The sequence below is a fragment of the Dama dama genome, chromosome 10 (assembly GCF_033118175.1).
Source record: "Dama dama isolate Ldn47 chromosome 10, ASM3311817v1, whole genome shotgun sequence".
Lineage (NCBI taxonomy): Eukaryota > Metazoa > Chordata > Mammalia > Artiodactyla > Cervidae > Dama > Dama dama.
This window is the reverse complement of record NC_083690.1, coordinates 3973708-4110420: the sequence shown is the minus strand read 5'-3', so window position 1 is coordinate 4110420 and position 136713 is coordinate 3973708. Positions and strand designations below refer to the sequence as shown.

General features: G+C 52.3%; 8 protein-coding genes and 1 long non-coding RNA gene across 28 annotated transcripts in view; 2 read left to right on the top strand and 7 right to left on the bottom strand.

Annotated features, from left to right (window-relative positions):
- KREMEN2 (kringle containing transmembrane protein 2) overlaps window positions 1-1519 on the bottom strand; it is a 4733-nt gene extending 3214 nt beyond the window's left edge. Inside the window, exons 1-2 of the mRNA XM_061153933.1 lie at window positions 1063-1519; window positions 707-881 (exon numbers count right to left, since the gene is read on the bottom strand). Coding sequence (XP_061009916.1) covers window positions 707-881; window positions 1063-1156 — 269 coding nt within the window. The 5' untranslated portion in view covers window positions 1157-1519. The remainder of the gene's footprint in view (window positions 1-706; window positions 882-1062) is intronic.
- A 5750-nt stretch (window positions 1520-7269) lies between these two features.
- FLYWCH1 (FLYWCH-type zinc finger 1) lies at window positions 7270-33628 on the bottom strand. 2 transcript variants are annotated; one of them, XM_061152651.1, is made up of 10 exons: window positions 33393-33628; window positions 30475-30587; window positions 19445-19876; window positions 18732-19190; window positions 17371-17814; window positions 16961-17224; window positions 13950-14213; window positions 12858-13127; window positions 11120-11192; window positions 7270-8375 (listed from the first exon to the last, which is right to left on the bottom strand). In XM_061152651.1, exons 3-10 carry the CDS (start codon window positions 19776-19778, stop codon window positions 8336-8338), a joined length of 2148 nt encoding a protein of 715 aa, XP_061008634.1. In that variant the 5' UTR covers window positions 19779-19876; window positions 30475-30587; window positions 33393-33628; the 3' UTR covers window positions 7270-8335. The 2 variants fall into 2 exon arrangements, with proteins under 2 accessions (XP_061008634.1, XP_061008632.1); XM_061152649.1 differs by having other exon boundaries at window positions 12858-13130; window positions 33393-33627.
- An 8199-nt stretch (window positions 33629-41827) lies between these two features.
- FLYWCH2 (FLYWCH family member 2) lies at window positions 41828-48294 on the bottom strand. Of its 2 annotated transcripts, none has more exons than XM_061152647.1 (3): window positions 48100-48294; window positions 43367-43795; window positions 41828-42154 (listed from the first exon to the last, which is right to left on the bottom strand). In XM_061152647.1, the coding sequence occupies exons 2-3, from the start codon at window positions 43695-43697 to the stop codon at window positions 42051-42053; spliced, it is 435 nt and encodes a 144-aa protein (XP_061008630.1). In that variant the 5' UTR covers window positions 43698-43795; window positions 48100-48294; the 3' UTR covers window positions 41828-42050. The 2 variants fall into 2 exon arrangements, with proteins under 2 accessions (XP_061008630.1, XP_061008631.1); XM_061152648.1 differs by lacking the exon at window positions 48100-48294 and adding an exon at window positions 45129-45212.
- A 13765-nt stretch (window positions 48295-62059) lies between these two features.
- LOC133063364 (uncharacterized) lies at window positions 62060-71272 on the bottom strand. Of its 2 annotated transcripts, none has more exons than XR_009694386.1 (6): window positions 71005-71272; window positions 70111-70203; window positions 63663-69564; window positions 63224-63282; window positions 62424-62569; window positions 62060-62229 (listed from the first exon to the last, which is right to left on the bottom strand). It is a non-coding gene; the product is annotated as an uncharacterized LOC133063364 (long non-coding RNA). The 2 variants fall into 2 exon arrangements; XR_009694387.1 differs by lacking the exon at window positions 71005-71272 and adding an exon at window positions 70795-70935.
- SRRM2 (serine/arginine repetitive matrix 2) lies at window positions 70224-89378 on the top strand. Of its 15 annotated transcripts, none has more exons than XM_061152632.1 (15): window positions 70224-70306; window positions 74674-74945; window positions 75856-75963; window positions 76153-76317; window positions 76484-76561; window positions 77025-77087; window positions 77182-77214; window positions 77426-77476; window positions 77600-77692; window positions 78349-78547; window positions 79581-86260; window positions 87011-87295; window positions 88360-88473; window positions 88609-88719; window positions 88813-89378. In XM_061152632.1, the coding sequence occupies exons 2-15, from the start codon at window positions 74704-74706 to the stop codon at window positions 88820-88822; spliced, it is 8232 nt and encodes a 2743-aa protein (XP_061008615.1). In that variant the 5' UTR covers window positions 70224-70306; window positions 74674-74703; the 3' UTR covers window positions 88823-89378. The 15 variants fall into 15 exon arrangements, with proteins under 15 accessions (XP_061008615.1, XP_061008623.1, XP_061008628.1 ...); XM_061152630.1 differs by lacking the exon at window positions 70224-70306 and adding an exon at window positions 71382-71554; XM_061152635.1 differs by lacking the exons at window positions 70224-70306; window positions 88813-89378 and adding exons at window positions 71393-71546; window positions 87592-88227 and having other exon boundaries at window positions 88609-88625.
- A 306-nt stretch (window positions 89379-89684) lies between these two features.
- On the bottom strand, window positions 89685-93714 carry ELOB (elongin B). Its single transcript, XM_061152646.1, has 4 exons — window positions 93647-93714; window positions 93389-93523; window positions 92077-92182; window positions 89685-89843 (listed from the first exon to the last, which is right to left on the bottom strand). The coding sequence occupies exons 1-4, from the start codon at window positions 93647-93649 to the stop codon at window positions 89731-89733; spliced, it is 357 nt and encodes a 118-aa protein (XP_061008629.1). The 5' UTR covers window positions 93650-93714; the 3' UTR covers window positions 89685-89730.
- Window positions 93715-101197: 7483 nt separating this feature from the next.
- PRSS33 (serine protease 33) lies at window positions 101198-107971 on the bottom strand. Its single transcript, XM_061153879.1, has 6 exons — window positions 107891-107971; window positions 103048-103111; window positions 102727-102889; window positions 102135-102406; window positions 101554-101723; window positions 101198-101356 (listed from the first exon to the last, which is right to left on the bottom strand). Exons 1-6 carry the CDS (start codon window positions 107969-107971, stop codon window positions 101198-101200), a joined length of 909 nt encoding a protein of 302 aa, XP_061009862.1.
- A 1760-nt stretch (window positions 107972-109731) lies between these two features.
- LOC133063359 (serine protease 41-like) lies at window positions 109732-119941 on the bottom strand. 3 transcript variants are annotated; one of them, XM_061152626.1, is made up of 4 exons: window positions 119677-119941; window positions 118708-118991; window positions 110390-110544; window positions 109732-110114 (listed from the first exon to the last, which is right to left on the bottom strand). In XM_061152626.1, exons 1-4 carry the CDS (start codon window positions 119889-119891, stop codon window positions 109860-109862), a joined length of 909 nt encoding a protein of 302 aa, XP_061008609.1. In that variant the 5' UTR covers window positions 119892-119941; the 3' UTR covers window positions 109732-109859. The 3 variants fall into 3 exon arrangements, with proteins under 3 accessions (XP_061008609.1, XP_061008610.1, XP_061008608.1); XM_061152627.1 differs by having other exon boundaries at window positions 109732-109973; XM_061152625.1 differs by lacking the exons at window positions 109732-110114; window positions 110390-110544 and having other exon boundaries at window positions 118143-118991.
- Window positions 119942-127325: 7384 nt separating this feature from the next.
- Window positions 127326-131979, top strand: LOC133063945 (testisin-like). The gene is made up of 7 exons (XM_061153878.1): window positions 127326-127392; window positions 127490-127519; window positions 127608-127634; window positions 127845-128010; window positions 128694-128977; window positions 131265-131419; window positions 131740-131979. The coding sequence occupies exons 1-7, from the start codon at window positions 127326-127328 to the stop codon at window positions 131977-131979; spliced, it is 969 nt and encodes a 322-aa protein (XP_061009861.1).
- Window positions 131980-136713: the final 4734 nt, after the last annotated feature.

Below are 136713 nucleotides of genomic sequence, written 5' to 3'. Positions count from 1 at the left end.
CTGGGCCTCAGCCACTGTCCCTTGTTTTGGAACCCTGCTTTAAAGCAGACATGATGAGCCCTAAGCTTTGTGGTTCAGCAGGGAAGTGCCCTCCCACTTAGCTCAGTCCCCGCTGCTTCAGACCACAGCTATGGCTCTGAACCCCCAATCCCTCGGTCACCGCTAGGAGACGTCTCTCAAAGGAGCTGAACGCTAAGAGCCCGGCCCTCACTCTAGAGCTTGCCCTCTGACTAGGCCCCATCCTCATGGGCGCCTTGGTGCCCAGGTCTGACCTGAGGCTCTGCAAAAAGTTGGACTCCTAAGGCCTGACCCAGGTCAGAAAAGGTTTCCACTCATCGCTTAGGCCCCGCCCTTAGGTTCTTAAGCCGATTCATTGGAAAAGATCTTGATGCTGGGAAAGATTGAGAGCAGAAAGGGGCGACAGAAGATGAGATGGTTGGATGGTATCATCGACTCAGTGGACGTGAGTTTGAGCAAACTCGGGGAGATAGCGAGGGACAGGAAAGCCTGGTGTGCTGCAGCCCGGTGTGCTGCAGCCCTTGGGGTCGCAAAGAGTCAGACATGACAGCGAACGAACAACCAGGCCCTCCGGATGGCTCCGGGGTCCGCCCAGCGGAGACCTCCGCTCCGCCCACGCCGCATCCCGGCCCCAGGACAACGCCCTCAACCCTGCGCCGGCCCCGCCCCGCGCAGGCCCCGCCCTCACCGGCAGAAGTTGTGCGCGCCCAGCCCCCAGCGGCCCTGGGGGTCGCTGGCGCTGCTGTAACTGTGCTGCTGCGTCTGGTCCCAGTAGAGGCACGGGCGGCCGGCCCCGCGCGGGCCGGTGCGGTTCTGGTGGCCGCGGTAGTCGGCGCCGTTCACCTGGAAGCACTCGGACAGGCCTGCGCGCGGACGGCGGGGCCTGAGGCTGACCCTCGCCCAGACCTTCTCCCCACCCTCCGAGGGCTGTTCGACTGCCGCCTCCACCTGCTCTGGCCCCTCGTGAGCCGGGCAGTCGGGTTCTAGGCGCGCAGACCGAGTTGGGAGTGCGGCCCTCGGTCCACTCTCCGCGCCGGGACTCACCTGGGCTCTGCAGGCTCCCCGCCGACGCCCCGCGTGGCGGCAGCAGCCGGAGCAAGAGGAGGAGGAGCAGGGCCTTGGGGGGCCGTGTCCCCATTGCCCCCAACCGAGGAGAGGTCGCTCTGGCCCGCGCAAGGCCCTCGGCGCCCCCCGGGTCGCTCCAGGGTCTCCCAGGCGTCTGCGGAGGGGGGCGTTGTCCTCTGACAGTCCGTACTCGTCCCGCTCTGGGGCCCGCTCTGGGTCTGGGGCGAGAGGATGGGAGGGCGGGGGAGTATCGCCCAGGGGTATCTGCCTCCTAAAGTTTCTGGCCTTGAAGGCGTCTCTCTGCCCCGACCCAACTGGGAATTTACCCCGGGGGGGCGATCTCAGGCCAGGGACGTTTCCGGCCTCTGCTTCTCTGGGCTTGGGGTCCTGTTTCGGCTTCCACACCCGTCCCCTCCCGCTGCGCCTAGCTCTCTAAGTCTCCCTCGCCCAGGTCTCTAACGCGCCGGCTCCTGCCCCCCTCGCGTCCCTCCGCGCGTCCCTCCCCCCTGGGTCCCTCCCTCCGCACCCCACCCCCCCGAGGCCGGGAAGCCCCGCCCGAGACTGGAGCCGAGGCAGCAGGTCCAGACGCCTCCCACGCCCGTCCCCCATCTCCGGGACCCTCCGAGGCCCGGCGTGCGCCTCCCCGCCCTTCCCCCTCCCCGGGTCGGTGAAGATTCGGGTGGGAGCGTGTGCAGGAGGACTGGCCGGGCTGGTGGACAGAAGGACCCTAACGGGGGCGATACAGGACCGTCTCCCGAGGCCACATGTCCCGGGACTCGCCAGCGTCCCCCCCTCACAGCCAGCCTTGAATGAAGTGCGCGCGCTCTCCCACTCAGTCACCATTCATGGTGAGACGCTCACACGCGCACCGCCTTTGGATCTTCACGCCTCTCCCTTCCCGGGTCCCGACGCCTCCGGCCTCGGGAAGCGTCACTCCCGGCCCCCTCACCCGCCCGACAGACTGGAAGGGTGGACTCTTAGCCCGGGACAGGCAGGGGCAGCTGGTGTCTGGGGAGGAAGGCAGCTGCGCCCCTGGTCCCAGCCTGTCCCCTCCTCGCCTCCTCCTCCTCTCCCCAGGACCCCCGGCCCGGGCTCGCAGCGCAATGGAATTCCCCCAGCGGTGCCCCCCCACCTGGCGGGGGAGGGGGAGGGGAGCAGGCCCAGGCAGGCGTGGGGGGAAATTCCCCGCCCCCTCCCCCTGGGCCCAACTTCTCCGAGTCCTCTGATCTCCCAGCAGCGCCCGCCGGCTGCCCCCAGGGCTTGGGGGGAGGCCAGCGCAGGTGCGTGGGAGAGCGCGGCGGGGAGGGAGGGGAGGGGGAGGAGATGGGGGGGCCCAGAGCCCCAGTCGCCCAGATGTCTTGCCCCTCAGTCCAGCCTCCCAACCCCTCACCAGACCCCACCTTGCTGCCCAGCTTGGAAGGACCTGTCTCCGCGCTGTCAGTATGCACACTCCCCCTGTCTCTCCTGGAAGACTGGGGGCAGCAGAGAAGATTCTAGGAAACCCAGAGTGCTGGTGGTGGTGGGACCCCTGAAGACCTCTGCTTGGAAGTCAGTGCCTCAGGCTGGGGGGCTTCCCAGTGGTACTAGTGGTAAAGAACCTGCCTGCCAACGCGGGGGACAGAAGAGAGGTGGGTCTGATCGCTGGGTTTGATCCCAGGGTCAGGAAGATCCCCTGAAGGAGGGCAGGGCAACCCACCCCAGTATTCTTGCCTGGAGAATCCCATGGACAGAGGAGCCTGGCGGGCTACAGTTCCCGGGGTCAGAGTCATGACTGAAGCGACTTAGGCACGTTCACACACATGCTGGTTGCGGGGGGAGGTGCATGTGTCATGCTGGGGTGGCGAGCATTCTAAGAAGCTGGCTGGCTGAGACTGGAGGCCAGCACCCTGGTTGCCTCCTGGGGGATCCCTTTCACCTCCCAGTTTCCTGGCCCTGCTGAGCCCTGGACAGGGGTCTCACTGAACAGGTGAACCCAGTTAAGGAGGGAGCAGTAACACCCATCGACCTGGGCCCCCTTCTCTCTTTTCCTTGTGAGCTTGGGGGCCGCCTTGGCTCCGTGGTGTTGTCCTAGGCTCTGGCCTGGGCCACGGCTGGGGCGACGGGGTTGCAGGGAGAGCCTCATTCTCAGGGGTCACATGAGAAGGGCGAGGTGGAGGACAAAAGACCACAGGGACTCCACATGCAGAAAGAGGGTCAACGCTACAGGAATGAGTTCTGGCCATGAGGCATGAGAGGGGGAGTGACGTCTCTTACTCTCAATACTCAAAGTAATAACCGGGATCAATAGCATTGTTATCACTGGGGAGAAATGCAGAATTCAGAAATGTAGATTCTCATGCTCCACCCCTAATCTCCTTCATTAGAACCTGCATTAAGCTCCCCGGATCTTAAAGTTTGGACTGCACGGATGTAAAGCCCTGCCAGGTCTGGCCTTCAAGCAGCCTCAGTTTCTAACTCCTTCATTCACCAACTGAATGGAGAGGATACTTAGGGCCCAGGGCAGGGGGGGATGGAGCTGGATTCCCGAGTGACCCTATACAAGGAGCCTGCCAACTGGAAGTATCAGCATGGGGCTCTGTGTGAGTGAAGACATAAACATCTATGTATTCAGCCACTGAGATCCGGGCCTTGCTTGTTATAGCAGCTGGCGCAACTTAATATACATCCTCTCACCCTCACCCAGTTCTTGTCCCCAGGGCTGCTTCCTCCTGAGAGCGGGCAGGGAGAATGTTCTCTGTTTCTCGTTGAGCTTCTGGTGCCTTGTTGGCTGTCTTGGCATTCCTTGGCTTGTAGAAGCCACCCATCACCCCGATCTCTGCCTTCATCTTCACATGCGTCTCTCTGTGTGAGCACCTGTGTCCAAATTTCCCCTTTTAATAAGGACAGCAGCCATACTGGACTAGGGAGCACCCTAGTTTGACCCTGTCTAGACTAATCACATCTGGAGTGATCTATTTCCAAATAAAGTCACATTCTAAGGTTCCATGGCTTCCCTGGTGGCTCAGATGGTAAAGAATCTACATACAATGCAGGAAACCCAGGTTTGATCCCTGGGTTGGGAAGATCCCCTGGAGAAGAGAATGGCTACCCACTCCAGTATTCTTACCTGGAGAGTTCCATGGACAGAGGAGCCTGGTGGGCTACAGTCCATGGGGTCACAAAGAGTTGGACACAACTGTGTAACTAACACTTTCACTCATGGAGGTTGCAGGGCTTAGGATTTCTACATGTGAGTTTTGGGAAGACACACTTCAACTCATAGCATCTCTTGTCCCTGTCCCTTTGCCATCCTTGCTGCCATCTCCCTCATCTGGGTCACCACCATCTCCTACTTGGACTAATCACTCTCTCAGTTGAGGTCCAGTGTCCCACGGTTTCCAGGAGCAGTCTCTCCAGCAGCCAGAGTCTTTTTTTGTTGGGAGCGGCTGAGGAGCCATTCTTGGGGCTCCAGAGCCCTGAGGGGGCCGGTGGCCGGGCAGTCATGAGAGACTGCCCTCTGCAGAGCTGTGGTGTGGTTGGGGCCTGAGGCTGGCAGCTGTCCCAGCCTTCAGAGACTTCCTTGGGTACCTCTTGCTTCTGGTCCTTGAACCAGGTAGTCATACCTGATACGGACACCCTGGGACAGGTGTTGTGTGATGGGATTGCAAATCAACCCTGAATATTTCCTGGAAGGACTGATGCTGAAGCTCCAATACTTTGGCCACATGATGCGAAGAGCCGACTTGTTGGAAAAGACCCTGATGCTGGGAAAGATTGAGGGCAAGAGAAGAAGGGGGTAACAGAGGATGAGATGGTTGGATGGCATCACTGACTCAATGGACATGAGTTTGAGTCCACTTGTCCACTCTCTGATCTCACACTTTCAGCCTCCAGCACTGTGAGAAATAAATGTCTGGTGTTCAAGATCCTCCCCTCCCAGTCCAGTCTGTGGCATAATTACGGCAGCTTGAGTAGACTTAAACACTTGGATTCCCCAAATTCTCCCAGCACTGGAGGAAGGAACCCCATCAACCTGAAGACACAAGAAAACTGGCAGAGACAGTGTTGACCGCTGGATCTGGGGTTTCTTTTTGGGATGATGAAATGTTCTGGAGTTAGAGGTGATGGAGACCCTACCCTGTGAATATACTAACAGCCATTGGACCACACACTTGAGTGGGTGAGCTGGATGTTATGTGGATTATATCTCAATAAGGCTGTTACTGAAAAGAGCCTGACCACTGGCGAGACATGGGGACAAGAGGGACTGTGTCAAGGATGGCCCTGGGTTTCTACTGTGGTGGAGCCATCAGAGGAGCGGAGGACAGTCCCCTTTGCTCCCTGCTCAGCTGGTGACCACGGGAGACCGGGGCCAAGGTCCTGGAGGCAGCAGGACACACAGGCTTGGTTGCAGAAGGGAGTGGGGGCTGGAGCTGCATGCTGACAAACCATGAACCCTGAAAGTGGCTGGGCAGAGAGGGCTGAGGTCCAGTTCCCAGAGCCAACCACCTTGCGGATGGGTTGGCCCAGGGCCGAGGGGCCCTTGAAGGAGGTTGGGTGGGGGGGGGGTGTGTGGAGAACCTGGGGGTTGCTTTCAGGTCTGCCAGGATCAAGGAGGGGCAGTCAGTGCAGGAGAGCGAGCTCTGAGATGCACTCGCTGACTTTAGTGAGTCTTGGTGCCACCCTGCTGGAGCCATCTCGATGGAGGACATGGGGGCAGGAGGCTGGGCCGGGCCAGTGGGTGGGCTGGGCTGGGAGAAGCGATGCTCGCCTCACACCCCCAGGGGCAGGACTCGGGGCAGGAGCCCCTAGAGCCCGCCACTGCCCCATTTTTTGGGTTCCATGTCGGTAGTTTCCCTTCTCCTTATGAACTTTTACTTAAAATTTCATAATTGAGAGGTTGTTGTGCCATCGCCCAAAGGAACACAGTAATACTCTTACCAGCTCCACATGGTGAAGACATACTGAAGCAAGTTTATTGCAGGAAGGAGCAGCCGAGCGGAAACAGGCAAGGAGGGCAGGGCTGCGTCCCGCTGCTGCTGTCCGCCAGGGGCCAGCTTCCTGCACGCTTTCCTCTGTGACGGCGCCGGGGCGGGGGATGTCTCTCTGGCTCTAGAACAGGGAAGGAAGTGGCCACATGAAGGGGGCTCGGGGGTGGGTAGCTACGGGGCCACCCCAGGCGGCCGCAGCGTCGATTCACGTCCACTGGGGAGTCCTCAGTCTGAGCAACACGGACCAGCCACCTGCCCTCTGAGGTCACAGCAGGTGCAGAGAGGGGGGCGCGTGGATGGGCCCCATCAGAGGGCGGGGCAGACACGCTGCAGAGGCAGAGGCGGGGGAACCGGTGACCCTGTGGGGCCGGGGTGACGCTGGCTGCTAGGACTCAGTGCTTCTGGCCTGGCACCTCGGGGCTCTGTGAGGCTCCCCTTCGTGAGAGACTGAGCAGAGAGCGAGCTGGTGGTGGCACAGACGTGCCTGTCCACTGAACTTCAGGTGCGGCCGCCTCCCATGAGCGTGCTCCTCTGTGGGTCTGGATTGGGGTGTATCTGCTCCCCCCAGGGCTGTGTCTTCGGCCTTGGCCTTGGCCGAGAGCAGTTCACTGTCTCGGGGCAAGAGCGCTGCCCAAAACGTAGCCCCCGTGTCGAGTGTCCACTGCGTGAGGCCAGCAGCACGACGGGCCTCCTGCCTGGGAGCGGGCGTGGGCTGTCCGGTCATGTTGCTGGGCCATCTCCATGGCCGCTGGCCAGGCTGGTGGGCGAGGGCCCCATGGAGCTGGCAGTCCAGTCAAGGAATGGGTCAGTTACCTGCCTGGGAAGGTAGCCAGGGTCTGGGGTGAGGGGGTCCAGGTGGCCCTAGTTTGGGGGGGCCACTTCCACTTCCAACTTGGCCCAGCTTGTGAAAACAAGTCAGGGAGGATGTGGGATGAGTCAGCAGAGGTCCAAGGCCTTTCTTTCAGCTCCACAAGGGCTGGGGGAACAGCCAGTAGGAGACCCCATCCATGAGCTTTCCGAAGACTCCCACCCGCGCCTGGTCCAGCTGATGCTTGGGCCAGATGAGCAAACGCTGCCCCAGGTGTGGAGGCCTCCCTCTGCCCAACCAAGATCCATCACTTCCAACCATGAGGCACAAGGACGCGTGGAGTGTGTGGCCTTCTGGTGGCCATCTGCTGCTGCAGCGGGCATGTGGACACACAGCAACTCTACACGGCGAGGTATAAAATCGGGTTTATTGCGGGAAGGGTGGAGGCAGAGGGACAGCGGGGGGCATCCGAGCTGTCACTGCCCCACAGCCGGACGGCAGGCTGCATGGCCAGCTAGGTGGGAGAGGGGGAGCCCCCGGCAATCACAGGGTGGGGGCAAGGAGCCGCTGGCGGGGACATGGCCCCCTTAGCAAGCTGCAGCCTTGGGTTGGTGGCAGACATTGGCCTGTTGCTCCCGGCTGTGCCAAAAGACAGGAGAAGGGGATGCCCCCGCCCCCATCATCTGGGTCTGTCTCTCCTCTGGCATCAGGCGAACCTGGGCAACCTGGGGCAGTCTGCCCAGCGCAGGCTCCCATGGTGCAACACCACCTGCCCTGGGCATCGTCGACACTGGGCTTGATTTAAGTTGGAAAAGAGCAAAGGAAACTCCAACAGACGGTGTAAAAGTCCCCTGGTTTCTGCCTGCTCTGCTACAGGACGGCCACACCCTGGCAGATGCCCAAGGAGCGTGGAGGCCCGCCTGGCACCTGCCTGGCAAACACCACGTGGGGCAGCTCAGCCTGAAGAGGCAGGAACTTCCCCAAACTCGCCCGCCTTCATCTTGACGTGGCCACCACGATGACTTTCCACTTTATGGAGCCCAAGTGGGACCACACCCGACAGGGAAGTCCTTGGCAAAGCTGTGGGCTCTCAGGATGGCTGGGCGTTTGCGGTTCAGCAGGCTAGGGTGGGGGGAGGTGTCTTTGTGAATAGTGCTTCCTTTCTCTGAGCTTTTCGAGGCCCTCACGGGGGTTCCCCCACCCGTCACGTCACCCCACATTACGAACTGCTGCAGGCCACCAGCTCCCGGGACTCATCTCTGCCAGCAGGGAGACACCATCAAGCATTCTTCCTGGGAGGCCTCTGGAGGAAATGTGAAGCCCGTGGATGCTTTGGAGAATGCAAGAGAGGCTTTGTCGAGCAAAATCTAACCAGGTGGGAAGTGCCAGGGTCCTGTGAGGACCTGGAGCATCCTTGACACTGGCAACATGTTAGGTTGGGTTGATTTCTCTGCCGTCAGGCCGGAGGCTGGCCTCACTGGGACTCGCTGTTGAGTTGTATACTTTCCACCTTTCTGAGGACACAGAAACACACATGCGTCATGCAAATCCAAACATGGCGGAAGGAGATAATGAAGAAAGTTAAGGATAATAAAGTAAAAAATGACCTAGCATAAATAAAATGCAAGAAAAAAAAAAGACAGTTAAGGATTCCTATAATCCGTTCCCTCTAGAGATCACCATCAACTAGGTCATTTTTATACACATACATCACATTGGTGCCTTGAAAACATGGAATTGGGAACTTCCTGGTGGTCCAGTGGGTAGGACTTGGTGCTTCCCCTGACATGGCCCAGGGTTCAATCCCTGGTTGAGGAAACTAAGATATCGCTAGCCAAGAGGCGTGGCCAAGAAAACAACAACAAAAGAAAAACCCCATGCCCTTTAACTACATCCCAACATAACTCACCCTAGGCAAACTTTAATCTACTTTCTATCTCCATAGATTTGCCCATTCTGGACATTTCATAGAAATGGAATCACACAAGGTGTGGTCTTTTGTGTGTCTGGCCTCTTTCACTTCTCATGCTTTTGAAATTCATCTGTGTTGTAGTGTGTGTCAGCAATTCATTCCTTTTTATGGCCAAATAACATTTCATTGTTGGAGAAGGCAATGGCACCCCACTCCGGTACTCTTGCCTGGAAAATCCCATGGACGGAGGAGCCTGGTAGGCTGCAGTCCATGGGGTCGCTAAGAGTCGGACACGACTGAGTGACTTCACTTTCACTTTTCACTTTCATGCATTGGAGAAGAAAATGGCAACCCACTCCAGTGTTCTTGCCTGGAGAATCCCAGGGACAGCGGAGCCTGGTGGGCTGACGACTGAAGTGACTTAGCAGCAACATTTCATTGTATGAATAAATTATATCTTGTTTTAAGCAGAGGGTACCTATAGTCACTGATATTCCAGAATCTTAGGAAAAAAGCAGTGCTTAATTGCTCAGTCGTGTCTGACTCTTTGCAACCCCATGGACAGAGGAGCCTGGTGGGCTACAATAATAGCCTGCCAGGCTCCTCTGTTCATGGGATTCTCCAGGCAAGAATACTGGACGGTTGCCATGCCTTCCTCCAGGGGATCTTTCCAACCCAGGGATTGAACCCAGGTCTCCTGCATTACAGGCGGATTCTTTATTGTCTGAGCCACCAGGGAAGCCCATGAAAAAAAAGCAAGTGTTCAGCAAAAATCAAATTCTTTGTACAAACAGGTAAGAGTGAGCAACTGTCGTCATTTAGGGACAGTATCAGTCAAGCCCTGGAAGCATCCTAATCTGGACCCTGGAAGCTCAGGGTCAGCCTTACAAACAGGCTATTTTAAGGACAGGAGTTGCCGCCCTGTTTTGTTAAGTCTCTTCTGTATGATATTGACTTACAAACGGGGAAGCAATTTTGGATTCCTGGCATAATTCCCATTTGGTCATGGTGTAGGATCCTTTTCACGTTGCTGGATTCAGTTTGCGGTATTTTGCTGAGAATTTTTGTATCTGTATTCCTAAGAGATATTGTTCTCTAGTTTTTTCTTGTGATGTCTTTGGTTTTGGTGCCAGGCTACCGCCAGCCTTCCAGGATGAGTTGATCCCTGACCAGGGATCAAACCAGGTCCCCTGCATTGGAACATGAAGCCTTCACCACTAGGACCACCAGGGAAGTCTCTCGAAGTATTTTCTAACTTCCCTTGTAATTTTCTTTGAGTCACTGGGTATATTTACAAATATGCTGTTTAACTTTCATGTATTTGTGAGTTTCCCAAATTTTTGTGGTTGACTTCTAATGTCACTCCACTGTGGTCAGACAACATACTCTGTATGATTTCAGTCCTTTTAAATTTGAAGGGTCTTGTCTGATGGCCTACATAGTGGTCCATCCTGGGGAATGTGTGCTTGAGAAGAATGTGAATTCTGCTGTAGGTGGAGGCCTCCTCATTGCTCTGCTCCCTCACTTGTTATTGTTCAGTCGCTCAGTCGTGTGACCCCATGAACTGCAGCACACCAGGCCTCCCTGTCCATCATCAACTCCCGGAGCTTGCTCAAACTCAAGTCCATTGAATCAATGATGTCATCCAACCCTCTCATCCTCTGTTGCCCCCTTCTCCTGCCTTCAGTCTTTCCCAGCATCAGGATCTCTTCCAGTAAGTCAGCTCTTCGCATCAGGCGACCAAAGTATTGGAGTTTCAGCTTCAGCATCAGTCCTTCCAATGAGTACTCAGGGTTGATTTCCTTTAGGATGGACTGGTTGGATCTCCTTGCAGTCCAAGGGACTCTCAAGAGTCTTCTCCAGCACCCCAGTTCGATAGCATCAGTTCTTCGGCACTCAGCCTTCTTTATGGTCCAACTCTTACATCCGTACATGACTACTGGAAAAACCATAGCTTTGACTAGATAGACCTTGTCAGCAAAGTGATATCTCGGCTTTTTAATATACTCCCTTCCTCAGATCGCTTATTTTGGGGGAAAATAGCTGTCCTGTTTGAGGATACTCGAGCAGCCCTAAGGAAAGGTCTACATGATATAGGCCTCCAGCCCACAGCCCTGTGAGCGAACAGGTCATTTGGAAACACCCACTCCAGCCCCCCTCCTCAAGCTTTCAGATGGCTGAAAGCTTGGAGACCCACATGGACACCTTCTCTTCGATCTCACGAGAGATCCTGAGCCAGAACTATCCCATCTAGCCCCTCCCAAAATCTCAACCCACAACTGCTGTTCTCAGTCTTGAGGCTTTGAGGTAATTTGTGATGCAGCATTAGATAACCAATATAGTTACCCATAGCTCTGCTGGCATTCAGGAGCACACGTCTCGAAGCACAGTTGAACTTCAGGCAGAAGTTTTACCTTTTCTGAGAGAAAAACATTGAAAACATGGATTACTACTTCTTCTCTTGCTGAAGTTGCCAGAGGCAAAGGCACACCCCTTGGAACAATGAATGACCTCAAGGCAGAAGAAAACCAGGCGGAATGACTGACGGGGGAGTCACTGGGAATTCTGGTTTTCTGATGCCCCAAACCAACTGCGTGCATGTATGCTAAGTCGCTTCAGTCCTGTCCAACTCTGTGTGACTCCATGGACTGTAGCCCACCAGGCTCCTCTGTCTATGGAATTCTCCAGGCAAGAATACTGGAGTGGGTTGCCATTTTCTTCTCCAGGGGATCTTCCTGACCCAGAGATTGAACCCTTCTGTCTCTTGCGTCTCCTGCACTGGCAGGCAAGTTCTTTTCCAAGTGAGCCACCAAAGAAGCCCCGAACTACCTAAGTCAGTAAAATAAGCTATTGGAGATTGCGAGTCAGGCTTCACCTTGTCACCAAAAAGACTGGAAGGCAACTAGATCTCAAAGAGGCCACACCCTTCATCCTGCCAAAGGCGAGTCACAGCGCCTCCTCCTTAGTTAAGTCAAACTGGCTTTCTCATGGAAAAAAAAAATTTTAAAGCAGAAATCAAGTTTCCTTTGGCTGTTTTATGCAACTTGGATTCATTCCTGTGTAAGATGTGGCCCTTCCTATTTCCATGAATTAATATGAGACACATACCGCTTTTTAAAGACTGGTGTTACAGCCTGTTTATTTGAAGTGAAACCAAGTTCAGTTCACCATGGTTAATCATTTGCAAAACTATGTGTGTGTGCACGTGCTCATGCTTGTGTGTGCATACTCGGTAGTACATTCTTCTAGAGCAGTCTATATTTTTTAAACAGATTTTCAAAAGATACTACCATTCATAAAAAATAAAGACCTCTTAGTGTAAAAGAGAGGAAAGAAAATGGCAGTTAGAATGGGAGTGTTTACTTGTTTGTTTTGTTTGGCTGCACTTGTGTGACTTGAGGGATCTTAGTTTTCCAACCAGGGATTGAACCCAGGCAGTGAGAACATGGAGTCCTAATGACTGGACTGCCAGGGAATTCCCAGGGAAGTTGTTTTTAATAATGGGACAGATTTAGGGACTTTCTGGGTGGTCCAACCCTGGAAGAACTGATGCTGAACCTGAAGCTCCAATACTTTGGCCACCTGAGGCGAAGAGCTGACTCATTGGAAAAGACCCTGATGCTGGGAAAGATGGAATGCAGGAGGAGAAGGGGACGACAGAAGATGAGATGGTTGGATGGCATCACTGACTCGATGGACATGAGTTTGAGTAAACTCTGGGAGTTGGTGAAGGACAGGGAAGCCTAGTGTGCTGCAGTCCATGGGGTCACAAAGAGTCAGACATGACTGAGCGACTCAACAACTGGTGGTCCAGAGGTTAAGACTGTGCTTCCAGTGCAAGGGGTGTGGGTTAGTTCCCTGTTGGGGGAATGAAGATCCCACAGGCCTCACAGCACCCCCCAAAAAAGGATGGGACAGACTTAGGGGTGTCTCTCGATCCAGGAGAAGAAGCCAGTGGGAGGTAGGGTAGGAGACTCTAGAGAGGCAGGAAGCCCAGGGAACAAAGCTCCCCAGAAGGTGTCGGCCCCCTGGGGTGTCTGAACCTCAGCCTGGCAGAGAGCCTCGTCCACGGCCCTGTTTGTACCTGGGTCCTCCTGCTGGGCGGGGCTGGGGAGCCGCTCCCGCTGCCGCAGCGCCTCCAGGCCTGCCAGGTCGGGCGGGTGGCAGTGGCTGCGCATGATGGTCACCTGTGGGCCCTGGGTGATGGCGCGGCTGCGGCAGCCCTTACGGGCCTGGTCCCGGCACATCCAGTACACCTTCTCCCCAGCCGCCTTCTCCTTCCTGTAGAGGAAGGACTCGTACACCAGGAACCGGCCTCCGAGGGAAGTCCTCAGGAACTCCAGGGGCTGGGGGGCTTCTGGAAGGAACAGGCCGTGCAAGTGGGGCACCTGGGCGGGGCCCCGGAAGCAGGGCGCAGAGCTCCACCCAGAAAAGCGGGGACCCCGCGCCCACCCCAGCTGGCGCCGCAGGGCCCTGGGGACTGAAGCTCAGGCTGCCTCAGCCCTGTCACCTTGGGGTGCAGGCCATCTGTCTGTCTGTCTGAGGGCCTTGGGGCTACCGGGGAGGCTGGCCCCTCGGCCACTCAAACCCTGAGTTTTCCCGCAGGCCCCTGCTGACCCAACTTGACCTCCACACTGGCTGGCAGGTGCCCCAGGCCAGGGGCTGGACTGGAACACTCTGGAAGGCCCGAGGTTGGTCTGGACCGTGCACCAGGGGGCTCCCCGCTCCGGGGCCACCCACCCATTGGCCAGCTGGCGACTAGTCAGATTCTCCTTCAGGAGACATTTTAAGAATCTGAACTGAAAGCTCATGACATGTTGGGGTGGGGGTGGCCGGAAGGTAGGGGTGGGAAGAGAAGGGCAGACAGACTGTCCCCCAGGTCCGGGAGCACTTCCCGCGGCTCCCGGTATCGCCCCTGCCCCGCCGCCTTCTCCAGCCGTCCGAGGGGGTCTCCCCCTGAGACTGCAGCCCCACCAGGACCAGCGCGGGAGTGTGGGGCCCCCTTCCCCCGGAAGCTCACCACCCAGGGGGACAGGGACAGACCCCCGCACCTGAGCCACAGCGAGTGTCCCACTAGGCACCCTGCAGTCCGAGCCCTGGGCTGTCCCCAGGGACTGCTGGGCCCCCAGGGAGACCAGGTCCAGTCCCCGCCCGCCCCCATGCCCATCGCCCGCACCTGAGCCTTCCCTCTGGGCTGGGCTGGGGAGCTGCTCCCGCTGCCGCAGCGCCTCCAGGCCCCCCAGGTCGGGCGGGTGGCAGTGTCTGCGCATCACCATGACCCTCGGGCCCTGGGTGATGGCGCGGCTGCGGCAGCCCATGCGGGCCTGGTCCCGGCACGTCCAGTACACCTTCTCCCCAGCCGCCTTCTCCCGCCGGTAGAGGAAGGACTCGTACACTAGGAAGCTGCCCCCCAGAGGGGTCCTCAGGAACTCGGGGCCTCCTGGGGAGAGATGGGACAGGGTCAGGGGAGGGAGGCAGGGAGGGTGGGCTGCTGTTCCCAGGTGTTGAGAGGGGGACCCAGGAGGTTCTGATTCGAGAACTCCCTTCCCGCCGTCCAGACACCGGGACCATGCAGGGGAGGGGGGTTGGGGGGTCTGTCAGGAGCTGGGGTGGCAGCCGTCGGCGGGGGCGGTGCGTGGCCAGAGGGGAGGTATGGGACGGGGGCATGTTTCTGCTCTCCCTGCACTCGATGAAAACAGAACGAGTGAAAAAGGCACAGGGCACGAACCGAAGATTCAAGGAGGGGAGGAGAGGGCAGAGATGCTGACGCAGGTTAGAGGCTGGGCAGAGGGGGCACCTGGTCACAGAGCTGGCAAAGCAAGGGCTCGCCCAGCCTGCGGGGGACACTCTCAGAACAGGCAAAGTCCAGCGGCTGAGCCCAGGCCAGGCCCCAAACAGCAGACTGGCAAGCGCTGTCTGCCTGAAGGGCAATGAGACAGGTGCCCGTCTGGAGGAAGAGTGTGGGGCGTGGGGAGAGGAGGAGGAAGTCTGCAGCCCACCCTGTTTCCCCGCCCGAGTCCCCGGAGCCAGCAACCAGGCCGGGCGCTGAGCTCTGGGGTCTCTCGCGTCACCAGGTTGGCGCCCACATACAGAGCGCGTGGGTCTCACCTTCAACCTGGCGGACAGCCAAGGACCACTGGACACGTGATCAAAGATTCTCACGTCTTCCACAATCGAAAAGTCAAGATTCTTACACCAAGTATCTCATATGAGGCCATGCAAAGCAATTTAAAGTGTATACAACAATCATTCCCAGAAATTCCCTGGAGGTCCAGCGCTTAGGACTCCTCACTTTTACTGCTGGGGGCAGGGGTTCAATTCCTGGTTGGGGAATTAAGATCCTGTAAGCTGTGTAGCATGCCCCCTCCCCCCCCAAAATCATTCCCCTTCAATTTGTGCTGTTTTATACAACTGTGTGATTGACAGAAAATGGAAGTGAATGGCATGTACCTGCTTGGAAAATTTCACCTGCTGACAAAACAAAAAAGAGAGAGAAAGAGAGACAAGCTTTACCCTAAAAGGCAGGGACCAAAGAAACCCACAGAGAAAAGGCACTTAGAGAAAACAAGGCCGCTGCCAGGGGCTGGGTGGGGGTGGGGTGGGCTTTCTGCTCTGGGATGATGGGTCAAAAAGGAGCTCATATACGAGAGTGAAAGTTAGTAAATTGAAGGACTGGAAAGCAAAATCAAGGAAGTATGTGAAAAATAGGAACTTGAATGTCATGGAACATGAGGAAATTTCCATGAGTGAAGGACATGAGTTTCTGGCCTGAAAAGGCCCCGAGTGCCTCCCAGCCCAGCAACGCACTCCAGGGGCGGAGACACAACCTTACACCTTCAAGCAAAGACCCCTCCACGTGCGTAGGATCAGTCCTGAGCACAAAGACCAGACGGCCACCGAGAAGGAGCCACAAATAGCCTGGTCCCACTCGGCCGGGGCGGTTCATAGGAAAAAAGTACAGCAGCTGCATTGACAGGAGGGGGCAGCACGGGGGGGATCTGCTGGGTCCCCCTGTCTCTGGTCGGAGGTCAACAGGCAACGAGGAGATAAAAGACCAGCTGACACAGTGGAAGGAGGCAGGCTTCAGAGAAGAGGGAAAGAACAAAGGAACTGAGCGGTTACTCAGGATGGGAGTTGGGGGTGAGGATGGCAAGGGGTGAGATCATCCCCAGGTACACAGAAGTTACAAGGAAATGGGATAAAAAGAGAGTCGGGAAGAAAAAAGAAGAAATCAGAGGTCTCGAGTTTGAGAGAATTTTAGGGCCAGCCAGGCTCTAAAGGCGATTCAGAAAAGTCTGGGGCTGGGAACTCCGGAGGAGAGGCAGGTGGGGGCATGGACAGACCTGAGCGGAGAGCGCCAGCGAGCAGAGAGGGCTGGGCCAGGGCTGCTCTTGGAGAGACAGGAACACGTGAGTTACTGCGGCCTCATAAGGGTCAGACATAGGCCCCGTGGGGCCGTTAAGGCGGGAGGAGGGCCTGGGACCCTAACTGCCCAGCCCAGAGGGATGATGGCAGGTGCTGGGGGGAGTGAAGCAATCACAGGACTGTGTCACCTTCAGCCCTCAATACTTGTTACTGGGCGTGGTGTCAGCCACCCCCCAACTCTGGAAAAATGAGAAACCACCCTGTACCATCAGCTTCCTCTATAAATCCTATTGCAGTCTTCCCTTGTAGCTCAGCTGGTAAAGAATCTGCCTACAATGCAGGAGACCCAGGTTCGATTCCCGGGTCGGGAAGATCCCCTGGAGAAGGAAATGTCAGTCTACTCCAGTATTCTTGTCTGGAGAATCCCATGGACAGAGGAGCCTGGGGGGCTACAGTCCACGGGGTCGCAAGAGTCGGACACGACTTGGCGGCTAAGCCACCACCACCGCCATAAATCCTATACATGCGAAACAAGAAAGGAAAAGAAGAGAAGGAGCAAAGGGAGCCTGGGCTGATCAGGTGTGCAGAGGTTCCGGGCTGGTCTGGGCAGGAGGGAGAGGAAGGGGATGAGGTGAGGTAGTGGTGGCGGGGGAGGGGACGACGAGGAGGGGAGGAGCCAGGAGGGAGCTGCGACCTTTCAGAAGTTTCCAGTAAGGACGGGAGGATGCTTGCTGGAGGTCAAGAGGGCACGGCGGGCAGTCTGGGTCTCCTGCCTGTCCACCGAGGCTGCCCCCCACCCCCGACCCTGTCCGTCTGACCAACCTGGGCTTCCTCGCTGGGCTGTGCCGGGGCGTTTCTCCCGTTGCCGCAGCGCCTCCAGGCCCCCCAGGTCGGGCGGGTGGCAGTGGCCTCGCATCACTGTCACCCGCCGGCCCTGGGTGATGGCGCGGCTGCGGCAGCCCATGCGGGCCTGGTCCCGGCACGTCCAGTACACCTTCTCCCCGGCCGCCTTCTCCCGCCGGTAGAGGAAGGACTCGTACACCAGGAAGCTGCCCCCGAGAGGGGTCCTCAGGAACTCGGGGCCTCCTGGGGAGAGAAGGGAGTGTGGTGGGACAGGAGCTGGGGGGGGTGCGCCGGGGGCCAGGTCGGGCCTGGTGTCGCCCCCCTCCCGCCTCCTGGGACCTTGGGGAGCAAGACTGGAGGGAGGTCCGACCCAGCGGGTGTGAACTCACCCGGGTCCTCGTCCTTGTCCTCCTCGCCTTGGGGCTCAGCTGGGAGGTCCTTGTCGTTGGCCGTTGGGCGCTTCCTGGGCCGGGGCCTGGTGAGAGTCAGGGGCCCGGGCCCTCTGCGGTACAGCAGGCTGTCCACGCCTTGGAGCGGCTTGTCCTCTGGGCCCCCAGGGCCGCCCGGCTGGGCCCGCAGCGCTGCCATGGCCCGCTCCTGCTGCCGCCGGGCCTTCAGGCCTTCCACATCGGGCGCGTGGCAGTGGCCCCGCATGACAGTCACCCGATGGCCCTGGGTGATGGCCCGGCTGCGGCAGCCGTGCTGCGTGTGGTCCCGGCACGTCCAGTACACCTTGTCCCCCACGGCCTTCTCCCGCTTGTACAAGAAGGACTGGTGCACCAGGAAGCTGCCCCCATAGCAGGTCCTCAGGAACTCCAGGGGCGGGGGCCCTCCTGGAGGAGGAAGCAGGGAGGGGGCTGGGTGGGTGCCTGCAGCGGGGGCTCCAGGTGCGTCCCCGGGGACCACCTGCCCAGCGAGCCAGGAGGCCGTGCCCCTCTCCTGGTGGCCAGTGGGGGGTGGTCTCAGGGTGGGGCGGGGAGGGCTGAGCCGGCTCTGACGTGCCATACTTCTGCTTAGGGTTTGTTTGAAAAGTGGATCTAGTTTTTTAATAACTCAGGCATACTCCATAAAATAAAATGGGACCAGAAGACACACCGTGGGAGACATACGCCCTGCCCCCAGCCCCTTAAATCCCTGAACTCTTTAATCCTTTCCAGGTTAGGAGGCCCACAGCCTCAGGGACCAAGCCCGCCTCCCAGTGACTGCTAATGAAACCTCTGCAAAAACAAAATGAAAGTCAACAAACAGACGAAGAATGAAAACTTCTGCAAAGACTCCATCTAGCAGTGACTCAGAGACAACACACGCTGGACTAGGGCTGGCATTTCCCAGCCATCAGCGCCCAGTCCCCTTACAAGGAGGCCATCACCTATCTTGTGAACCTGCAGAACTTCATCAAGGCTGCCCAGCTGCGTAAGGTGGGGCCAGTCCTTGAACCTGGGCCATGAAGCTCACGTCTCCCACCAGGCCCACCTCCCCAAACTTCATAGGTTGCCAGCACTCCGTGGGGCCCACAAACTTCAGGTTTGTGCCTCAGGAAGCTCCAGGAGGACCTGGGCCGCCCGGTCCACGAGCACTGCTTCTATTCCCACGGGCTTAATGATTATTGGGATGCCTTTATATTTTTAAAATCATTTTCTGACTTCGAGCGTGTTAAGAAGCCACAGAGGACCCAGCTGTGTCTTTGGGCAAAGGAAAGGGGCGTGGTTCCCGCCTGCTCAAGGGTAAGGCCAGGGTGGGGGGCACTCACTGCTCCCCAGCGTCGAGCGTTTCTTTGGGGGCAATCTCAGCAGCGCCAGGGCTCGGAGCCCCTCGTCCTCCTCGAGGGCCGGGTTGCTGAGCAACGGGCCTGGGGTCGGCTCTGGCTCCACGGGGCACAGCCACGGGCCTGCCCCCTCTAGGGGCTCCTCCACCCGGCTGCCGGGGCCCTGGGAACCCGCCAAGCCTTCGGGCAGGGCTGGGCAGGGCAGCTTCTGCCTCTGGCGCCGGGCCTCCAGGCCCTCCTCGTCGGGCGGGTGGCAGTGGCCCCGCATAATGGTGGCGCGCGGGCCGCGGGTGATGGCCCGGGCCCGACAGCCCAGTTCAGCGCGCTCGCGGCACTTCCAATACACCTTGTCGCCCACGGCCTTCTCCTGCTTGTACAGGAAGGACTCCAGCACCAGCAGGCGGCCCCCAAACGGCGTCCTCAGGAACTCCAGGGGCTGGGTAACTGCAGAAGACAAGGTGGGGGGCAGGGCAGCTGACACGGAGCAAGGCTTGTGGCCAGGGGCATGGATGGGAACACAGGGATGAGGGCGCCCAGGGATGCTTTCCTGCCATCGTCGCACCAGCCTGGGACAAGGTCAGGGAGGCCCTGCTCAGAGCAGGGAAGGGATGGCCAAGGTCACCCTGCTGGCAAAGCCCAAGTCTGAGCACGCAGGGCCACAAAGGTGGCCAAGTGGGGGCAGCTGGCCTGGAACTCACCAATGTTTGGCTTGCTGGGTTTCAGTGCCTGGGTCTGGGGCCTTGGCTGGACCACCCCACGCTGTTCCTCTACTGGCAGGATCTGGGGAGTCCCAGCCAGGGTGTCAGGGTCAGCCATCTCCAGGGTGAGGACACAGTGCACTTCTTCGGACTGGGGGTCCACTCCATCCCCACTCTCAGTGGAGGCCGCCAGGAGGACCAGTTCAGAGAACTCCATGGGCTTTGTGGGGGCTTCGAGGACGACATCTGTGCCCGGCTCAGGGGGCTCAGGGGAGGGCTCCTGGCCGGCCTTCACACTCTCACCCTCCTGCTCGCTGGGCTCGGGCAGGGGCATTCTGGGACGGGCAGCCGGGCCCCCAGGCCACTCTCAGGTCTCAGTAGGATTTGTCCTCCACCTCCCTGCAAGGAACCTGGCCGTCCAGGGGCTCTGTCCTAAGGGAGGAGGCAAAATCCCATCAGCAGGGATGTCCCTGGCAGTCCAGTGGATAAGACTCTACACTTCTAATGCAGGAGACATAGGTTCGATCCCTGGTTGGGGAACTAAGATCTCACATGGGAAAAAGAAGTCCCATCAGTGGAGGGGTCCTTGGGCCAGGGTTCAAGAGGAATCTGGGCTGGAGGTCAGGGCAGGAGGGGCTGCCCTGTGCCCCCCACGCCCGCCCCCACCTTGGGGAAGGAGCGGAATGCAGCTGGAGAACCTGGGCCGGCATGTCTGCTGTCTTGGCAGCCTCGGGACCATCACCTCCCCCTGCCAAACGTCACTCCCCATCTGTAAAATGTGCCAGAAACAGGGCTCTCCAGGGACCGCTGGGGTGACCAAGGTGCTGACAGACGTGAGTTACTAGGAGTCCAAGCCCACAGGTGCTGAGCTCGGGGTGGAGTGCTTCCATGGGTTTTTCCCGTTTAACCTTCACCCCACATTATGGAAGTTGATCATTCCCATCGACCCAGGTTACAGATGAGAACATGGAGCACACAGCCATGCAGCAGAGCGGGGGGTCCGGTTGAGCTGGTCCAGGGCCCGCCCCGCACTGCACCTGGGCGACCTGCACCAGGATAACAGGAGCCGGTCTTTCTGAGCAACGGGCGTCGGGGAAAAGCACTGGGGGATGTGAGCTCAGGTCACTGACCCTCCCAGAAGGCCCGCTGCCCTTCACCCAGACAGTGTCTGTGTCACCAGGAGCGGGGGCTGGGCCCCCAGGGCACTCTGCAGACCCCAGAGGGGAGCCAGGCCCTGGGAGGCGGGACTCTGGGTTCCCAAATAGATCCAGTCCCCTTCCCAGGCCAGAGGCCCGGGCCACCCAGGGCTGGGGGATGCCAGGGCCCCAGGAGGGCAGCGATTCTGTCTGAGCTGCTGCTGGCGCTGCCCCAGCTGAACGGGGTCAGGGCTGTGGAGGTGTCCAGAGGAGCCGTGGTCACGGAGGGCTCCCTGGCTGCTGGTCTGGAGAAGCAGAAAGGAAGGCTGACAGGGGCCGGGCTGGCCTGGAGACCCGGGCCCTGGGGCATCGGTGGCCGTTTTTTCCTCTTGGGGGACTGGGTGGGAAGCATGTCGGGTCTTCCCCACCTCTCATAACAGCCCAGAATAGGACCTCAGCCTCCGGGTAAGTTTCGGCTTCCCCATCTGTGAGCTGTCAGCCCCATTCTGTGTTCTACGGCCCCGATACCCGGGTCCCCCATTCCTGCCGCCTGGCGTTTCCTGGTCTGGGGCCCACATGCAGCTCCCCAAGGTCTATCAGGCCACGCGCGGCGCTCCTGGGTCCCCGTAGAGGCAGAGTCAAGGCCACTGAGGGCAGCAGCAAAGCCCCGTCCCGACGGGCGGGGATTCAAGGAAACCCAGGGTACAGGTAGGGGGACGCCTGACGGATTCCCCGGCCAGGTCCTTCCTCTAGCGTCATCCCCCCACCCCTGCTGCCCCTGCGGCCCTTCCCACCCCGCCCCTCAGGCCGGCGCGGCGGCCCTGGGGACCCGGGATCACGTGTGATGGCCGAGGCGGGACGGCGGCGGCGCCTCGGCGCGCGCGGCCGCTCTGGCGGGAAAGGCCCCCATGAGGAGCCCCGCCCCCGCGCGCTGATTGGCCCCGGGGCACGTCCGTCCGCCGGGAGCCCGCCTCCGGGGCTTGAGGGCTCGGGGTTGAGCGGCTCGGGAACGCGGTGTCGACCCCGCGTCCTTCCCAGGACACTGCGAAAGGCCTCAAGGGAGCCGGCCCTCCCTTCCACAGGCCGTTCAGACAGCTCAGGCCGCCAAAACGTGCGGCCACTGCCCACCCAGCACGCACATTCCTACGGGACCCTGCGCTCGGTCCACAGTGGAGGCAGCAAGGACCCCGACTTCAGTCTCAGGCGATCAGAGGCCGAAGCCTTCCGATAGAGAGCCCCCACATTCCGGTGGAACTGCACCCAGAGTCATGGGCACCCCGCGTCAGTGTAATTCTCTCACCTGAAGCTTCTGTTCACAAAGCTTAAAATATACCACTCCAAGTATTCTTGCCTGGAGAATCCCCATGGACAAAAGGAGCCTGGAGGGCTGCAGGCCATGGGGTCGCAAACAGTGGGACATGACTGAGCGACTAAGCACTCACAAAGGATGTACCTCAAAGGATATGGAACAAATTCCAATGCAACAAAAGACCTCGAACTGTGGCGGACCACAGGCTGTGGAAAGGCTTGGGTCCTTGCAAGGGGCTGTAATTTAGATTTGATTGAGGGTTCCCATTCTCAACCATTGAAGGGCCTTGAAGTGTAGATTGTTTAATGACTGCAAATCCTCCCATAAAGTATATAGGCCCCTCTTCAATGTGGTCTTGAACCTGGTCTCCAGCCCAGACTGGTCACTTGCTGTAGCCAATACAGCATGGCAGAAGCTTGCTGTGGGGGGTCAGCCTCTGAGACAGCCAGGGAAGGAAGCTCTATGAGGGGCCACACGCGGGATGGAGGCACTGCCTGGCCTGGAGGGGGGCCATCTCCACTGTCAAGTTCAGCGACCCTCCAGCTGTGTGTAACCACAAGAGCCAGGGGAAAGTGGCCCATGCACCCCATGGAATCCTGATCAATAATAGACTACGGTTATTTTAAGCCAGTAAGATCAGGGCTCATTTGTTACGCAGCAATAACTGATATTCTTGGCAAGCAACTGAACATAGTCAGTTTTGACTTTTCGATAGATGGAATAATACTAATGGATGTGGAATATCCAACATCAAAGGGCTTTTGAACTCTTGAACTCTAAGGGTCATCCAACACAAATTTTAAATCCCTCAGATGCTCACATTTGAAAGGCTGGTAACTCAATGAGAGAAACAAAATATTAAGTATAAAGGATATCAAATGAGAATTGTGCATTTTAAGAATCTGTAACATGAAATAAGCCAAACACAAAAGGACAAATGCTCTATGATTCCATGCATGATGTAGCTAGAGTAGTCAAATTCATAGAGATAGAAAGTCCAACGGTAGTTGACAGGGGCTAGCAGGGAGGAGGAATGGGCAGTTAGTGTTTAATGGGGACCATTTTGGTCATCCCCAATAAAGAACCCACCTGCAGTGCAGGAGACACAGGAGAGGAGATGTGGGTTCAACAACCCACTCCAGGATTGATGCCTAGAGAATCCCATGGACAGAGGAGCCTGGTGGGCTATGTCACAGTCAGATACGACTGCGCATGCACTCATGGGGACCGTTTCAATTTGGGAAGATGAAAAATTTCTGGAGATGGATGGTGATGATGATTGAACAACAATGTAAATGTACTTAATGCCACTGAACTGTCACTTAAAAGTGGTTAAAGTAGTAAATTTTTGTTATGTTTATTTTACCACACATGCAAATAAAATTATTTTTTTTAAAACCCCACAACTATAGCAAACTATACACAGTAATGCTCCATTTATCATACTGATGAATGAGGTTTCCACACAATGCACATTTCTGATGAAAGTTATTCCTCCATGATTCTGAATTTTACAATTTCTCTTTCACAGTTCATCCATTGAGGATGAATGCTTCTTAAGCTCTAATGACTCATCACTGTCTGGATAAAGAGAGCATACAAATTTTATCCTGATTTGGAGAACGAAGTGTCCAATCCAGTTCCCTTGGTACCCCCACACCGGGGCCCTTTCTCCATCTGAACGATCTGCTTTCCCTGGCCCCCAAACCTCTCTGCCTCCTCTGGGTCTCTGCATTTAGGGTTCTCAGGGCTAAGCTTCTCATTGATGCAGTTCTGTCGCTCAGTCGTGTCCGACTCTGCGACCCCGTGGACTGCAGCGTGCCGGGCTTCTGTGTCCTTCATCATCTCCTGGAGTTTGCTCAAATTCATGTCCTTTGAGTCAAAGATGCCTAAGCTTCTTACATCTCCTAAATCCTAAAACAAAAGCTCACAAAACCCCTCCTTCCCTCAACAGTTAGACTTTTTGGAACAGTCCACACCCCTTCCTTCTCCACTAGGCCATCTAGCACCTGGCCCCCGACTCTTCAGACCACCATCTTCCTCTTTGGCCTGAGCACAGAATTGGCACCTGCTGGGTTAATCCAAAATCCATGCTTCTCTCCCAAACACCTGGTCTGGCCTGTATGTGGTCTATCCATGCAATGGACTTTATTCAGCCTTAAAAATGAATGAGGGCTTCCCTGATGGCTCAGTGGTAAAAAAAAAAAAAAAAAAAAAAATCCACCTGCCAAGCAGGAGACACAGGTTCAATCCCTGGATGAGGAAGATCTCCTGGAGAAGGAAATGGCAACCCACTTTGCCTGGAAAATCCCATGGACAGAGGAGCCTCATGGGCTAGAGTCCACGAGGTCTCAGAAGAGTCAGACACGACTGAGCAACTAGACAATAAAACAAAAGGAATGAAATTCTGATACATGTTACTATGCGCATGAACCTTGAAGACAGTATGCTCAGCGAAAGATCCCAGACACTAAAGGCAGCGTGTGGTATGAATCCATTTACGTGAGATGTCCACTAGGGACGGAAACTAGATTTGTGGTTGACGGGGGTTGGACAGGAAGGAGGGGGAGATTCAGGAGTGATGCAAAGGAAAATAGGGTTTCTTCTTGGGGGAATGAAAATGTTATAAAGTTGACTGTGAATACACTAAAAACACTGAATTCTACACTTTAGATGGGGGAATTGTATGCTATGTGAATCACATCTCAATAAAGTTGTTTTAAAAAAATCCTCATAGAGAGTTCTCTGGACTAGGACTCAGTGCTTTCATAGCTGTGGGCCTAGGGTCAGTCCCTGGTCTGGGAACTAAGAGTCTAAAGCCAAGCAGTGCAGCCAAAAAAAACCAAATCATTGTAGGTATGACTCGAGTCCCCAGGGTCACTTGGATAAAAAACAGTCTTCACCATAAACAGGCTTCTCACTCTTCGGCTTGGTTTCCTCATAAAAGTTGCAGCGGGGCAAGGGGGCATGGATTTGTAAGTTGTTAATATCATATTGTTAAAAACTTTATTGAAAACACTTTTATTTATTTTTTTTTGAAAACACTTTTAAATGTTGAGAATGTAACACTGATAAATTATCCTTGATTCTGCCACTCAAATGCACTTGTTTCAATTCTTGTATTAGTGTCTTTAATATACATTTAACTTTCTGTTGCACAAACATGTGTTCAACATGTTTGCTATTTTATTCCTCTTTATAGAGTGGGAGGCCCCCACCTGCAGACCAGATGGATCCCTGGTAAAGGACCAAAGTACTATGTTGTGTAACCAGGCCCCGAACATGAACACAAATCTAAGTCCTCAGCGCAATACCATAATAAAGCCACAAGAGGGTGATGTTACTCCTCGAAAGTACAGCATCCTTGGTAGAATTAGATGTACTACAGGGGGCGCCAGTGATAAAGAACCCACCTGCCAATGCAGGAGACAGACATTAAGAGATAGGGGTTAAATTCCTGGGTGGGGAAGAACCCCTGGAGAAGGGCATAGCAACCCACTCCAGTATTCTTGCCTGGAGAATCCCATGGACAGAGGAGCCTGGCGTTACATGGACCCTACAGTCCATGGCGTTGAAAACGGTCAGACATGACTGAAGGGACTTGGCATGCACACAGTGTTTATGGAACTAGAATTTGGGAGTTTTCCACGTGTGATGAATAATTCAGGAAGACTTCCAAAAAAAGTTTGTATTTACAAAATATATTAGGCAGAAAGCAAAATCCAATGAAAAATTCAGCAAAGATTACAATTTCTAAGCTAAGTTTGCTCTTTTTTGAAAAACCAAAATATTCTTTGGTCAGTGACACTGCCTCTAGACCTCAATACACTTCATTTCTTCTGGCTCATCTCAAGTCTTGTCACATTTGTTATTTATTGACTAATTTATGTATTTGTGACTTTAAAAAAAAAGGAAAAAAAAACAAAACCTTCTATCACTGGGAGGAAATACCTCACAACGTTAAAACTAGTAAGAAAAGCGATTTATTTTTTTCCATTAAATTTCTTCTGTTTTCTCAACATTGTTTACAATGTGCATGAGCTCTTTACCATGGGGAAATATTACACACTTTAAAGATAAGCTGCACCTCCTTGCTTGGTAATTGTTTTCTTTAATTCCATATCTCTCAGGAAAAGCAGGGATTCCATTCCTCTCCAAGATGTGTCATAAAAGAAAACAAAGAGGAATATAGATCATGGGGCAGAGAAACAAGTGAAAATCAAGAATCCTGTGGTCTCCGCTGTGGGCCTTGCAGAGCCTCAAAGACTTCCCCCAAGACATGTATTAACCACAAAGGGAGAGATAATGACTTGACAGTGGAGAAATCTCACAGACACAGCCTTAAGTGCTCAAGGCCAGCTTCACCAGTAATAAGACATGTCAGCACCATGACCTCCTTGACGAGACGCACCCAGGAGGACACAGCATCATCTCTGGGGATGTTCCTGCCCCGAATGAGCGCCCCTAGACAAGTCACTTGGAGGGACATTCTAAACGACCGACCAGGACATGTCACAGTGTCAAGGTCATCACGGAGAAGGAAAGACGGAGGACCTGTCACTGGAGGAGACTAAGGAGACACAAGGACAAGATGCAACATGGGATTCGAGAACAAAGGACATTAGGGGACAAGCTGGTGAAATGTGCATAAGGTCAATAGTTCAGGTTAATGGAACAGGACCGATTTCCCGGACTTGATCACTGCATGTTTGGTAAGATGTTGACATTCACGGAGACTGGGTGATGAGCACAGGGGAATTCTTTATTTTTTTATTTTGCAACTTTTTTTTAAAGTGTCTAATATTAACTCAAAAGGATTTTGAAAACCCAGGTTTTAGACACAGTGGAAGTTGACAAAGAAAATAAGTGAGCCATAGGCCTTCTGGGTGGAAGCAGGGAGAGTGGGGTGGAGGAGAGAGGGGACACCAAGGTGATACTCTGACCCAGAGCCATGAGGCTGGTCCTTGAGCTGGGACCTGAGCCAAGAACAAACATCCTATGACGTCACGGGTACCTCAAGTGCGGGGACCCATTGATCTCTCTGCACCACTGCCCCCTCTGCTCCTGGGGAAACTGAGGCTCGGGCCTGACACGAGTGGCCCAGGACCACACGGTAGTGAGAGCCAGGCCTTCAGAGCTGCACTGACTGGCCCTACACACCAGCTATTTTATGGCTTAGTACTGAGGCTTGGAGAGGGGAATGGCAACCCACTCCAGTATTTCTGCCTGGAGAATTCCAAGGACAGAGGAGCTTGGTGGGCTACAGTCCATGGGGTTACAGAAAGTCGGACACGACTGAGCATCTAACACACTGTGGCTTCCAGCTAATCTGGCCACCAGGAGCCACCGTGGGGGACTGGAAGGTGGCGCGGGGAGCAAGGAGGGTGTCCCCGAAGCGACCTGCTTGGCGTGGCTGCCCCAGCGCTGTCTGCTCAGCGCCCCCACCCCCAGCCCCGGCTGCAGCACTGCTGCTAAGCCATTTCCGGTTTAGCTTCTCAGCTTTCACCAGCAGGGAGAGCGATGCAACTCCCAGTGAAATCTTACAGGACTTTGTTTTCCCAGGTGGGTTCTGACCACACGTGCTTCAGGAATCCAAAGGACTGTGGTTACAATGCCTCATAGTCTCCAAATGCCATTGAGTTACCTGGGGCTAGGCGAGGGTTCTGCATAGGTTATTTCATTTTATCTCCCAAATACCCTCATCCTTTAGGCCTGCTGTTCTTTCATCCACTGGTGGCTCAGACGGTAAAGAATTCGCCTGCAATGCGGGAGATCTGGGTTCAGTCCCTGGGTTGGGAGTGATCCCTGGAGAAGGGAACAGCTACCCACTCCAGGATTCTTGCCTGGAGAATCCCATGTACAGAGGAGCCTGGTGGGCTACAGTCCATGAGGGTCACAAAGAGGCAGACATGACTGAGTGACTTTCACTTTCACTTTCTTTCACTCACAGAGGAGGAAACTGAGGCTCACTATTAGGTTCCTGTGACCGGGGAGCTGGGCCACTAAAGGACAGCCAGCATGCGAACCTCCTGTGTCTGTTTTCAGGGCTTATATTCCTAAAATAAGTTAAAAATGGTTCTTTACAAGTTGAGGATTCTAACCCATAGGTATTGACAGGTATCCACTACGGAGTAGGGTTAAGGCCAGTGGTTCTCAGTCAGGGTGGTCTGCCCCCCAGGTGACACGTGGCAAGGTCAGGAGACACTTCTAGCTGTCACAAGTAGGGTGCAGGACAGGCTCCTGGCCTCCGTGGGTGGGGGCCAAGGATGCGGCTCAGATCTCGGGGAGCCCCCACCATCCCCAGGAGGAAGGATCTGGTCTAAAGCAGCAGCAAAGTCGAGACTGAGGAATCCTGCTTAAGAGCAGTGTTTAAAAAACAGCACAGAAAAGGTGCACCCGTATAATGAGGTTAAGTTCAGTTTTCACGAAGCTTTTATTTCAATTATCTGTGTATGTAATTCTGGTCTCCATAAGAATTGCTTGGGGAGTTTCATACTTTTATTTTTAAATTTACTTTTTATCGGAACACTTGATAAAAATGCACATGCTTGGGGTTGGATTCCTGGAGCTCTGCCTGGTTACCTCCCCACCAGCCAATTAGAAGAAAGTCACGCACCCTGCAGCCTCCACCCCAAATTTTGCCTATAGAAACTTTCCCCTGAAAGTCTTCGAGAGGTTGGGGGCAGTTTCTGACCATGAGCCACACATTCTCCTTGCTTGGCCCTGCAATAAACCTTTTGCTGCTTAAAAAAAAAAAAAATTCAGATGCCTATATTTCCCATCCAAAATTGTGAGGGTGAGTCTAGAGTCAAATTCAAGAATCTGGATTTTTAACAAGTACCCCTTGAGGCTCTGGTCCTGGTGGATCACAGACTTGGCTTTGAGAAACACTGGACTAGATGCGATTGAGGTTCGGTGACCGGAAGGTCCGTGGCCACCCAGAGAAGAATTTGACATTCCCTTTGTGCAGGGCATCACAGGAAGTGTTTTTCACACGTTATTTCATCTGTCACAACTTACAGGTTCCTTCATTAGCATGTTAAACAGATGTTAATGTTTGTTTATTTTTACATTGATGGGAGAGTCATGATTGCATCTTGTTAAAATGATCCTTTAATAACAATCTAACAGTTCTCAGACACCTTAAGGTATTTTGGGGACCTCAAGAAGAGTGGAATTTGCCCAAATTTTTAAGTACTACAGATGAAATCTGGGGGAGGAAGCTTGTTGGGCATGGCTTCAGTGCCTTGTGATAACATATACCAGACTTTTAAAAGTCCAAACTGAGGTTCCTTACAGAAACTTCCAGCAAAGCAAACTCAAGAAGGCCTATGAGGTGAATTAGCAAGTGTGCCACACCTGTGTAAATGATCAGACCTCCCACCCCATCGGACAGGACCACCCTCATTTCATGCAAAAAATATCTTTCATTGAAATTATGAGGCTTTGGGGGAAATTTGTGCATCAGTGGAAAATTGGGCTTTGTTGGGAGCACAGCCTTTCTGGTTACACCATTCTAGCCTCTTGTTGCCTTTGAGCTGCTTTTATAACTCTGCACAGGTAACAGAACAAGGCAAAATAGTTCTAGCCTGTAGACCTGTTCTTGCTTTCTCACCCTGTAAATTAATACAGATAAGTAAGCAATTTCTCCAGGCTTGCCTCCATGTACGCATTCATGTCAATACTCCTGACCTACAGTCTTCTAGAATCTTCTTTGGATTCCCTTGCAAACTGGTTATAAGATCTTACTGGTTCCTGGATTAATGGGTTAAGCAAAAGCTTGAACGCGCGTTCATTTTATATCTGCATGAAAGAGTTTTATTTCCTCTGTTTTGGTCTTAAGCAAATCTCCCTGGTCATTGGTATTATAATCTGTGGGCTCCAGTCTGCAATTTTATTTACTTGTTATTTTAAATTTATTTTACTATTTTGTTTGGCTGTGCCAGGTTTTAGTTGTGGCACTCGGGATCTTCAATCTTCATTGCGGCATGTAGGATCTTTAGCTGCAGCACGTGGGGTCTAGTTCCCTGACCAGAGATCGAACCTGGGCCCCCTGCACTGGAAGTGCAGATCTTAGCCACTGGACCACCAGAGAAGTCCCCAATCAGCAATTTTAAAAATCACACAGGAAATAACTAACCTGCATTGCATGTAATAAAAGTAAGCATTATTTTATGAAACTTCTATTTGCATTATATTTGTATATTTGTTCTAGGTGGATTTCAATTTTTTTCTTTGTTTTGGATGATCACTGTTTGGAGGTAAATACTTGGGCCTTAATGTGTTTGTTTTATAATATTTTATTTTCACTCAGTAAAGAGTGACTGGAGTATTTTTAAGTCAGGCAGATGTGAATGGAAAGTTCGAGAACCTCACAGTTTACAGTTAATTGCTCTCTGATGCTCTTTTCCTCCCCTCCCAAATCGAGGTACAGAGCAAATCTGAGTGCAATACTCAGCTTGCCTGCTCTGATAAACCCAACACCCAAGAGACACTTAATATTACATGCAAACTGTTTTCAAACACCGGTGGGTCCAAGCCCTAAGATCCCCACTCAGCTGCTGATGGAGGAGCAAGAGAATTACCTTCATAGACAAGTGAGAACCACCTTCACGGTTCACCAACACCCATCATCAGCGCTGGCTTGCTGGGTGGGAGACCAGGGGCAAATCCCATCACTTCTCTGGACTGATTTCACCTGGGAAATAGGGAAAGTGGCAAATGAGATACCGTATGTGAAATTCTTCCATAAACTGTGAGTCATCACATAAGAGAAGAGGGCGACAGAGGATGAGACAGTCGGATGACACCACTGACTCAATGGACATGAATTTAAGCAAACTCAGGGAGATAGTGAAGGACAGGATGCCTGGCATGCTGCACTCTTTGGGGGTCACAAAGAGTCCGACACGACTGAATGAACAACAAACATCACATAAGAACAGGAAGTACATTGTCCAGGCCCAGGAGGGGATCCAAAGGGTAGAAAGGGGAGGTGCAAAGGTCCTGACGTTTGAAAAAGGTCCTGGATGATTCTAAAAGCTGCCCACCCCCCACTAGGATGTGCCCACTGATTGGCTCATGGGCCCTCCTATGATCTGTATGTAGTCTCCAAGTGTGCACACGGGCATTAGTGCTGGGAGAGGCGAAGGTGGCAGTGATCCCCCCAAGGATTAAGGATTCTGTTCCGAAGCAGGGCTTCTCAACCTCAGCATCGCTGACCTTTTGCACCAGATAATTCTTTGTCGTGGGGGCTGTCTTGTGGAATGAAGGATGTTCAGCAGCATCCCTGGCCTCTGCCTGCAAGATGCCACTGCGTGCTCAGTCGTGCCCGACTTTTTGCGACCCCATGGACTGTAGCCCACCAGGCTCCTCCGTCCATGGAATTTGCAAGCGAGAAAACTGGAGTGGTTTGCCATTTCCTCCTCCAGGGGATCTTCCCGACACAGGGATCGAATCCAAATCTCTTGAGTCTCCTGCATTGGTAGGCAGGTTCTTTACCACCAACACCACCTGGGAGATGCCAGTCGCATCCCTCAAATCCTGACAACCCAGGTTTGCTCAATGTCCCCTGAGGACCACTGCTCCAAAGCAATTTAGAGGCAGAGGGCACAGAAAGGGAGATTCCAGCTAATGGGACGCCCAGCCCCAAATCTCTTAACCCCTGTAGATCACAATCATGACAGTTTTCACGCTTCCCGTATTAAGCCTGACTCATCCTCACGTCTCTGGACACCGGGGCACACCGTCTTCCATGCCCTCCCACCCCACATCACCTCGGGGCTTCCTCTCCCACCACCTCCCTTTTTAAAAAAATATTTCTGCGTGTGTCTGGCGGGGCCAGGTCTTGGTCGCAGTGTGCGGGCTCTCTGGTCATCATCCCAGCACTGGTGATCTTCTCCTTGCCGCGTGTGGACTCTCAGTTGAGGTGTGGGGGCTCTAGTTTGGTGGGTATGCGTGCTCAGTCATGCGCGACTCTTTCGTGACCCCACGGACTGTAGCCCACCACGCTCTTCTGCCCATGGGATTTCCCAGGCAAGAATACTGGAGGGGTTGCCATTTCCTTCTGCGGGGGATCATCCTGACCCAGGAATGGAGCCTGAGACTCCTGCATCGGCAGGCAGATTCTTTCACCACCTAGTTCCCTGACCAGGGATCAAACCTGGGCCTCCTGTATTGGAAGCACAGAGTCTTAGCCTCTGGATTACCAGGGAAATTCTACCTCCTTTTTCTTTTTTTTTTTAATTTGGCTGCAGGGACCCAAGGGACTGGTTCTGGGAACTCAGTTGTGGCCTGCAGGATCTAGTTCCCTGACCAGAGATTGAACCCAGGCCCCCTGCACTGGGAGCAGAGTCTTAGCCATTCGGCCACCAGGGAAGTCCCCCCACCGTCTCCTCAACTGCCTTTCTGCCCAGCATCTGGATTCTCCCTACGAAGTACTGACTTCCTAAAGCTCAGCTCGAATCATTTCCTTCTCCAACGACAGTGGAGTCCATCTCCATTATAAACACTCCACAATCTAGCCTCCAGCTTCCCCAAGTCCTTCTAGGAGCTTTTGGTAGAGGAACAAGGTAAAATTGCCTGAACTGAACTAAGTCTTAGAAATGGTTTTGGCCTGGAAAAGCATTAAAGTCAGAATGATAAAAAAATATACCCTTTCTTTGGAACTGAAGTTTACACGTGATTGATTATCTGTTACTGGAGTTCAGCATCCTCCAAACGCAAGGGGTAATGGAAGCGAAAGTGTGTGTGTGTGTGTGTGTATGTGTATGTGCGTGTGTGTGCTCAGTCGTGTCAGGCTGTTTTGGACCCCTGTGGTGGTTAAAGCAAGGGCTTCAAACTGGTCAAACTCATTAGGTCCTGAAATCAGTTTAATGGGTTAGCAGTAGTCTTTTTTTTAAAAATGGAAAGGAGAATATACTAGAACAAGATAGGATAGAATTTGAACCCAGGTAGAGTAGATCTGGCTGCGTCATGTGAGGTTGAGGTAAGAATCTCCCTTTAAACTTCTCTCTCAGTAATAGGCATCTACAGGCATGTCAGATATATTTCTCACTGTAGGTTGAGCCTAAAAAGTTTGAAAGCACCAACAGGCAATATATATATTCAGCAGTGGAAGCAGGTGTAACAACAGCAAAAAGTGCAAGGTCACTGGACCTCCGGAGCTGCAAAGTCGGGATGGGGGTGGGGTGGATGCCAGGGCGGGGGCAGTGCTGGGTGGGGCGGACATGATCAAGGAAAGGCAAGCCCATGTGGGGCTCCCTGTCTTGGGGTGTCGGGGCTCAGTCCCGGGGGGTCGGGTGGGTTGCGGGAGAGGAGGAGAAAGGAGGATGCGAATCGCAGGTGAAGGACAAGGAGGCGGCCTGATCGAGGGACGTAGAGTTCGAGGACACCCCACTCCCCAGCATCAGCAGCCCTGGGGACCTCCGGGAGAGCCCGGCTTGGGGCGCAACCACACCGAGGGACCCAAGACCCTCCCCGATCCGCTGGGGCCCGTCCTCACCGAGCACCGGCCGGGCGGCGACAACAGCGGGGCCCTCCCTCTCCGGAGACCGAGCCCCGCGGCGGGTCCTCTGGCCTCGGGCCGCTGCAGCCACAGGCGTCGACCTCGCGGCCCAGGCGCCTCCGGCCACCGCAACCCGGGTGTCCACCCGCCGCCCCCACCTGCCCTCTCGGGAGCGAGCCCCGTGTCGCGCGCGCCGCCCCGCTGGCCGTAGGGAGCGAGCGCCGCCCCGCCGGTGAGCCAGCCTCTAGGAGCGCACTCGCGGGTTCCTCCCGAGCATGCGCAGCAGGGCCGCACGGGCTCCATTCTTCGGACAAACTCCGCTTCTCCGGGTCTTCAGTGCGCGGCGGCTGGCGGCCTGGCCAATCGGCGCGGGCAGGCGGGGCCAGGGTTCGCGAAAGAGGCGGGGCAAGCCCAGGATTGGGCGGCGGCGTCCGCTGACCGAGAATCACTCAGACCTGAGACTTGGACTGGAGGTCCAGTGTGGTGACGCTCAGAGAGAGCTGGGGGGACTTGAGACTTCCGAACCGCCCCAGGATTTGATTCTGCGCTAATTGAGCGGAAGCGATCATTGAAGTGCATTCTTAGGCCCGTCACTTTCCTTAGGCTGCGGAAGGAGATTTCTTCTGCACGTCACTGAGAGGTAAAATGACCTACCTCAAAGTTGGGCCAATTTGGTTCAAACTAAATGATTATAATAACAGGTTATAACTGAGTAAAACAAGAACCCATGACCAATAGTGATGTAGATAAGTAAACGGAGAGATGAGAAGTCTCTTACAGTAGGACGTCGACTAATAAATGAAGAAGGAATGAAACAGAAAATCACCATTTGGCGACCATCGTTAAGTAATAGGATGGACTTCCCCGGTGGCTCAGACGATAAAGCGTCTGCCTACACTGCGGGAGACCTGGGTTCAATCCCTGGGTTGGGAAGATCTCCTGGATAAGGAAATGGCAACCCACTCCAGTATTCCTGCCTGGAGAATCCCATGGACGGAGGAACCTGGTAGGCTACAGTCCATGGGGTCGCAAAGAGTCGGACACGACTGAGCAACTTCACGACGACGACATTAAGTAATAACTGATTTGGACAAAAACAAATGGCCTCTAAGACCGGAGGGTGAAAGTTTAACAAGGAACTAGTATTTGCATATTCCCAAATTACATATTTCTCCACAAGATACTAATTAATTGCAAGAGGGAAAATATTTATTTTACAGTAGAGAAACGGTCCTCAAAGTCTCTGGGGTTTCTGGAAGTCCTCATGGGATATTCCAAATGTTATATGCCGTGTAACAGGTTGAATGCTGAAGCACATATGAGATCGTGTAGTGCTCCATTTACCTACATTAAAGAGATTTACGCCCCCTCCCGCAAAAAAGTAAAACGCCATTTTTATAAAATTTGTTTTGGAAAATACAATGATTTTCATAAAAATGTTATGCTAACACATAAAGGTTTTATTGTATCTTTTTTGGTAATAGATTTATTGGATATAATTCACTTAGCATACAATTCACCCAATTAACATGTACAATTGAAACGGTTTTAGTATATTCACAGAGATGCGGATGTCACCACAATCAGTTTTAGAACAATTTCATCACTCCAAAAGAAACACACCTCAGTCCCCTATCCTCCCAACCTAAGCAACTATTAATCTACTTTCTGTCTCTATAGATAGGCATATTCTGGACATTTCACTTAAATGGGATCATACAACCTTTGGTCTTTAGTGTCTGGCTTCTTTCACTTAGCATAGTGTTTTCAAAGTCCATCCATGTTGTAGCATGCCAGCAGTACTTCATTCTTTTTATCATCAAATAATATTGCACTGTATAGACATACCTCAATTTGTTTACCCATTCATCTGTTGAATAACGTTGGGTTGTTTCCACTTTTGGGCTACTATGAATAGTGCTGCTGTGAACATTCATGTGCAAATTTGTGTGGACAGATGTTTTCAATTATTTTTCCACCTAGGAGTAGACTTGCTGGGTCAATGTTTCAGGAATTGAGAAGGAATTGCTAAATTGTTTTAGCATTTCAGGAATTGCTAAATTGTTTTCCCCAGGGTCTGCTCCATTTTACATTCCTACCAGCAATGTGTGAGGATTCCAATTTCTGCACATCCTGGTCAACACGTGTTAATATCTGTCTTTCTGATTAGCATGGCATGTCATTGTGAAGTGAAGTGGCACTTCATTGTGGTTTTGATTTGCATTTCCCTGATGGCTGATGATGTTGATCCTCTTCTCAAGTACTTATTTGTGATTTGCATATTTTCTTTGGAGAATGTCTATTTAGAGCCTTTACCCATTTCAAAGTTGAGTTGTCATTTTATTATTAAGCCCAAAAATTCTTTATATATCCTAGGTATATGTCCATTGTCAGAGATATGATTTGCAAAAAGTTTCCCCCATTCTGTGGATTGTCTTTTCATTTTATTGCCCCCAGTTAAACAGGGTCCTCTGAAGCACAGAAGCTCTTAATTTTGATGATGTCCAGTTTATCTCTTTTTTTTTTTTTCTTTTCTGATTGTGCTTTTGATGTCACATCTAAGAAATCATTGCCTAGTCCAAGTTCACAAAGATTTACCCCTACATATTCTAAAAAGTTTGGTAGTTTACTTCTTAACATTTGAGACTTAAACCCATTTTGAGTTATTCTTTGTGTATGGGCAAAGTACGGGGCTTCCTAGGTGGCTCAGTGGTGAAGAATCCGCCTGCCAGTGCAGGAGACTCAGGTTCGATCCCGGGGTCGGGAAGATTCCCTGGAGAAGGAAATGGCAACCCACTCCAGTATTCTTGCCTGGAAAATCCCAGACAGAGGAGCCTGGCAGACTATAGTCCATGGGATTGCAAAGAGTTGCACATGACTTAATGACTAAGTATGCACAGGCAAAGTAGGGCTGTGATTTCATTTTTTTTTTTTTTTTGATGTCATTGTTTTTATTTGATTTTTTTTTTTTTTTTTGCATATGAACATCCTAGTTGTTGAACATCCTAGTTGTTAAATATGAACATCCGTTTGTTGAAAAGACTGTTCTTTTCTCCCTGTAATTCTTTTGGCTCCACTGTTGAAAAACAATTAACTGTAAATATGAGGATTTATTTCTGGACTCTCAATTCTATTCATGGTCTGTGTCTATCTTGTGCCAACACCACCCTGACACAATTACTGTTGCTTTGTGGTAAGTTTTGAAATCAGAGAGTGAATTCCCCAACTTCATTCCATCTCAGGATGGCTTTCGACCCCTTAAGTTTACAGTTGTCATCTTTCTTGTCAGTCTTTTCGAAAATAGATCTCTATTTTAAACTTTACATCATTGCAAACACACTCCATGGCAATTATTTTCAAGTGTTCTTGCTTTTTCCACCTACCTGTATATTATAACGCTCCCCAATATTATAAGCCTATTTACATATGATTGGCTACCTGATTTAGTTATTTTCCTATTGGACACTCATTTCTAAATTTTGCTATTGCTGCTGTGACTGCTTCATTCCTAAGTTTCGGGGTACCTCGGTGAAAAGTATATGGGGATGCTTTGTACACTTCTTGCAATTTTTCTGCATGAAATCATGTCAAAATAAAACGTCAAACGAAAAAATAATCTAAAAAAAAAAAAAAAGAAATAGAAAAGAAAAATCTATCCCTTTGGCATTTAGTGAGAGGAAAGCATCTTTTTCAGAACTGATCCAGCCGCTGCCCAGCTATCCGATGCTCGTCCATGAGTCCGGCCATCGCCCATAGGTCCAGCCCCCACTCACAGCGCACAGTCACTGCCCGCTAATTCTCTGACCGCCCTGTGCGGTGGGGACCGGGATTGCTCTGGTGCGGGGAGCTGTGGGGCCTGGGAGTGCTCTCCTGGACACTTGGCGGGTGGCGATCCGAGTGGTCCAGCATCCTCCGAGCCGGCCCTGCCTCTCACCCGCCCCAGGTGCAACGACGCCCCTGCTCCCCTCCCGCACCGCGCCTGCGCCCTCTGCCCGCCGCGACACTTCCCAGCCCTCCGCCCGCCCCACCCGGCTCCGCCTTCGTCCGGCCGGAGCCCCCAGACTTCTGGCCGCGCGTCCTCAAGTGGACAGAAAGAAGACACTGCTCCTCTAGAAAATGCAGCTCCCCTGACGCCCCTCCCCTCCCCTTCCCTCCGCGCCTCGCCGCGTCCCCGCGCTCTGGGCAGGTGCGGGTCCAGGTCGCGCGGGGCCCGCCTGCCCACATTCTCCGCACCTTCGGTCGAATCCCCTCCTTCCTGCGTACTCCGTCCTACGCCTCCCTTTCGGGCCTAAGCTCCGCCTGACCTCCGGCTCGGCGTTCCAGGTCCCCGCATCTCCGCCCCTTGCCGGGGCTTCGCGTCCCGCACCCCTGCCTGTCCGCCCTGAGCGCCTCGCGGGCGGAAATCAACAAAAACCGCCGCCCCGGCGTACTTGAGCCTAAGTTAAGGAGCAGGAGGGTGGGGGGAGAAGTCATAGATCTTAATAAACAGTGGGTCACGTGGTGTCTTGGAAGCGGTACCTGCTGGGGGAAATCAGACACGGAGGAGGAGGGTCTGCGATTGGGTCGGAGGGTCTGTTGGAGAAGGACTGGGAGCACGGATCTCGGATAGCGGGCCATCTGCCGGATCGCCACCGAGGAATCCTCCCTGGCCCCAGCAGAAGTCACTTTGGAGCCGATGCCCCGGCCGCAAAGGGCCTGGGTGGGCGTCCCAGGTCCGCTGGGCCAGACGGCCTCCGGGCGCGCAGCCTCCCGGCCTCCCGGAGCATCAGACACGCGTGGAAGGGGAGGGGGCATCCCTGGACCGGCCCTTCAGGCTAGCGGTGGTAGTCCCCAGGAGAAAACACGCGGGGGATGTGCCGGCAGATGAAGCGGGGAGGGGGGCCCGTTGTCAATATTTTATTTTCAATGGTGTTGCGGGTGTTGGGGAGGATGCCTGAGCGACGGGTGGAAATGTTGGGAGCGGTGACCCTCCCTGGAGCCGCTATCTCACCCAAGACTTTTGAGAGGATCGTTACCGACCTGGACACAACCGGGATACGTCCAGCGGGACTGGCTGGATGAATGATCCCCACCCCTGTGATGGTACGTTGTGGTACGCTGTAAAATGGACGCTGGAAAGACCTTTGTAATATATTAAGAAAAAAATAGGGAATTCCCTGGCTGTCCAGTTGTTGGGATTCGGTGTCACTGCTGCTGCCCAGGTTTGACTCTCCGGAGGAAATTAAGATCCCGCAAGTCAGAGGGAATGTCCAAGAAAATAAAAGAACTGTATGACCCCAATTTTCTGAATATAAAAATATTTACTACAAACCTATCTCTAGGTGATGGAATTATTGGAAATATTTGTAATATTTTTTCTTAATATTTTCTTATTTATTTCATGACCATGAATTACATTATTTTTAGCTTGAAAGAAAGACCAATGCAAATTATTTTTAAAAAGAAAGTGTACCGTCATCCTATGTATTTTTTTACATTTTATTGTTTATTTATTTATTTATCTATGGCTGTGCTGGGTCTTTGTGACTGTGAGCGTTTTTCTCTAATTGCAGCCGGCAGGGGCTACTTTTCATTGCTTTGCGGGGGCTTCTCCTTTTGGTGGCCTCTCTTGTTGCCGAGCACTGGCTCTAGGGCCCTCCGCCTTCAGTAACTTCAGATCAATGGGGCAACAGTTGTGGTTCTGCAGTTCTAGAGCACAGGCTCAGTAGTTGTGGCCCACAGGCTTAGTTGCTCTGAGGCATGTGGGATCTTCCTGGATCAGGGATCAAACCGGTGTCTCCCGCATTAGCAGGCAGATTCTTTACCACTGAGCTACCAGCTGGGCAGGCCAGTCCTCTCTCCCTCAAACCCAGTTCCCTGAAAGAGACCACCAGCTCTGAGCCCTTTTCAGCCCCCTCCAGCACCTCCCACCCCCCCTCCCTTTCCTCTACCCTGAGGCAGGGGGAGGGAGTTGTGTGTGGGGTGGCCTCCTGACTGTTCTCTCAGCTCCCATTTTGGTCGCCCCCACCTCACCTCGCATCCGTTCTCCTCCGGGTGTCTGGTGAGTTTTGTAAAACCACACTGACAAAACCCACTGCAATGTTGTGAAGTAATTAGCCTCCAACTAATAAAATTAAAGGAAAAAAAAAAAACCACGCTGACTAGGTACCCCCTCTGGGAGAATCCTTCCCCACCTCGCTCTATGTTCCATGAACCTGGACCTACCTGTGGCCTCTAGGCCCCTGGGCTCTGGGCCACTAGCCTCTGCCCATCCTGCCTGCCTCGTGGCCTTCCTGTCCTTCTCTCTCTGGGCCCAAGTCTCGCCTCTCCCAAGCATGCCGTCCTTACCCTTCAGCTCCCTTCACGGGGCTTCCCCAGGGCCCTGTCATACGCTGAGGAGCTCTCGGCCTTTTCCTCGGCAGCCCTTAGCCCCAGTTTTCATAGACTTGTCGCAGGAAGTTCCGTGCTTCCTGTCTAGCTCTGGGAGGCTGGGCTGTGATCTGTTGACCACTGGGTCCTGTGTATCCTGCTCTGTGAAGACATTAAGGTTCTCCAAAGGTGGGACTTCCTGGTGGTCCAGTGGTTAAGACTGCACATCCAATGCAGACGGCCTGGGTTCAGTCCCTGGTCAGGGAACTAGATCCCATGTGCCACAGCTAATGATCCCACATGGGGCACAGAAGATCCCGTGTGCCCCAGCCAAGACCTGCTGCAGCCAAATAAATATACATTAAAATGAATATAAAATGGAAAAAAATATACAATATTGGTCTGGGTGTGTTAAAGAAAGAAAGAAGTCAAGGGGGAAGAAAGCAGCAGAAGGGAGAGGTGAATCTGGGTGGTGCTTCCTGCATGCTTGTACAACTTCTATGGGAGTTTGCAATGTTTCAAAATTTAAAAAATAAGAAAACTTCAACACCTCCGGATTCAGCGTGTGGGCTCCCATCCTGGATCAGCAGAGGCTTCCTGCCCCACAGTCCTGACCACTTTTCAGGCAGGGCCACTTGGGCCCCCAGAGGGAGGTACCCTCTTGCTGCTCCTCCACGCAGCCTCCAGGGACCAGTGAGTCAACCAGGCCCCCTCACTGGGGCCCCAAGTGCCACTCCCAGCCTTGCCTGGTAGTTGCAGAAGGGGTCGATGGTGCCACAGCACAGTTCAAGGGAGTGGATGCCCGCTGGGACCCTGTCCAGGCCAGGACTGCCTGGAGACCAGGCTGAGGGGCAGGGGTCAGCTCCTCTCCCCACCGCCTCTTCTCCAGGCCCGCTCCACCATTGAACGGTCCCCACCAGCCCCCCAGCACCCTCAGAACCAGCCCACCACGGGGATGACTCAGACCTCAGGAAAGGAGAACCGGGTGGGGAATGGGAATCTATTTAAATATAGAATCCAGACAAAAGAACTGTTCAAGTTATGGGTACAGAATGTAAATGTTACAGAGAACCACGCTGTAAAAATAACAGCAGAATGGAGAGTTGGGCAAGGAAGATGCCACTAACTCACTTTTCCCAAGAGGGAGTCAACAGACAACAGATTAAATTTGGAAAATGTTGTTTGAAAACAGAAGTCCTCTAAACTCTGTCTTAAAAAAAATAATAATCCATTTTGTTTTGCTCAAAGGCAGTTTCCAAATGACGAGGAACACGTGGGCTGAAGCCTCTTGAAGGTGTCAGTCGCTCAGTCGTGACTCTTTGCGACCCCATGGACTGTCGCCCGCCAGGCTCTGTCCGTGGAATTCTCCAGGCAAGAACACTGGAGCGGGTTGCCATTTCCTTCTCCAGGCTGACACCTTTTCTCAGGGAACCCCGACTTCTGGTTGAAGGAGGGCAGCAGCAGGGCAGCACCCCAGGGACCTGGAGGCGGGGTGCTCAGGCTCCCAAGAATCGACCTCAGCCCCCACACCACCCAGAGGGAACACAACGGGGCACCGTACACTTCCGTTGGGGTGCCCCCTCAGACTGCAGGCCCACCTCCTCCTCAGCAGAACCTGGGGCTGCCATGAACATTAGGGCCCCTGTGCAGGGGGGCTGTCCTATGCGGCTCCCTGGAGGAGGCGGCCTTTCTGAGGGTCCAGGAGGAAGGAGCAGGCTGAGGCCTCTTGGGGACTGGCTCTGGAGGGAGAGCCAGGGACAGGCAGGATCCGCTTCCCAGGTGTTCTGGGCTGTAGACCAAAGGCGGCAGAAAGAGGAGGCCTCCAAGTCTCCACCTCATCTCTGGGTCAGAGGCTGGTTGTCCAGGCTGAGGAGGCTCAGGGGTGTGAGGTCCTGGGGGACAGAGGCCCCTGCAGAGCCCTCTGGGGTCTGAAAGATGGTCCAGGCCAGGAAGGGCGAGGTAAGTGTTAGAGGGGAGGCCGGGGGATGGGGGGAGGGGAGAGGGGGACGGTGGGGGGAGGGGGGCGGGGTGGTTGGAGCTAGGGTCTCAAAGGATCCAGAATCATGGAATTTTAAAAACCTGTCTACGATGGGACCTAGTGTACAGCTTCTTTTATTCTCCTAAAAAAATTTTTTTTTCTGCTACAAAAGTAAATTATGCTTGATCGGGGCGGGGTGGGGGTGCGGAATTACAGTGCTGAAAGTGAAAACCAGTCAGGGGCTGGGCCCCAGGAGAAGCCCAGTGGAACGTGTAGAAGGCTCAGCCAAGTTCACTGACCCGGGCAGGACGCACCCTCGGTTGTCAGGGCTATGGGGCCTCCCTGGGCTCGACAGGGCCCGAGGTGGACTCCTCCCCGTCCACCGAGGGGCTGGGGGCAGGAGGCCCTGCCAAGCTTCCGTCTTCTTTTCCATCTGGAAGAGAAGGGGGTGGGTCAGGCTGTTGTCAAAGGAACAGGGGGTGGAGGGGTGGGGGGCCAAACCTGGGGGTCCTGGCTGCCAGGGGAGGGGTGCGGAGCTGTTGGCTGACTTAGAGAAGTAACTGCTGACTCCAGACACGCTTGCAAAAGCCACTGGCCCAGGGACAGAGGTTGTTTCCAGAAAACTTCGGGCCGATTCTGGGCTGAGCACCAGGAAGCTGCTGCTACCCCTGCTGCCTGGCCAGGGAACGGGGCAGGAGGCGGGAAGCGCTGTGGACAGGTCTGGGGGTAAAGGTGGAGGGGCAGGCCGAGGGGTGCCCATTAGCGCCTGCCCAGGGGTGCCTGGGACCTGCATGTAGCCCCTGTTCCACGCCCCATCTCTGCGTCCAAGGAAGGTGGATTTGTCCTAATTCTCACAAAGGCGCCCTATGGGTTGAGGCCTACGTGGCTCCAGAGCTCAGCCTGATCTGAGAAGTGAGCAGAGGTCTCAGCTGGCGTGGAGGGAGCCCCGGGGATGGCCTGTCCCACCCAGCCCGGCTGGAGAAACGGGCTCTGAGCCAGATGTGGCCCCCCACCCATCCTTTGCAGCGACCGGCTGATGGCCTCAGGGCAGTGACTTGGCTCCTCTGAGCCCTGCCTCCCCGCAGGTGACCAGGAAGGACCCTCTCCCCCCAGAGATGCAGGTGGACACGAGGAGGCACTTGGAATGGAACAGGCCAGTGGAAGGGCTCAAGGGTGAGCCGGGCCCCCTGCAGAGGGGCCTCCGGGCTCTGGGTTCCCTGACTCCCTGAGGATGGCTCTGTCTAGCAGGCGATGGAGCCTGAGGGGTCCCTTAGGTTCCCTGAGAACTCTAGGCTGGTGGCTGGGGATGCCCGCATCTCATGAAAAAGACACATGAATATGTAAATGCCAAAGAGCGGACATGGAGAGAAATAGGCCCAGGAACACAGACACACAAAGACCCATGCAAAGTTACCCTCCTAGGCAAATACACATGTAAAGGGACAGAACCTTAGACACACACATACATGCACGCTGTCATGGAGGCCTACAGACACGCAGATATTCACACTGAGACGTATTTAGACAGACACACAAATGTCCACGGCACATGCACCCTCTCCAGGCCAGCCAAGCCTGGCGGTCCCCCTGACTTAGGCCCTCAGAAGGCCCTGCTCCTGTCCTGCTTGCTAGGACCAGGCCTCACCTGTGTCTAGCTTGCTGCGTTTCTGCTCAGGCTCCTGGGGGGCAGCCTCGATGGCCCGCTGAGCCTCAGGATGGATCTTCAGGAGGGCTTTGGCAAGGGTGGCAGGGCCAGGCACCCCCAGGGACATGATGCAGTGCACACCTTTGCGCTTGGCCCCTTCAACTTTGGCACTGTCCTTGGATGCCGTCAGCAGGACCAGTTTGGAGAACTTCCTGGGCTTCTTGGGGGCTGCAGGGACGACATCTGTGCCCGGCTCAGGGGGCTCAGGGGAGGGCTCCTGGCCGGCCTTCACACTCTCGCTCTCCTGCTCGCTGGGCTCGGGCAGGGGCATTCTAGGACGGGCGGCCGGGCCCCCAGGCCACGCTCAGGTCTCAGTAGGATTTGTCCTCCACCTCCCTGCAAGGAACCTGGCCGTCCAGGGGCTCTGTCCTAAGGGAGGAGGCAAAATCCCATCAGCGGGGATGTCCCTGGCAGTCCAGTGGATAAGACCCTGCGCTTCTAATGCAGGAGACATAGGTTCGATCCCTGGTTGGGGAACTAAGATCTCACATGGGAAAAAGAAGTCCCATCAGTGGAGGGGTCCTTGGGCCAGGTTTCAGGAGGAATCTGGGCTGGAGGTCAGGGCAGGAGGGCTGCCCTGGGCCCCCCACACCCGCCCCCACCTTGGGGAAGGACCTGAATGCAGCTAGAGAACCCGGGCCGGCATGTCTGCTGTCTTGGCAACCTCGGGACCATCACCTCCCCCTGCCAAACGTCACTCCCCATCTGTAAAATGTGCCAGAAACAGGGCTCTCCAGGGACCGCTGAGGTGACCAAGGTGCTGACAGACGTGAGTTACTAGGAGTCCAGGCCCACAGGTGCTGAGCTCGGGGTGGAGTGCTTCCATGGGTTTTTCCCGTTTAACCTTCACCCCACGTTATGGAAGTTGATCATTCCCATCGACCCAGTTTACAGATGAGAACACAGAGCACAGGGCCATGCAGTAGAGCGGGGGGTCCAGTCGAGCTGGTCCAGGGCCCGCCCTGCACTGCATCTGGGCGACCTGCACCAGGATAACAGGAGCCGGTCTTTCTGAGCAACGGGCGTCGGGGAAAAGCACTGGGGGATGTGAGCTCAGGTCACTGACCCTCCCAGAAGGCCTGCTGCCCTTCACCCCGACAGTGTCTGTGTCACCAGGAGCGGGGGCTGGGCCCCCAGGGCACTCTGCAGACCCCAGAGGGGAGCCAGGCCCTGGGAGGCGGGACTCTGGGTTCCCAAATAGATCCAGTCCCCTTCCCAGGCCAGAGGCCCGGGCCACCCAGGGCTGGGGGATGCCAGGGCCCCAGGAGGGCAGCGATTCTGTCTGAGCTGCTGCTGGCGCTGCCCCAGCTGAACGGGGTCAGGGCTGTGGAGGTGTCCAGAGGAGCCGTGGTCACGGAGGGCTCCCTGGCTGCTGGTCTGGAGAAGCAGAAAGGATGGCTGACAGGGGCCGGGCTGGTCTGGAGACCTGGGCTCTGGGGCATCAGTGTGGGGGTGTCTGTTGGGGGTGACTGGGTGGTGGGCAGATGGTGAGGGTCTTTCTCCGTTTAGCCCAGAAACAAGGCTGTCGCCTTAGCAGACGTCTCATGTGTTGTGTTCAGGAAACAGGGGGCAGTGAAGCCCATACTCTTACCTGCCCCTCTGGACCTGCTTCTCTGACCTGGCTTTGAACTGTTTCTTTGAGTTTGCAGTCCACGGATTGCAAAGAGTCGGACATGACTGAGCAACTGAATAACAAACTCACATGGCTTGAAGGGTCCATGCCCCGCACTTCAAAGTCTTCCAATGACAGGAGCCTGAAGTGCAAGATCAATGTGTGGTTGGGGTACCTTGCCCCCCACAAGTTCCCCTGACAATTAGACATGAGAGCAGAGACCTCTCACTGTGACAGGGAGGACACCTCAGGGGGGGTGTCCTCAGGTCTATGCTGCCTGGTAGCAAGTCCCCTGACCACTGGCACCCCTAGGATTGATGTTTCATTATCTCTCCAGTGTCTGGTCCAGCTTCTGGATGAGCCAACCCCTGCTCCTCCCATGTGGTCCTTCCCGGCTCTGCCCACCCTGCCCCACAGGTGGACAACATGGTGGTATCGGGGGCCTGGGGGGACACAGGGTCCAGCAGAAAAGATGCTGCCAGTGCCTCCCCTGGCAGAGTCATTCTGGGCAGGAAAGGGTTATGGTGGGAAGCCCCGCCCACAGGCCTCTGATTGGCCCTGGGGCACATCCCTGGCCTAGCCGAAACCTTTGTGGTCCAGGGATGAAACTCCAGGTGGTTGGACCCCTTCCTCATACCACATCCAAAAAATTAACTCTAAATGACCACAGACTTAAACATGAGAGCTAGTGATAAAACTCTTTAAAAAAGAGTTGGATTAGGCAAAGAACTAAAAGTACAGATAACCAAAGAAGAAACACGTAAACTGGACATCATCAAAATTTAAAACTTTCGTGAGTCAAAGAGACTCACAATCTAGAGAGTTAAAAGGCAACCCATAGGCTAGGAGAACATTTTTTGCAGATCATGTATCTGATAAAGGGCTTTCTGGTGGTTCAGTGGTGAGGAACACACCTGCCAATGCAGGAGACCCGGGTTTGATCCCTGGGTCGGGAAGATTCCCTGGAAAAGGAAACAGCAACCCCCTCCAGTATTCTTGTCTGGGATTTCCCATAGACAGAGGAGTCTGGCATATAGTCCATGGGGCCGCAAAAGAATCAGACACAACTTAGCGACTAAAACAACAACATATCTGATAAAGGACCTGCATCTGGAATTTATAAAGAACTCTTAAAACTCAGTAATAAAAAGACAAATAACTCAATTTAAAAATGGGCAAAGAATCTGAAAAGGCCTTTCTCCAAAGAAACTATAGAAGTGGCACATGAGATGTTCAGCATCATTAGTCGTGAGGGAAACGTGGATCATGAGATACTATTTCACACCATTAGGATGGATCTAGTAAAACAAAACAAAAAACAGACAATAACAAGTGATGGTGAGGTTGAGAAGAAAATAGAGCCTTGATACACTGCTGGTGGCAGTGTATATAGGTGCAGCCGGTTTGGAAAACAATCTGGCAATTTCTCAAAAGGTTAAACATAAAGTTACCATATATCCCAGCAATTCCACTCCTAGTTGTTTCTCCAAGAGAAATGGAAACTGATGTCCACATAAAAACTTGTACATAGAATGCTTGCAGCAGCATTATTCACAGACACCAAAAAGTGAAAGAGCCCAAATATCCATCAACAGGTAAATGAATAAACAGAATGTGATGTGTCCACACAATGGAATATTATTTGATAATTTGAAAAATTCATGCCATACACGAATAAGCCTTGGAAAGATTAGCTAAGTGAAAAAAAAAAAAGCCTGTCATCAAAGATCGCAATTATATATTCCATTTCTATAAAATGACCTGAAGTCTCTAGAAAATTGGTACAGCAGAAAAATCCATAGGGACAGAAGGTAAATTTGTGGTTTTCTAGGGTTAGTGATGGGAGGGATGGGGGCCAGAAGAGTGAATACTAGTATGGGGGTTTCTGGGATTATGAAAATTTTCCAAAACTGATGGTGGTGATGGCTGCAGAACTTGGTGAATTTACTAAAAGCCATTGAATTGCACATTGTGAGTGAATTCGCGGTATGTAAACTATCTCAATAAAACTCATATATTAAGAAAAGGGAAATTAAGTCTATGACCAGTGGTTTCCCAACTTAACGATACCTAAGAATCTTCCAGAATCCTTGTTTAAATGCCCAATCCTGGACTCCTCCAAACCCAGACTTCTTTCTCAGTGCGTCTGGAGAGGGCCCTGAGGATCTACTTTTTTTTTTTTTTTAACCAGTACTCTATTTGATTCTGATACTTTGTGAAACATGGCTGATGCCATGGGTCCTCAGCTTAGGAAGTTTCTAATCTCTCCTTCATAGTTGAACTGTTCTTCAGCCACTCCATAATCACTGTCACATGTGCTTCTTGGAGGGTTGTGATGGGGCTGCTGGTGAGGTGATGGGTTCACTTAGGCATCAGGTTCATATCCTCACAGGGAGATTTTCAAAGTAGCAATAAGATCCAAAATGGGTCAAGAATTGCTACTTGATAGTGTGCAGGGAACGATTTCCCCAAAGTGGGGATTTCATGTAATGACATCTCTTTCCCCTGATCACCATGGCTTAGAATCAATCACCAAAGGTAGTCTTAGAGTTAGTTTTACTCCTTCTTACCCGCTGTATTTTGCCCCTAGACCTGTCTATGCTGCGCTCAAATGGCCCCCGCTCCCCACCTCTCCCCTCTCACGTCAGGATCGCCCCTCCTGACCAAGCCGCCTGAGTGCCTCCCCTGTCCCAACATCTCAGACCACCAACCGCCAGCCCTGTGAGCATCGCTAGAGCCACAAGGATGGGACGGAACCGGGGCTGGGTGCAGGGCGGGGGCGTTACTGGGTGGGGCGGACGCGGTCAAGGATAGACAGCCCAGAGTGGGGTTCTCTGATTTGGGGTGTGAGGGCTCAATCCTGGGGTCGGGGTGGTTGGGGGCAAGGAGGAACAAGGAGAAAGGAGCTTGAATCGCGGATGAAGGACAAGGAGGTGGCCTGAGCGCCGGGAGGCAGAGGTGGGGAGCACCCCGCCCCCCAGCATCACTAGCCCTTGGGGACCCCCAGGAGAGCCCGGCAGGGACCTGAGACCCTCCCCGATCCGTTGGGGCCCGTCCTCACCGGGCACCGGCCGAGCGGCGACGGCAGAGGGGCCCTCTCTCTCCGGAGGCCGAGCAGCGGCAGGTCCCTCGGCCTCGGTGTCTGGGGGCCCCCGCCTAGGTTCGGGCTGTCACCTCAGGCTGGGGTCAAGGAACGAGCATGCGCAGTAGGGCTTGTGAGGGGCCGGTTCCTTGGGCCAAAGTGGTTTCTCCGGGTCTTCCCCGCGCGGGGCCGAGCTGGCGGCCTGGCCAATCGGCGCGCGGGGGCGGGGCCATGCGGGTACTGGGCGGGGCTGAGCGTCCTGGGGCCGGCCAGACTACGAACCTTGGGCGGGGCTCTTCCGGGACCGGAGGGTGGGTTTAACTGAGACCATCCGACCTCCCCCAGTGTTTGACTTAGGCTCGCCACAGAGGAAGCCTGAGCATTTGTTTAAGGGCCTCGATCGTCCTCGTCTTCTGAGCAAACAGAGAGAACTTTCTTTATGCTCATCAAAGCCACTGATTCCTCTCTGCCCCCAGCATCCCTGACGGCACTGCATATTTGGCATTGATGCTTCTTGGACCCTCGGTCCAACCCTCGGCATTGGTCTCTTCCTTGCTACTGGTACCCCCAAACGCCCACGGGTCCAGTACTCATCTATCGGTCCGTCTATCGCCCATCGGTCCAGGCCCCACTCACAGCGCACAGTCACTGCCCGCTTATTCTCTGACCGCCCTGTGCGGTGGGGACCGGGATTGCTCTGGTGCGGGGAGCTGTGGGGCCTGGGAGTGCTCTCCTGGACACTTGGCGGGTGGCGATCCGAGTGGTCCAGCATCCTCCGAGCTGAAGCCGGCCCTGCCTCTCACCCGCCCCAGGTGCAACGACGCCCCTGCTCCCCTCCCGCACCGCGCCTGCGCCCTCCGCTCGCCTCAACCCTTCCCAGTCCTCCACTCCCAGCCCCCACCCCGGCCCTTGGCCCGGCTAGAGCCCCCAGTCTTCCAGCTGCGTGTCCTCACGTGGACAGAATGAAGACACTGTTCCTCTAGAAAATGCCACTCTCCTGACACCCCTCCCCTCCGCCTCCCTCCTCTTGGTCTAAGTCTGCTCCTGGGCTCCCTGGGCAGAGCAGGTCCAGGTCCCTTGGGGCCCGCCTGCCCGGGATGTCAGGCATTTCCCACGTTCTCTGCATCTTCTCCATCCTGTGTCCCTCAGCTCACCCACATTCTCCTGTATCCTCCTCCTCAAGTCCAAACATCAGCAGAACCTGTGTCTGCCTCCCAAAGGCTCCCGGCTCCCTCCTCCCCATCTGCAGACTCCTCATCCCCACCGTAGATTCAGGTTCAGCAGCTGGACTTCCAACACCCTCCAATCCTTTCTCCAGGGGTCACGTCATTTCCTAGGTATTTTCCAGGTTCATTCAAAGGTCTTAGTAAGTTTCTTTTCCATTGTCTATTAATAATCCACTGACTACTGGTTGTTTCTAATTTTATTACGTTATAAATATCTTTGTATCCAAATTTGATTATCTCTGATTACCCCCTTTCATAAAATTTCAAAAAATGAGTCAAAGAAGGCAAATATCTTTAAGGGCTTTTAGAATCTATTGCCAGATTGTCCCTAAGGAAATGCACAAGCTTGGAGTCAGATGCCTGGATTCAAATCCCAGCTCTGGCATTAGCTAGCTGTGTGACAAGCAACTGCTTCCCCTGTCTGTGTCTCAGTTTTCTCATCTAGTAAATGGGTATAATAATATCACCCACCTCAGGGAGTCATTGTGAGAATTCACAGAATAACATTCTGTGGGCCTTGGGATCCAACATTTATATTTCTTAGTCTTGCGGTTCTCAGAAATTTTGGTCTCAGACCTCCTTTATAGAGTGATTACACTCTTTAAATTATTGAGCAGCTCAAAGAGCTTTTGTTTTTATAGGTTTTGTCTATCGATATTTCCAATATCAAAGTTAATCTGAAAATATAAAATAGCAATGATAAATTCACTGACTATTTCTTCAAACCAAAAATGAGTGAGAAGAATGGCAGTGTGCTACATTAAAAAAAAAAATCTAATTGGGGACTTCCCTGGCAGTCCAGTGGTTAAGACTCAGGACTCCCACTGCAGGGGGCATCGGTTCTACCCTTGGTTGGGGAAATAAGACCCCACATGATTTGTGGCATGGCCCAAAAAATAATCTGTTTCATATCACATTTGAGAAAAGACAGCTGGCTTCTCATATCTGTGTCTGCCTTCACTCTATAAGAATACATTGATTTGATTGAAGTGCATGAAGAAAATTTAGCCTCAGATTTAAAAAAAATTGGAAAAGAAAGTAGTCTTTTTAGAGCCTTTTCAGATAATTATGGCTATTCTTCTTTGATACTACACCAACACTCAGAATGTGGTGGTTTTTTAAAGGTTAGCTGCAACAGGGAATCTCAGATGATATTTGTGTGCTTTTTGTGTTCTATTACATGAAAACCCACTGATCTATCTTGCACTTTGAAAGGATCTTTTACTCACATGTGATTTAAATCACATGTAGGTCTTTCCAAACATATTTGTTCACTGACTTGATCTTACGACCGTTGATACATCTTATTACACAACAGGAAAAAACAATGTATAACATTCATGAATATTGCAACCCTGTCAATATTAGGAAGTTGTGAAGCTAAAGGTGGCAGATACAATCTCCAAAATTGTACTTTTTGCCAAAAGCCTTAGAATTTTATTATTGGCAACAAATTCTGTCAGTTTGGTGTCACTGTCTTGATTCACGCTAAGAACCATCATTGCTTTTGCAACATTGGTGCAAACTCATCACAGTGAAAAAGGCCACAATTGCCTCAGTATTATTAATACTATGAAATATTCATGGGCCTCCTGAAAGGGCTTTGGGAACCCCTAGAGGCCACCAGAATACACTTTGAGACCTGCTGCACTATTCATTTTTCTTTCTTTCTTTTTTTTTTCTGAGTTAAGTTTTATTTAGTGCAATATAAGGACAGCAGTCTGGGAGACAGCACCTCAGACGACTCTGAGAAACTGCTCCAAAGACGTCGGGGGAAGAACAGTATATGTGTGATTTTGGTAAAGGGGAATATATGCAGTCAAGCACGTTTATTTTTTTAGAAAGTTTCTGCTGGTCTTATGAAGCTTCTGCTAGTCACGAGAAACAGTCGTCACCATGAAGGATTTTAGTGTTTTTCTAGATATGAGGATGTACTAGAATTGGGCTCATAAAATCAGCTCCTGAGAACCTCTCTCTGAAGACCTGTCCTACCAGCTTTCTGGAGCACCGAGTGCCTCGTTTCTGCTCTCCACCCTGGACTTCTTCAGGGGATGCTGGAGGGCAGCCGCTGCAGCAGCGCATGATTTAATCCTTGTAGAGGTAGGTGGCAAGCACCCATGGCAAGTGCCAATATGTGGTTGACAGTGATTTAGTTGCTAAGTCATGTTCAACTCTTGTGACCCCATGGACGGTAGCCCACCAGGCTCCTGTCCGTGGGATTTCCCAGCAAGAATATTGGAGTGGGTTGCCATTTCCTCCTCCATCATTTTTCTATGAACTGGTTCATCTTTTGCTTACTGATTTAAGAAATCTTACTGAATTCAGTTAACCCTAGCATTCCACATTCGATGGAAACATTATCATTTGCATCTGGTGGGGGAGGTGGTTAGGAAACTTGGTGTATGCATCTACACATCTGAATATTTATTTATTTATTGGCCACGCCTGCCCACTTGTGAGATCTTGTTCCCCAACCAGGAATCAAACCAGGGCCCTAGAAAGTGCAAGCAGAGTCCTAACCACTGCACCACCAGGGAATTCCATATTCAGCTAAATCTAGTGGTCTTTTCCAATTTGAGTTTCTTGTTTTTTAAAAAAATCATCCTGGCCTTCCCCAGTGGTACAGTGGATAAGAACCACCTGCCAAGGCAGGGCACATGGGTTTGATCCCTGGTCCAGGAAAATTCCACATGCCCTGTGCAACTAAAGCCCGTGTACCACAATTACTGAAGCCCAAGAACCCTAGCGCCTACATGTTGCAACTACTGAAGCCCACGTGCCTAGAACCTGTGCTCCACAACAAGAGAAGCTACCACAGTGAGAAGCCCTGGCACCGCAATGAAGAGTAGCCCTCTCTCATCGCAACTAGAGAAAGCCCAGCCGCAACAACGAAGACCCAGCACAACCAAAAATAGATCAATAAATAAAATTTTGAAAATTAAAATAATCCTAAGCAAGTTCTTCCCATATTAGTATTAGTGTGTAAGTATCACAAATGGAGTGGCTGAAACAATAGAAAATTCTCATCTGATAGATCTGGAAGCCAGAAATTTGAGGTCAAGGTGTGGACAGGATGGCCTCCTTCTGAGGGTTGAGTTGCTCAGTCACTCAGTTGTGTCCGACTCTTTGCGACCCCATGAACTGCAGCACACCAGGCTCCCCCTGTCCTTCACTGTCTCCAGGCGTTTGTTCAAACTCGTGTCCTTTTGTTGTAGGAAGGGGGACCCCCTTCCAGGGCCCAAAGTTGGGCTCTTGTCTAACACTCGGAAAAGAATTGTCCGAGGAGACACGTGCTGACAAAGCAAGAGATTTTATTGGGAAAGGGCACCCGAGTGGAGAGCAGGAGGTAAGGGAACCCAGGAGAACTGCTCTGCCGCGTGGCTCGCAGTCTTGGGTTTTATGGTGATGGGATTAGTTTCCGGGTGGTCTTTGGCCAATCATTCTAATTCAGAGTCTTTCCTGGTGGCGCACGCATCGCTCAGCCAAGATGGATGCTAGCAAGAGGGATTCTGGGAAGTGGACGGACAGGTAGTGTCTCCTCTCGATCTTTCCCGAACTCTTCCGGCTGGTGGTGGCCTATTAGTTCCGTATTCCTTATCAGGATCTCCTGCCATAAAACAACTCATGCACATGGTTACTATGGTACCTGACCAGGGTGGGCGGTTTCAATCAGTGTGCTTCCCCTAACAACTCCCCCCTGAGAGACTTCATACTCAAGATGCTTTTTGGGAATTGGGGCGGAGGTCTCTTTCTTCTGTAACTTTTTCCTGCTGTGTCGGGGCGTAGGCCTGCCTAGCAGAGCAGAAGTCTCTCTCTACCTTTCCTGAAGCTTGAGGCCTCCAGGATGAGTGGAGCCGGTATTTTATGCCTAAGCATGCGGCTAGGTTTTGGGATATCGTGGCTGTAAATGAGGGCCCATTGTCACTCTGAAGTGACCGAGGCAGCCCAAACCTAGGCACTATCTCCTTCAGCAGAGCCTTACAGACTTCTGTAGCTCTCTCTGTCTTAGGAGGGAACGCTTCGATCCATCCTGTGAATGTGTCAATAAAGACTAGCAAATAAGAAAACCCCTGGGTCTTTGGCATGGCTGTAAAATCTACTTGCCAGTCCTCTCCTGGGTATGATCCCCGATGTTGGACAGGTTTAATTAGAGGAGGTGGCAAGGGTCTGGTTTTTGGATTATCTTTTAGACAGGTATCACAATTCTGTGTGACCTGTCTAACAACCTTAGCTAACTGGGGATGGTAGAGAATAGACTTAAGCAAGATTTCTAGATTATCTCTTCCAAAATGGGTGCTCTTATGTAAGGAGTTAGTAATTTTCCAAACCTGAGAATCAGGGAGTATTATTTGGGCTTGATCAGTCTGAAACCACCCATGTGACCCAATCTCCCACCCCCGCTCAGCATATCGGGAATGTTCCTCTGGGGTATAATCTGGAGTCAGGGTTTCCTTGGGGAAAAGGGGGCAGATAGCAGTGGCAGAGGTAGCTTCCCTGGCAGCTCGTTTTGCCTCTTGATCAGCTTTCCTATTTTCCTGGGCCTCTTTTTTTGGCTCCTTTTGGTGACTCTTGCAGTGGATGACAGCTAATTTTGCAGGAAGTTTGACTGCCTCCAGGAGCCTGAGAATGAGCTCTTTGTGTTTAATAGGAGAGCTTCGGGCACTGAGCATCCCTCTTTCTTTCCAAATTGCTGCATGGGCATGCAGAATGAGGAAAGCATACTTAGAGTCTGTATACACATTAATCCTCTTTCCTTCTCCTAACTCCAAAGCTCTTGTCAGGGCAAAAAGTTCAGCTTTCTGGGCTGAGGTGTCTGGGGGAAGAGACCCACTTTCTTTAGTTTCTTCTAGGCTCACTACTGCATATCCTGCTTTCCTCTCTCCTTTTTCTACAAAACTGCTGCCATCTGTGTACCAGTTTTCCTCTGGGTCAGATAAAGGTGTCTCTGATAGGTCCGGGCAAGAAGAGTATAACTCGTCTATGATTTGTATGCATTGGTGATCTAGAGGGGAAGTAGGGGGATCTGGCAGTAAGGTTGCTGGATTTAAAGTCTGGCAGACCCTCAACCTTATTTCTGGAGTGTCAAGGAGGAGGGCTTGGTATTGGGTGATCCTTCTCCCTGTCATCCACCTGTCCCCTTTAGTTTTCAAGACTGCTTGCACCTGGTGAGGCGTATACACTGTGGTGGGCTGACCCAGGGTCAGCCTAGATGCCTCCTTAACCATAAGAGCGGTGGCTGCTACTGCCCGGAGGCAAGTGGGCCACCCTCTGGCCACCTCATCTAGTTGTTTTGAGAGATAAGCCACGGGTTGTAACACGGGCCCCATCATCTGCCCTAACATCCCAAGAGCAGTTCCTATCCTTTTAGAAACATAGAGTCTAAAAGGCTTCTCCAGGTTTGGGAGGCCTAAAGCTGGGGCTGTAGTGATGGACTCTTTTAGGGCGTTAAAGGCCACCTTGCAGGTCTCATCCCAGTCGAGTGGCTCTTCCTCTTTTTCCCTTAACTTTTTATATAGGGATTTGGCCAGATTGCCATAATTAGGAATCCAGATCCTGCAAAACCCGGTCATTCTTAAAAATTTCCTAAGCTGTTTTTTTGTTTGGGGGTACGGGGTATTTAAGATGAGGGATTTCCTCTCGGGGTCAAGCATTCTTTTTCCTTTTGTAATTATAAATCCAAGGTATTTCACTTGGGTTAAGCTAATCTGAGCCTTCTTGGGGGATACTCGATAACCCTTTTTATATAGGAAATTTAGAGTTTTAATAGTGTCCGTTTGAGAGCTGGTAAAATCTGGACTAGCTATGAGCAAGTAATCCACATACTGTATTAGACTACTGTTCGTTAAAGTTAATTCCCTTAGTTCTCTCCCCAAGGAAGTCCCAAAGATATGAGGGCTATCCCTAAACCCTTGTGGTAGTCGAGTCCAGCAAAGTTGTATGGTCTCCCTCGTTTCCAAGTCTCGCCACTCAAAAGCAAAGAGTTTTGGGGATTCAGGATGGAGAGGAATGCAAAAGAAAGCATCTTTAAGATCCAAGACTGAGAAGTACTTGGCTTTTCCCAGGACTTGGGATAGGAGGGTATACGGGTTTGGGACTATGGGGTGGATGGGAACCACAGCTTCATTAACAGCTCTTAGATCCTGGACGAATCGATAAGATCTATCTGGTTTTTTAACGGGCAAGATTGGAGTATTGCAGGGGGACTCACAGCTGATTAGAATTCCAGTATCTCGGTATTTGTTAACTAATGGTCTAAGACCCTCAAGAGCTTCTGGTTTTAAGGGATATTGTCTTTTCCAGGGGTAGGGAGCATTTGGCCTCAGAGAAATCTTTACCGGTGGAACATTTATGGCTAAACCAGGGCTGGAGACATCCCACACCTGGGGATTGACCTCATCTAGGAAAAGGGACAGACTCTTCCTTTTTTACCTCTGACTGTAAATATTCAGACACTAGGCAAAGAAAATTATCGACTTCTACCTTTCCCCAAGTCACTTTGGTTTGGAGGCGGCAAAGAAGGTCTCTCCCCAGTAGGGGAGCAGGGCAACCAGGGATGTATAAGAAGGGGTGGGTTCTTTGCCAATTTCTCACCTTACAATGGAGGGGCTTAGTAAAATTCCGGCTTTGGGGTTTTCCATCTACCCCTATCACCATTTTAGTCTGGGAGTCTAAAGGTCCTAATCGGAAAGGAAGAGCGGAGAAGGCAGCCCCCGTGTCTAGAAGAAAGTTCACATCCTTACCTTCTATTTGTAGAGTCACCCAAGGGTCGAGAGGAGTGATCTGGATCTCACCATTCGCGGGGGTTTCTCGAGCCGCTGGGCACCGTCAGTCCTGGTCGCCCAGAACTAACACAGAGGGAGCAGGTGTAGGGGTCGCCATACGCCTTCCCTTAGGGCGATACGGACACTCCCTTTTTTAATGTCCATCCTCTCTGCAGTAGGCACATTGGGTGCGGCTCAGCCGCGGTGGATTGTTAAGATCTTTTTTCTTTCGTTGCTCTCCCCGGGACTCTCGCATAGTGGCAGGATGAATCAAGGCCAGGATTTTAGCCTGTTGTTGGGCCAAGGCCTGGGTCTGCCTCTCTATTCTCCTATCTTTTCGGACTTTTTTTTGCTCCCTTTTTGCTTCCTCCTCCCGGTCCCTGTTTAAAAACACCCTATTTGCCTCTTCCACCAAATCGGAAATTGGGGTCTCTGGTCCTTTTCTAGTTTTTGTAATTTTTTCCTTATGTCTGGGGCTGCCTGGGTTATGAAGGAATGGGCCAACAGGACTCGTCCTTCCATACTTGTTAAATCTGTCTCGGTAAAGTTTTTAAAGGCTTCTGTGAGTCTGCCCAAAAAAAGAGCTGGATTTTCATTCTCTCCCTGTGTAACCTCTTTTATCTTATTATAATTAACAACCTTTCGCACACCCTGGGTCATTCCCCGTAGTAGGCAAGTAATGAGGTGTCTTAAGGATTTCTTTCCTGCCCTTGTATTAGGATCCCAGTCTGGCTCTGTCGAGGGAATTTCCTCTTCGGCAGGGGCCAGACTGACATCTACCCGCTGTCTTTCATCAGCCACTTTTCTAGCCTGATCTAGGATTCGAGCTTTTTCCTCATCATTACAATACCGGGTGAGGATGACCATTATATCCCTCCAGGTGAGGGAGAAGTTAAGGCTAAGACGCTCAAATTCATCCTTAAATTTTCGGGGGTTCTCGGAATATGAACCCAATTGTTCCTTGCATTGGGTAATGTCTTGCATAGAGAACGGAACATGAACGTGCATAGTTCCCCCCTCCCCATCTGGTACCTCTCTTAGGGGGCAGATTTTGTCTGAGGATGACCTTTCCTTCTGTAGAGGACAAAGCTTACTTCCTGATCGTAACCCCATGGGGGAGGGGACATATGGAGGAGGAGCCGAGGCGACTGGGAGTGACTCCCCTTCTGATCTCATGTCTTCCGGCCGGGCTCCTGACTTCCGGGCGTGTCTGACCCTCCCTTCCTCGTGGCCTCTCTGCTGAAGCAGGGGAGGTCAAGAGAAGGTCAAGGGGATCTTCTGTTTCAGGCCTTGCTAAAAGGATTTTGGAAGAGCATTTATCGAAGTCCTCAAGCTTATATTTTCCCTTTTTTTCAGAATCCTGGTAGAGGGCCATAAAGGCCTGAACATAGGGAACTTCCTTGTATTTACCCACACGTTTGCAGTATAGACTGAGCTGTAAAATGGTGTTGTGTCCAAGTGATCCTGACTGGGGCCATTTTTCCCCTCCTCCCAGGGAGTAAGTAGGCCAGTACTGAGTACAGTATTTGATAAGTTTTTTCTTTTTTAACCCTCCCAGTTGGTGTCCCTCCCAGTTGACCAAAAGACAACTGAGCGGGGTGTCTAGAGGGAAGCTAGGCTTATTTCCCATTTTAGCGATGGTATAGCCTATATCTCGTTCCCAAGGGACCAGTACTGGGGCGGATGCCTCTATATCTGACTCTAGAGAGATTGTAAGCTCTCTCCTGGTCCCAAAGGGCCTGATTGTATAAGCGCCAAAGGAAATGTTCGGTAGTAAGCACAATCAATGGGGCTGTAGGGCTGGTCCCAAAAGGTAAATTAACCCCTAAGGATGTATCTAGGGTGTTAATTTTCACCCAAGACCAGGTGCGACTATACTGAACCCCGTCAATCACTTCCACGTGGAAGCACTCAGCCAAATGCGCAATTAAATGGCTGAATTTATAGAAACAGGGCACCCGATGGAGGGCTTCTAACGCCCGATCGTCTCCCCAGGAACAGAAAGCACAGTTGATGGGGAGCAGAGGGCGTAGCCTTTCTGAAAATCTCTTACAAAGACCCAGAACTTCAGGTCCAAGTATTGACAGACAGAGTAAGCGGAAATAACTTGGGTCTTCAAAGAGAGGGAAGAGGGCCAGGTTGAGAGAAAAGGTGTGGGACGAGACAGAAGGTCTAGGAGTGGGGGAGAGAAAGAGAAAAAAGGGGTGGCCTTACAGACGTCTCCTGCCACCTGCAGACACCCAGGCGTTACGGGACTTTTCCCTGGGCTTCCAGAGAAGGGAGGACTGGAACTCGGCCCTACCAGAACCAGAATTCGAGTTCTCTGCCAAGAGGAGGTGATCAGTCTCCAATCCTCAGCTTAAGCTGAGGCCCTTCGACCAGATTCCTGCGTCCAGGACCGGGGGACTAGAAAAATAGGATAGGTTGAAAAGAGGGGTGGGAAAAGAAGGGTCAACAAAATCTCTTGTTCCTTACCCGGTTGGGGCACCCTGGCCAGTTGTCTGCGTCAGGAGGAGACCAGGGACAAACGAGTCCTAGTTGCGGCCGCTGGGTCAGGTCCGTCGGCAGGTGAGCTGGTCCTGGAGTACCCCGAGCGGTCTGGATGTCAGCCCCAGTAGAAATGGGGGAGTCCCTTCGTGGTCGCCAGTTGTTGTAGGAAGGGGGACCCCCTTCCAGGGCCCAAAGTTGGGCTCTTCTCTAACACTCGGAAAAGAATTGTCCGAGGAGACACGTGCTGACAAAGCAAGAGATTTTATTGGGAAAGGGCACCCGAGTGGAGAGCAGGAGGTAAGGGAACCCAGGAGAACTGCTCTGCCGCGTGGCTCGCAGTCTTGGGTTTTATGGTGATGGGATTAGTTTCTGGGTGGTCTTTGGCCAATCATTCTAATTCAGAGTCTTTCCTGGTGGCGCACGCATCGCTCAGCCAAGATGGATGCTAGCAAGAGGGATTCTGGGAAGTGGACGGACAGGTAGTGTCTCCTCTCGATCTTTCCCGAACTCTTCCGGCTGGTGGTGGCCTATTAGTTCCGTATTCCTTATCAGGATCTCCTGCCATAAAACAACTCATGCACATGGTTACTATGGTACCTGACCAGGGTGGGCGGTTTCAATCAGTGTGGTTCCCCTAACACTTTGAGTAGGTGATGCCATCCAACCATCTCAGGGCTGAGAGGGAGAGTCTGTTCCAGGCCTCCCTCCTTGGCTTCTAGTTGCATCACCCCGATCTCTGCCTTCACCTTCATAGAGTGTCCTCCTGTGTGCATTTCTGTGTCCACATTTCCCCTTTTCATAAGGACACCTGTCATTTGAATTGGGTCCACCCTAGCAACTTCATCTTAACACGATCATCTTAAGGACTTAATGGCAAAGTCCTTATTTCTAAACAAGGTCACATTCACAAGCACTGGGGATTAGGACTTGAACTTCTCCGTGTGGGGAGTGGGGACACAATTCAATTCATAGCATTTGCTTTGACTTGTTTCTAACGGTTTGATAATTTCTCCCTTTCCGCTCGATTCTCTCATGTTTTGGAAAATTTTTTTTTTAATATATTGCCAAATTGTTTCAAAACACTGATAATGCTTAGAGACCTGTCTATAATTTTAACTGATTGAAAATCGAATTTCTCATTGCCGCTATCAAATAGTTTTTTCGGCATGTGGGATCTTAATTCCCTGACCAGAGATCAAGTACATGCTCCTTGCAGTGGAAGCTGGGAATCTTAACCACTGGACCACCAGGGAATTCCCCTGGGATTTATTTATTCAACAAATACGTCTCTAATAATGACTAATGTACATTTCCAAAGGGAAAATTTTATTCTGTGTCAACTGTACTTCAAGGACATTGCTTTTATAAAAAGTAAATATTGTGAAAGGAAGAAAGAAGGGAGGGAGGAAAGAAATAAAGAGAGGAAGGAGACGGAAGAGGGGCCTGCAATTAGCATTGAGCTTTATGTCGGAGGAGTTTGGAGTGAAGGATATCGCCTGTATTCTTCAGATAGCCAGCCATCTAGCCGGGTGGTCAGTGAGAGATCCTTCCTGGCCGAATCACCACCCTCCCCCAACCCCTGCAGAAGACAAGTTAGAGCTGGGGCCCAGGCCTCAAAGGACTTGGATGGGCCTCCGAGGTCGGCTGGCTCAGACGGCGCCCCCTGCCCCTTCCCTGTCACCAGGAGCATCACCTGCAGCATGTCCGCGGGGGGGAAATGTGGGCCTGCTCTCCATGTTGACCCGGGACAAGCAGAGGTCGTGTGCACAGAAAGGCGGTTTGGTTTCTCCGGTCTTCCGTTCCCCCGACCCGTTACTGAATAACTAGAAGACTTCCTGTTTATCCTCTGACATAGTTGTTTCACTCTTTGGCCTATCCTGAGGCGACCCGGATTTAGCCTCAGGCTTTTTGAGTTATTTATAACAGAGAAGCAAATATGACATGACTTGGATGTCCATCCACTGATATGTGGATAGATAAATGCTGGCTATCCCTCAATGCAGCATTACTCAGCCACGTGCTGTGTCTGTGCTAAGTCGCTTCAGCCGTGTCTGACTCTTTGTGACCCTATGGATTTGTTGCCTGCCGGGCTCCTCTGTCTATGGAATTCTCCAGGCAACAACACTGGAGTGGGTTGCCATTTCCCTCTCCAGGGGATCTTCCCGACCCAGGGATGGAACTCGGGTCTCCCGCATTTTGTGCAGATTCTTTACTGTCTGAGCCCCCATAATAAGGGACCAAATACAGATACCTATATACCGTAGAGGAACCTGGGAGACCTCACTGCTGGGTGAAAGAAGCCAGACAGTAGATGACAAATACTGTGTGTTCCATTTATGTGAAACGCAGAGAAAAGGCAAATCCATAGAGACAGAAGGTAGACTAGTAATGGCTGGGGGCTGAGAGATTTGGGGGGAAATGAGGAGTGACCGCTGAAAGGGGACTGCCTTTCTTTGGGGGTTATGATGGCATTCTGTAATTAGATAATGGTGATGGTCGTAAATATACTATTAATAAAAGCCACAAATCTGTACATGCTAAAATGGTGAATATTGGAAATTCCCTGTTGCTCTAGTGCTTAGGATTCAGGGCTTTCACAGCCCTGCAAGGGTGTGGTAGTGGGAGGGGAATTCCATCCCTGGTGGGGGAACTGAGGTCCTGTGTGGCCAAAATCTTTTTTAGTTGTTTAAATTAAAAATGGTGAATATTATGGCATGTGAACTAAATCTCAGTTGAAAAAAAAAAAGAAAAAAAACAGAGAATTCCCTGTGGTGTTTAGGAGTTCATGATTCCATTGCAGGGGACACAGGTTTGATTGACCTCTGTTCAGGGAACTAGGATCCCATATGCTGCCACATAGCATGGCAGATAAAAAGAAAAAGAAAAAATAATAAATGTGGGAGTTTGGGATGAGCAGATGCAAATTATTACATATAAGTTGGATAAACAACAAGGTCCTCCTGTATAGCACAGGGAACTATATTCAATATCCTGTAATAAATCATAACAGGAAAGAATATGAAAGAGTATATATATATGTGTGTGTATAACTGAATCACTTTCCTGTACAGCAGCAGAAATTAACACAGCATTGCAAATCAACATTGCAACAGCATTGCAAACCAGTAAAATAAATCAAAGCATAGTTGTCATAAAAATCTCAGTTGTTGCCCACAGAAAGTCGGAAAACTGGCAGATGTGATCAATCCCACATCTGGTGTGAGACGTGTTGGTGTGTGACTGTGAGTGCAGGAGAGGTAAAGCAGGGTGCTTTTCCCTTGTCAGGGCTTCAGAGCACAGAGGTCCCAAAGGGGCCAGGCCAGGCAGCCCTGGAGAAGGGCCAGGAGCCTGTTTGGGGTGGGGAGGGTTCAGGGCTGCTCGGGTGAGAGCTGGGCCTCCAAGGGCTCTGAATCCTGGGATTCAGAGACCAGTTCTGTAACAGAGTCAGGCACATTCAATATGTGTGTGTTCAACAAATTTATTTTTATGCCCACAAGTTGATTTTGTTCAAACCCCAAAGATAAAATGTTGCTTCAAAGGATTCCTGACCCCAGGAAGGTGGATCCTCCAGTCTGCAGGGGGCTGGGAGAAGATTCCTTTCAATACATTTTAGGGTTCTTGTTCATTTTTACCTGCAAGAGAAGCGGGTGGGGTCAGGCAGGGCCCAGAACTGACCATGGGAGGAGGACAAAGGTGGCCAGTTGGGTGGGGCCACTGGACCTCCAGGCCAACGGAGGGAGTCCCACCACCTTCTCCCCACTGCATCTGTGCCTCCCCCAAACCATGCCCAGGCTTCCCTCTTACTCACACACTCCCCGATCCCTACCTGTGGTCAACCTAGGACCTCTTAGGGCATGATGTTTCAGTGCTCCTCTTCCAGGCGTAAAGGGCCATCCCAGCGACCGCTACTAGTCCAACGGCCCACACCGCAGACCCTACGGCCATGAAACCCACAGACACAGAACCCTTTACCTATAAGGGGGGAATGAGGTCAGGTGATCTGAGTGACCCCACAGGATGGAGACAGTGAGGGGATTGTTGGGCTCGGGGTCCCAGACTGACGGGAGGAGGTGCAGGAACCAGAAAAAAGACAGGGACACTCAACAAGATGGCCCCATCCCTGCCCCTCTACCCCAGCTGAGCAGGAAGAACAAACCCTTAGGCGGATGTTAGCCTTGCCCCTTCCTCTGCAGTAATTTCAGGGCAGCGACTTGGCCCTCATGGAGACGGCACCCTCTGCCTCCTGGCCTGGTGGGAGGAAACAAGTGCCCACCAGGGGTGGGGGGCATCTGGGCCAGGACTGCCTGGGGGAGCCCTCCCGGGTGAGCCAGGTATGGGCTCTAGGGTCTGGGGTGAGGGGGGCACTCTGGCTGCTAAAGCATGACTCCAGCCAGACCCAGGCTCCCAGCAAGGGGTGGAGGCTGAGGGGTCCCCGGAACCTCCTGGTCTGTAGCTGGGGATGTGCTGGGGTCTCAGTCCAAGGGAAGCAGTCCCTCCACCCTCACCCCCAGGTCCCTGGAGACTTCATCTGTTCTGGAAACAATCAGGGTCCTGCTCTTGGGCCGGGAGCTGTTGGCTGGGCCTGGTCAGGTCTGGCTGGTTTCGAGGGGGGCACTTGTCTCTCACCATGACGAAGATTATCCCACTTTTCAAGCCAGTCATCTTCTCAAGGTATGAGTTCACCCCTGTGGAGGGACACCTGTAATCTTCCTTCCCCCACACTCTGACTCCCCCAAGGTCCCCCGGGTCCCCCTGCAGAGACGGAGGCCCCTCCCCAACCCTTCTGGAGGGGTCGCCCAGACAAGAGACGACTGCCACTTGCCTGGAGCTGACCTGGGGCGGGGCGGGGGGGGGGGGGGTGGTCTGCTGGAAGGTGACAGTGGGGTGCAGGATGGGCCACCCCAGGGATTGCTGGGTGTGGAGAAAGAAGCATCAAGTCCCCCTCCTTCCCCTCCCCACCCCCACTTCCTGCCCAACTGCCCCCACCCCGAGCCAGTTCAAAGGCACCCCCACATGTTGGTGCAGCAGCAATCCCACTCTGGTCCCCCGTCTGGCACCCCCTCACCTTTTGAAGGAAGCCGAGCTCTCTCCTCTCCGACTCTCAGCTCTAACTCGGCCAGACCCGCAAATGGACTTGGGAGTGCTATTTGCTTTCTCCTCCCTCCTGTGCACCGCACCGCACCACCAGGGCTTTTTAGAGAAGCACTAGCTTCCCGGAAAACATGTTTCTGAGATCACGCATGCGTAGTTGATAAGTCGTGGCCGACTCTTTGCGACCCCTATGGGCCGTAGTCCGCCAGGCTCCTCTGTCCAAGGGATTCTCCAGGCAAGAATACTAGAGTGGATTGTCGTGCCCCTCTCCAGAGGATTTTCTCAACCCAGAGATCAAACCTGCGTCTCTTACATCTCCTGTATTGGCAGGCGGGTTCTTTACCACTACCGCCACTGGGAAGCAATGGTTTGTTCCATTGTTCTCTTTCTCCTGCTAAGCAACAAAAGCTTTTAAAGGTACCAGCTGTGAGACAACTCAGGGCTCTATGTGTGCAGATGAGGGGGAGGGAGCGCCCAGCATCTGGGCGAGCTTCCCACATAGCTGGTAAAGGAGCCATGGAGAAGCGGTAGGCCACAGGCTCAGAAAATGGGGCCAAAGACCCGGTAACTTGGAGCCCTTTGGAGAGGAGGCTGAGCTCCTGCGTAAACACAGCTGCAAGTCCAGTCCCTACCCACTCAGTAGCCTCCAGCTCCTACTGATCAGAGTCGCTGTAGCCAATAGTTTTGGCAGCAGACGTTTACTCTGGGAGGTCCCAGCCAGGAGCCTTCAGTCCTGGGAGACTTCCTGGAGGAGGTGACAATTGGTCTTGGGAGGGCAGTGACTTGGGGAGGGCTGTGTCCTGGGGAGGGCTAGCTAGCAGGAGGAAGCCTGAGGCTTCCTGGGGACAGGTGCTGTAGGGGGAGGCCCCGAGTCTCTGACACATACAAAATGCCACTTATCTTACCATTCACCACCCACCACCCGTGTCATCTACTTTCCTATGTTGGCAGAAAATACAGCCTGCATGATGCATGTGCCTTGACAACCAGGAGAACAGAGTTGCTCTTTTAATGCAAGGTTTTTTCACCATTACTTCTATCTATCCTATAGATGGGCATTTAGGTTTTTCCCATTTTTTTTATATTATGAATTTGTGCCAATACTATGCATGCACGGATGTCTCCTTCTGACCTTCAGCTGGCATCATGCTCTGTGGCCTCTCCAGGGAGTGGCTCCCACCAATGCTCTGAGGGCTCTGCCGTGTGGGGTACCAGCTGAGGGAGTGCCACTTTATATTTTTTGTAAAATACGTTTACATTTTTATAAAGAATGTTTGCATTTTTATAAAATATGTATATTTTTATAAAATACATTTATATTTTATAAAATATGCTTATTTTAAAAATATAAATGTATTTTTGTTATATGCTATAATTTTTAAGTGATAGGATTTTGATTGGTCTTTTATAAAATAAAAAATATGTAAAAGGTTTATATTTTTATGAAATACATTTGTAATTTTTAAGTGATGGGATTGTGATTGGTTGGTCTTTTATTTTCAGTGTTTAGGGTTTTTTTTTCCCTCAGCATTTTTTAAGATTAAAAATGTGTCATACTTCATTTGAATTTTCATGAAGCCTCAACTGCTAAGAAATAAAGGTAGTGCTTTGAAAAAGCTCTAGAAACCCCCAAGTTGCAGAGAGCATCCACCCAGAGAAGAAAGGGCTGGGGAGCACAGTGCATCCTGGTCTGTGGCTTACCTGTATGCGTGAGCTTCCCAGGGCTGCCATAACAAATTGCCACAAACGATGTGGCTCAAAACAACAGGAATTTGTCTCCTGCAATCTGGAGGCCAGAAGTCCTAACTCGAACCATTGCAGAGTCTCCCACCCTTCCAGAGGCCCTGAGGGAGGCATCTCCCAGCCTCTCCCAGTATCTGATGGCTGCTGGCATCCCTTGGTTTGTGTTTGCATCCCTCTTATCTCTGCCTTCATCTCCATAAGGCCTTTTCTCCTGTGCATCTGTCTCCTCTCTCAACTCATGGTGATTTCGTCTGGAGATCCTTCACTGGTGACCTCTGCCAAGCCCCTTGCTCTAAACAAAGTCACATTCTGAGATCCCAGATGAACACGAAGTTTGGGGGGGCCACCAGTCAACACACTACACTGTAGGATACAAATTACGTTTCAAAGAAAAAGAAAGAAATCTTTTTGGGGACTTTCCTGGTGGCTCAGGGGTAAAGAATCTGCCTACCATTGCAGGAGACGCGGGTTTGATCCCTGATCTGGGAAGATCCCATAAGCTGTGGAGCAACTGAGCCCAAGCGGCAAAACTGCTGAGCCTGTGCTCTAGAGCCCAGGAGCCACAACAAGAGAAGCCACTGCAATGAGAAGCCAGAGCACCGCAACTAGTGAGTAGCCCCCACTCACTGCAACTAGAAAAAAACCCGAGCAGCAACCAAGACCCAACAAGGCCAAAAATAAATAAATAAATACAATTTTAAAAGAAAAAAAAAATCTTTTAGGAGGTTTCAGGAAGATTGGAGGGGAAGCCCAGAGGCTGGGAGCCTGGAGAGGAGACTGTCTGTAGTCCAGAAATGAAAACACTTGTCCCCACGGTAACCCGCATACTAATGGTCACAGCAGCACTATTCCCAATAGCCACAATGTGGAAACAACTCAAAAGTCCATCAGTGAATGCACGGGTAAACAAAATGTGGTATATATATATTCAACGGGATATTACTATCATAAAAAAAAGAACGAAATGCTGACACATGCTACAACATAAACCTTAGAAACATTATGTATTAAGCTTAGTACAATAAGCTGGGTGTGAAAGGACAGATAGACTCCACCCTGTGAGTGCTGGGGTGCGCACAGTGGGCCTAATACACTTTCCCAGCTTTAAGAATGCAGAAACAGCCTGGATTGGCAACAGAGACATCAATGGTTTAATGAACAGGGGGATCTTAACACATCTGAGCAGGCCTTCCCTGGTGGCTCAGACAGTAAAGAATCTTAATGCAGGAGACCTGGGTTTGATCCCTGGGTTGGGAAGATCCCCTTGCGAAGGAAATGACTACCCACTTCAGTATTCTTTCCAGGAAAAGTCCATGGATGGGGAGCCTGGCAGGCTATACAGTCCATGGAGGTGCTAAGAATTGGACACAAGTGAGCAATTTTCACTTACATGTCTGAGCAAGGTCCTGGAGCAACCACCTCACCATGTGGGGTTGACAGTGGGCAGGACAAAGTGGCAGCCTTGGCTCCCAGGCACACTCCTTAGTGTCCCTTTCATAAGAACAATCAGTAGCTGGGGCCTGGGGCGAGGTCAGTCATGCTTAAGATGCAAGTGAAGCAGGCGCTGGCCAGAGAAGGCATGCACAGAGAGCAGAGAATGGCTGTCTTGAGGGCCGATCGAGCAATGAGGAACCTAGAACTGATGCAGGGAGGGGTCCCCTTCTAGGGCCCGACAGTGGGCTCTTGTCTAACACTCAGAAGTGAATTGTCTGAGGAGACACACATGCTGGCAAAGCAAGAGACTTTACTGAGGAGGGGTGTCTGGGCAGAGAGCCGCAAGGGAAGAGAACTCAGGGGTCTCGAGGTTTGCAGTCTCGGGGTTTATGGTGATGGGGTTAGTCCTTCTGACTCAGGGTGCTTCTTGGTGGCGAGCGCGTCGCTCAGCCAAGCTGGATTCCAGGAAGAAGGATTCTGGGAGGACACGTGGACTGGTGTCTCCTTTTGACCTTTTGCTAGTTCTTTTGTTTGGAGGTGGCTTGTTAGTTTCATGTTCCTTATTAGGATCTCCTGTTGTAGAATAACTCATGCCAATGGTAACTGTGGTGCCTGGCCAGGGTGGACAGTTTCAGTCAGAATAGACAAATTCATAGAGAGAAAATAGAGTAGAGTTTACCAAAAGCTGGGGGGTAGGAAGAAGTTACTGTTTAACGAGTACAGAGTTTTAGTTTGGGGGATGAAAAAGTTCTGGAAATGGATAGTGGTGATGGTCGCACAACACCATGAATGTATTTAATGCCACGGAATTGTACATTCAGAAATTAGTTTAAATGGTAAAATTTACATTCATGTGCACTTTACCACACACAAAAGAGCTACACTGTAGTAACATTCCTGACCTATGAGGTTAGCCAAAATGGAAAAGCACCGCAAGGTAGTCTGTTGGTGAAGCAGCGGGAAACAGGCCCTCTCATATTCTGCCAGTGGGAATGCAAACTGGTACAACACTTACAGAGAGGGATCAGTCCTTACTAACAAAACTATGTTTGTCTTTACCTTTTGCCCTAGCAATCCAACTTCTAGGAATTTACCTTGAAGATATTGTCGTTGTGACCCTATAGCCTGTAGCCCAGTAGGCTCCTCTGCCCATCGGATTTTCCAGGCAAGGATACTGGAGGATTTAAAAAAAAAAATGAACACTGGAGGGATTGCCATTTCTTCCTCCAGGGGATCCTCCAGATCTAGGAATCGAATCCCAGTCTACTGCATTACAGGCAGATTCTTTACACTGACCCACCTGGGAGGCCTACCTTGAAGATATACACTCCAACAAATATGAAAATATGTATGCACCTGGTTACTCATTGCGGCATGGTTTGTGATCACAAAACACTGGCAACAATTTAGGTGCTCATGTATAAAAGAGTAGGGCTTCCCTGGTGGCTCAGATGGTAAAGAATCTGCCTGTGATGTAGGAGATCTGGGTTCGACCCCTGGGTTGGGAAGATCCCCTGGAGAAGGGAATGGCTACCTATTCCAGTATTTTTGCCTGGAGAATTTCATGGACAGTGGAGCGTGGTGGGCTATAGTCCACGGGGTTGAAAAGAGTTGGACATCACTGAGCAACACACACTTTCACACTTTCACAAACTAGAAATTTCATGAGAAAATTGGTTGACTCCTTCTTAACCAAATGATCAGAATCAGATCAAAGTCAGTGTTGGCAGTAATGGAACTACCGTGCAGAACGTATCTCTTCCTACTGTACACGGAGAACATGTATCACTTCCCTGATCCTCCTGCCAAAAATGTGTAACCTGCATTTTAAAAATATGATGAAACATCAGACATACCCACATTGAGGGACTTTCTACAAAATAAATGGCTTGTACTCTTCAAAGATGGTAATGCCATGAATTACAAAGAATCAGCAACTCTTCTGGATTAAGATGTCTAAGAACACAACATTTATGATTTTGAATTTTCTTTTGCTATTCAGGGTATTATCAGAACAACTGATAACACCTCTATAGAAAGTTTCTAGATTATTTCAATGTTACTTTTATTTTGAAAACCATACTGTGGATATGTAGGCTTCCCAGGTTGCACAGTGGTAAAGAATCCACCTGCTAATGCAGGAGATGTGGGTTCAATCCCTGGGTTGGGGAGATCCCCCTGGAGTAGGAAACGGCAGTCTGCTCCAGTATTCTTGCCTGGAAAATTCCATGGACAGAGGAGCCTGGTGGACTACGGTCCATGGGGTTGCAAAGAGTCGGACACAGCTGAACAACTGAGCACACAGACTGTAAATATGTAAATGAATTCATAGTTCTCATAATTCATCCTTTTCTCATAGGAATAGGATGTTCTCACAAGCATTAAATGCAGTGATCCACATACAGAACTTAGCACAAAATATTCAGTAAATACAGGTGAAACCATTCACCTCAGATTGGGATTTGAACCCAGTCAAAACCCTGCTTGGGACTCAAACCCACAGCTTTCCAACTGAGATGACACACCTGGTTTCAGGACCTAATGAAGCTCAGGTTCCTGGTGTCTCATGGCAAAGAGAACTCAGTGAGATCAGGATGGTGGGGCGGGGGTGCAACCGTGCGCCTGTGGCTGATCCCTGTGTGGCAGGGGCACCACCTTGTTGTGAAGTGATTGTCCTCCAATTAAAGTAAATCAACAAACTTAAAAAAAAAAAAAAAAAAAAAAACCCCTCAGCAAGAGACAGTGATATGTAAGAAGTTACTTAGAGAGAAACTCAATCCACAGACTGTGGGCCATCTCAGAGGGTGAGTGCAACCTCAAAAGGTGGTGGTGGCTTTCATGGACTGGGTAATTTCATAGGCTAATGAGTGGGAGGGTTCGTCCAACTAATTTGGGGAAGGGGCAGAGATTTCCAGGAATTGGACCACTGCCCAGTTTTTGGTCTTTGATGGTTGGCCTTGGAACTGTCATGGGGCCTTTCAGTGGGTCATCTAGCTCACTGATATGTTAAAATGAGTGTATACTGAGGCTCACATTCTAGACAAAGTTGACTTGTGTGCCATCTTGAACCCATTTAATTCTAATCAATGTTTACCTCGGGTCCTCAGGATATATCATTTTTTCAAAGATTGTGCCCCACCTCCCCCCTCCTATCTCTTGGGAAAAATATCATTGAGAATTTGGTTACAGGAAAGGGCCTTACTGACGGTGGTGGGTTTTAAGAAACTATCACTCTTCACCCTCACCTGAGAAATATCAGCTTAAGCCCAGAAAGGACAGCCTTTTTCACTTTGCCATAAATCATTCCAAAGGTGCGTCCAAGCTCCAGGAAGCACTTGCTAGGAGTTCAAGAAGGTAAGATTACAACATCAGTCTCGGCACCTTTAAGCCAAAGCTACAGCTCCTACACCAAGCGGCGGGTGCCCCGGTCCAGCATATGAGGTGAGTTTACCTTTCCATGATTACAAAGAAAACCTAGTAACATCAGATACAAAGTCAAAGGGACCACAGTTCATTAAGTGGCTGCTGCTACAGGCTGCCCCCACCCCCACCCCCACCACAGATAACCAGGACGACTGGCCTGCCTGAGAATCTCTGCTTCTCCCAACTCTGCTCTGAGGGAGACTGCCTGGTCCTCAGGCTCAAGCAAAACGGACTTAAAAACATTAACCTAAGACATTCTGCAGAGGGCTGACAAACTTTCGGCGGGGGTAGGGTTGTAACATTTTTACCCTGCCACGTATGTAACACGCCTCATGTTCTGCAGGAGAAAATTGCACCTCTGTCTGGCCCCCTTACTCGTAGTCATAAAAAAAAATCATTCCTCAGGGGCAGCCAGCCCGGTTCAGCGGACGGAAGCTGCGAACATCCCCCTTTGCTGGCTCAGCTCTTGGCTCAGGCCTGGGCCTGTAGCTGGGCTCTGGGATTACCGGGGTATCCGCCGTCCAGGGTCTGGGGGGCGGGTACTCTTGGGTCCAGAATGATGGGTGCAGCACGGTCCCCGGGCTCACCCCGGGAGGCGTGCGGTCACTTGGAGGCAGCGGTGTTATTGGCCTCGGGCCCACTGCCTCCTAACATGGTGAGACAAAATGGCGGCCTCGTGGGGGGGGGGGGGGGCGGGGGAGAGCGAAGATACCTACGGGTTCCACGCCAGGCTAGAACTACAACTCCCAGGATGCTCTGGGTCGAAAGCGGGCGCGATCGAGGGCTAGCGTCGCTAGGCTGTGTGTCCTCTTGCTCCCAGTCGAAAACCCCCTGGAATGCGTTGCTTGCTCCGGGCCGCTCCCCTGCTCCTCCTCGCAACTGGCTGACGGGAATCGTAGCTCATCGACAACAGAGTTGAATCTCCTTCGGGACTCAAGAAACTACACATCCCGTGCTGATTCAGCGCCTGCGCAAAAGGCCGCGGAGCGTACTACGGTTCCCGGCGGGCCTTGCGACGCGCGCGGCTGCGTGCTGACGCGTTTAGTTGGTCGTGCTGACGTGCAACGCGGCCCAGGCGGGGTGCGAGTGGCGCAGTCGGAGCCCGCTGCGGCCCCTGAGGAAGCGAGGAGGCGGCGGTGTCGGCTGAGTCGGGCGGACCGGCGAGGCAGAGCCGCGGCTCCAGGCCCCGAAGGACTCAGGAGCTCGATCTGCGGCAGCACCTCTCCCCCTCGGAGGCGGCGGGCGGAGGCGGCGGCGGGTGAGAGGGTGAGGGAGCGAGCGAGCCGGGTGGGGGAGGGGCGGCGGCCCAGGCGCCAGGCCAAAGCGCGCGGAGAACGGCCCAGGCCGCCGCGCGCACGCGCGCTCGCCGCCCCTAGCTCGCGCGGACGTCCCTGCTCGCCTGCCTCCCCTCCCCCTCTCCCGCGGTTCTTGTCGCGCGCGGGCTTTTATTCCCCCTCCCCCCTGGCAACGGCGCGCGCCGTCGAGTGCACTTGGGCTCGCGCGCGTTCTCGGCGAGGAGTGGGTAGCGCGCGACTCGGGCTTCTCGTCTCCTGGACGCGTGCGGCGACGAGGCCCTGTTGCAGCTGTCCTTGCCGACATCTTGTTTTCGGGGAGGGGGCTGCGGCGGCGGGGGCCGACTGTCGGCTCCTTTGCCCCGCGCCTCGCGGGTGTCCGGCCCATCCGTCCCTCCCTGGGGCTTGGGGTCTGGCCCTGAGCCTCCCAGACTACCGGGCGCCGCGCAGCCCCCTCCCCCATCCCTCAAGGCCGAAAATAGGTCTTGGCGGCTCAGCCTGTGCAAAGAAGGTCTTGAACTAGATGCCTCCTAGCTTTAGACAATTTGGATTTGAATTTGTCTGCCGTGAAGTATTAAGAAGCGAAGCGTTCAAAACGTTTTTGTTTTGTTTTTAAGTATTCAGTCTAGGTATGTTAAGGCACACCACGTGCTCTTTTCTTTTTTTGCACCTCTTCATGATCTCCAAAGTTGTGTTGAAGCTGGGTAGGCGGCTGCCAGCCCTTTCTTGAGGAGAAAGCTCAGGGTTTTGTTATAATTTGACTCAAAACTCTTCCAGACCTTGGTTTTCACGCAGACGCTTATGTAAGATATCGCTTGGGTCAAAAATTTTAAAAGTTGTGTTGTCTTTGCTTTTGAGTGTGTTGAGTCTAGGCCTCCTTTACTGAGCTGGTGCTTCAGCTTTTTGGGTTCCATAGTCCTTCGTCAATTACTATGGTGCCCCAGTGCTGAACTTGATGTGCTTACGTATTACTTAGTTTCATTTTTCTGCACTCTCCGCTCCCTTTTTGTTGCATTTCTTGGCTGTCATAATACTGAATTTTAAAACTCCTTTTGTCTTGTTAGTTTGACATGTGATAATTCTCCAACAGAAAAAACTGCTTTTTATCTTCTTTTGCAGCTTTCTTTTACTGTCTGCCTTTAGCTTGGGTGACTTTTGCATGCCCATAGTCCGTGGACCCCAGTATAAGTATCTCCATTTAGGTTTTGGTGATTTGTGTATATGTATTTTTGATACACTTCTGTCCATCTGTCCTTTTTGAGCATTGTCTTGGATGCCATGGTATTTGTGTTTTTTGTTTTCTTTGCTGGCTCATTCTCTAAAAGTAGTCTTTTGTGATTGAATACCCTTTGCTTAGCAGCTGCTGGTTATCCTTCTCCAGGGAGTGGGAGGATTATTGTGTGAGGTGGTATGGAAGTGTGGGTGAATGGTTAAACTGAAGAATTATTTGCAGGTCAGAAGCTTTCTGCAAGGGAAGCAGAAACTAGGTAGGGTATAGAGAGCCAGAGAAAATCTAGCTTAAGAGTAAGGAGAAATTTTGAGAAAGTAAAAGCAAAGGTTGGAAGATTTCTTGCACTATAAAGAAATTTTTCATTTCTTCACACAGTTCCGCTTACCTTTCCTAGATTTAGCATTATCCTTTACCCCATTATGGTTATTTTTTTGTTTTGTTTTCAGATCTCTAGAGTCTACAACTGGGATTGGGTAGGGACCCAGCCTTAAAGTTGGGGGCGGGGTGGGGGGTAAGGGGTACCAAACTGTTCTAGAGTTGAGCTGTTTTTTCATTCAACATCTACCTGTAAAGGGGGAGGTTACATTTTTCCAGGTATTTGTATAATGTTTCTTCCAGAGTATTTTAAATGAAACTTCCCTTTTTATCCAGTTCTGTGTTTTTTTCCTTCTGCCTTCACTAATCTCTCCACTTTGTTCCTTGGGTTCTTTCCTGGGGTCCTTTTCACTCACATTTCCCTTGTGAAACTATCTCGGACAGGAGGAGTTGAAGAAAAAAAGAGTACATATAGCAGGAGAAAGGAATAGAGTCTATATAGTCAAGAAATTTAATCAGAAAAAAATTAGCATTTGAGGGTTTTTTCAGAGTCATGTGGGCCTGGATGAGAAAAACTAGGAAGTAAGGTAACGAGGGGACTGTTAAAGAAAGTCAGCAGTTTGATATTAATGAAGGTGAGGGAGAAAGAGTGGGATTTTTGTGAATAAGCGTAGGGAAAGGAATGTAGAGAAGGTATGGGGAACAGTTGACTAGAGGAGGCTGGTTTGATATATAGAGAGCGTTGAGTTGAAAACATAATCTTTTAACAGGAGCTAGGGAGAATTGGGTGAGCCACAAACTATATGAGAAATCCTATTGGGAAGGAAATTGAAGAAATAACATATCAGTCAGGATAGTTGATTGGACATGCCCCTTACCTGAGAGATGAAGTATATGAGGATTACGTGTCCAGGCTCCATGTGTTTCTGCAGTGCGTGCTGGCCTTTTAGGTTAGGCCACCTTTGGGATATCTAGGGGTTCTTGAGTCAATTTGTATTCATAATTTCTGGCTACCTTCAGGGTAGCTAGCCTGAAATGCTTAGGTCAGTTCTTAGAAGACTAGACTTGACTACAGGGCCTTGTGTGCCACAGATCTCTCTCTCTCTCTCTCTCTTTTTATTTTTTTGTTGGTATTTGTTGTGCCCTGTTTGGAGGCCTCAGTAAGTTGCCAAGGGTTAGAAATCAGAGTAGTTGGTAAAGATATCACATGTGCATATTGGGTTCAAAGGAGAATAAAAGGATAGTGTGGAGCAATTTGGGAGAAATGGGATCTTTGGGGTGGGTAAGGAAAAGCTAGGTACAAACAGAAGTGGCTCTTGCACACTGAGGGTAAAGACTGTAAGAGCTGGTCTTGATTTGGCAGAAAGAAAGTGAGGGAAGGATGAAGGAAGGGTTTGTTTAGGAGACCAGGAAGATTATGCAGCCAAAGGAGGTTTAGTGTGGAGAGACCTGTTGAAGTAGGGTTGCAGAAGAGCAGGGATTTGGGTGGTGGTGAGTGGCTAGTTTGGGGCCAGGGGCCTGACCCGTGTCTCCCCGCTCCCCTTCAGGAGCGGTGGTGCCCCCCCGGGCACGGGGCCATGTACAACGGGATCGGGCTGCCGACGCCCCGGGGCAGCGGCACCAACGGCTACGTCCAGCGCAACCTGTCCCTGGTGCGGGGCCGCCGGGGTGAGCGGCCTGACTACAAGGGAGAGGAGGAACTGCGGCGCCTGGAGGCTGCCCTGGTGAAGCGGCCTAATCCTGACATCCTGGACCACGAGCGCAAGCGGCGCGTGGAGCTGCGATGCCTCGAGCTGGAGGAGATGATGGAGGAGCAGGGGTGAGGGAGGTCTTGGGGAGAGCCACGCACCCAGCGAGTGCAGAGCCGGGAGTTAGGTGGGCTGTAGGGAGCGACGGGCAAGTTGAAAGAGGCCTGGAGAGGAGTGAGTTGTAGGAGGGGAGGCGGTAAAGAAGCTAGCGAGTTGAAAGGAGTTGAGGGGCAGTTCAAAGTGGAACCTGTGTGTGGAACATAAAAGGGAGCCTGAGGGAGTCTGAATTATTTAGATGAAGGCACGGGGGAAAGAAGGGGGCCATTGAGAAATACATGCTTTAAGGGAGAAGTGGGGAAGCAGACCAGGCAAGACACAAGAGCTCGGTAAGCTGATACGTGTTGTCATTGGTAGAGAAAAGGAAGGTGAATAGATGTAAGGGTTGAGGTCTTGGAGAGTAGCAAAGGAAGGAAAACAGGAAATTGGAATAATACCTGGATAAAGGGGATCATGAGTTGGGTAGGGAAGTGAGATTTGTGGAAAAGGAGCACATTCAGGCAGAAAACCTTTTAGAGCAGTGGTTTTCAAACTTCAGCAGTGGCGTCCCCCCTGTTTTGTTTTGTTTTGTTTTGTTTTTTTTTTTAACAATGCATGTTACTTTGGAATCCCATGAAATGAAAGACCTGTTCATGTTGATTGAAGTTGGGGAGGAACACTTGGAACTCTGCCTGCTTAACTTTCCTCTTTTGGCCCCGGAGTGTAGCATGTTTAAAATCCACTGTTCTAGAGGGTGTAGGCAGTGGAGGGAAGAAATTACAGGAAAAGAGCAGAATTTAAGAGGGGGGCCCTTTGGGTGACAGTGAGTGAAAGAGTCTATGTGTGCATGGACAGGGAGGGATCCTGCTGGGAATGGGGATTGTGACCCTGGGTCTGGGGAGGGTGTCTAGGCAGGCTCTAACCCTGAAGGCTTTTGTTCTTCAGGTACGAAGAACAGCAAATTCAGGAAAAAGTGGCGACCTTTCGACTCATGTTGCTGGAGAAGGATGTGAACCCTGGGGGGAAGGAGGAGAACCCAGGGCAGAGGCCAGCGTGAGTGTTTCCCTCTCCATTTTCTCCGGACTCGCTTCTGCGTTCACTGTTCTCTCTCCTTATTGTGGACTGTCTCCCGCTCTTGTCTTCCTTTTCTCGTGGCTGTTTGGTCCATGCCTGCAATTGTGTGAATATGACTCTGCATTTTGTTGTTTATCTCCTTTAGACCTTTGACCTTTTCTCCTCTAGGGTAACTGAGACTCACCAGTTGGCAGAATTGAATGAGAAGAAGAATGAGCGACTCCGAGCTGCCTTTGGCATCAGTGATTCCTATGTGGATGGCAGCTCTTTTGATCCCCAGCGTCGTGCTCGAGAAGCTAAACAACCAGCTCCTGAGCCTCCCAAACCTTACAGGTACACGAGATTAGTGTCAGTTTCTCTTCCTAATTCTAAGCGCTTTGCTCCATTTTTTTGTGTGTGAATTATTTCTTCTCAAATTCTTCAGATTTTGTTCTGAAGTTGAAATGTCTCAGAAAATTCATCTTAGCACCCATCTTTGCTTCTTTTCATCTTCACTCAGCCTTGTCCGGGAGTCTAGCAGTTCTCGCTCACCAACACCAAAGCAAAAGAAGAAGAAAAAGAAGAAAGATAGAGGACGGTAAGTTAGTTGGAAAGTTATTTTAGTAGCCAGAGGACCACACCGGTAAGGCTTTTTTCTCTTTGGAAATAGAGAATTTTATTTCTAGGAAGCAGGAGGGAGTTGTCAGGAAAGTCAGGGAAGAGGCGTTATCATTCAGGTCTCAGCTGAGAGAGAGAAAATAGGTGTGCTGCTTCAGTGGGGAAAGGCAGCTCTTTTGATCCCCAGCGTCGTGCTCGAGAAGCTGAACAACCAGCTCCTGATTGTGTAGCTCTGCAGAACCGATCAGAGTTTTGAAACTGTTCTCTTCTGAAGTTTGTTGCTATAGGTACTTACGCTGCTTAGAGAGTAAAGTTCTGGGTGTAGATCTGGCACATAGGTGCCGTTGGAGTGGTTCTGTGCACTCTTTTGAGGATGGATTGTAAGTAGGGTGGGCTAGGGAAGGAGGCAGGCTGAATGACCGTGTTTCTGAACCCATGTTTAGCAGGTCAGAGAGCAGCTCTCCTCGACGAGAGAGGAAGAAGAGTTCTAAGAAGAAGAAGCACAGGTATGAGGTGGGAGTACATGGGACGATGGGAGAAGCTTGGTGGTGAGTTCAGGCATAGATAATGGTTTATGTTTTATTTATTTTTTATCCACAGGTCAGAATCTGAATCCAAGAAAAGGAAGCATAGGTAAGAGCTCTTTGTGGCATAGGGAGCATGGTGGCACATGGAGTGGTGAGCCATTGCTCTGTGATGGCTTTGTTTGCTCTTTTTTTTCCTCCTTAGAATAAAGCTCACTTCCTTGATTTCCTGCTGTTGATTCTCCTGAGTAATTCTACTTGTCGTTGTTTTTTTCTTTAAAAATGATTTTTATTTTAAATGATCTTGCCTTATTTCCCAGGTCTCCTACTCCAAAGAGCAAACGTAAATCTAAGGACAAGAAGCGGAAGCGGTGAGTAAATTAGAGGGAAATTTGCTTAATGGGTAGATGAGTGCTGCTTGGGAATTGGGCAGTCCAGTAGAAGGTTGTAGACATGTGACTGTGCCCTGAGCTGTGATATTGGTCTTTCTTCAGATCTCGAAGTACAACTCCAGCTCCCAAGAGCCGACGGGCCCACCGTTCAACTTCTGCTGACTCTGCTTCTTCTTCAGATACTTCCCGCAGTCGGTAAGGGGTGGTCCAGGAGGAAGGGAGGGAGAGGGACTTGTGGGTTAATCAATTTAATATTTATTGAGCGCCCACGGTGTGCTAGGCGCTGCACAGACCATTCGGAAGACACGGTCCCTGCCCTCTAGGAGCTGACAGGCTAAAGCAACAGGATGGACAGACATATACATTTCCCCTTCTCTTTTTTTTGTTTTTTGTTTTTGTTTATTTTATTTATTTTGTTATTTTTTGTTTTGTTCTGATATATATGGACTACCAGAATAGGGGGGGTGGTGGTTTGTTCGTGGTGTCTGGGGGAGGAAGGAATCCTTACCCTGGCTTCCTTAATCGGGGAAGGCTTCCTGAAGGAGGTGGGCTCAGAGGTGAGTTGTAAATGAAGCGGGTAGGGAATGGACTGGGTGGAGGGTTCTGGGAGGTTTGGGGGAGGTAAATACAAAGGGGTAGAGGGAGAACATTTTTGGGGATTGATGTTGAGAAGGAGCAAAATGAACTGGACCTGAATTTCAATATGAGTAATTTGAATCTTGTGAGTGAGAGAAGGCTTTTTGGAGGAGGGTTATAGTCAGGAAAGGTAGATGGGAGCTGGGGAGGGGGTTTTTTGTTCTCTCCTGAACTGATTTTCTTTCTCTCTTCCCGTCCTCAATTACCTCCCTCAGGTCTCGAAGTGCTGCAGCTAAAACCCATACAACTGCCTTGACTGGACGAAGTCCTTCGCCTGCTTTGGGGCGTCGAGGGGAGGGAGATGTACCTCCCAGGGAAGCAGGTACTGCCAACATAGGGCAGCCTAGTAGTCCGGAGCCTTCCACAAAGCAGCCCAGCAGTCCCTGTGAAGACAAAGATAAAGACAAGAAGGAGGTATGTTCCTCAGTTAATGGATGTTCTTGGGGTTGCAAGGCTGTGGATTCTGGATAGCTGTTCAAAGTTAAGGGAGGAGTAAGATCAAGTTTTGTTTTCTGATTTGTGTCTTGGTATTCATGAAGTTCTCTTGCATCTGCAAATCATTTAGAATTGTGAGTTTCAAACTTCACTAGGTATTAATAAATAGGTTTTACCTTACTGTTCTGTTTGTAAATGTAACATAAAACTCAGAACAAAAAATTTTCTTTACACTTACTAGCCTTTTACTTATTCAGTGTCTCTAGTATTTATTTCATTAAATGCTGGTTGTAGCTTACTAAAACTTCTCAGTCCACTGAGTTGCTGCTTGCAGTATGAAAACTACTTTTGGAAAGATCTTTTCCATACCTTTTCTTTTATATTTGCTATTCTAATTCAAATCCTAATCATGTTTTCTTATTTCAACCATCACAATATATTTTTTATTGCTCTTTGTTAAAGTTGTAGCTCTCCTGTTATTTTTCACGTTCTCCAGAGTTGCTTTTCCAAACTGCAAGTTGGATCACCTCAGAAACATAATTTATTTCCTGTTTCTCTTGGCTTATGTTTTAAGGTTTTTATAACTTGGTCTCTTTTTCTGTGTTTTCCTATACTTTATCCTAGTTTTTGTTAATCACATGCCATGTTCTCAAACCTTTTTTTCCCCTTTAATATAGTTATTTTTTAAGGGTGAAGTCAATCACTTTGGGAAATTGCATTATCTTTATATTTAAAAATACTCTCTTCTGCATTTAGCATGTTATAGTGGTTGTGAACTAATAGTACATTAGATTGCATTGTTTTTTTTCTAGATTAGAAGACTCTTGAGATTATTATAGACCCTGTTTTCATATGTTTTTAACTGTATTTTGTATTATGTGATTATTGAATGAATGTGACTGCCTGTCGTGAGAAAAAGGTGTTTCATTGGAAGGGGTGTTGGGACCTTACAGATGATAGGAAGTTTTGGTGCTTACATTATCCCTACCCCTACTCTCTTTTCCACTCTTAGAAATCTGCAGTTCGACCTAGTCCCTCTCCGGAAAGGAGCAACACAGGGCCAGAACCACCGGCTCCCACTCTGCTCCTTGCTGAGCAACATGGCGGCTCCCCACAACCCCTTGCAACAACCCCCTTAAGTCAGGAGCCAGTGAACCCCCCTTCTGAGGCTTCTCCAGCCCAGGGTCATTCACCACCTAAATCTCCTGAGAAACCTCCCCAATCTTCTTCAGAGAGCTGCCCACCATCCCCTCAACCTACCAAAGTTTCTCGGCATGCCAGCTCTTCCCCTGAAAGCCCTAAACCGGCACCAGCTCCTGGGTCCCGCCGAGAGAGTTCTTCTCCTGCATCCAAGAGTCGCTCGCATGGCCGAGCAAAACGGGCTAAGTCACATTCTCATACTCCTTCCCGTAGGGTAGGGAGGTCCCGTAGTCCTACCACCACTAAGAGGGGGCGGTCTCGGTCTCGAACCCCTACCAAGAGAGGTCATTCTCGGTCCCGGTCACCTCAGTGGCGTAGGTCACGTTCTGCACAGAGGTGGGGACGATCTAGAAGCCCCCAGCGACGTGGCCGCTCTAGGTCTCCTCAGCGACCAGGCTGGTCCAGGAGCAGAAATGCACAGAGAAGAGGCAGGTCTAGATCAGCAAGACGAGGCAGGTCACACTCTAGATCCCCTGCAACTAGGGGCAGATCTCGTTCCAGAACACCTGCTCGGAGAGGCAGGTCTCGGTCTAGAACACCCACCAGGCGGAGGTCACGATCTAGAACACCAGCCAGGCGGAGGTCACGATCTAGAACACCCGCCCGGAGAGGCAGGTCTCGGTCTAGAACACCGGCTAGGCGCAGATCTAGGACCCGATCACCTGTACGACGGAGGTCTCGTAGTAGATCACCAGCCAGGAGAAGTGGCAGGTCACGTTCCAGAACCCCAGCCAGGCGTGGGCGCTCACGTTCTAGAACACCAGCAAGACGAAGTGGCCGGTCACGCTCTAGAACGCCAACTAGACGAAGTGGCCGGTCACGCTCTAGAACCCCAAACAGGAGAGGGAGATCTCAGTCTAGGACACCAGCAAGACGGGGAAGATCCCGTAGTAGAAGCCTAGTTAGACGGGGAAGATCTCACTCTAGAACACCACCAAGAAGGGGCAGGTCTGGCTCATCATCAGAGCGGAAGAACAAATCCCGCACATCACAGAGAAGGAGCAGGTCCAACTCAAGTCCAGAAATGAAGAAATCGCGGCTTTCTTCTAGGCGGAGCAGGTCTCTCTCTTCACCAAGGTCCAAAGCAAAATCCCGCTTGTCTGTGAGGCGAAGCCTTTCAGAGTCCTCTCCGTGCCCTAAACAAAAGTCTCAGACACCACCAAGGCGCAGTCGCTCCGGATCATCCCAGCGCAAAGCTAAATCTAGAACACCACTGAGACGAAGTCGCTCTGGTTCTTCTCCGCCTGGTAATCAGAAATCTAAAACACCATCAAGGCAAAGTCATTCCAGTTCATCTCCTCAACCTAAGATGAAGTCTGGAACGCCACCAAGGCAAGGGTCCATAACAAGTCCCCAGGTAAATGAAGAGTCTGCAACGCCACAGAGACGGAGCCGTTCTGAGTCATCACCTGACCCTGAGGTGAAGTCTAGGACCCCTTCAAGACATAGCTGCTCTGGGTCTTCTCCTTCTAGAGTGAAATCTGGCACACCTCCAAGACGGAGCCGATCTGGGTCGTCATCTCCACAACCCAAAGTGAAGGCAGTGACATCACCAGTCCAAAGCCATTCTGGCTTCTCTTCTCCAAGTCCTAGTAGGATGACATCTAAAACACCTCCAAGGCAAAGCAGATCAGTGTCTCCATGCTCTAAGACAGAATCTAGATTGTTGCAAAGACACAGCCATTCTAGATCTTCCTCTCCAGATACCAAAGTGAAACCTGGAACACCACCAAGACAAAGTCACTCAGGGTCTACTTCGCCATGCCCCAAAGCTAAGTCCCAAACTCCACCAGGGCATAATCTTCATGGATCAAAGTCCCCATGTTCCCAAGAGAAGTCTAAAGATTCACTAGCACAAAGTTGCTCTGGATCCTTCTCCCTCTGTCCAGGAGTCAAGTCTAGCACGCCACCCTCATTTCTGCAACAGAAAGGACAATCTCCAACTTCACCAGACTCCAGATCTGGTACTTCAAGCCCAGAAATGAGACCAAGTTATTCTGAATCTCCATATCTGCAGAGCAAATCTCAAACACCTCCTAAGAGCATCTGCTCTAGGTCCTCATCTCCAGTCGCTGAGCTGACACCCAGATCTCCCACAAGAGGTGAATTGTCAGCAAGTCCTAAGCTGAAATCTGGAATATCTCCAGAACAGAGAAGGTCCCAGTCTGACTCTTTCTCATATCCTGCCATAGACTCTAAACCTCTTCTGGGGCAGAGCAGATTAGAGCCGTCTGAATCAAAAGAAAAAACCGGCTTAGTCCTGCAGGAGGATGTTAGTGCATCACCTCTAAGACCAAGAGACAAATTGAGTCCTCCTCCAGTGCAAAATAGGCCTGAGTCCTCACCAATACTCAGAGATACCCCTAGAACTCCATCAAGGGAAAGAGGTGGTGTTGGGTCATCTCCAGATACAAAAGACCAAAGTTCTGCATTAGCTAAGCCAAGCCAAGATGAAGAATTAATGGAAGTAGTAGAGAAACCTGAAGAATCCTCAAACCAAGTCCTGCCACATTTGTCTCCAGAACTTAAAGAAATGGCTGGAAGTAATGTTGAATCATCTCCAGAAATAGAAAGGCCTGCTGTACCTTTGACTCTTGACCAAAGCCAGTTGCAGGCTTCTTCGGAAGAAGTCCCTGCAATGGCCTCAGCTTGGAGTGGGCCACACTTCTCTCCAGAACATAAAGAACTATCAAACTCTCCTCCCAGGGAGAATAGCTTTGGATCACCTTTAGAATTTAGAAACTCAGGAGGCCCTGTTGCAGAAATGAATACTGGATTTTCTCCTGAGGGTAAAGATTTGAATGGACCTTTTCCTAATCAGCTAGAGACAGATCCATCTCTAGATGTGAAAGAACAATCAACAAGGTCCTCCAGACACAGCAGCTCTGAGTTATCCCCAGATGTGGTGGAAAAAGCAGGAATGTCTTCAAACCAGAGTGTGTCTTCGCCAGTACTTGATACTATACCGAGAACACCTTCCAGGGAAAGAAGTAGTTCTGCGTCTTCTCCTGAACTGAAAGATGGCTTACCCAGAACCCCCTCAAGGAGAAGCAGGTCTGGGTCTTCCCCAGGACTTAGAGATGGATCTGGGACTCCCTCTAGGCACAGCCTATCTGGGTCATCTCCCGGAATGAAAGATATACCTAGAACACCATCCAGGGGGAGAAGTGAATGTGATTCCTCTCCAGAACCAAAAGCTTTGCCTCAGACCCCTAGGCCAAGGAGTCGTTCTCCATCTTCCCCGGAGCTCAACAATAAGTGTCTTACCCCCCAGAGAGAGAGAAGTGGGTCAGAGTCATCAGTTGAACAGAAGACTGTGGCTAGGACACCTCTTGGGCAGAGACGTCGGTCTGGATCTTCTCAGGAACTCGATGGGAAACCCAGTGCATCCCCTCAGGAGAGAAGCGAGTCGGACTCTTCTCCAGATTCTAAAGCTAAGACACGGATGCCACTCAGGCAGAGGAGTCACTCTGGATCCTCTCCGGAGGTGGACAGCAAATCCCGGCCTTCTCCTCGGCGTAGTAGGTCTGGCTCGTCCCCTGAGGTTAAAGAGAAGCCAAGAGCAGCACCCAGGGCACAGAGTGGTTCTGATTCCTCTCCTGAACCCAAGGCTCCTGCCCCTCGAGTCCTTCCAAGACGAAGCAGATCAGGTTCATCAAGCAAAGGCAGAGGCCCTTCTCCTGAAGGAAGCAGCAGTTCCGAGTCCTCTCCAGAACACCCTCCAAAATCCAGAACTGCTAGAAGAAGCTCTCGGTCATCACCAGAGCCAAAGACTAAATCTCGTACTCCGCCACGCCGTCGCAGCTCCCGGTCATCTCCTGAGCTGACTAGGAAGGCCCGGCTCTCCCGTAGGAGCCGTTCTGCATCATCCTCACCAGAGACCCGCTCTAGAACTCCCCCAAGACGCCGAAGAAGTCCCTCAGTATCTTCCCCAGAGCCAGCTGAAAAGTCGAGATCCTCACGCCGGCGGCGTTCAGCATCCTCTCCACGCGCTAAGACAGCTTCAAGGAGAGGCCGTTCTCCTTCACCAAAGCCTCGTGGGCTCCAGAGGTCCCGTTCCCGCTCGAGGAGGGAGAAAACCAGGGCCACCCGACGTCGGGATAGGTCTGGATCTTCTCAGTCAACCTCTCGGAGAAGACAGCGGAGCCGGTCGAGGTCTCGGGTTACTCGCCGTCGGAGGGGAGGCTCTGGTTACCATTCAAGATCTCCTGCTCGGCAGGAGAGTTCCAGAACCTCCTCTCGACGTCGCAGAGGTCGCTCTCGGACACCCCCAACCAGTCGGAAGCGTTCCCGCTCACGCACATCACCAGCGCCGTGGAAACGCTCCAGGTCTCGGGCTTCTCCAGCTACTCACCGGCGATCCAGGTCCAGAACACCCCTGGTTAGCCGGCGGAGGTCCAGGTCTCGAACTTCACCAGTCAGTCGGAGACGATCCAGGTCTAGGACATCAGTGACTAGACGAAGATCCCGATCAAGAGCTTCGCCCGTGAGTCGAAGGCGATCTAGGTCCAGAACACCACCAGTAACCCGCCGACGTTCAAGGTCCAGAACACCGACCCGCCGGCGTTCCCGTTCTAGAACGCCACCAGTGACTCGAAGAAGGTCCAGATCTAGGACTCCACCCGTAACCAGGAGGCGATCTCGAAGCCGAACCTCCCCTATCACTCGCAGAAGATCAAGATCCAGAACATCCCCAGTCACCCGAAGGAGATCACGATCTCGCACTTCTCCAGTAACTCGAAGAAGGTCTCGCTCGCGAACCTCTCCAGTGACACGCCGCCGATCTAGGTCCCGAACTCCTCCAGCTATTCGGCGCCGCTCCAGGTCTCGAACCCCATTGCTGCCACGCAAGCGTTCACGAAGTCGTTCGCCACTTGCTATTCGCCGCCGTTCCCGATCACGTACTCCACGAACAACTCGGGGCAAACGGTCCTTAACAAGATCTCCTCCGGCCATCCGCAGGCGTTCTGCCTCTGGAAGCAGTTCCGATCGATCACGTTCTGCTACTCCTCCAGCAACAAGAAACCATTCTGGTTCTCGGACACCACCTGTAGCTCTCAATAGCTCCAGAATGGGCTGCTTCAGCCGTCCTAGCATGTCACCAACTCCTCTTGACCGCTGTAGGTCACCCGGAGTGCTTGAGCCCCTTGGCAGCTCCAGAACACCCATGTCTGTTCTGCAGCAAGCTGGCGGTTCCATGATGGATGGTCCAGGTCCCCGAATTCCTGATCACCCGCGAGCATCTGTACCTGAAAACCATGCACAGTCGAGAATTGCACTTGCCCTGACGGCCATCAGCCTTGGCACCGCGCGGCCGCCTCCGTCCATGTCTGCGGCTGGCCTTGCTGCGAGAATGTCCCAGGTTCCAGCCCCAGTGCCTCTCATGAGTCTCCGAACGGCCCCTGCGGCCAGTCTTGCCAGCAGGATCCCTGCAGCCTCTGCAGCAGCCATGAACCTGGCCAGCGCCAGGACACCTGCCCTGCCCTCAGCAGTTAACCTAGCTGACTCCAGAACACCAGCTGCGGCCGCAGCCATGAACTTGGCCAGCCCCAGAACAGCGGTGGCACCTTCGGCTGTGAACCTCGCTGACCCTCGTACTCCCACAGCCCCAGCTGTGAACCTAGCAGGAGCCAGAACCCCTGCTGCTTTGGCAGCTCTGAGTCTCACGGGTTCTGGCACAGCCCCGACTGCTGCAAACTATCCGTCCAGTTCCAGAGCACCCCAGGCTCCAGCCCCTGCAAACCTGGTGGGTCCTAGGTCTGCACATGCCACAGCACCTGTGAATATCGCCAGCTCAAGAACCCCTCCAGCCTTGGCCCCTGCAAACCTCACTAGTGCTAGAATGGCTCCAGCCTTGTCTGGTGCAAACCTCACCAGTCCCAGGGTGCCCCTCTCTGCCTATGAGCGTGTTAGTGGGAGAACCTCACCACCACTCCTTGACCGAGCCAGGTCCAGAACCCCACCAGGGGGCCCAGGCTCCAGAACCCCGCCATCTGCCCCAAGCCAGTCTAGAGTGACCTCTGAGCGGGCTCCCTCTCCTGCTTCTAGAATGGTCCAGGCTCCCTCACAGTCTGCTCTTCCTCCAGCTCAGGATCGGCCTAGGTCCCCTGTGCCATCTGCTTTTTCTGACCAATCTCGATCTTTGCTTGCCCAGACCCCCGCTGTAGCAGGGTCTCAGTCCCTTTCCTCTGGGACGGTGGCAAAGACCACGTCCTCTGCTGGTGACCACAATGGCATGCTCTCTGGCCCTGTCCCCGGGGTGTCCCACCCAGAGGGTGGGGACCCACCTGCCTGTGCGGGGGCCCAGCAGCCTTCCACATTGGCTGCCCTGCAGCCAGCCAAGGAGCGGCGGAGTTCCTCATCCTCGTCGTCCTCTAGCTCCTCCTCCTCCTCGTCATCGTCCTCGTCCTCCTCGTCCTCCTCCTCTGGCTCCAGCTCTAGTGACTCGGAGGGCTCTAGCCTTCCCGCTCAACCTGAGGTAGCACTGAAGAGGTGAGGGGGCTTTGTAGAGCTCTTATACGGGGAAGGCTTTGGGGATGGTTGGTGGGAGTGGGGAGGGAGAAGCCCTATCCAGAGGTTCTTTGCTCTTTGAGAAGAGGTACGGGGACCCTGACCCTTAAGTTGGGGGTAGAAGAGAATGCTGGGGTGGGGGTTAACGGGGGGAGGGATGGGACAGGTAAAAGTCGACGAAGGTTAATTCTCTAGAGGATAATGATAAGTTTTCCGTCTCTACAGAGGACAGAACTAGAGGAAATGGACTTAATTTTACAGCAGGAGGGATGGCAGTTAGACCTCAAGAGGAACTCCCTGGGCTGGAAGGATCTTCAGAGGTCATCCTATCCCTCTCCCTGCCTCCAGGCAGGACGGCCCCTCCCCCAGCCAACCCGCACACACAGTGGCCTCCCCAAGCTGCGGCTCTCCTCTCCGAGGACGGAGACGACCCAGCTCGGCTTCCACACCTGAGCCCAGGGGCCTTATTCCTCCTTCAGGGACATTCTTGAGGTTTAACCTTGATCCCTTTTGCTGCGGGCCCCAGCCTGTTGCTTGTGTTAGCAGAGGTTGGGTCGGCTGGGGCCACGCTCTCCAGAGAATGCGCTCACAGGCTCCCAGCTCAGCTCTCAGCTCGGAGAGCTCCCAGGGCCTTCCTCAGCACCCCTCCCCCACTGCCGTTCCTCCAGGCCAAGGAAGGTAGGGTTGGGGCTGGGGCAGCTTGTCTCCACGTGACACCCTCTTCTCCCACAGGGTCCCCAGCCCTGCCCCAGCACCCAAGGAGGCTGTTCGAGAGGGCCGTCCTCAGGAGCCAGCCCCAGCCAAGCGGAAGAGGCGTTCTAGCAGCTCCAGTTCCAGCTCCTCCTCCTCCTCTTCATCATCCTCCTCCTCTTCCTCCTCCTCCTCCTCCTCTTCCTCATCCTCCTCCTCCTCCTCCTCCTCCTCCTCCACTTCTTCCTCCCCCTCCCCTGCTAAGCCTGGCCCTCAGGCCTTGCCCAAACCTGCAAGCCCCAAGAAGGCACCCCCTGGCGAGCGGAGGTGAGTGCTGCCTTGCTGGACACAAGGGTGGGGTGTGACCCTGGGGTGTGTTTGCTCGTACAGGAGGAGTTGGGCTCTCCTCTCCCTGCCTGCTCTTGTGCCCTGTTCTGGCGGAGGGCTGCGCCATCCAAGCGGGTGCGTGAGCCAGAACTGGGGAGTCCTAGGTTCCTTCCTCTCCCTGCCCCTGACATATAGCCTGGTCCCAGGTCCCAGGGATTCTAGCTTTTACGTCAACCTGTTACTGTTACCAGGGCTCTGGTCTGGCCACCGTCATCTTCTCCCGACTCTGTCCACAGCCTCTTCCCTGTCTCCCTGCCTCCACGCCATTCTCTTCCACACGTAGCCAGAGGGATCTTTCTAAAACCGCACATCTGGTTACTCCCTTCACTCCACAAATCCTTCCGGGACGCCCTGTGGCCTGCAGGATAAAGCCCCACCTCTGCGGGAATGGCGTGTGAGGCTCTTCACCAACTGGCCTTGCCTGCCCTGTGTTCTCCTCTCCTGCCCGCCCCCACACATGCCCTGTGCTCCAGCCACACTCAGCAGCGCCTTGCAGTCTAAGGAGAACCCATGCCTTTGGACATGCTGTTCCTCCTGCCTGGAATTCCCTTGTCCGCCTGGTGAACTCCTCGTTCTGCAAGACTCCGCTCAAACAGCACCTTCGAGAAGACTGCCCTGCCCCTTCCCTGCCCTGCCCTTGTCTTCCCTCCCCTGGGTCCCCAGACCCTGTGTACACCCTGTGTACAACTGTGGGGCTGCTTCCCACACATGGGGCCCAGCGAGCCTCCCTTGGCCTCCCTTCACCATCAGACTGAGCCCCTCCAAGGGCAGGGACTGTCTTTATCTTTGCGTCCCCCGCTGCACCCCGTGCCCCACCTGTTGGGGGACTCGGTGGATGGTGTGCGGGCGGATGGGTGAGTGAGCGGATGAAGGTGGGTCTGAGGTTGGCCCTGTGTGGTATGAGGTTTGGCGGTCAGGACCTGGGGTGGGGAGGGGGTGGTCCTGAGTGTCGGCTGCTGGGTTTGGAAGAGTGTGGCACTATGGAGAGCTGCTCTGATCCCCAGGTCCCGCAGCCCCCGGAAGCCAATAGACTCCCTCCGGGATTCCCGGTCCCTCAGCTACTCACCCGCTGAGCGCCGCCGCCCCTCACCCCAGCCCTCACCGCGGGACCAGCAGAGGTACAGTTGCCACTGTGCTCTCCTGCCAATAGCCCCATCTAGCTGCTGCTTTCTGCAGAATGATGTTTTAAGGCTCCAAGGTATCAGGTGTTGATGATGTGCTATGTGTGGTCTCATGATGGTTCTCCGTTGCAGCAGCAGCGAGCGGGGTTCCCGGAGAAGCCAGCGTGGGGACAGCCGCTCCCCGGGTCACAAGCGCAGGAAGGAGACACCCAGCCCCCGCCCCGTGCGGCACCGCTCCTCGAGGTGAGTCCTTGTCACACTGCGGGGCTGGGCTCACTGCGGAGAGCGCGGGGCTGCCTGGGCCTCTGCACTGATGACTTTCTTCTTCCGTTTCAGGTCTCCGTGAATCCTTTCAGGGGAATTCCATCCTGCCCCAAGTTCTGGAGCCGTGGGGCGCACCCTCCTTTTTTCCCCAACAGAGCCGGGGGATGGGGTCTTGTCTGCCCTCCCCCCTCAACCCTGGCAACATCCTGTGGGGGAGGGCTCCCTTATTTCCCTCCCTCTCCTTTTTTTTCTTTGTTCTGTGAAATGTTAATCTCTGTGAGTTTTTCCTGGTTCACATGTTTTGGGGGGTTTGGGGTGGGTTGGGAATGAGAATGGGAGTTGCGGGAGGGGAGGATACAGTTTGGGACTCCCAGGTCTTGACTCAGAAAGGACTTCGGAGGCACTGCCCCCCTTTAACCCTGAGTTCCTGGGGGGATGATGGTTTGGAACCTGCAGACCTGTGTGTTACACCCAGAAAGAAGGGGAGTTGAAATCAGTTGGCTCCTCCTGGCCTCCCAGTGAGGTTGTGGCCCCTCCCCCCCAACTTTTCTTCACGTTTCTTAAAGGCATTTTGGTTTTTTAAAATCTGTACAGCAAGAGCAACTTTTTCTGTCAAATAAAAATGAGAAATGCAGGAATTCAGTCTACAAACTTTATTGGGGGTGGGAGGGCTAGGAGAGGAGCTGCTTTTGCTCTCTGGCTGCATCACCTGCCCCCAAGAGCCACGTCTTAGGGGAGGAGCCTGGTGAGGCTGCCTAGGCTCCGGATCCCCCACAGAACCCAGCCAGCATGCTGGGAGGGGCTGCCCTGGAGAAACAAAGCGCAAGACCCTTTTTGTTCCCAGGCTGAAAAGGCTGGGCTGGAAGAGGCTGAGGGTGAGCCACATAACAGGGAGGGGGATGCCTGAGTCAGGAGAGGGTGTACAGAAAAAGGCAGCAACCAGGTGGACACCCAAATCTTTTATTGAGAGGGGACAGGTGGGGAGACCTCTCACTGCACAGCCTGTTCGTTGGCGCTGCTTCCTGAGTCCTGTGGCTTCATCACATCTGGCAGCTCAGGTGGGCTGGAAAAGGGCTCGATGCGCAGGGCCTCGAATGCCTCATCTGGGGGAGAGGAAAGGGGGCCTCGCTGGAGTTGGGGTGGCCTCCGCTGCCCTCCCCCAGCCTCGCCACGCGGGGGCCCTCTTTCTTACCCTCTGTCTCCTTGAGTGAGCCTCTGGGCTTACCTGCATCCACCTACAATCTCCCCCATCTCCCCATTCCCTTCACACTTCTTCCTGCTTCACATCATGCCATTATGTTGCTCCACATGTTTTCCTATGCTCCCCATGTTCCACATCAAGCTTTTTCTTGCCTTGCCCTCTGCCATTTAGAATGGCTGCTGCCTCCAGGCACCCAAGGGCATTCAGATACCACCTCGTCCCTCTTCAGAGAAACCTTCCCCAGGCACCCTATACAGTCCCTCTATGTTCCCAATGCCCAGGACACACAACCACCAGTTGGGAGTGCCCCGTTTCTCAGGACCACTGCTCTACTAGGAACAGCGGGTCCCAGGATGCTTAACCTATCTTGTTCTCAGAGCAACTGAACTGCACTTTTTCTTCTGCATGAAAAACCTCTCCACCTGGCTCAGGATCTCAACCAATTAGGCTCCCTGGCCAATCGGTTGAAACTGGCCTCTACTGGGGAGATGACTATCTCTACTAGGAGCTGGAGATGCTAAACATCCTGCAATGCAGATGACATCACCCAGAATCATCCAGCCCCAATGTCAACAGTGCTGAAGACACCTGGCCCAGCTTAATCACCTCTCCCCATTCTCTGGAAATGGTCTGCAAGGTGCCATTTAGCACTTGACACTGTCATCACACCTCCCTACCTACGCAGCCACTTTGGGGGGTAGAGACCTGTCTCTCTACACAGGGAGACAACCCCCCACCCAGAAGTGCGCTTTGTGAGTAGAATCAGCCTGTCTTCAGTCCACACCACAGCCCCCACCAAAATGGCAATTCCTTACCTGAGGTGCTGCCACCCAAGGTGCAGTCACCACAACGTATGCCACAGCTGGGGGTCATGGGGAAAAACCACCTCACTGCACTGTGACAGTTTTCACCTGCAAGATGGTTGAGGTCCTGCAAGTCCATTGAGTGCCTTTGTTCAAATCAGAGGAACAGATACTTTCTCTTGGATACATGCACATACTTGCAGCCTGGCCTAGCTTAGGAAGAACACATGTACTTTCAGCCCTCCCCTACCTGCCTCAGAGAACACGTTTATAGAGCACACTGCACCTGCCTGCCCACCACTGAGACTCAAGGGAACCCACAGAAAGACCCCCAGAATTGTCTTTTCCTGAGCACTCGTGGGGTCTGGGTGCACGAGGGCTCGCGCCCTCGCTGTGAGGCTTGTCCCGGAGTCCTACTCCTTTTTGGAGACCACGCCAGTCTGGGAGGCACAGGGCATGAAGTAGCTGTTCGAGGACACGGCTGCTGAGGCTTCACTTGCTTTGTCCTCAACAGAACAGGATATCTGTGAGGCTAAAGTGTAACTGAGGCTATATGCTCCCTCCTGAGCCCTCGCTAAGATTTCTTACAAGCTATAAAAATAAACTTGTAACTTCATCCAAATTCACCAGCCCCTGGGTCTACAGCTGTGAAAAGACCCTATAACCCCTGTTTAAATTTTCAGAGACAAAGGATAAAATTTAAATCTTTTTCTTGGGAAAAAGAGATACACTGGAGCAACATAACCACCCCCACCACTCAGGTATCTAAGCTTTGGTCAGGCTGGCACGTGGTTGAGGACAGGACCGGCTCTGAGGGCAAGAAAGGGCAGAACCCAATCTAACTTCTGCAGGCTCAGCTCACTCGCCCTTAAAATGATCCTAATAAAAGTCTGCCCAGTACAGAGATGCACCATGGAGACAGCAGGTGGCATGGCTCAAATAAGGTGGCCCTGCTCAAACAAGGGCCTGGCAGCCTGCATCTGGGCTGGGGGGTCCCCACGAGACTGACAGCAAGCCTGGGCATCCGAGGCTCCCAAATGGGGACGACAGTGCTCACCCCTCAGGGCTAGCCAGAGGACTGGACCGGACAATGGAAATAAAATGCAGAGTGCAGGGCCAGGCCCTTAGTCCTCTGTAAGTGTAAGCCAGTACTGTGACTAAGGATCTGTGAATCTTCCAAGTAATGGGTTTCAGTTTCCACAAGCATCTCACATGCTTCACATTGCTTGTATTTGGTGTACCGGGAGACAGGGTTCACGAGATTTGGAGGAACAACTACAAACTGAATACCCCTTTCACTGGCTGTTTCCACCCTGTCGCTGCCCCTCTCACCTGCCCTGAAGGCTAGCCCCACAGTGGCGGGGGCCTGAGGCCGTGCTGTCTGACTGGTGAAGCCACACTCGCCCAACGTCTTGCCGTCGTCCAGAAGCTGGTCGTCCTGAGGAGAGAGGAAGGCAGGGTCTTAGGAGAGGCCCCAGGAGGGGCAAGGCACAAAGACTTCTCTGGTCAATAGCTACACTGGAAGTCATAAGAGGGAAGAGACACAGCCCCAAGTAGGGCCCAGAACCACCCCAGAGTATGTAAGTTTCCAGGGCTACACCCAAGACTCTCCATATCAGAATCTCCCAGGATAGGGCTCTGGAATCTCCCCTGCTCCCCACCCCACCCCCTAACTCTAGGTGAATGCAATTCCAAGTGCCAGTGAACCAATCTGGCCACAGGTAGATTTGGTTGTACCCCAGCTCTACCACCTTGGACAAACAGGTTCCTCTTTTTGATGTGAAGTTTTCTTATCTGTAAAATACAAGTTATTGGAATTCTCAACTCATAGGGCAGCCAAGAGGCTTCAATGAGCAAAGGACACACAGTAGAACGAACTCAGGCAGCAGGAAAGGTCCTTATCACAGAAATCCCAGTAGATAAGGAAAAAAAGCCTTTACAGACAAAGGGAGTGGAGCAAAAGATCAGTTTCCAGGCAGAAGCAGATCAATGCACTAGGGTGAGCGACCTCTTGCTGACAGACTTGAAAGAGGGGCCGACACTCCGGACTGCCCCCAAAACGCCAAACCCCAAGCCATCCTTGCTGAGTAATTGCGATTGGTTTGTAAGGGGAAACGGAGGAGGGCAGGGGGCTTTTAGAACATCACCAGTAAACCGGGGAGTAACAAACAGTTGTTGGGGGAAGAAGTGGTGGGACCTGACGCATTTCAACACCCTCCATTTCTTTACATTAAGGAGTGTCTGGGCCGAGGGGCGAGGGATAGGCTTTCAGAGGATTAAGAGCATCGCGGCTGAAATCCTGACTCTGCCAACGACCTTGGGTTGGTCAACTGGCCACCTCCGAGCCTCAGTTTTCTTCACGGCCGAGCTAGGAAGTCAAGCGCCAGAACGTCGCAGGGGGACTGTAGTAAGAATGAGATGAGACGCCGGCCCTCGGCGCTCAGCATAGGGTCTGGCGCGAGCAGCTCACGCCCTCCTAATCGAGAACCCCAGTGCAGTGAGCGCTATCGGGGCTTCACCTCCCCGAGTTCAAGCAACGGCCCCACGCGGGGGAGTTCCGGCCCGCGGCGGCCGGTCGCCGATGTTTACATCAACGACGCTGCCGCCGTGCGCCCCCGGGCGCCCGGAACCTACGGGACCGCACCTTGTACAGCCGCTGCTCATCCGGCGGCCGCTTGAGGATACCCTCGACGATGCGCTTCAGCTCGAACACGGTGCTCGACTCCTTGGCGTCCGTGAAGATGGTGGTCTTGTGGCGCCGGATCATGAGGAACACGTCCTGGGGGCGGCGGGCCGGCGTGAGCGCGGAGCCGGGGCCCCCCCGCGCGGTCCCGCGCCCCCGCGCCCCCGCTGCCCCCAGCCCCGGCCCCGGCCCGGCGCCCCTCCCCCCGCGCCCGCTCACCATCGCGGCGGCTGCCTCTCCCCCTCGACGCGCCGGCGCGGCCGCGCTCCGCCCCGTTCCCGGCAGCCCGCGCGCCGGCCCCAGCGTGCCCCGCGCCCGACGGCCCCGCCCCGTACCGCCATTTTAAGTAATCCGCCAAGGGGGCGCTCCGGCCGAGTGTCTGGCCGCCATCTTGGCGCCGTGGAGCGGGCGGGGCCTGTTGGCGGAGTGGCAGAGGCGGTGGGAGTCGGGCGGGGACCGAGCGCGGGAGGGACTGTGGGCGGTGGAGCCATCTTGGTTGTGGCAAAGGCGAGGTCCGCGTGTTGATGCAGTCAGGCGGAGGCCTGGGCGCAGGTCCATCCTTGCAGGGAATACAGGGCTGAAGTTCGCAAGTGTAGGGTGCCTCACGTCCCAAGGAGAGTGTATGAATGGTATGTCTTGGTCATCGCGGCGTCAAGACAGTCACATCACAGAGAGACCTGGGCTGCCGTAGACGTGGTATTCATCACAGTCAGACCTAGTAGTCTGACTCATGATTATGGAACTCCCTGGTGGCCATTTTGAGCAGGTGTTAAATTCTGGATCTTTCGGCCACCGAATCAGAAAACTGTACTGTCTCCCCCCACAGCCTAGGTTGTGAGGATTATTTAAACCAGTTTAGCAGGCTTTAGGCCCTGTAAGGACCCTTGGACGCTGTTGCTGGTGTGAGGCAGTGTGAAAGCAGCTCTTTGCAGGAAACTGCCCTCACCAGGAAGCTCCTTTTCTTGTTACTAGCAAAGCTAAATTGTAAACAAGTTTTGAACCAGCACACACATCCCCTCCTTGAAACCATGCTTTACCCATCTCTAGGCTAAGCACACCTTTCAAATTTTTAATCGCACAGTGTCTTGCCATATTAGTTCTTTCCGCAGATCAAAAAAGGAGAAATGAAGAATTTAGCAGGTGACTGGATTGCTTCCCTAGCCTCTACTTCAGTAATCTGAACAAACTATGAACAAGATAGCCTCTAGAGGAGGAGCACAAGAAGTTGACTACATGGGTGAAACAGGAGGGAAGCGGGCAGGCACAACTTTTGAAAGAATGACATAACCAGAGGGCATAGCATAAACCGATTAGAACCAAATGGGTCCAAGGTAGCACACAAATCAAGTTGTCTAGACCTTGCTCCTCAGTATAAACTAATTATAACACAGCAGCAAGCTAATGTGAGCCACCATGACAGTTTGACCCTCAAAGATCTCAAAGGTTGACCCTCAAAGACCAAAAAGTGGGCAGTGGCTCAAACCCTGGAAATCTCCAACCCCTTCCCCAAAATAGTTGGAATAATCCTCCCACTCACTAGCCTGTCCCTGGAGCAGGAAATGGCAACCCACTCCAGTATTCTTTTTTTTTTTTTTCACTCCAGTATTCTTGTCTGGAGAATCCCATAGACAGACTAGCCTGGCGGGCTACAGTCCCTGGGGTCGCAAATAGTCTGACACGGGTAAGTAACACTAACACATTAGCCTATGAAATTACCCAGCCCATAAAAGCTAACCACAACATATTTTAAGGCCACAGCACTCACCCTCTGCGATGCCTGCACGCTATGGAGTGTGTTTCTTTCTGAATAAATACATTTCTTAGCTATCACTTTGTGTCTCACTGAATTCTTTCTGATATGAGGTTTGTTAGGTCCTGAAACCAGGTCTGAGATCTCAGTTCGAAGACTATAGGTTTTGGCCGGGTTCAAGTCCCAAACTTGTGAGTTCGAGTCCCAAGCAACGTTTTGGCTGAGTTGGAGCCACAGCACATGGATTCAAGTTCCAATCTGAGGTAAACAATTTCATAGGGTGATGGTGACAATTCTGACACACAATCTCAAGGACTAACTGAGATTTCTTCCCTTTAAAAGTTTTTGGGGGAGGTTGAGTCCACCATCTCCCCAGATTGCCAGCATTCTGACCTGCCTCTTGAGAAACTTGTATGCAGGTCAGGAAGCAACAGTTAGAACTGGACGTGGAAGAACAGACTGGTTCCAAATAGGAAAAGGAGTAGGTCAAGGCTGTATATTGTCACCCTGCTTATTTAACTTATATGCAGAGTACATCATGAGAAACGCTGGGCTGGAAGAAGCACAAGCTGGAATCAAGATTGCTGGGAGAAACATCAATAACCTCAGATATGCAGATGACACCACCCTTATGGCAGAAAGTGAAGAACTAAAGAGCCTCTTGGTGAAAGTGAAGGAAGAGAGTGAAAAAGTTGGCTTAAAGCTCAACATTTAGAAAACTAAGATCATGGCATCTGGTCCCATCACTTCGTGACAAATGAATGGGGAAACAGTGGAAACAGTGGCTGACTTTATTTTTGGGGGCTCCAAAATCACTGCAGATGGTGACTGCAGCCATGAAATTAAAAGATGCTTACTCCTTGGAAGGAAATTTATGACCAACCTAGACAGAATATTAAAAAGCAGAGACATTACTTTGTCAACAAAGGTCTGTCAAGTCAAGGCTATGGTTTTTTCAGTGGTCATGTATGGATGTGAGAGTTGGACTATAAAGAAAGCTGAGAGCAAAGAATTGATGCTTTTGAACTGTGGTGTTGGAGAAGACTCTTGAGAGTCCCTTGGACTGCAAGGAGATCCAACCAATCCATCCTAAAGGAGATCAGTCCTGGGTGTTCATTGGAAGGACTGATGTTGAAGCTGAAACTCCAATACTTTGGCCACCTGATGCGAAGAGATGACTCATTGGAAAAGACCCTGATGCTGGGAGGGATTGGGAGCAGGAGGAGAAGGGGACAACAGAGGATGAGATGGTGGGATGGCATCACCGACTCGATGGACTTGGGTTTGGGTGGACTCCGGGAGTGGGTGATGGATAGGGAGGCCTGGCGTGCTGTGGTTCATGGGGTCGCAAAGAGTCAGACATAACTGAGTGACTGAACTGAAGTAATTAAAAGCACCTTTCTTTTGCCACCAACATTTGTGAGTATGTAATTGATTTTGTGAGTGGCAAGCAGTAGGACCTCCATTCGATAACTAATTAGGCCATCGAACAGCCTAACTTGTTAGAAGCACCATGCATGGTCAAAGTTGGTGTTCCATCTTCCCAGGCAGAGGGTGACCTGGGCACCTACCTACTCTTCTGCCCAGGTCCACTGTAGCTCTTGAAGGGCATGTGGACTTCACTTCCCTGTCTGGCCACCCCTCATCCCTACTAACAGCCTAGGACTTCCTCCTTGGACACTCTCCTGTGTCACCCCAAATTGCAGTTACGCTAGAGCAAGGCAAGGAGGCTTTTCTCATAACCTCTCCCAGAGAGAAGGAGAATCTCATCCGGGTCATTGCTGGCATGTGCCAGAGAGGCATGCTGTGGCAGCACTGAGAAATGAGCCAGTGGTGATCCTGGATGCTGAGCAGCTCAGCAGTTACCGAGGCCACAGACTGGTAATTCTGTGGAGTGGGCGGAATCTGAAGATGCTGCTGCTTTGGTCCCTGAATCAGGTTGGTGGCTAGCCATGCAGGCTCTGGTCTCAGACCTGCTGAGATTCAAATCCTTGCTCTGGCACTGAGTGTGCAGCCTTGGGCAGTTAACCTCACCAAAGCCCAGTTTGCACCTCTCTGAAGTGGCAGAATAGCTGTTTGTAAAGTTTGTGGAGCCTTACTGTAAGCAGATGGCGGGGGGGGGGGGGGGTGTCCCTGGAGAAAGTGAACCTAGTATGGTTTTATTGACAGAAGAGAAGCCATTTTTGGCCCAGGCCATTTTGTGATCTAAGCCTGGCCTCAAGGCAACCCCCTTCATGAATATGCATGTACCCTTAGCTTAAAACTTCCCCACTTCTGCTGTCCAGGGAGATACTGCTTTTGAAGAGATACCCAAAGTGGTGGTCTCACTTGCCGCAAATAATAATGAATCCTTACTTCTTGGTTGTGTCTTTGTGTTCGATACCCACTAAGAAGCAAACCCAGCTTTTGGGTAATATCACCAAGAGTTAGTACTCAATAAATATAGATGTTTCCTAAACTATAGCCATAGTTATAATTTTTGACTTCTGACCTCTGGCTCCTCAGGAGTCCTCTGAAGCCCCTTTCCTTCCTGGGTCTCCTCCGTGCCTAGGCCTCAAGGCAGCCCTTCCCCTCACATGGGATCTCTGTGCACCCTACGGTGCTGTGTTCGGGGGTCGGGGGTCGGTTGCAGGAGATAACTTCCGTCCTTGTGTCAGTGAATACAATGACACCTCCTGCAGGGAGCATGGGGTCAGGAGAGGCTTGAAGGAGGTATAGAGGTTCAGCCCCCAGCCCCCAGCTCTGTAGCTGGGTGCAGACCCTCCTCAAGATGGCAGGTGAGGCAGCTGGCCAGCTGCTCTTGCTTTCCTGCACAGGAAGTCCGCCTGGGTCCTTTCTGCCCTGTTGCTTCAACCACTCAAAGCTCACCATGGAAACTCTCCCTGGCTTCTAAACTAAGTGTGTAGGGTCTCAGCTGGTGGACCTTCTCCTTTGCTCTATTTAAATTTCTTAAAATGTTATTAATAAATAGCAATTGTCAGGGACTTCCCTGGTGATCCAGTGGCTAAGATTGTGTGCTCACAATGCAGGGAGCTGGGGGCTTCCCAGGTGGCTCAGTGGTAAAGAACCACTTGCCAATGCAGGGGATATAAGAGACACAGGTTTGATACCTGGGTTGGGAAGATTCCCTGGAGGAGGGCATGGCAACCCACTCCAGTATTCTTGCCTGGAGAATCCCAAGGACAGAGGAGCCTGGTGGACTACAGTCCATGGGGTCACAAAGAGTTGGACATGACTGAAGTGACTCAGCACGCACGCACTGGGTTTGATTACCTGGGCAGGGAACTAGATCCCACACGCTGCAACTAAGACCCAGTGCAGCCAAATAAATAAAATACATATTAAAAATAAATAGTAATTGTCAATCACTGCTAGTTACTAGTGTGTCTTTCATTTCTAGCATTTTACAACTATTTTCTATAAGGGAAGTGACGTAACTCACTGTGGAATTTGAGTCCATGGCCCAGATTCAAATCTGGCTTCACATCTTGCCTGCTGTGGGTCATGGGGCACATAACCTAGCCTCGTTGGGCCTGTTTCCCTATTCATGAAACGGGAACACCTCCCGAGTGTTCAGAGATCAGTTGAGAGCCCACCAATGCCTGGCACAACCCGCGTGCTCGCTGAGCAGATGGCTCTCCCAACAGCCATAATGGGGCAGATGTTACCAGGTCAGATCACAGATGCGGAAACAGGTGCATCAGTACTCCTGGGAGAGGCTGGGCCATCTGGCTGCAGCGCTACCAACTGGAGCAGGTGAACGGCTAAAAATACCTGCATGGACAGAAGCCCAGCGTCCTGTCCCCGGCAGGGGTGGTTCTCGGGACTACTCTGAATGCCCCTCCTGGCAGGTCAGGCAGGCTTTCTGAGGCCCGCGGGGACGGGGTGCAGCGTGAGACTGATGCTGGGCCCAGTTTACCCCTCACACACCCCCTCTGGGCTCACTGGCCTTGCTGATGGGCGGGATGCAGCGGCAGAGGGTGCTGTCCACTGAGCCTGCGGGCACAGAGGGGCAGTAGAGCCTGCACTGCACCTCCTGGGCCCTTGTGCTCCCGTTCGGAGAGCCTCAACTGTGCCCCCGAGCCCGTGCTCTGCAACAAGAGAAGCCACCGCAAGGGGACGCTCACGTGTCGCAGCCAGAGAAAGACTGTGTACAGCAGTGAACGCCCACCACAGCCAGAATTTAAATAAATAAATAAAATATATAAATTATATAGAAATAAATTATATATATATAAAAGAAACACTGAGCTCTGAATGGGGACCCATTACTCTGATCACGGCAGGCCCAAGACTGAAGCATCCTGGCTCTTAGTCCCTGGCTTGTTCTGGTCTCAATGCCTTGGGAGGCGTCTTGAGGATGTTCTCTTGGCGGGCCCCAGGCTGAGGGCGGGATGGGAGGACGGTCAGCATCGCCCAGCCGGGGCTACTAGGGCCCCACTGCGACGCGCTCACAGCCTTTCGCCTGGCCCGCCACGGCCAACCTCTGCCTACAGTGGACGGCACTCAGCCTAGGGGAGGCGGCAGCCTGGAGCTCACTCGCTGTTCACAGACCCACCCTCCTTCCCAGCCGGGTCTGGCCCAGCAGCCACCACCTGCTGCAGTCACTTTTTTCCGCTGGGAGAAAAGAAAAAAAAAGGAGGGGGAGTTCCCTGTCGGTCTGCTGGTGGGGACTCAGTACCTTCACAGCAGAGGGCAGGGGTTCAATCCCTGGTTGGGGAACTAAGATCCCACAAGACACATGGAGTGGCACAAAAAAAGAAGAAAAGGAAGGGAGCCACGGCTCAGGCCTGCACGGGAGCAGCCGCACTCAGCGCTGTCCAGCCAGGCTGCCCCTTCAGGGACAGCCCCCCTTGATCCCCTGCCCCCCTCGCCCCTGTCAGCTCCGAAGGTTGGAGTCTCCAGGTTCTGTTCAGGTTCGTGTTCCTCCTGATGCTCTAGAAACTTAGCTCTGTCTACACAGGCGGATGACCCTTGGCCTGGGGGTGAGAAGATGGCAGAGGGGGCAAGGACACCAGGTACCAGCACGTGAGGGTGGTCAGGGAGCTGAAAGGGCCTAGGCCGGTCTCCAGGTGCAGGTGGGGCAGGGAGGTCCTGGGCCGGGAAGCCCAGACCCACCCAGGGCACGGAAGCGGGGAGTGGCAGAAAAAGCTAAGGACAGCAGAAACTACGGCCAGGCCTACCTGGGGGCCCCTCTTGGTAAAGGGCATGATGCCAAGTGCCCCAGGCTCCTGAATGTGTGGGAAGGCCAGGCCTGGTGGCCGCCACCTGCTTCCTGGGGCACCGTCACTACAGTGGGGCAAATAGGAGTTTTCTACTGCTATGGCAGATGACTACAGACACAGCAGCTTAAACACTAATTTATTACATCACAACCCTGTGGGTAGGCTCACCGGGGTTCCTGTTTAGGATCTCACCAGGCTGAAATCAAGGGCATAGACTGTCAGGGCTCTGGTCCGCAGGCTGGGGGAGGAGTTGTTGGCCTCCAAGCCTGTTCAGGTTATTGGCCAAATTTGGTCCCGTGCAGCTGTCATGCCGAGGCGCTCCTTTCCCTACTGGCTGTCTGCCAGGGGCCACCCTCGGCTCCTCGCTACGTGGCCCCTCCACCTTCAAAGCTAGCAAAGGACAATCGTCTCCTTGGGGTTGGGTCCTGGTCACGTTTGAATCTCTCTGACTCCTTCTGGAAAAGAGGGGCACACAGACCAGACCCAGCACTAACTCACTTGCCTGTCTCTGGATGCCCTGGCTGGAGTTCAGGGCGGCTGAATAAGAGCAGGAAGGGAACAGAGGGCATGTGAGACCCCTAGACACATGGGAGGCTCCTAGAGGAGGGTTGGCAACTCGCATTTGGTGAGCTCCACGGAGGATGCCGGGGACAGACAGACGAATGGATGGATGGGTGGCTCCTTGGCTTTATCAGGCCTCTGAGCCTTCGGTCAGAAGGGTGAGGGATGTGTCGGTCCCCAGACAGACGGGGCAGCCGAGGGTCCCCAGAGTCTGGCTTCCGGTCAGTCACTGCATCAGATGTTGAGGTGAGCCTGAATCCAAGGGCTGTAAGTGGCCACATTGGTATAGACCCCTGGACGGTTGGGCAGGGCACAGCCCTTGCCCCAGCTCACCACACCCACCAGGACCCAGCGCCCAGACTTCATGCAGACCAGGGGTCCTCCAGAGTCACCCTGCAGGAGAAACGAGAGCTTAGGTCCCAGCCCCCCAGGGACTCTGGGTCCCAGGATGCCATCCCTCAGTGGTGCCTCTGGGTCGGGGTTCAGTACACTGAGCCTGCAGGTGGTACATCCTGGGTCCCGGGTTCTAAGGAGATAGGGTGCTGGCCACAGAGGCGTGGGCCCCAGACGTTCTAGGCAGCTTCTCACACCTGGCAGGCATCCTTCTGGCCCCCAACGTAGCCGGCGCACAGGCTCCCTGGAAGTACTATGTGCTCGACCCGGGGCACGTTGGTGCCCAGGTGGTAGAGGTGGTCACAGGTGCGAGCGTCCAGCAGTGGCACCCTCACTCCCTGCAAGGGTCGCCACTCTGGGAGCGGCACTGGAGGAGAAGGGGGAGGTCTAAGAGGCGGCAGAGACTTCTCAGATGGCACTAGTGGTAAAGAACCCGCCTGCCAATGTAGCAGACTTAAGAGATGTGGGTTTGATCCCTGGGTTGGGAAGATCTCCTGGAGGAGGGCATGGCAACCCATTCCAGTATTTTCTCTTGGAGAATCCCATGGACCAAGGAGTCTGGTGGGCTACAGTCCGTGGGGTTGGAAGAGTCGGATACCCAGGAAGAGCCCGCAGAGGGTGAGGTGGAAAGCAGGTGTTGGTGGGAAAAGCCTCACCTGCCAGCCCAGGGTTCCCTAGCCTGACAGGGAGGATGTCTGGGTCTCTGGAGGTCAGAGCGAGCTGGGGAGAGAGCCCCTGGCCCTCCCCCAGTGCCCCTGTGCCCTGCCTTCTGCCTCACCTCCTGGGCGGAGGCTGCCCCAGCCAGTGACCCAGCAGGGTGTGCCAGGCGGCGGGCGGGCCCCAGGCTCGGGCAGGCAGACGGGCTGGACTCGGGTGCTCAGGGGTGCTGGGCGGCGCAGCAGCAGCAGCGCCAGGTCCCCGCGGGCCCCGTCCTCCGAGTAGTCCGGGGGTAGCAGCACCCTCCGCACGGGTGCCAGGAGAGCAGGGGGCGAGCTGGGACCCAGGTGCAGCGCCCCGAGGCGCACGCGGTACTCAGCGGGCAGCGCCTTCCTGCGTGACAGGGGCGCTAGGTCTAATTAAAGCAGCTCCCCTTCCAGCCCAGGAGCGCTCGTCCCCGCCGCCCTCTCTCTTAAAGCCCGGGGTGAGACCTGTGCGAAGTCTGGGCGTGGGGTCCCGGTGGCTGTGGGACGCTGGAACAAGGGCTGTGCCCTGCCCAACCACCCGGGGGTCTGTACCAACATGGCTACCTACAGCCCCCGGATCCAAGACCTTCCCTGGGTCTTGCTCCACCCGCCCCGCCCCGGCAAACCTCGACGAGGAGCCCTAGGGGTAGGGGACCGTCCCTCGGCGGGGCCTGGCTGCCTGCTGACCTGGGGAAGCAGTGTGCCGCCGTCAGCACCCACTGCGGGGCGATGAGCGAGCCCCCGCACACGTGCGTCCCGCGGTGCTGGATGCTCGCCTGCCACGGCCACTCTCCGGCCCGGGCGTCCCGGCCGCCCACGATACGACTGGACACCCGAGGCTGCCCACAAGCTGGCAGGACAAGGGGACTGGGGGTGGGCAGAGCAGTGGGGGACGGGGAGGCGGGGGGGCGGGATTCGGGGGGGCGGGGTTCGGGAGGGGTGGGGCCGGGGAGACGGGGGGCGGGGTTATGGAGGGGTAGGCACAGCGGGTTTCCGCGGCTTCCTTACCTTCAGACGCCAGGGTCCCAGCTGCTACTGGAGGTGGAAGCAGGGAAGGGACTGGATTACGGGTCTGGTGTCAGGTAACGGGGTGACGGGGAGGGCGGTCACAGATTAGGAAGGAGGGTGGAATGATATGTCGCACTGACTTGATGCCAGATTTTTGTGCAATCGGCTACAGGATTAAACCCTCCCCAGAGCCCTGTGAGGTGGGGACGTACACCCATTACACAGACGAGCACAGCCAGATTCAGAGAGCCCAAGGTCAGTGACAGAACTTGAACCTTTGGAGCCAGTAGTGGGGGTGTGCTAGGTCACTTCAGTTGTGTCCGACTCTATTCAACCCCAGGGACTGTAGCCCACCAGTTCATGGGGTTCTCCAGGCAAGAATGCTGGAGTGGGTTGCCATTTCCTTCTCCCGGGGATCTTCCCCGCCCAGGGATTTAACCTGCGTCTCCTGTGGCTCCTGCATTGAGGCAGACTCTACCGCTGAGTCACTGGGGAAGCTCTGGAGCCAAGAATAGGATGCCTGAACTTCCCCAGTGGTCCAGTGGTTAAAAATCTGCCTCCCAATGCAGATTGGGAGACAGGTTCAATCCCTAGTCGGGGAAGATCTTACATGCAACAAGAGAAGCCACAGCAGTGAGAAGCCCACACACGGCAGCTAGAGAAAGCCTGGAAGGAGCAAGGAAGACCCAGTGCAGCCAAAAATAGAAAAAAGAGTAGGATGCCTTAGAGTGCTCTAGAGGAAGCAGGAAGGCTGGGCAGATGGAAGCCAAAGCTCCTGTGGTCAGCACCCCCAGCCCCGCCCCCACTCACCCAGCCCCAGTAGGAGCAGGACCTGGAGGGAGGAAGCCCACTTCATTCTGTCTTCAGGGCTGGGCCTAGTAAGGGTGGTGCTGCCCAGGACTAGCCTGGCTGGAGCCTGCCAAGAGAAGAGGAGGATCTAGCCCCCCCACCCACCCTGAGCTCCTTTTGTCTTCCTTCAGACCCTGGTTGGTCCCAGACCTAGCCCTGTGGCCCAGGCTCTATGCCCTATGCCCAGGCCCCAGGGACCACCCCTGCCCCCCCAAGTGCTGCACGATTTGGGCGCCTTAGGTCTCCAGGCAAGCCCTGGAGCCCAGCCCCTGCCCCATCTTGTATTTCCCTGATAGGTGCCCCCCAACCCTGTTCCCCAAAGACCCGTATCCTTTTCTCACCCTTGCAGCTGGTGTCCTCCCTGCTAACTGGGCTGGGGGAGGATCTGGGGGCTTAAAGAGCCAGGAGGGGGCTGGGGGCCAGGAGGTAATTAAGGAGGTCAGGGCGGGGCTGCGGCTTCCTCAGTCCAGCCTTGAACAAAGATGCTTTGAACAGTGCTTTTGCCGTGGCAGGAAAGGGACACCTGGGTTTCTCGAAGGAAGCCTGGCTTGGGCCAAGGTGCACGGAACTGGGGGTGGGAGCCTGAGTCCAGCCAGGCAAGGGTGGAGTGGGGGCTGGGGTGAACGGCATGGGCTGGGGGTGGGGGCCTGGGCTGCACCGACCCCCTGGAAAGGCTCCGGAACCTCCTTTTACCAAGGCTGCCCCCTCCAGCAGCCGTCCACTTGGTTCCCCGTCCTGGGGGCCTTTCTGTCCAGCACACCCCCTCCTTGGCTGTGTCCCAAGGTGATGTGTGACAGGGGAGATCTGATTCACACCTGTTTGTTTCCCCTCCATGAGGCAGGGTCTGGGTCTCTGTCCCTGTCTTAGCGCAGGCTGCCAGGACAGCACACCACAGTGTCAGTCGCTCAGTCGTGGCCAACTCTTTGCGACTACACGGTCTGTCCATGGAATGCTCCAGGCAAGAATACTGGAGTGGTTTGCCACTGCTTTCTCCAGGGGATCTTCCCTATCCAGGGATCGAACCCGGGTCTCCTGCATGGCAGGTAGGTTCTTTACCGTCTGAGCCCATAGACTGGGGCTCAAGTTCCATTCTGGAGGCTGGACGTCCAAGAACAAGGAACTGGCCAGATGTGAGCCTCTTCTCTTGGCTTGTAGGGGGCTGCCCTGCCATCTCACTGAGTGATCACACAGCCTTCTCTTTGTGTCTGCTGGGCATGAAGGGTAGTGAGGGGGGAGATGCTGCTGTCTTTTTATCTTTTCTGGTTGTGCTGTATGGCATGAAGGATCTTAGTCCCCTGGCCAAGGATTGAACCCAGGCCCCCAGCAGTGGAAGCATAGAGTCCTAACCACTGTACTGCCAGGGAAGTCCCCTGGTGTCTCACTCTTTTTTTAAAAAAAATTATTTATTTATTGGCTGTGCCAGGTCTTAGCTGTGGCAGGTGGGATCTAGTTCCCTGACCCGGGGTCAAACCTGGGCCCCCTGGATTGGGAGCTCAGAGTCCCAGCCACTGGACCATCAGGAAAGTCCCTGGTATCTGTTTCTATAAGGACACTAATAAGTCCACCCTATTACTTCATTTAATTACATCCAGAGTCATTGGGGTTAAAGATTCAACATATACATTTTGGAAAGTTCACACACGTTCTTCCCAGGTGGCTCAGTGGTAAAGAACCCACCTGTCAGTGAAGGAGACACAGGAGACACGGGTTCAATCCCTGGGTCAGGAAGATCCCCTGGAGGAGGAAATGCTAACCAACCCCAGTATTCTTGCCTGGAGAATCCCAGGGACAGAGGAGCCTGGTGGGCTACAGTCCACGGGATCGCAAACAGTTGGACACGACTGAGCACATGCACAAATATCCAGTCCCCAATGGCAAGAGCAGTGCCATCACGGAGTGGGCGCTGAGTGTTCGGGAGTAAGTGGGAGGGGCCAGTAGGCACGGGGGGTGGCGAGGGTGAAGGAGACGAGTGAGGGGAGCTAATGGCAAACCAGCCCCAGTCCTTCCATGCAAAACAAGGGAGGGCGGCCTCGGGCCTGACTTCCACTGTCCACGTTCCAGGACCAGGCTCAAGCCCACGCTCCGGAGCTGGTTTGTAGAATGTCATCCCTCCCACCCCCGAGACCTTGGGAGAGTTTCCTCTTCTGTAAAACAGCCCCCCGACCCGAGGTGGTCGTGAAGTTTAACGGTTAGCCCTTGCAGAGCCTGGAACCGCGCCCGGCTGATGGAAACGCTCTAGAAGGGCCACAAGAATAAAAGCAGCGCCCTCCCTGAGGTGCCTGACCTTGGTTACCCCAGATTCAGCCGCCACTGGAGGCCTTGGCTGCAGTGGAGCCAAGTGGGCAGAGCTGGGGCAGCTGGAGAGGCTGGTGGGCTGGAGACTGACCCATGACCCTGGGGACACACAGCCATCTCTGGGGCCATACCTTGAGAGGGGGTTCACTGGAAGGCTGGATGCCCAGTCCAGCAGGGAAGCTGGTGGGGGGGGGGCATCTACCTGTTGCAATTTGGGAGGCCTGGAGGACACTTGAGGGCAGGGACCCCGAAACAAATTCCTCCTGAGGAACTGGCTTATGGTGGGAGGATCTGGAACTGGTTGACTAATGGGCAATCAAACCTGAGAGGAGTAGGAAGGAAACCCCTTCCCAGGGGTTTACCCCAACCCAGCTCCGTGCCTCAGATCGAGAAACTGAGGCATAGGCCCCTGCTGGCCCACATGCCCTGTCTCACCCCTGAGTCACCCTGCACAAACGGACCCTGGACAAATGTCATCTGCTTGCCTGTCTCACCACCCTCCTCTTGGGGGCCAGGCGGAGGAGGCCAGCTTTCTCTGCTGCCGGACCTGCCCCGACTCCCAGGTATGCGCAAATGATCCAAACAGGGCCAGCCTCCCACCATGGCCCCTAGGTAACAGTGATGGGTCAAGAGGTGGCATGTGACCCCAGACCAGCCAATCAGAATCCTCCCCTGAGATTTTCACCCTGGAGGAGGGAGGGAGGGAGGACCACTGGGGCCCAGGCAGGGGAAGCCATGGCTGAGGCCACAGGCAAGGACTCTCAGCTGGCTCGAGAGCCTGGAATCTTCCAGACTGAGGAACAGTGCCCTGTAGAATTGGAGCTCCTCATTCCAGCCATCCTTAGGCTCGGCGGGCTGCCCTGTATCCTTCTAAACCAACTCTCCTTCACTCATGCTGGTTCTAGGGGTTGTAAGGCAGCTTCCAATCAAAGTCTTTAAGTGCCAAGAATGAAAACAAAGTAACATTCAACAAAGGTGGAGGGGAGGTGCGCCCCGAGCCGGCTGCCCTGCCAGTGTGTTTCAGGATGGCAGCACCCAGCCCACCGCATGCAGCACAAGACTCGTCTCTGATGAGCGCCCAGCCCTGCTCTTGGCCAGACTCCCCGGCACCCTGCAGACCTGGCAGCAGATGAGGTGGGGGGTGGGGTGGCCTTCCCGGGACCCGGTGTTTTCCCACTGATGTCCCAGCGCAACACGGGCCCCCTGGGAGGGCTGCAGCCTGAGCCCACCCCATGCCGACCCCAACAAGAGGAGTCATGCAAGGAGGGACAATGGTGTGGGGTGAGCCGGGCCGCAGGGAGGAGTGCGCTGTGGCACCGGGCTGGGGTAAGTGGCCCTGAACAGGACGCTATGGGGAATGTGTGCCTGGGCGGGCTTGGCGGTATTTCTGTGGACGAGACTGTCACGCAGGCACTAGGCCACCAGAGGGTACTCGGCCTGCTGCTGGAGGAGGGGCTGTGACACTCTGCCAGGCAGGCCTGTGGGCAGTGTCATGGGGCAGCCGGGTCTGGGGCCCAGCGCTTCACAGGCATTAAATCACGCGGTCCTCCGGTAACACATGGGACACCAGGCAGAGAGCGTTCTGTGTGGGGCCAGCCCGGAGGGCCTTTGTGGGAGATGAGCGGGAACGCCCTCAGGTTTTGCCTGCTCCGAAGGGCAGATGGCAGAGGGTGGAAATCTCAAAGCAGGTGAGTCCCACTTGGGAAACATGGAAGACACAAGCCACCAGGTGCCTGCCGGCCCCTCGAGTCACGCACACCACACAGCCTGAGGTCGACATGGGCCGCTGTGAGCTAGGTGACTTAAGGATTCTGTCACCTCTCTGGGACTCAGTTTCACCATTTTTAAAAAAACATTTATTTACTTTTGATGCCGAAGAATTGATGCTTTTGAACTATGGTGTTGGTGAAGACTCGTAAGAGTCCCTTGGACTGCAAGGAGATCCAACCAGTCCATCCTAAAGGAGATCAGTCCTGGGTGTTCATTGGAAGGACTGATGTTGAAGCTGAAACTCCAATACTTTGGCCACCTGATAGGAAGTGCTGACTCATTGGAAAAGACCCTGATGCTGGGAAAGATTGAGGGCAGGAGGAGAAGGGGACGACAGAAGATGGGATGGCTGGATGGCATCACCGACTCGATGGACATGGGTTTGGGTGGACTCCGGGAGTGGGTGATGGACAGGGAGGCCTGGCGTACTGTGGTTCATGGGGTCGCAAGGAGTTGGACACGGCTGAGCGACTGAACTGAACTGAACTGATTTCCTTTTGACTGTGCTGGGTCTTCGTTGCTGCGTGGGCTTTCTCCTGTCGTGGCGAGCGGGGGCTGGCTACTGTCTAGCCATGCTGCTTGGCCTTCTCGTTGCGGTGGCCTCTCTCGTTACGGGGCATGGGCTCAGTAGTTGTGCTGCATAGGCTTACTGGCTCTGCAGCATGTGGGATCTTTCCAGAACAGGGATCATACCCATGTCTGCTGCATTGGCAGCCGGGTTCTGTACCACCAAGCCACCAAGGAAGCCCCTCATCATTTTTAAAACTTATTTATTTTATTAAAAAATATTTATTTATTTGGCTGAGTCAGGTCTTCACTGCAGCCTGTGGGCTCAGTAGTTGGGGAAGGGGAAGCTCCAGCTTTGGGGGCTGCTAAGGGGCATGAAAGTGGTGTCACAGCCGATGTGGATTTTGGGCAGGCAGGAGTGATGAGGACACCCCTCCCAGACTCCTCCGCCTGCCCCTCCACAGTGACCAGCCCTAGCCGGACCAGAGCTTCTAGCACCTTCTGTGCTCACAGTACCTGTGGGTCCCATGAAAATGCAGATCTGCCCGAGCAGTTCCCAGGGGCCCCAGGCAACCCTGCTGACCTGTCCGTTGGCCACACTGAGGCTGTGTTCTGGGAGCCCAGTGGGGCCAGGGCAGACATGCTTGATGCCGCCCCCTCCACCCAGGCCACATGATGGAGCTTGGAGCCTCCATGCCCCCAGGACAGCCCTCAACCACAGGGAGTCAGGAGAAAAGTGCCCACACTGGCTCTTTGTCCCTAGGCGATGCTGAGGTGTGTCTGTGTGAACTCTGGGGTGAGGGGGGGCAGCCAGACTGTGCCTCAGCTGCCACAAGGGTCAAATGTCACTGGCTCTCACCCCTTCTGCCTCAGTTTCCCCGCTCTTCACTGGGGCTTCTTGGCATTGCCTCCCGAATGAACTACCCGCACCCTTGTGCTGGTCCCAGCTCAGGCTTTGGGGACCATGGTGAGACCAGAGTGTCTGCGTCTGTGTGGTGGGGGACACGGTATGAGCACTGGGGAGTCTGGGGGCATTTCCACCACAGCACCCCCACTCCAGCCCTCCGAGCCCCCAGCCACCCTGGTGCTACTAACGTCCTCTCAGATTGAATTACCTGAGAGGACTCTGTTGTTTGCAACCCAGACCTGGATGGATGGTGATTTAGGAGTTGGGGAGTGGTCTTGGGGTGGACAGGATGCAGGTGACCATGAGGGTGTCCAGGAAGCCACCCGGAGCCACAGACTGTGCTGCGGGGCATCAACTTGAATATACACACTTTATTAGCAAAGGGGACAGAAGGGGACGAGGCCTGATCCAGCAGGCCGTCCTGCCACCAGGGTGCCCCCAGCCCTTGGTGACTGTGCCCGGAGCTGCGGTAACTACAGCATCCTCATGGACTCAAGTGTGCACAGGCCATCCGCAGGAGGAAGGGAGTCCAGAGCAGAGCCAGGGGGAGCAGCCACCGAGAGGGGCCTGGCCTGGGTGTGCTGCGGGCCGTCAGCAACTGGATCCAGTTGAAGTAAAGACTGACATTGGTGTAGACACCAGGCCGGTTGCGCCTACCACAGCCCACTCCCCAGCTCACAATTCCAATCTGAATCCACCGCCCATTCTTTTCGCACACCAAGGGTCCGCCTGAGTCACCCTGGAAAGCAGTGTGGGTGAGCAAGGCCGAGGGTGGGGCATGAGGGGCCCCAGGAGAGGCTGGGAGAGCAGAGGCTGTCCTCTGGATTTCACATAAAGATCCAAGGAGGTACAATGAATGTGAAACAGGAAGCTTGTTTTACAGGCTGGATAAATGAGGTCTACAGTGATCTCATGAATAAACTCTGAGGGTGCATTGGTGGGGGGTCAAGGGGGTTGCCCTCAGAACCAAGATGGGGAGGAGTGGTACGGCCGTCACTGGGGCCGGGTACTCACTTTGCAGCTATCAGCATCGCCATCCTCAGAGCCAGCACAAATCATGTCATAATTGATGTTGCTGCGGTAATAAGGCTGCTGGAACAGGTAGGAACACCTGGATTTGTTTATGATGGAGACCTGCACTTCCTGGAGATTGTAGGGAGGCGGCAGCTCTGCCAGGGGTTGAGGGCGGGAGAGAGAAAGAAACAACCTTAGCCTCTCCTCTGCCATCTGGGGAAACGGGGTAAGAAGGTGGGGAGTGGACTTCCTGGGACACCCACAGTACCCGGGACATGGCTCCTCTGCTCCAGCCCAGGGCCCAGTACATGGTGGACCACAGAAGGGCCCAATGGATGGGGAGGCTGTTACAGCTCCTCCCCCAGATTCAGTTTCCCTCTCCGTGGCATGCAGATGACAGGCCCTGCCTGGACCAGTGGGGAGAGATCCTGGCTGAAGCATACACAGAGGGGAGGGGCTGATGCTGCTGAGCTTGTTTGTAATCAGTGTACTACAGCTGAATGATCCGGGCTGAAGAGTTCCCAAATTTGATGAAAGATATTACTCAGTGATAAAGAATCTGTCTGCCAGTGCAGGAGATGTGGCTTCAATCCTTGGGCTGGGAAGATTCCCTGGGGTAGGAAATGGCAACCCACTCCAGTACTCTTGCCTGGAAAATTCCATGGACAAAGGAGCCTGGTGGGCTACAGTCCATGGAATTGCAAAGAGTCAGACATGACTGAGCACGCACACACACATGAATCTATACATTCATGAAGATGAACAAACTCCAAGTAGGATAAACACAAGGAGATCCACATCGAGATACATTTTCATCAAAATATCAAAAGGCAAAGGGAGAATCTTATTAAAAAAAACGTTGAGAGAGAAGACACACATCAAGTATAAGGGATCTTTGGCAAGACTGACAGCTAAATTCCTTCCAGACACCCTGGAGCCCAAGAGGCAGTGGGATGACATACGTAAAGTGCTAAGAGAAGAAAACAGTCAACCAAGCATTCAATATCAGGCAAAACGGCCTTCCAAAAATATGAAGATGAGATTAAGACATTCCCAGATAACAAATGCTGAGACTGTTCATCATAGTAGGCCTGCCCTTCAAGAAATGGAAAAGGGACCCTTTCAGGCTGAAATGAAAGGAAATCAAAATGAAACTTAAACCCACAGGAAGAAATAGAGAACAATGGTGAAGGTAACTACACAGGTAAATGTAAAAGCCGGCATTATTATAATTTTGGTTCATAACTTTTTTCTCTATACAATTTAAAAGACAAATGCATAAAAATAATTATAAACCTCTGTTAATGACTACACAAAATATAAAGATGTAAACTGTGACAATAACAACTTAAAGGAGAAGAATAGAGTTGTATAGGAACAGAATTTTTGTATGCTATTGAACCTAAGTTGGTATTAATTCAAAACAGACTGTTACAAGTTTAAGTTATTAACTTATCTCCAGAGAAATTGCTGAGAAAATAACTAAAAAATACACAGAACAGGAAATGAGAAGAAAATCAATACAGTATACTAATAAAAATCAATTAAACAAGAAAAGAAGAAATAAGAAATAAGATATAAGACATAGGTATAGATATAAGATATAGATACAAAGTATCTATATTTTCTACATCTGACAAAATATAGAAAACCAACAGAATAAAGGAAGCAGTAAATTCTTCCCTATCAGTGATTAATTTTAATGTAAGTGGATTAAACATCAAGTAAAAGGCAGAGATTGGCAGAATAGATTAAAAACAAGGATCCAACTATATCTTGTCTGTGAGGTTAGAAGTTATTCCATCGTGTCTGACTCTTTATGACCCCATGGACTGTAGGCTGCCAGGCTTCTCTGTCCATGGGATTTTCCAGGCAAGAATACTGGAGTGGGTTGCCATATCCTGTCTACAAGACAATAATTTTAGATCCAAATGCAAATATAGGTTGAAGGTGAAAGGTTGGAAAAAGACATTCCATGCAAATAGTAACCAAAAAGAGCTGAGGTTGCTGTACTAATGTTAGACAAAATAGATTTTGAGTCAGAACATGTCATAAGAGTCAAAGAAGGACATTACATATTGATAAATGTGTCAGGTCTTCAAGATAAAATAATTATAAATATCTACACACCTAACAACTGAGCCCCAAACTACATGACACAAAATTGATGTAACTGCTGGGAGAAACAGACAGTTCTAGAATAACAGCCAGAGACTTCAATGTCCCACTTTTATTAATGGAAAGAACAATCAAAGAGAAGACCACTAAGAAAATAGAGGTCTTGAAGAGTCAGTAGACCAGAACAACCCCCCCAAAGAAGAGCAGAACACACATTCTTTTTAAGTGGATACAAAACATTCTCCAAGATAGATGTCAGACCACAAAATGAGTTAGAATCAAGTAGAAAAGACTGCCCGCATAGAAAACAGCTGATTGAGGCTAGAATTCTGTTCCTTCAATAGCAGAAGGAAAACTGAAAAATTCACTATATGGACATTCAACAACATACTCCTAACCAAAGAAGGAATCATGAGGAAAGTTAGAAAGCACTGTGAGATGAATGGAAATAGAAACACAGCATATCAAAAATTCATGGCAGTGAGCAAAAGCAGCTCTCACAAGGAAATTTATAGCTGGAAATGCCTATGTTAATAAAGGAGAAAAATCTCAAGTTCATAATCTAACTTAAGGAACTAGGAAAAGAAGAGCAAATTAAACCCAAAGATGGAAGGAGAAAGGAAATAATAAAGAGATAGATGCAGGTTAAAAAACAACTAGGAAAGGGAAAAACAACAGCGAACAATCAACGAAAGCAAAAGCTGGTTCTCTGAAAGGTCAACAAAACTGACAGTGAAAGTGAGGACCCTATCACTGACCGTAAAGAAAATTTAAGGACTCTCAGTGAGCACTATGAACAATTGTCTGCCAACAAGTTAGATAACCTCGAAGAAGGGAGCAAATTCCCAGAAACACACAAAATACCAAAACAAATTCAAGAAGAAATAGAAAATCTAGGTAAAGAGATTTAGTCAGTAGTCAGAAATCTCCCAATGAGGAGAAGTTCTGGGCCAGATAACTTAAATGGTGGCATCTATCAAACGGGGTTTTCCCAGGTGGTCCAGTGGTTAAGAATCTGCCTTGTAATGCAAAGGATGAGGGTTTGAACTAGGATCCCACATGCTGCAACTAAGACCCCACAGAGCCAAGCAAGTAAATATTTTTTTTTTTAAACACAGAAAGAAATTAACATCAAACCTTTTTGAACAACACTTCCTAACTCGTTCTGTGACAACAAAGGCCAGATAAGCTATCTCACAGAAGAAACTACAGATCAACATATATGCAACAATCCTCAACAAAATACTAGCAAACTGACTTCAGTGGCATTGTTGTTTGGTTGTTCAGTCATGTCCAACTGTTGGCAACCCCCTGGACAACAGCACGCCAGGCTTCACTGTCCTTCATATTAAAGGAATTCTAACACCGTGACCAAGTGAGATTTATCTGAAGAGTGCAAGGGGGGTCCAATATATAAAAATCAATCAATATACTGCATACTATAGTAATAGAACAAAGGAAAAAACCCACATGATTATCCTGATTGATGCAGGAAAATCCAACACTCTTTCATTATAAAGACAACCAGTAAGCATAGAGAGAACTTTCCTAACCTGATAATGATCATATGTGAAGCATCCACAGCTAATATCATACAGAATTGTGAAAGACTGAAAGCTTCCCCCCTAAGACAAGGATGCCAGTTTTTTTTGCCACTTCCACTTAACATTTTATTGGAAGTTCTAGTCAGAGCAATTAGGCAAGAAAAAGAAATAAAAACATATTCAAGTTGGAAAGGAAGAAGTGAAACTCTCTTTATTCACAGATGACATGATCTTGTATACAGAAAATCATAAAGAATACACAAGAAAGGACTAGAATTAATAAACCACAAATCTGCAGATCTGAAATCGACATAAAAATCAATTATATTTCTGTACACTGCCAATGAACAATTCCAAAACAATATCAGAAAAGAAAATTCATTTATGTAATAGTATCAATAAGAATAAAATAGTTAAAAATAGATTTAATTGAGGATATGAAAGATCTGTACACAAGAAGCACTATAAAAGATTGCTGAAAGATATTAAAGAAGATCTAAATAAATGGAAACATATCTCATGTTAATGGACTGGAGACTTAATATTATTTCAATGACAGTACTCTCATAAAGCAATTTACAGATTCAATGCAACCTCTATCCAAACTCCAAAGGTCTTTTGAGTGGAATGTGACAAGCTGATTCTAAAATTTACGTAAAATATCAAGAGACCCCAAATAACAAAACCAATATTTGAAAAAGTAGAATAAAGCTGGAGAACACATACTTCTCAATTTCAAAGCATAATTGGAAGGTACAGGCATTAAACAATGGAGTCCTGGCAAACGGATAGAAACACAGACCAATGGAACATAATTTTGAGTGTAGAAAAAAGAAACAAACCCTTTCTTCTTTGGCCAACTAATTTCTGGCAAGGGTGCCAAGACAATTCAGTAGAGTAGAGAATAGTCTCTTCATCAAATGGTGCTGAGACAACTAGATATCCAAATGCAAAAAAATGAAGCCAGACCCCTTATCAGACACCATAAACAAAGATCAACTCAAAATGAATCAAAGACATACATATCAATGTAACAGCTAAAACTATAACAAAACTTAAAGTCTTCAAGAAAACATGAGAGTACATTTTCATGACCTTGAACTTGAATATGATTTCTTAAACATGACATCAAAAGTTAACGCAGAAAAAGAAAAAAGCAACCAGAACTTCATCAAAGTTAAAAATGTTGTGCATCAACAGACACTATCATGAACTTCCCTGGTGGATCAGTGGTTAAGAATCCACCTGTCAGTGCAGGGGACACAAGTTCAATCCCTGGTCCTCGAAGATCCCACATGCCACAACTACTGAGCCTGCGAGCCGAAATTACTGAGGTTACATGCCACAACTACTGAAGCTGCAGGCCCTGGAATCCATGCTCCACAATAAGAGAAGTCACTGCAATGAGAAGAAGCCTGCACACTGCAACTAAAGAAAGCCCATGAGCAGCAACAAAGACCCAGTGCAGCCAAAAATAAATAATTAAATATATTTTTAAAAAATAGACACTATCATGAAAGTGAAAAGAGATGTGGTCCGTGAGTCTTGGCTCAGCCCTGAGTCTGAAGTGCTATTCCCGCATTAACACCAGGGACTGACAGCATGGAGCAACCTGGGAGGAGGGAGGTTATGATCCCTATTTCGAGGAATTTGAAGTTATGTAAGAGGATTCAAAACACAACTTTCAGACACTAAAGCCTACCTGTTCGACAGAACTTGGGCGAGGTCTTCATTTCAACTTTCAAATCTTTAGCTCTTTATCTGTTTCCTGGAGATTATTGTAACCCTCCTTCCTGGCATCACTTGGCCCTCTGCTCATTATGAACCCAACAAGCCAGCTGGTCTCACCCCTAGCTACATATTAGAATCACCTGGGAAGCTTTAAAATACCCCAGCATCCATGCCACATCCAGACCAATTAAATCTATGCAGTGAGACCCAGGAACCAGTTTAAAAAAAAAAAATAGAAAAAGAAGAAAAAAAAGGGGAAAAAAGAAAAAAAAAAAAGAAACCCACAAAATAAGAACAAATATTTGCAAATCACATCTCTAAAAAGAGTCTAGTATCCAGAATATATAAGGAACTATTACAACTCAACTGCAAAGACAACTCAATTTAAAAATGGGTTGGGGGTCTTCCCTGGTGATTCAGTGGCTAAGACTCCCTGCCCCAATGCAGGAGGCCCAGGTTCTGCCCTTCTCAGGGAACTAGCTCCCACATACAGCAACTAAAAAAAAGAAATCCCTCATGCTGCAACGAAGATCAACGATCCCTTGTGCAGTAACTAAGACCAGGATCAGCCAAATAAATTAATTAAATATTTTTAAAAATGAGGTGGGAATTCCCTGCTGGTCCAGTAGTTACAACTGCTTTCATCGTTGAGGATCCGGGTTCAATCCCTAAGATCCCACAAGTCATGTAGTGTGGCCAAAAAAAAAAAAACAAACAGGGTAAGGTACTTAAATAGGCATTACTCCAGGGAAGATATACAAATGGCCAACTAGCACATGAAAAAATGCTCAACATCACGGGTCATTAGAGAAAATGCAAATCAAAACCACAGTGAGAGGGGGCTTCCCTGGTGGCTCAATGCTTATGAATCCTCCTGCCAAAGCAGATGTAGGTTTCATCCTTAGTCTGGGAAGATCCCACATGCTGTGGAGCAACTAAGCTGGTAGGCCACAACTACTGAGCCTGTGCTCTAGAGCCCAGGAGCCACAACTACTGAAGCCCATGTACCCTAGAGCCCAAGCTCTGCAACAGAAGAAGCCACTGCGATGAGAAGTCTGCACCCCACAACGGGAGGAAAAAAGCCTGCACAACAACAAAGACCCAGCACAGCCAAAAATAAATATTATTATTTAAAAAAAACCACAGTGAGACACCACTTCACACTCATTAGGATGCCCTCCCCCCAAACAACAGCAACCTGGAAAACAATAAGTGTAGAGGAGAATGGAGAGAAATTATAACCGTCATTGTTGATGGGGATATAAAATGGAGCAGCTGCTATGGAACACTGTCAGCTCCTCAAGAAGTTAAAATAAAATTATCATGTGATCCAGGATTGCACTGCTAAATGCATTCACAAAATAACCGAAAAGAGGTATTCAAGCACAAATTTGTATACTAATATTGACACAAATACCCAAAAGATGGAACGACACAGTCATCAGTGAATGAATGAATAAACAAATTGTGATGCATCCCTACAATGGAATATTATTCAGCTGTAAAAAAAGAATGAAGTTTTGATACATACTATAACATGGATGAACCTTGAAAACTTTATGCTAAGTAAAGGAAGCCAAACATGAAAGGTGACATAGTGGGTGATTCCATTTTACTTGAAATACCCAGAAAACATAAATCCATAGAGACAAAAAGCTGGTAGTGGTTGCTAAGGGCTGGAGGGAGGGCTGTAATGGGGAGTGATTACTTAATGGTTATGGAATTTCCTTTGGGCGTGATGAAAATGTTTTTGAACTTGATAGAGTCAATGGTTATGCACTGTGCATGTTTGAAATGCCATTCAATTATAGACTTTATTTTTGATGTGGACCATTTTAAAAATCTTTATTGAATTTGTTACAACATCACTTCTGTTCTATGTTTTGTTTTGCTTTTTGACTGCAAGGCATGTGGGATCCAGCATGCTGCAGTCCGTGGGGTCACAAAGTCGGACTCGGCTTAGCAACTGAACAACAACAACATGTGGGATGTTAGTCCCCTGACCAGGGATGGAACCCACACCTGCTGCGATGGAAGGTGAAATCTCGACCCCTGGACCACCAGGGAAGTCTCAAATTATACATTTTAAAATGGTTGATATGAGAAATAACGCAAAAAGAAAGAAGGAATGAAGTATTGACACATGCCAAAACAAAAATGAACATTGAAAATGTTATGCTGAGTGAGAGAAGCTAGGCACCAAAGACCGTATGTTGTAGATCATGTTCATATGAAGTGATCAGAGTAGGTAAATCCATAGAGACAGAAAGCAGATTAGTGGTTGCCAGGGACTATGGCCAAGGACAATGAGGAATAAGGAGTAATGGGTAATAAGCCTGGGATTTCATTTTGAGATGATGAAAATGTTCCATAATTAGATAGTGGTGATACCTACACCACTCTGAGTATCCAAAAAAAAAAAAAAACCCTCTGAATTTTATGCTTTTTTTTTTTGTCATACCACATAGTATGTGGGATTTCAGTTCCCCAGCCAGGGATTGAACCCATGCCCCCCTGCAGTGGAAGGGCAGAGTCTTAACCACCAGACCACCAGGGAAGTCCCTGAATTGTACACTTTAAAAGGATGATTTTTATGCTTTGTGAACTGTATCTCCAAAAAAAAAAAAAGCCCGGTGCTTTTCTGAAAAGTGCACCCCAAAACCTCATGCACCCCAAAACTCACACCCCTGCAGGCTGGGGCTGCAGGTGTGGGCAGGGGGGCCTCTGGAAGGGAGGGGGAGCTGAGTGTGTGTGCAGAAAGCCCTGCTCTGCGGTGGGGGAGGAGGTGAGGGCCAACGGCTGAGGGGAAAAAGCGAGGGCAGAGTGGGCACAGACTGAGGCAGGGCCCCTGGAGCTGGTGTGCGGGCCTGCACAGGGCCTGGCGGATACCGCTCCCCTCCCCCGCCCGTCTGTCCCCAACCTCACTCTCTATCTCACTGATGTCCCCCCAGCCAGTCACCCAGCAGTCATTCCGGTTCTTGAACTCCTCGGAGGAGGACACGATGCAGATGGGCTGGACGTGCTTATTGAAGGTAACCGGGGAGGAGAGCTTGACCAGGGCGATGTCATGCTGCGATTTCCTCCTGAATTGGGGGAATGTGATAATATCCTGGACTCCATATCGACGCAGGAAGGCCCGCAGGCTCCAAATGGATGGTGTGGCAGACAGTTCCCCGAACTGGACTGACCAATCGGAGGGATAACTGTTCCTGGCAAGGGAAGAGAAAGCCCTCAGGGGTCTTCAGAGGGAGGGTGGGCCACCCCAGCACGCGTGGGGCTGCTCGCTGAGCCTGAGACCACTGGGACGCTGCCCGGCTCACCCTGGACCCCATTAGCAGGTCCTCCTTCCACAAAGAGGCCAAGGTAGAAACGGGGAGAGCCCCGAGAGCCCCAACCAAAGTCCCACACCTGGGGACTTCGGCAGGAGAGTGCCTCCTCTGCCAGCTCATCTGGCCGGTCACTCAACCACCTGTCGCCTCCAGGGCCCTGCTCTTAAGGGGACCAGCAGGTTCACAGGGGCCACACAGGCTGGGCTCCAAACAGCTTCGGGGACCACTGACCCCACCAGCTGGGCTCCTGTCCAGCACTTACCTCAGCTCATTCCTCCCCCGGGGGCACACCTCCGCTGGGAGGTGGGGTGAGGAAGGTGGAGGCTGGAGGTGCCATTTGGGGACAAATGGAGCGAGAAAGAGAACAAGACACACAAATGTTCTGGAAGAAACCGCACAGGTTTTTCTCCGGGAGCGCCCCGGGGCCTCGCGCCGGTGTGTAACGGGCTGCAGCCCAGCCTGGGGCTCAGGAACACACGAGGGTCACGGCCACGTGGGACATGGGCGCGCGTCCTGGCACAGACCCGGGACGTGGGGTCAGCGGGCCCCCTGCCCCCAGACTCACTTTTGAAAGCAGTGCGCGGCGGAGAGCACCCAGCGGCGGTTGAGCAGGCTCGCTCCGCAGCTGTGGACTTTATTCCAGCGCAGGCTGCCCTGCCAAGGCCAGCGCCCAAGCTTGGCCTCATTTCCACCCATCACGCGCACCTGGATGCCCTGGAGGCCACAAGGCCCTGGGATGGACAGACGGACACCAGGCTGAGCTGTGGGAGGCAGGCTCATCCTGCCCACCCTCACCCACTGGGAAGGGAAGGGACTCCCGGGGGAACCGCGCGTCCTGGGGTCGTGCCACCCAGGAAGTGTCGAACGCTGGGGACCCGCCCCCGTGGCCCGCGGGCGCCCGCCCCATCCTGCCCCCCGGCCCCCCGGGGCCCATCAGTTACATGAGAGCATCGACGAGTTCTGAAAACCTGGAGAGGGGAGAGGGAAAGCTGAGGCGCCCTTCGCGCTCGGGCCCACGCGAGCCCTCCGCGGGGAAGCGCCTCCCGCACGCCTTACCTGGAAGCAGCAGGTCCTTGTCCCGAAAGGCTGGGGGCAGGAGACGAGATGAGCTCCCCTCTGCCTCCTCGCGCCCCAGCCGCCCCCGTCACCCCGGCTCGCGCCCGCAGCCCTCGCCCGAGCTCACCCTGCTCGGCGATTTCGATCCGCACCAGCAGCAGCGCCAGCAGCTGCGCCGCCCCCTGCGGGCGCATGGCCTCGCCCCCCGCCGCCCGGCGCCCTCTCGGATCCCACCCGCTCCAGGGCCCCGCTGAGCGCCCCCTGGGGGAGAGGGAGCCGCGGGAACCCTGGCCGCCCCGGCCGGGCCGACGACCTGGCTGGTCCAAGGTTTGTTTGGGTACCTGGGACGTCACAGTGCCCGGCTTTGAGCTTGTTACTGGCACTGGTCCCCAACGACGTACCTTGCTGTGGCCCGGGAACCGGTGCGAGCTGCCGACCCCTCTCTCGTCCGCCGCGCTGGGGGCCTGGCCGCCCCCCGCTGCCCTCTGTACTAGCCGCTCCTTCCTCTAGCAAGGACCAAGGACCTGGCCCACCGTCAGGACTGTCATGAAAGCACAGTCCCAAGTCCTCACTGAGTGCCGATTGGGGCCGGGCACTGTTGGGCTGAGCCGGGAGGAGAAGACCCCCCACAAGCCTCTCCTGGGGGACTGGTGGTTTTGGGTCTCGTCCTTCCCTCTGCGGGCCTCAAGCTGGTCCCCGCGCGTGGCCCAAGCTGCCTCATAGTGGCAGGTTCCAGCCCTTTTTGTCACCCTCCTCAGGGTGATTTTCAAGTTGAAATCGCCTTTTACAAACGTTCTTACCTGGGTCCTACGGGGAAGGAAATGGCAAAAAAAAAAAAAAAAAAACGCGGGGCGGGGGAGGGTGTGGAAACATCGCTGGTTATTCATTCCCGTGTCCCTGTCTCTACAGCCAGGAACCCGGGAGGCACAGGAACCTGTGCCTCCTTGGTGCCCCTATGTGTGCACCCAGTGATGAGTCCCCAGGCATTGGCTTCTGGGGCGGAGGGGTCCCTCCAGGCAGGGGAGGCAGTCTGGAGTCTGGACTTGGAGGACTATCCCAAGGAGGTGGGCACCCTCAGGGATACTGAGCCCTGGTACCCTCAGTGGGGCCCAGGTGGTGACTCTAAGGGAATGAGTCGCTGGGGGCCAGAGCAGGCAGAGCAGGGTGTTCTTGACCTTGGGAGCATTGGGGATACACGGGGGGACATGCCTGGTGCTTGGGGAGCATAGAAGCTTCTCCAGAGGTTGAAGCTGGGCTGTCAGCACCCCTCCTGGACTTCACACGCTTCAGAAGGGGCAGTGGGTGTAGGCTCCAGCTGGTGGGCTCAGGGGCACACTTTGTGCAACAAGGGGTGGGGTTTCCCCTAAGAAGGCCCCCTCTGTGGTCTTTGTTAGACAGCGCTTGTGACTGGCCAGTCCCCGTGAGCTCCCCGGGTCAGGGCTGGGTGCAGCCCCTTGCAAGAGATGAGGCGCAGTGCCAGCACCTGCCTCCCCCGCACCCAAGGGACCGCTTACACAGGTCCTGCCCTGGTCCTTGACAATGGTCCCGGAGCTCTCGCCTCCTCCTGACCGCCTACCTGCCTGTTCCCTGCCCCAACTGTCCTTTCCTGGTGAACACCAAGCTTGCTCCAGCCTCGGGCCGGCCTCTTCCTGCGGACTTCTCGCCCAGATGGTCACAGGGCAAGCTTCTTCTGAGCCTTAAAGTCAAGCCCATATGCCCCCACTGACTGTCCTTCTCACTGACCCGTTGTATTTCCTTCCTGAAAGTGAAAGTGAAGTCCCTCAGTCGTGTGCGACTCTTTGCAACCCCATGGACTATAGCCTACCAGGCTTCTCTGTCCATGGGATTATGCAGGCAAGAGTACTGGAGTGGGTTGCCATTTCCTTCTCAAGGGGATCTTCCCAACCCAGGGATCGAACCCGGGTCTCCCACATTGCAGGCAGAGGCTTTACCATCTGCACCATCAGGGAAGTCCATTTCCTTCCTAGAACTGAGCAATATCCAAAATGATCTTGTTCCGTCCTTTGCATGTGCAGCTGTCGACTGCCTCCAGGGACTGTGTGTGACAGAGCTGGTGAACGTTCAAGGAACTGAAAGACTGATGGAGGTCCCAAAGGACCCCCGCCCCTGCCTCCTCTCCCTGCCCCTGGACCTGCGGCCCTGCCCTGTGCTCCCTACGCCAGTGGCTGACTTACATTTCTCCAGCCAGTCCTTAGGCTTCCCTGCAAAGACAGGGGTTGGAGAAAGAGGAAAAGAGATACGGAGCAAGCCCAGGGACTTCCCTGCTGGTCCAGTGGTTAAGAATCCACCTTCCAATGCAGGAACCCTGATTCCCTGATCAGGGAACTAAGGTCCCACATACTGTGCAGCACAGCCAAAAGATTTGAAAAAAAAAAAAAAAGTACCTATCTTGGATTGCTCTTCACATCAGCGTAGCCTGCAGGCAGCTCCCCCTCCAAGGGGCTCCGTGGGTCTCTGAGAAGCCCCGAATGCTTGCGTATGTGCTCACTCTCAGTCATGTCTGACTCTTTGTGACCCCGTGGATGTACCCCACCAGGCCCCTCAGCCCGTGGGATTCTCCAGACAAGAATACTAGAGTAGGTTACCATTTCCGTCTCCACCCAAATGCTTGATTTAGGCCAAAGTCATGCCCAGTACTGCATTATTGCTTTTTCATTTACCTGATCTCTTGATTTCTGAGAGAAAAAAAACTGTGGATTTATTAGTTTCTTGAGTATTGAGAACATTTTTGTCTTATTTTTATGTATAATATCTTATGTTTTACTTTTATTATTTCAAAATAAAAATTGTTATTGGGGTATAAAATGCTCTGTTATTGGGGTATAAAAGCTCATGCCTCTTATATCTTTTCAGAGGCTTATAACTCTTACCAATGTAAAATACCCCTGTGGCTCATAGCTCATTCTCAAGACTTTGAGCCTTGGGTTCTATTTTATCTGCAAGTATCTGGTACGTGATAGTCCACAGCCACTTTCATCTTGCTTGCGACTTTCCCACCAATATATATCCTTAGTCAAAACAAAATAAAAAGATGTTTAGAAAGAAATGGAAAGAAACAAAGTGAAAGTGAAGTTGTTTAGTTGTGTCCAACTCTTTGCGACCACATGGACTGTAGCCTACCAGGTTCCTCCATCCATGGGATTTCCCAGGCAAGAATACTAGAGTGGGTTGCCATTTCTTTCTCCGGGGGATCGTCCCAACCCAAGGATAAAGCCTGGGTCTCCTGCATTGTAGGCAGACGCTTTACCATCTGAACCACCAGGGAAGTCCTAGAAAGAAATTACAAGAAGTTAAATTTCTTAATCTACTTATGTGTGCATGCTAAGTCGTGTCTGACTCTTTTTGACCCTTTGGAGTGTAGCCCGCCAGGCTCTGTCCATGGGGTTTGCTAGCCAAATACTGCTGTGGACTGCCATGCCCTTCTCCAGGGAATCTTCCCGAGTCTCCTATGTCTCCTGCACTGGCAGGCAGATTCTTTGCCACTAGCGCCACCTGGAAAACCCAGCCTACTTATGCTTGGCCTTTATTGGAATAGACTTGCTGGAATCCTTGTAAAATAGTAAAGTACCTCCCCTAATAGTATTACAGATTTTTGTTATTGGAAAAAACAAACAAACAGAAGTTTCATGATTTACTGACACCTTACGGGGATAAAGAAAGACATGTCTTGCCTGTTTGTGGTTTTTTTGTTTCTTTGGTCCCAGAAATTATTTTGAGAATGTCTAGCTTATCAGAATTATGTAAGAGCCAGTGCATTTACTAATCTGATTTACTAATCTGATGTAAAGACATCCTTGTAATCAGCTATACCCCAATACAAAATAAAAAGTTTTGTTAAAGAAGAATAAAAAAGAATGAGATGATACCATTTGTAGCAACATGGATGGACCCAGACATTATCATACTAAGTGAAGTAAGTCAAAGAAAGACAAACATCATATGATATCATTTATATGTGGAATCTAAAAAGAGAATGAAACAAATGAACTTATTTATGAAACAGAAACAGACTCACAGATATAGAAAATAAACATATGGTTACGAAAGGGGGGAGGGATAAATTCGGAGTTTGGGATTAAAATATACATACTGCTATATATAAAACAGACAACCAACAAAGACCTCCTGTATAGCACAGGGAACTATACTTAATGTCTTGTAACAGCCTATAATGGAAGCGAATCTGAAAAAGAATGTGTGTGTGTGTGTGTGTGTGTGTGTGTGTGTGTGTATAAACCTGGGACTTTCCTTTTGGTCCAGTGATTAAGACTCTGAGCTTCCACTGCCAGGAGGTACAGGTTGGATCTCTGGTCAGGGAACTAAGATCCCACATGCCACATGGCACGCCGACAAAGCAAACAAAAAACGGAGTCACTTTGCTGCCACCTGAAACTAGCACAGCATTGTAAATCAACTATAGTTCAATTGAAAATTTTTTAATAAAACATAAAAATAAAGACACGCTGACACTCCTGATCATCAAATGTCCCTTAGAACTCACAGCCATTCAACAACTCTTTTGTTATTTTGTTGTTGGTGTTAATTTAATGTATCTCTTTTTGGTGTGCTGGGTCTTCCTTGCTATGGGGGGTTTTCTCTAGTTGTGCTCGGGCTTCTCTTTGCAGCGGCTTCTCTTGTGGAGGAACAGGGGCCCTAGGGTGCTCAGACTCCAGTAGTTGTGGCTCCCAGGTTCTGAGGCACAGGCTCAGCAGTGGTGCACAGGCTTAGCTGTTCTGCATGCAGCATGTGGGATCCTCCCAGATCAGGGATCAAACCCATGTCTCCTGCACTGGCATGCGGATTCCTCACCCCTGAGCCACCAGGGAAGCTCTCAATTACTCTTTTTGTGTTGACGAGTGTCTGCTCACCTATTTAGAATGATACTGAGGAGGTAAAAATAGATATGGAACCAATATCATGTACAGACATGCTTTTTTTTTCTCCCTTTGGCTGCGGTAGGTCCTTGTTGCTACTGGTGGGCTTTCTCTAGTTGCAGCCAGTAGAGGCTACTTTTTGTTGAGTTGCACGGACTTCTCCTTGCAGTGTCTCCCCTTGTTGCAGAGCATGGGCTCCAGGCGCACAGGCTTCAGTAGTTGAGGTACACGGTCTTAGTTGCCCTGCAGCATGTGGGATCTTCCCGCGTCACTTGCATTGGCAGGAGGATTTTTAATGACTGGACCACCAGGGAAGCCCCCCAACCTGCCTTTCTAATGATTTGCTAATGGGGATTTTAGAGGCAGGCCTGATCGTCACCTTTTCTCAACCCCCTATCTTATTTCACTTAAAGCACTTTTTATTGTGGAGAAATGGATAGACAAGAACCACTCTTTCTTCATTATTGTTTGTTTGGCTGTGGCGGGTGTTAGTTGTGTCACGCGGGGTATCTTCCTTTGCTATGCACGGACTGTCTAGCTGTGTCTCTCAGACTTCAGAGCGAGCTTCAGAGCTCTCAGACTTCAGTAGTTGTGGCGACATGTGGGATCTTAGTTCTTCAACCAGGGATCAAACCCTCGTCCCCTGCATTGCAGTGCAGATTCTTAATGACTGGGAAGTCCCAAGAAGAACCAGTCTTGACTGTCACTCCATGTCTCTACATTTCTCTCTCATGTAATATGTCCCCTTTAAACTTTGGCTCTAAGTTCTCCATGTTTCACTACTCTGTCTTCAAGTTTGCCAATTCATTTTTTAGCTATGTCCATTTTCTTATTCAGGTGTTTGGCTAAGCTGCTTTATTCAGCAATATTTTAAATTTCCAGACACTCTTTCTTGTTCTCTGATTGCTTGGTCTTCTGTAGTATAATTCTTATTTAATGCTGATAAACACCTCTTCAGGCTTTCTGAGGAAACCAGTTAGAATTTTTCAAGCTGTCTGCTGTTCCATGTAATATCTCAGTTTCCTCTGGAGTCAGTTCAGTTTATTTGAATAGATCCTTCCACTGCATGCACACATTTTCTGTGAACATTTCTTCATTCTTGATTGCTGTGCAGTAAAAGGTTAACTGAACAGGTCTAGGATGGTCAAACCCTGCATGGTCTAAAGAAAGGACTGGCCCTTTAACAGCTCTTAGGAAATAACATCCAGTCCTTGGAGAGTCCTGCCTGAAAAGGCTGTCTGTAGATCTGGGGTCCTGGGGCCTCTCCAGATAGGTGCTAATGATGTAATTTACGGTGGGGCCTTGGGTCAGACTGGATCAGCTGGACCTCTGGAGGGGCTGCAGTCTGAGAACTAAGGTCAGCCACATGGGCACTCCATACCTTTGCGATGAAATCCCGATAGAAACTCCAGACACCAAAGTTTAGGTGAGTGCCCCTGGTTAACAGCAGTTCATGAGTGGGAAAATTAAGCAGTGCCCATCCGACCCCTCTGGAAGAGGACAGCTGGAAGCCTGTACCCAGTCTCTCCCAGACTCTTCTCTGCACCTTTGGCATGTACCGATGTTATCTGTATCCATTCACTGTAAGGTACCATAATCAGGAGAGGAACAGCTTTTCTGAGTTCTGTGAATCCTCCTAAAAAATTATTGACTTTGACTCTGTGCCCACAAAGTGACTTTGGTGCCCGCAACAGTGTCCACAAGGAGTGGAAGCAACCTGTAGGCTCTGCAGAGATAGATGACGCTCAGTGTGCGGCAACGGGCAGGCAGGGAGGTTAGGAGCCCCCTAGATGGTCAAATCAGGCCAGCGTTTATTCTGTGGGTCCCGGGAAGGTCATCACTTTTAACAGCAGATAATACAGTGCCCCGGCCCAATCGGCACTCAGTGAGGACTTGGGACTGTGCTTTCATGACAGTCCTGACGGTGGGCCAGGTCCTTGGTCCTTGCTAGAGGAAGGAGCGGCTAGTACAGAGGGCAGCGGGGGGCGGCCAGGCCCCCAGCGCGGCGGACGAGAGAGGGGTCGGCAGCTCGCACCGGTTCCCGGGCCACAGCAAGGTACGTCGTTGGGGACCAGTGCCAGTAACAAGCTCAAAGCCGGGCACTGTGACGTCCCAGGTACCCAAACAAACCTTGGACCAGCCAGGTCGTCGGCCCGGCCGGGGCGGCCAGGGTTCCCGCGGCTCCCTCTCCCCCAGGGGGCGCTCAGCGGGGCCCTGGAGCGGGTGGGATCCGAGAGGGCGCCGGGCGGCGGGGGGCGAGGCCATGCGCCCGCAGGGGGCGGCGCAGCTGCTGGCGCTGCTGCTGGTGCGGATCGAAATCGCCGAGCAGGGTGAGCTCGGGCGAGGGCTGCGGGCGCGAGCCGGGGTGACGGGGGCGGCTGGGGCGCGAGGAGGCAGAGGGGAGCTCATCTCGTCTCCTGCCCCCAGCCTTTCGGGACAAGGACCTGCTGCTTCCAGGTAAGGCGTGCGGGAGGCGCTTCCCCGCGGAGGGCTCGCGTGGGCCCGAGCGCGAAGGGCGCCTCAGCTTTCCCTCTCCCCTCTCCAGGTTTTCAGAACTCGTCGATGCTCTCATGTAACTGAAGGGCCCCGGGGGGCCGGGGGGCAGGATGGGGCGGGCGCCCGCGGGCCACGGGGGCGGGTCCCCAGCGTTCGACACTTCCTGGGTGGCACGACCCCAGGACGCGCGGTTCCCCCGGGAGTCCCTTCCCTTCCCAGTGGGTGAGGGTGGGCAGGATGAGCCTGCCTCCCACAGCTCAGCCTGGTGTCCGTCTGTCCATCCCAGGGCCTTGTGGCCAACGGGCCATCCCAACACGCATAGTGGGTGGAAAGGATTCAGCGCTCGGGCACTGGCCTTGGCAGGGCAGCCTGCGTCTGTGGGGCTCCCACTTCTGCGGAGCGAGCCTGCTCAACCGCCGCTGGGTGCTCTCCGCCGCGCACTGCTTTGAAAAGTGAGTCTGGGGGCAGGGGGCCCGCTGACCCCACGTCCCGGGTCTGTGCCAGGACGCGCGCCCATGTCCCACGTGGCCGTGACCCTCGTGTGCTCCTGAGCCCCAGGCTGGGCTGCAGCCCGTTACACACCGGCGCGAGGCCCCGGGGCGCTCCCGGAGGAAAACCTGTGTGGTTTCTTCCAGAACATTTGTGTGTCTTGTTCTCTTTCTCGCTCCATTTGTCCCCAAATGGCACCTCCAGCCTCCACCTTCCTCACCCCACCTCCCAGCGGAGGTGTGCCCCGGGGGGAGGTATGAGCTGAGGTAAGTGCTGGACAGGAGCCCGGCTGGTGGGGTCAGTGGTCCCCGAAGCTGTTTGGAGCCCAGCCTGTGTGGCCCCTGTGAACCTGCTGGTCCCCTTAAGAGCAGGGCCCTGGAGGCGACAGGTGGTTGAGTGACCGGCCAGATGAGCTGGCAGGGGAGGCACCCTCCTGCCGAAGTCCCCAGGTGTGGGACTTTGGTTGGGGCTCTCGGGGCTCTCCCCGTTTCTACCCTGGCCTCTTTGTGGAAGGAGACCTGCTAATGGGGTCCAGGGTGAGCCAGGCAGCGTCCTGGTGGTCTCAGCTCAGGGAGCAGCCCCAGGCGTGCTGGGGTGGCCCACCCTCCCTCTGAAGACCCCTGAGGGCTTTCTCCTCCCTTAATAGCAACCAAAATCCCTTTCACTGGTCGGTCCAGTTTGGGGAGCTGTCTGCCACACCATCCATTTGGAACTTGCAAGCCTACTACAACCGTTACAATGTGGATCAGATTTTCTTGAGCCCCTTCTATCTGGGAGCTCCGGTGTATGACATCGCCCTGGTGAAGCTGTCCTCCTCGGTCACCTACACTAAGTACATCCAGCCCATCTGTGTCGTGGCCTCCATCTCCGAGTTTGAGAACAGAAGTGACTGCTGGGTGACCGGCTGGGGAGACGTTGAAGAAGAGCTGAGTGAGCCTGGGGACAGCCGCGTCTGGGCCAGGCGAGGGTGGCAGTGTCATCGCCCGCGGGTTCTAGCTGCGCCAGCCTCACGCGGGCAGCCTGCTCGGTGCTCTCTCCACGCTGGCTCTCCACTCTTGCCCCTCGCCCATAGACAGGGCTTTCTGTACCCTAAGCTCCCCTTCTCTTCTGGAGATTATGAGCCAGAAACCAGAGAGGAAGACCCAGGCTAGCACCCCCAGCCTGCTGGGTGTCTGTTGGGTGCTGCGGGGGGAAGGGGTGTGTGTTTCAGGAAGCCCTTCTTTCTACCCCAGCAGGGTGCTCCCCCTCACCCCCTCCATCCAGCCTCCCACTCCAGCTCCCCCACCCCTTCTGCACTGACAGGGACGGTGGGAGTGGGGAGCCCTCCCATCCGGGGAGTGCCAGCTCATTCATTCTCTCTCCTTGGAACTTCGAGCCTCGCTCCAGCCTTGTTCCCACTGAATCTCTGCGGGGCTCCGTGTGCTGGCATTAGTGAAAGTGAAAAGTGAAGTCGCTCAGTCATGTCCGACTCTTTGTGACCCCATGGACTGTAGCAAACTGGGATCCTCCGTCCATGGGATTTTCCAGGCAGGAGCACTGGAGTGGGTTGCCATTAGCTGCCACCTATTTCTCTCTCACCACGAGTCCCTCGAAACCGCTGGGCCCAGGCCCCCCAGACGGGCTCACGGGTTAGACTGCTGGTCACACTGCTCCCTGGCCTATCGTGGCCCTGCCTCGCCCTCAACCACAGCAGCCATGATAGACCACGCTCCCCTGGTGCACCGTGTGTCCCAACACGGTTCTGGGCTCCAAGGACTCTCTTCCCTCTGAAGTCTGCCTGCCTAGAGGCTGGCAGCATCTTTATGCCTGCTTTACAAACGAGGAAGCCCAGAGAGGCCTGGAGAGTTTCCCAGGCCCTGGGGATCCATGGAGAAGCCAGGACTCCTTGGCCCAGAGAGGGTAGCCAGCCACACACCTGGCATTGCCAGCGAGGAGAGGGGAGTCGACTGGAGACCTGCCCCATCCTTTTCTTGCACCCCAGGGGGCTGGAGAAAGTGCCCCAGTGTAGACTTCCTGGGTCCAAAGGGCTGGACGGCCATGAGCTGAGCAGCCCAGCCAGGCGGACACTGCCCCTCTCCCAGCTGACGGGTGATCACACCCAGTGCCACCTGAACCCTCACTCCCACAGGTAGAAGGTGACTTCTTGACCCCACTCCCAGAGCTGATGTACTCTGTACTAGTGGGGAAACCTTGGGCAAAGCACTTCATCTCACTCTGCCTCACCTTCCTCATCTGTAAAATGGGGTAATAATAGTTCCCACCAGAGAGACTAGTTCTGAGGCTTAAAAGCATTCCTATGTGAGGGCTTAGCAGAGCGCCTGGCAGCCAAGAAACGATTGCCTCACCAGCTTTCAGCGTTAATGGGGTCACCATCCTCTGCAGGACAAGGAGGTGAATCAGGTCTAGACTGGACAGGCTTGGGTTAGTATCAGGGCTTCCCAGGGGGTGCTAGTGGTAAACGACCCGCTGACCCATGCAGGAGACGTAAGAGACCCGGGTTTGATCCCTGGGTTGGGAAGACCCCCTGGAGGAGGTCATGGCAACCCACTCGAGTATGCTTGCCTAGAGAATCCCATGGACAGAGGAACCTGGTGGGTTATGGACTACAGGGTTGCAAAGAGTTGGACACGACTGAAATAACTTAGCATGCACAGGTTCATATTCGGCTCTGGCGGCTCCTGGTGCTTTGCCAGGATTAGGGGAGGGTGACCTTCCTCCTGAATCTTTCCTTACCCGAGACGGAGGCTGATTGCACTGCATCCCAGGAGTGCTGCAGGAGCGCCTGGTAGAGCTCTGGGCTCGGGCTGGGCAGGCGCGTTGCAGGGGGAGAGAGAGCGCGCCAGGCTGCCCCACGTCCGCAGGCACTGGGCGCTGGACTGTGCAGATCCTAAACCGTCCCAGCTGCACCAGCCCCACCCTGGACATGCTAAGGTCTCTCCCCGGGGGCTGGAGCGGGGGCTGGAACAGGGCCTGTTGTCTGTAGGCTACAGTGAGGGAAACTATAACAGCCTGTCCCTCCTCTAGGCCCTTCCGTGGTGTGTTCATCACCCACCACGTGCTGGGTGCTGGGCTAGAGCAGAGGAGTCAAGGGCAATGTCCCAGGTACTGTGGGTGCCCCAGGGTCCCCCCGGCACATGCCTTCGTAGCCTGTGCCATTCTGATGGCAGAGGAGAGGCTCAGGATGCCATCTTTCTCTGTTCCCTCAACTCCTCGGCAGGTCTGCCATATCCCTACACCCTCCAGGAAGTGCAGGTCGGGATCATAAACTCCACCATGTGTAATCACCTGTTCTCAATGCCTGATTTCCGCACTGACATCTGGGGAGACATGATTTGCGCTGGCGACCCTCAAGGCGGCAAGGATTCCTGCTTTGTGAGTGTCCCTCCCGTCCCCAGCTCGCGCTTCTGGGCCCTTAGTACCTCATCACCCCAGGCACCCCCCTCCCTGCCCCGGCCAGAAAACACCCTGCATCCCTGCCCTCCATTTGGGCCTCGAGTCCACCCTGGGGGCAGGGGTAGGGACGACTGTTCCACTTTGCAGATGCAGAAACTGAGGCTTGCTCACTTCTGTGGAGGGGAGGTGTGGGATTTGCACCCCGTCTGCCCAGCTCCACAGCCCCTCCTGCTCTCCCAGCCTCTCTGCTCACCCCTCCCGCGCCACCCCAGGCTGGGCTCACCCATGCTGGTCCCCAGGGTGACTCAGGTGGGCCCTTGGTCTGTGAAAAGAAAGGGCTGTGGTATCAAGTTGGAGTCGTGAGCTGGGGAGTGGGCTGCGGTAGGCCCAACCGGCCGGGTGTCTACACCAATGTCAGTGCGCACTACAAGTGGATCCGAGAGGTTTTGGCCAAAAACAACACTTGCAGGCTGGACCCCTGCCTCCTGCTGCTGCTCCTTCCTCTGTTCTGGGCTCTCCCATTCCTACGGCTGGCCTGAGCCCAGCCGACGGCCCCCGAGAGTTGGGGCCATCTGCTGAGTCAGGCCCAGTTCCTTTCTGTCCCCTTTGCTAATAAAAGTGTATATGTTCAAGTTGACACCTTGCCGCACTTTCAGTGGCCCCGGGTGGCTTCCTGGACACCCTCATGGTCACTCGCGTCCCGTCCATTCCAAGACGACTCCTTAACTCCTAAATCATCGTCCACCCATCTGTGCTATGCGGGTTTTGGTTGCAAACAACAAAACCCTTTCAGGTTAGTTCGGTCGGAAAGATCATTTATGAAAAGACTCTCAAGAGTCTTCTCCAGCACCACAATTTGAAAGCATCAATTCTTCGGCGCTCAGCCTTCTTTATGGTCCAGCTCTCACATCCATACATGACTCCTGGAAAAACCATAGGTTTGGCTGGGGAGGCTTATGTCAGACCCAGTGTTGTCCTGGGCAGATGAGACCAGGGATCTCCCTCTGGGCCAGAGTTAGTCCCCTGAACGTGGAGAGGGCAGGACGGAGGAGAAAGGTCCTGGGAGGGGGGCAGTAGGGCCCAGATATGTCACCAGCCCTGTTTGCCCAGGTCTGGCCCTCAAGACACTATGTCCCCCACTGATCCCTTCCAGGGACCCATACGGGGACCTGGGCCTGGCCTGGCCAGGAGTCTGTAGAGCCAGCAGGGGTGGAGCCCAGGAGCTTCTGAGCCGATACCAGGAAGATGGGCAGGCCTGCCCTGCAGCCACATGTGGTGAGGGGACCTGGGACAGGGGAGGGGGTGGGTGTGATCTCTGCTTTCAGAGCTGGTGACCCACGAGTGACCCAGACAGACCTTCTCGTGGCTGGGAGGGAGGGGCATCTAGTCGACAAATAAATGAACAAAATCAAGAAATATTCATATCTCCCCTCTTTTTTCAGGATGGCCTCTGAGGGCTTCACACCCCTGTCCTGGGGGAGGAGGTCTCCCACACACGGTGCCCACCCAGCTCTGGCCCGCCCAGGCTGCTGTGCAGTTCGTGGGCAGCACCCCCTCCCGGCCACGAGAGGAAGTTTCCACGTCAACCCTGAGAGGTGCTGGGGGCAGAGCCAGAGGTGGTGCCCAGCGCCCAGCCCCCAGCCCAGCTTCAGGTGGGGTCCCCCGGGCTGGATGACGGTGCTCTCCCTTCAGAAGGAGAAGCAGGCTGCAGCCAGCCACCCCACCATCCTCACTCCCCTCAGTATCCACCTCTGAGAATCTCACCTGAGACTGGTGGGCCTCTCAGGAAGCCTCTTATCTGACGAAATAGCCCCCTCAGGCCATCAGGAGGCCCCGTGGGTGGCCCCGAAGGTGTTATTTTGATTTAAACATGTCACAAATTGTAAGGCGGCCTGGGAGACACACCCAACTGTCTTCTAAACTGGAGGTACCAATAGTATGTTCCCACCAGCTATGAATGTGTTCAGCTTCATTTTTTATATCTAAAAATTAGTACCTTTCCTACAGATGGTTAGAATAAAATGAGTTAATTTATAAATGGCTTAGAACAATATCCGGTGTAGGAGAAGCAAGTTTCCCTGGTGACTCAGTGGTAAAGAATTCACCTGTAATTCAGGAGATGCTGGTTCGATCCTTGGGTTGGGAAGATCCCTTGGAGGAGGAAATGACAACTCACTCGAGTATTCTTGCCTGGGAAATCCCAGGAACAGGGGAACCTTACAGGCTACAGTCCATGGGGTCGCAGAAGAGTCAGATACAAATGAGTGACTGAACAACAAACATAGAATAAGCACTATGCATGGGCTCTCATCACCACCACCACCCCGACCACCACCATCATCACCAACATCACCATCGTCACCCTGTGACCCAGCCAGCAGGATTCTGAAAGGAAGAGAATGCCCAGCTCCTGAGGCCCCAGTGTGAGCACCAGAATGACCACCTTACTTCTCTTTCTCTGGATCGGTTCTGGAACAGCCCAGTCTTCCTCAGCTGTGGCTCCATTTTAGCAGTGGTTCCCAACATGTGTACCATGGAATGTTATTTCCCAGGGCTGTGAATAGACTTCATTTGTAAAAGGATCCTATGATCACAGACGTTGGGGAAAGTTAAATCTTTTAAGAGATTTTTTTGATGATCTAGAACCTATTATACAGAGTGAAGTGACTCAGAAAGAAAAAAATAAATATCGTATTCTAACGCATACATACAGAATCTAGAAAAATGGTGCTGAAGAACTTATTTACAGGGCAGCAATGGAGAAACAGACATAGAGAATAGACTTACGGACATGGGGAGAGGGGAGGAGAGGGTGAGATGTATGGGAAGAGTAACAGGGAAACTTACATTACCATCTGTAAAAAGGGGCTCCCTATCGATCTCGAGGGGTGGGATGGGGAGGAAGATGGGAAGGAGGTTCAAAACGGAAGGGATACACCTATGGCTGATTCATGTCGAGGTTTGACAGAAAACAAAATTCTGTAAAGCAATTATCTTTCAATAAGAAAATAAAAAATATAAAGAAAAAAAGAAAAAATTAGTTTTTCAGAATAAAAGTTGTAATAATAAAAATTTTTTTTGTTGCAGAACTTTCCAATGACTTTTATTTGCTAAAATGCATCAGGAATCTGAAAGAGAAAATATGGAGGGTTGCATTTCCCACATTTCTTGACCATAGAACCCTCACTTGTGAGGGATTTCTCAAGGGATGTGTGGATGCTGCCCCACCGTCTCTAGGGCAGGCTGAATCTTCGCAGTTCCCTTCTCAGGTGGGTTTTTCTCCAGTACAATTTCCTTTCCTTTCTGCACCTGTCGCTCCCGGGTGCCCCATCTGACACGAGGGGGCGGTAGTGAGCTGAGATCCGGCTGCTCAAGCCCGCCCGGTGTTTATCTAGAAGTCAGGAAATGGCACAACATTGACATTTTCCTATTTTACTAAATACAGCCGGTAGATGAAAATACAGCGAATTGAGGTGCCTGAAACAATGCTCATTTCCATGCACTCATGTCTATGTTATGACAGCTCTGGGCCCTGCCTTCCCATCGCCCTCACCCTCATTGTCATTCACCAGCTGCCCAGGTTCCCTGCATAGAGTCCCTCTTCACGGGGGGTCTCCCTTTCTGTCCACCTCCAGGAGATCTCTCCTCTACAGAATCCGATGGCAGAGCCACCAGGTCATCTGACTAATAAAGAGGCTTGTTTTTCCTTTTAAAGTGGGAAGCAGATCATGGCTTGAAGAATTGGCACGTGTCCTGTCTGGGGCTGCTCATCACGCCCCCACCTTGGGCAAATGTTCAGATAATGTGGAAAATCGCTCTGCAGAACCGGACTTCTTAGCAAAGTAAAAGTAGCTTTATGATGATTATCAAAATAATGCCTTCCTGTTAGAAAATAAAAATCAATCAAAGGAGCTCAAAGAAGAAACTTAAAAAAAAAAAAAAATCACCAGAGCCAAACTTGTAATCAGTCTCCTAGTGTTGGATAGTTGAAAAGTTGTTGTCATTAAAAACGATATCTTCAGGAAAACCTTAATTTATAAATTCAGCACACCTTCCCAATCACTTCCACTCATTTATTTATTTGGCTGCACCGGGTCTTAGTAATGGTATGCAGGATCATTTAGTTGTGGCAGGTGGGATCTAGTTACCCGACCAGGGATCGAACCCAGGCCTCCTGCTTTGGGAGCATGGAGTCTTAGTCATTGGACCACCAGGGAAGTCCCTCTCATCGTTTCTTTCTTTTTTTTTTCATCATTTCTTAGGATAACTTTTCTGTGGGCACAATGTTTTAGCCAAATGGGCTTCATGTTTGTAAGGTTTTTAAGTTGTGAGAAGGTCCTCAGTACACTCCCCCAGGGAAGTAAGAGAACCCACTCCCCACATTGTTCCTGACCCTGGGAACCTCCAATTTCATATCTTTTGAGAACTTATAGGTTAAAAATGTATCCCATTAAAAAAAGAACAATCATTTTTACAATCCTATTTAAAAAATGGAAGCGGTACGAAAAAGAACAGAGAAGAGAATAGAAAAATGTCCTAAATTCCACCATCTGGAAGTGACCCTAGTTTTGTTTGAACATTGTTCCAGAAATAGGTTTGGAAAGACAAGTTCAAGGGCAGGCAGATGGAAGGAAAGATAAGCAGGTGGGGCACATGGAGACCTGCTTCTCTTAGACACTTCCAAACTCTAGAAAACAACACGATGTGTACAAACAGAGTAATTCGCTAAGAATGCTGGACCCCAGCAATTCTTAGTTGGTGAAGCCTCTCAAAGATATAAGCAGAGGCTTCCCTGGTGGCCCAGTGGTTAAGAATCCACCTTGTAATGGGGATTACAGGGGACACCAGTTCGACTACAGGGGACACTGGTTCGATGTCTGGTCCGGGAAGACCTCATATACAAGGGAGCAACTAAGCCTGTGTGTCACAACTACCAAGCCCACACGCTACAACTACTGAAGCCTGCACGCCTAGAGCCCCTGCTCCACAAGAGAAGCCACGGCAACGAGAAGCCCATGCTCGCAACTACAGAGTAGCCCCCACCTGTCGCAACTAGAGAAAGCCAATGCATAACAACGAAGACCTAAAACAGACAAAAATTAAAAGTTAATTAAATTTAAAAGAGAGAGAGGTAGGCAGATGGGCTTGCATTGACGTGGGTCTAGGGGCTTGTAGGCAGGATACAGTGGATCTGGGGTTCATGAGAGGCTCTCAGAAAACCTCAGACTGTTTGGTTAACTCCCTGCAGTGGGTTGGACCAGAAAGCAAGCCCT

Excerpts from the sequence above, each read along its gene's own strand:
- FLYWCH1 (XM_061152649.1), bottom strand. The coding sequence starts at position 19,778 with ATGCCCCTGCCCGAGCCCAGCGAGCAGGAGGGTGAGAGTGTGAAGGCC. Across the intron at positions 19,191-19,444 it reads ACCCAGCAAGCCAAACATTG|TTACCCAGCCCCTGGAGTTC; the intron begins GTGAGTTCCAGG and ends TGTCTTCTGCAG. Across the intron at positions 17,225-17,370 it reads GGACAAGGACGAGGACCCGG|GAGGCCCCGAGTTCCTGAGG; the intron begins GTGAGTTCACAC and ends TTCTCTCCCCAG.
- FLYWCH2 (XM_061152647.1), bottom strand. The coding sequence starts at position 43,697 with ATGCCCCTGCCCGAGCCCAGCGAGCAGGAGAGCGAGAGTGTGAAGGCC. Across the intron at positions 42,155-43,366 it reads ACGCAGCAAGCTAGACACAG|ATGGAAAAGAAGACGGAAGC; the intron begins GTGAGGCCTGGT and ends CTTCTCTTCCAG.
- SRRM2 (XM_061152632.1), top strand. The coding sequence starts at position 74,704 with ATGTACAACGGGATCGGGCTGCCGACGCCCCGGGGCAGCGGCACCAAC. Across the intron at positions 77,088-77,181 it reads TCTAAGAAGAAGAAGCACAG|GTCAGAATCTGAATCCAAGA; the intron begins GTATGAGGTGGG and ends TTTTATCCACAG. Across the intron at positions 77,215-77,425 it reads TCCAAGAAAAGGAAGCATAG|GTCTCCTACTCCAAAGAGCA; the intron begins GTAAGAGCTCTT and ends CTTATTTCCCAG.
- ELOB (XM_061152646.1), bottom strand. Across the intron at positions 92,183-93,388 it reads ATGAGCAGCGGCTGTACAAG|GACGACCAGCTTCTGGACGA; the intron begins GTGCGGTCCCGT and ends CTCTCTCCTCAG. Across the intron at positions 89,844-92,076 it reads GGGGCTAGCCTTCAGGGCAG|ATGAGGCATTCGAGGCCCTG; the intron begins GTGAGAGGGGCA and ends CCTCTCCCCCAG.
- PRSS33 (XM_061153879.1), bottom strand. The coding sequence starts at position 107,971 with ATGTCGACCTCAGGCTGTGTGGTGTGCGTGACTCGAGGGGCCGGCAGG. Across the intron at positions 103,112-107,890 it reads GTGTCTTCCATGTTTCCCAA|ACCCGTAATCCAGTCCCTTC; the intron begins GTGGGACTCACC and ends ACCTGACACCAG. Across the intron at positions 102,407-102,726 it reads GCGGCACACTGCTTCCCCAG|GAAGGCGCTGCCCGCTGAGT; the intron begins GTCAGCAGGCAG and ends CCTGTCACGCAG.
- LOC133063359 (XM_061152625.1), bottom strand. The coding sequence starts at position 119,891 with ATGAGCCTGCCTCCCACAGCTCAGCCTGGTGTCCGTCTGTCCATCCCA. Across the intron at positions 118,992-119,676 it reads GCCGCGCACTGCTTTCAAAA|GAACAGTTATCCCTCCGATT; the intron begins GTGAGTCTGGGG and ends TTCCCTTGCCAG.
- LOC133063945 (XM_061153878.1), top strand. The coding sequence starts at position 127,326 with ATGCGCCCGCAGGGGGCGGCGCAGCTGCTGGCGCTGCTGCTGGTGCGG. Across the intron at positions 127,520-127,607 it reads CAAGGACCTGCTGCTTCCAG|GTTTTCAGAACTCGTCGATG; the intron begins GTAAGGCGTGCG and ends TCCCCTCTCCAG. Across the intron at positions 131,420-131,739 it reads GCGGCAAGGATTCCTGCTTT|GGTGACTCAGGTGGGCCCTT; the intron begins GTGAGTGTCCCT and ends GCTGGTCCCCAG.